The 134649-nt window shown below is 42.3% G+C and overlaps 6 protein-coding genes, 3 long non-coding RNA genes and 1 pseudogene across 13 annotated transcripts; 2 read left to right on the top strand and 8 right to left on the bottom strand.

The window, feature by feature from the left end:
* Positions 1–13689: 13689 nt before the first annotated feature.
* LOC6049163 (venom dipeptidyl peptidase 4) lies at positions 13690–103825 on the bottom strand. Of its 4 annotated transcripts, XM_038267036.1 has the most exons (15): positions 103100–103694; positions 102853–102967; positions 69448–69546; positions 69280–69383; positions 68941–69029; positions 68649–68881; positions 68400–68544; positions 68027–68312; positions 67743–67968; positions 65830–66439; positions 65554–65745; positions 65442–65494; positions 22981–23088; positions 22718–22923; positions 22441–22653 (listed from the first exon to the last, which is right to left on the bottom strand). In XM_038267036.1, the coding sequence occupies exons 1-15, from the start codon at positions 103160–103162 to the stop codon at positions 22519–22521; spliced, it is 2664 nt and encodes an 887-aa protein (XP_038122964.1). In that variant the 5' UTR covers positions 103163–103694; the 3' UTR covers positions 22441–22518. The 4 variants fall into 4 exon arrangements, with proteins under 4 accessions (XP_038122966.1, XP_038122964.1, XP_038122965.1 ...); XM_038267037.1 differs by lacking the exons at positions 102853–102967; positions 103100–103694 and adding an exon at positions 103801–103825 and having other exon boundaries at positions 22513–22653; XM_038267040.1 differs by lacking the exon at positions 102853–102967 and having other exon boundaries at positions 22513–22653; positions 103100–103693.
* On the top strand, positions 23088–27590 carry LOC6044219 (annotated as a pseudogene).
* On the bottom strand, positions 30148–31959 carry LOC119771251. Its single transcript, XR_005279118.1, has 2 exons — positions 30882–31959; positions 30148–30823 (listed from the first exon to the last, which is right to left on the bottom strand). It is a non-coding gene; the product is annotated as an uncharacterized LOC119771251 (long non-coding RNA).
* On the top strand, positions 35158–36199 carry LOC119771240. Of its 2 annotated transcripts, none has more exons than XM_038267051.1 (2): positions 35158–35385; positions 35445–36199. In XM_038267051.1, exon 2 carries the CDS (start codon positions 35542–35544, stop codon positions 35974–35976), a length of 435 nt encoding a protein of 144 aa, XP_038122979.1. In that variant the 5' UTR covers positions 35158–35385; positions 35445–35541; the 3' UTR covers positions 35977–36199. The 2 variants fall into 2 exon arrangements, with proteins under 2 accessions (XP_038122979.1, XP_038122980.1); XM_038267052.1 differs by having other exon boundaries at positions 35441–36199.
* Positions 44827–45840, bottom strand: LOC119771241. Its single transcript, XM_038267053.1, has 2 exons — positions 45591–45840; positions 44827–45529 (listed from the first exon to the last, which is right to left on the bottom strand). The coding sequence occupies exons 1-2, from the start codon at positions 45697–45699 to the stop codon at positions 45282–45284; spliced, it is 357 nt and encodes a 118-aa protein (XP_038122981.1). The 5' UTR covers positions 45700–45840; the 3' UTR covers positions 44827–45281.
* LOC119771238 lies at positions 46216–47762 on the bottom strand. Its single transcript, XM_038267048.1, has one exon. It carries the CDS (start codon positions 47725–47727, stop codon positions 46894–46896), a length of 834 nt encoding a protein of 277 aa, XP_038122976.1. The 5' UTR covers positions 47728–47762; the 3' UTR covers positions 46216–46893.
* LOC119771239 lies at positions 76077–79634 on the bottom strand. The gene is made up of 4 exons (XM_038267049.1): positions 79443–79634; positions 79102–79376; positions 77227–77493; positions 76077–77081 (listed from the first exon to the last, which is right to left on the bottom strand). Exons 3-4 carry the CDS (start codon positions 77429–77431, stop codon positions 76708–76710), a joined length of 579 nt encoding a protein of 192 aa, XP_038122977.1. The 5' UTR covers positions 77432–77493; positions 79102–79376; positions 79443–79634; the 3' UTR covers positions 76077–76707.
* On the bottom strand, positions 80836–85340 carry LOC119771236. Its single transcript, XM_038267045.1, has 5 exons — positions 84411–85340; positions 84260–84352; positions 83163–84203; positions 81884–83104; positions 80836–81289 (listed from the first exon to the last, which is right to left on the bottom strand). The coding sequence occupies exons 4-5, from the start codon at positions 82629–82631 to the stop codon at positions 80865–80867; spliced, it is 1173 nt and encodes a 390-aa protein (XP_038122973.1). The 5' UTR covers positions 82632–83104; positions 83163–84203; positions 84260–84352; positions 84411–85340; the 3' UTR covers positions 80836–80864.
* A 3117-nt stretch (positions 103826–106942) lies between the features above and the next one.
* LOC119765429 lies at positions 106943–107392 on the bottom strand. Its single transcript, XR_005276716.1, has 3 exons — positions 107344–107392; positions 107211–107283; positions 106943–107151 (listed from the first exon to the last, which is right to left on the bottom strand). It is a non-coding gene; the product is annotated as an uncharacterized LOC119765429 (long non-coding RNA).
* A 12491-nt stretch (positions 107393–119883) lies between these two features.
* Positions 119884–120303, bottom strand: LOC119765170. The gene is made up of 2 exons (XR_005276539.1): positions 120187–120303; positions 119884–120131 (listed from the first exon to the last, which is right to left on the bottom strand). It is a non-coding gene; the product is annotated as an uncharacterized LOC119765170 (long non-coding RNA).
* Positions 120304–134649: the final 14346 nt, after the last annotated feature.

The raw sequence follows: 134649 nt of genomic DNA, 5'->3' as shown, positions 1-134649 counted from the left end.
ATTTCAACATTGTAAATCGGACCTATAGTTGCTGAGATATCGACATTAGAAATTGGTGGGTTGTTTGGGTGAGACTTAGAAAACATCAATTTTCCTGTTTTTTAACCTTTGCATGGCAATATCTCAGCAACTGAGGGTCGTATCAACTATGTTCAATAAAGCAAAATATAGAGAATTTTCTCAGCTATTCAAAAATATTTTTTTCAAAGGTGGGCAAACATGGGCACTAATTTTTAAAAATGAAAAACTGCGACTATTTTGAAAAATGTTACCTAAAAATGGCTTTAACTTGAAAACGGTGCACTTTATCAAAAATTCACTAAAGTACTTTTTGATTGCAAATTCGATATTACATCGAAAAATAAAGTTCAAACATTTTTTCGACCAATATTTATTTTTTTTTTTAAATTCGTATTGATTCAAAAAATCATAAATCGGTCAAAGATTTTTTGCCCATTCTGGAAATTTCTGAAAAATTGGCATTTGATGTCCTAAAAAAAAATAGTGTTTTTTTGCAAATCAAGTTTTAGTGCCAAAAAGAGCGGCCCACTATGGGGTATTTCCATATAAGCGAGCGGCCAAAAATATTTTTTGCTTTTTTGTGACTTTTTTGTGTTGTTTGTACTTAGTATAATGAAAACAAATAAATTTTGATATTTTTCAAAAAAAAAGTTTAATTTTCGATTTTTTTCATATATTTGAGGCCAATTGCATTAGTCGGCCAAGGGCTGCAAGATTCCAAGTATCCACAGTGCAATAAATAAAGTTCCCAGTCCTGCTAGTTTGAACTATGTTTTAATGCCTTTGGATACTAGGGATGCCCAGGTGCAGGACATCCTGGAAGGAGCGGAACTGACTGTATCGGCAGTCCTGTTTGCGACTGTCGTAATCAGGGAAGCGATCCGCCAAATATTGGTTGTTAGTATTCCTGGTTATGAGAGTCTGAACAGTATAGCTCTGGTCCTGCATCAGTTCCCTATCCTCATGCCTCCCCGTATGCTAGATGATGACTTGAACATCTGTCTAGCTGGCGGTCGATGATGTCCATGTTTCGAATCGTGGTGATTGCCCTGTCTTGTCACATGTATTTACGTAACCGACGTATAGGCGAGTGACAAGGTAGCACTATCATGACGAAGTATGATTGCGTGGACGGCCATCACTAGGGAGTTCCGTAGTGATTTTTCAATGGAGCGTAGCCTTGGGTATGAGCAGGCAGCCTATTCCAGTCACATTCAAAGTGAACTGTTTATTTGCAACAGGGGTTGCGCCCTTTTGGGAAGTTACTTCGGAATTTAACGATCCTTAGGGAGGATTCTCCAGGACAATTATATTGAAATAGCCGAATGAGGAGGGCACGGAACAACGCAGTTGGTTTGGGTGCATACCTAGATTAGCTGTGTTGTTTTGGGTGGGATTGGGTTATTCGTGAGCAAGAAGTTCATGTATTAATGCATCTTTTTGTCTTCATTTTCATGTCATGCCTGAGCCTACGACTGGAGGACGGTCGCACCAGGACAACCGAATCAAGAAGTCTCCGGTGTGATATCTATCACATTGGAAACAACAGCAACAACAACAACCTGATGGCACTCAGGTTCCGGAAAGTATTAGTATCGTTATTTTATAGTTTTTATATTTTATTAACATCCCTTTCTTTGCAGAGCATGGACAACAATAACAAAGTAACAATGTGGGAAAGGGAAGTCATTTGTGATTGTAGAAGGTATTGTTTTGATTCACAGCATGTTGAACGAACTGTTGTGGATGTACCTAGAACATCGCAGCACGGGGTATTTCTTCTGCACATTTCCAACAGTACTTGTTCGGTAACTTGGCTGAGAATGTAGCACAGTCACCGAATGCTGCTCGCAAACTGGGCTGAACGAAAAATGACGAGGGGACCGATGCATAACATTTTCTCTGCAAATGTAAAATGATGGTTGCTTAAATTTCTTTCAGAGCTTACCTTTAATTTTTCCTTTTCCTTAAATTTTGATGTTTGATGTTCATTAAAACTTAAATATGATTTCTAATTTGCTGAACTTGCTTTTGCATCCACTGGCCCCTCATCATTACGGGTTGTTTGGTTATTTTATGTTTGTCTGCTTTTTAAGTGGGCTACAGCCCAAGTAGTTCAGTCAAACAAGCTCAGTTACCGAACAAGTGCTGTATTTCAATTTTGCTTCACTCATCTTTCTACTCTTCTGCTCTCATTTCCCAATAAATACTGAAACGTGTTTTCCCTAACAAGAGCAGTTTACCTTAATATGCAAACGAAACGATGTTAACTTCTGTTTATCATTGATCTTTCCTTTACCCATTCACTTATTTATCTATTAAAATGTAATTTTCATGGGCTCCTACTCTTCTTTCTTTCAAACTTCAATTATTCTTTCAGTATCGAACTTTATGTAGTTTGCTTTCCTTTATTGTCTATTGTTTAAATTTACGCTCTTTTTTCAAACAGTATGGTTTGAGTCCTTACTATTGAATGATCACACACATAAAATTATTGTATTTTTGGTAAACTTTTGAATAACATGCTTAGGTCCAAAACATTGTAACAAAACACCGCGACAGAAGAAATAGCAACAGATTAACACGATTCAACATTAGGGAAGATTTCAGGAGAAAACAGTACACAGTAGAATAACAACTAGTTTTTGAATTCAAACTAAAAATAAAACAGTACTTGCTTTAATGAAAATTGATAGGCACACTATAAATGGTTAGGCGCTTATACTTACATCAAACCCTACTTAATGTACCACCCCCGGCCGAGTTAAAATGCGTAACCGGAAAAGAAGGTGTGCATGCCTGGCACGAACACTCAAAGCGTGTTCTAGCGTGCTGCTCGTATTGACTCAGAGCAAGGGTGAGATGTAGGTGTAAAGGCAATGCGTGTTCGTCGGGAACCTAGTGCATAAGATCGGTCAAGGCCCGTTCTTACACTGAAAATTGCGAATTGCGAATATTTGAGGCCAATTGCATTAAAGTGGTGAATTTTAATATTCTTGCTCTGTCTATTTGATGCACGGAATGGCGGTTTATGCTATGTTAAAGTTTCTGATTTACGTTCAATCTCCCTCCCCTTTTTCTTGAGTTAAAATCCACCCCCTCTCCCCCTCCAATTAAAATTTGATTTTTGCGGTGTTTTAGAATTTTAGACGGTTTATTTTATGGAACATTGTATGGTTTCTCGTCCACGTTTTTGGTTGATCCACTTGCAAAATTCACGTTTTCCACGATAAATTCTTTTAAATCAAAATCACTATGTAACCGATTGTCGTTAGATTACTTAAAATATGAACTTCTTCTATGGGCTTTTGTATACTTCGTTTTGAAGCTACAGAACAACATGCGTAGTTTTTCCTCTGTGGTTTTTCCCTGAGTTGATCATGTGATGGTTCTGCAATGTTGTAATTCTTACAAATATACTCGAAAGCAGTTCTCACGTTTTCAGAATAGTGCTTCGTTATATCGTACAGGGACACTACGGTATTATTATCCATACTTTCAAAAGAACACAACAACGAACTAATATTAGACGAATCGTTTCTGTAAAATACTTAGAATATGAATTTCTATTTTTTTTAAACGTACCTAAGTACCAACAAAGTCATGAATATCAAATCAATTTCAAAACATACATAGCAGGTACGTCATTTCTGCCTCCGCAGGTAAATAATGCGATTTTAACCAAGCGTATACGCGAAATCATTAATTTTCTTGCATGAATCAAAATGGCATAACTCAAAAAGTGCACATAAGTGCACTTTGAAATTTGGAGACAAGTTAGGACATGGTTCAAATTTTAAGCTGCAAAATTTTCAGATCGCACAAATGCACACAAAAAAAGTACTCCATTAACAAAGTTGAAAAAACTAAATTTTGAATAAAAATCCATCTTTTTGATTTTTTTTTAGCCTGTAAAAGTGTGTTTTGTAAAACGTTATTGAAAAGTTGAATTAATTACCTTTCTGAATATATATAATGATGCAGGAAAAAATACATAAACAGCTACACAGTACAACTATGAAAAATAATCATTTTTGTCAAAAACATGCTTTTTCTTACCATTTTCGCCTTTGAAGGTCTGCAATTCAGTGAATTTTTAACCTACAACTTTCAAACTCCGGATTTTTCTTAGTTAGAATGTTTATTTTCGAAAAAAAATAACAAAAATATAATTAGAGTATGTCGGTTTTTCGATTTATGGCCGCCTGAAACCCCATAGTGCGGCCGTGGCTGACTGGTTACGGTGTTCGCTTTGTAAGCGAATGGTTCTGGGTTCGATTCCCATCTGCTCCCAACGTGAAAGGTAAGAACACATAATTTTGAAATGATGAATATGAACGAAAAATCAAAGTCACTCGAGGCGGGGTTCGATCCTCCGTCCTTTGGATTGGTAAGCAAAAATGCTAACCACTAGGCCATGACGACTTGGTAAGAGTGGACTGGAATTAGGAATACTGTAACAGAGAGCGAGTTGTGGCGCTATAACCACGGCAAATAGTGTCCAGGGCATTCGTGGAAATACAATGTCCCATCCCAGAGGGTCCCGGAGTACCAAACCTTCTTAGCATGGTGCTCCCAACGAATACAACCAAATCTCGGAGCGTATGGTGGTGTGTCCCCACGCTTCTTCCTCCCCTTTCGATTCAGAATTGTGTTGTTGTTCGAACACTCAGTGCTCAAATTCAACCCAATTACGAGTCATCTCTGCGATACGGTTTTACGCAGTAGGCCTGGCCGGTTTAACGCTTGTGATGTTTCAATGCATTCTAATGCAATGGCGCACTACAAATGTTAATAAATGACAAGAAGAGTGCTAGGCGTCATCTAACCTAAGGCACTTTCCAGGATCCCTTCGAAAGATTGGCTGCGCTAGGGTCTGATTAGATTAGATTAGATTAGAAATCAAGTTTTAGTGACAAAAAGTGAAATTAAAAATCACCATTTTTTTTACCGTGTATCATTTTTTGTCAGTGTAGTCCATATCCATACCTACAACCAGGGGCGCCGACTCTGGGGGGGAGGCACGGTACTTTTTGCCCCCTAAAATTTGGCTTAGGGGGCAGTCCATACATTGTGCCCCCAGAAATTTTGGAAGAAAAATATTTTTATTTCAATTATAAAAAAATACAGAAATAATTGAAAATAATATCTAAAACTTAAATGGAACATTGTTTGTACACACGGATAGAATTCTTGTAAGCGAATCGGTAAAATAGCTCAAAAACATTTGTTGTTTTCGAAATCGCTGAAAGTTTTTGAACAAAATCGTTTACAATTTTTTGGATTTAGATGCATTTTTTTCTAAATCGACGTTTTATCTATACCACTGTGCTCTCTAGGAAAATCAGTAAGCTTAGTACAAGAGCACAGAGGCACCGGTATATGATTTGAGAGATGTTGTCAACATAGATTTAACGGATTTGCTCATAAGATTTCTATCTGTGCATGTTGTTCCAAAACAAAACCAATGTACTTTTTCCATAGCACATTATCTCGAGGGGCAGGACACAGTTAATCGATCATCTTTACACTAATTGATTAGCGCTGATTTTCGTCAACTGGCTAATTGATTAGCGCTGATTTGATATTCCATTCCCATCTTATATTAAGTTATCTTGTCGTTGAGAAAAGTCATTTTGACAGCTTGAAAATGTCTCTATCTTCGAACTGAAACACAGGAAAAACATTGAATTTTCAAAATAATCTGTTCCGGGCACAGCCAGAGCATGGATTTCGGCATGAAGGCCTACTAAACCCGGCCAAGTTGGTGCTGCACAAGAAGGAGACCAAGGACAAGAAGCTGTCGGCGAAAGTTATGAAGATTTTGGCCAAACGAGAGTAGAAGGTGCGCGGAAAGATGCAGCAGCTACTACCGCGGCCAAACTCCCGTCTGTCGCTGTTCTACCATCCAGTCCCAGATGGGTCTATTTGACGAGGCAACAAGGACCTTGGCTCCGAAGTGGACGCCTTTTTCGACATCGGGGATCGTCAAAGCCATTACTCACCGGTTTTAAACCAGTTGCTGCAACTTTTGTTAGGCCAAGCTTCCGATGTCGGTTCGTCTGGCGTCATGCCACTCTCACTCAACCGCTTCTTAAACACTTACACGTCTCCTCGTTCTCTTCATCCCCAACGGCAAGTTTCAAGTTCTACTGCTGCGATTCTGTTCCGGTGACAATCGACTTTTTGCCCTCGCCCTGGATGCTGGCCGTCCGTGCTACATCCGGCGTTGTCTCCATCACTGTCTCGAGATCTTTAATCATCAGCTGGGTCGCGCTCGGTCTTCGGCGACCTACTTGCTGATTGACTACTGTTTATCATAACTAACCGCTCGCTAATGGTGTCCCGGAGCATGCGCCCGGGTCTTTTCTGTGAAGGTTAGGTTCTGCGGTAGTGATGACCGTCGTGGAAGTGAACGTGGGATCACATGACACAGCGATATAACCACGTCCGAAAAACGCTTTTTACAGGAGTACATTTTCCTGTTTTTTTTTTTAATATTTATTGAGTAATTTATTTCCTATTTAATGAAACATTAACAAATTTTCCATGACCCGACCACTTATTTGGGCTTGTACTTGTTCAGCGTTTCATACAGATCGTCGGCATCCTCGCCGTTCTTGACCGGCAGCAGCACCGACGGCTTCGTCTCCGGCGTCGGAACGCACACCATTATGACGTTGTTCTTGCCCATCCCCTGCACCGGCACCGCCTCGTTCAGAATGATGTTGAGCAGAATCTGGCCGATGCTGGTGTCGGCCCGAACCAAGATCTGTACCTTTCCGTCCACCTTTTTGATGTGCAGAGTTCCGATGTCACGGTCCGAGTAGTTGCCGTCAGTTTTGACGAACAGTTTGAACCGCTTGGAGAAGATGCTGTCCTTTTCCTTGACCGGCGTGAACTCCACCTCGTCGTCATCGTCAGTTGCCGTGAAACGTGTCTGGTTTCGTTACCCGCCGATACCAACGTCGATCTCCAATCAGCTCTGGGGGTCCTAGGGGTGCTGTTCTCGGTTCCAGAACCAGTTTGGCCAATTAAATTACCAAACGTTTGCTTTACGGTCGCAACCACGAGTGATATTTTTGGTTTGTTTTGATTTGTTGACGTTTGTCCGTCAGCCCAAGATAAAATTTGAAGGGTAGGAATACGCTAATTGATTAGCGATAATCCCAATCAACTATCTGTAAATTTTAATTAACTAAACGATTATTTTTAATTAATTAGGGCATGTGTCTCACCCCTCGCATTATCTACAATCAAACTTACGCAAATTCTTGCGAAAACAATCATCAAGTTTTCAAACGCAACATTCTGCGATTTGCCATTGTAGATCAGGATTTAGCGAATATAAATTGAAGCACTTTTCAAAATGGTCATTTGTTGACTGCTTTACATTTAAAAAAAATGCTGATAAATTCAATTATTTTTTGGGTAATTTAAGAAAGGATTTGAAAAAATTTCAAATACATTTGTCAACCGTTAACCGTTGTATACCGATTTTAGCCGAAAATACAATTGTTTCAAAAAAGTAATTTTTTGAAAACTAGAGCACCGCTTTACTGAGAAACCGACAAATTAAAACATAATCCACATTATAATCTTAAAAAACACAAGTGTACATCGCCTTCTGCAATTCATGATCGATTTAAAAAAAAATTAAATGGCTATAGAAATTTTAACTGCACCCTCAAAAAATATGACAAAAAATCAGGGAGTAGAAAATAATACTAAAATTCTTGAATTCTTAAAAAATTAATAGATGTTTCATAATTTTGAAATTTTTGATTTTTTTAAACATTGAATTTTATTGTTATTTCTAAATTTCTGCTTTTGATTTCTTACATTTTGAGTTTTTTAAACCCTAGAATTTTTTTATACCACAGTGAAACCTCTTTTTGTGCGATGCGTTACGTTTTTCTAATTTGTAAATTTCTATGGAACGACGCAACATCTTTGCAATCTTTTAAAAGCAATTTGTAGGTTGTAGGTTCAGATTTACAAAACGCTTTTTGAAGCTTTCAAAATATTGTCGAGAAATTAAAAGAAATCTACGAAATAAAAGCGTAACGCCTCCGCGTAAAAGAGGTTTCTCTGTATTATAATTATTTAATTTTGGAATATTGAATTTGGTGTATCTGTTTTTTTCCTAAATTGCATATGTGAAAAATGGATGTTTTTAAAATGTGTATTTGTATTCTTAAATTTCTGAAGTTCTTAATTTTTGCTTTTACTTTTGTTTTATTTTTAAAATATTTGTATTGTTAAATTTCTAAATATCTGATTATTTTTATTATTGACTGTTACTTCTAGAAAATAACTAAGAATATACCAATGAGAATGAATTCGCCTTCCAAACATCCTTGGGCCTTGCAAGAGAGTATTATATAAATCGTTATAGTGCTCATTTTGTCAAGGGGCATGGATAGATCCGTCATGGTAATGAAATTGAGGATTTAATTGTATTGTGCCAAATACTGTTAAAACTTCCATTTTATTAACACAATGGATATCGTTCCAAGCTGAAGAGAACCCGCTTTGCCGTAGCACCAAGGCTTATCGATGTCTTTTGGCTTAACCATCTACAAGTCGCGTAATTTGGACACTCTTAAAGTGTCCTTACAACGTGTACACATTGAACACTAACGCGACTGCTGGTGAGTTAAGCTGGCGTCGAGACCAAGAGGTTCTCCGATAGTGGAAATATCACAAATGTCCAGCAAACCGCTACATATGTGACTTTTCCCTATCGAACGTGGGTTAGGTTAGGATTTTGTTTAAAATAATAGTTTTGCATAAGAGTTCAAATTAAAATCTAGTCTATCTCATTTTATTCGTCAGTTGGAACTTTAGAGATTTTGCATGTAGTTAGTTTAGGAATTTGATTAAAGATAACAATTATCAGAATTGCATTAGATTGGCATTGGGGCAAGTAATACTGCCAGAAACGTTAATTTTCATTCAGGTTGAGTTCTATTCTGATTTGTCAAATTTACCATAGCGTCTCGATCAATCAATAATGAAATGATATCGGACAAAATTCGTTGATCTGTTGAACTCACGGTTTTCGGATTATGGATGTATCGACCATTGTTGCGAATCGAGGATCTACTGGAGTTTTGACGATCAAATAGAGCCTTACATTTCAAAAGGGCGCATAGGTTTTGTGAGCAGGAGTGTGTCCCTTTCACTCAAATGATAATTTTCATAAGGCGTGAGAGAGATACACTCTTGTTTACATGAGTTATGTGCCCTAATGAAATGAAATAAGTCGTCTAATTTCTCATACACGACGCTTGTTCAACTTGTAAAATATGAACTGTTCATTTATGTTTACTGATTTTGGAAGTGGCAAGACAGGTTTAAAGGCAAGGTAAAAGAATGTTGAGCTTCTAACTAAAAACTTCGGGGATTTAAGATTAAAGTTATTTCAGATAGTTTAAGTTTAGTTAAGGTTTTGGCAGAAATGCTTCTAGGTGAAATGTACGACAAGACTACTGACGGACGTGAAAGGACGGGGACCTAGTTTGGAGGTTTCAACATCAAGATTTGTTATTTCATATTTCGTTTTCTAGTGCGACTTTTAGATTCCAATTAGAGTTGGAATGCATAATAGGTTTTCTTTGTATTCACCGTTTAGTTAACTTTTCAAAATATGTCAGAAAAAAATAATTAAAGTTCTTCCGAGCCTTTTTTAAATAACTATTTTAGAGTTCCTATATTCAGTTTTAAATTTAGATTAACGTAACTGCTCAAGTCATCCAAGTTCTTACTACTCACACCTACACTAATTTTCTTTCACCTTCCCCCTCCCGATCCCCTATATCTTCCGGTGGTGTTCATTTTGTATGCAATACTAGTTCGGCCACTACCCTTTTTTCCACAAGAAACCGGACTTGGACTGACTTGAGGCCGCGTCCCCACCTTGCTCCGTAAAACGAAAACGAAACGAGAATGAATTCGCCTTCCAAACATATGCAAAATTCCCCCCAACACGGAGAGACTGCGCCCAGAAATTTTAACAATTAAAATTGTTGATTTTACTTTCGTTAATTTTAACAAAAACGTACTTGTCACTGCCAATTTTCAGTTAAATTAACCAAAATTCAGTATTAATTTAATAACCTGTTTGTTGAAAATGCTAAAGGCAAAAGCTAACAGATTTCCCGAACTCGAATGAACGTGCTCGACTGTTAGTTTTGGTTTTAGAAAAATTTGAGAAAAATCAAGATTTTTTTTTGTTGAATATAATTAACAATTGGTTAAATATTTAAAAGATGAACTTGGGTTTGTTTACGTCTGTCATTTGAAGTCAGGATTCGAACGAGAGCGGTCGATTTGTTGAGTTTGTGTTGTTAATTATGAAGTGAGAGGATGTGAAAGGTGAAAATTACACTATTAGGCTAATGTTGAAGTGGCAAATCAAAGTGTCGCAACTGGGGAGGTGGAATTGGTGAGTAGGTTTGTTGATGGTTTCTTTGCAGGTGATAAACTATGAAGAGCAACCTTCGCCATGACGACCTCTAATGGGAGTGAGTTAAACACGTTATAAGAATGTTTGATGGAAAGAGAGGGCAGTAGAAGGGAGATGCGGGCCAACTCTTAACGGATGGAGCATCCCGGGCAAATTTAACAAAATGTTTGTTAGTCCAAGTAAGTATGGGTTTATTTTTGCACAATAATTTATCTAATGTGATTCTTATAAGAAAACTGAATCATTTAAAAGCTTCACGCTTACGACGGATAAAATCTTAATGAACCATTATTTTTTTTCAGAATCATCAATTATAAAATACATAGAAATACGTACACATGACAACATAAAAAATAGAGATGAAGTAAAATATCAAATTATAAAAATATATAAAATATATAAAAGAAGATAATTACACGCAACCCCCGGTGGTTAGTCACTTTTTCGTTTGAAAGTATTGGTTGGTAAAAAACTGTCAACTCACTATAAACGTTCAGTAGTGTTAAATGTCAAAAATGATTGACAATAAACCTGGTATTATCTTGAAAGTTTTGTTGCAATACGACTGCTCAATAAACTGGTATGTTAAACTCAAAATAGGATTCGGAGTACGTTGTATAAATTGAATCAAATGCAGTGAAAGTGTGTTGCCAAAAGTAATTGTTAAATTAATGCAAGCTTGGTAAGTAGCATTATTGATATTTCTTCTTTCCTCATTATAATTACATTTATTTACGTTCCTTTTTTCAGTTTATAGCCGAAATTAAGAATTTTGTATTAAATTACTAATAAATTCCAAATGTCTATTTGCAGCAAAAGGTTCACTTTGTTGAAAATTCTGTGTCCTGAGACCGTTGTAGATGATGATGACTTATCGGATGATTTCACAGTCATGGTAAGTGAATACAACACTTAATTTTATACAACATAATACAAATATAAGCTTTAAATTTGGTGAAAATTTTGCTCGGTTTCTATTTTTAAGAAATTAATGAGAAATTTGTAATATGCTTTTTTTATTTTTTTTTAGATTAATTTAATGTAATTGTTTTAAACATTAGTCAAACTTCACATGTTTTATAACAACAGTTAAAAAAAATTGTTTTGATGCTTTTAACAGTAATTTAACAACTTAATGCAAAAAAAAAAACAAATTAGTACAAAACGTTAAATTTTTAGGCAGAATAAATGCGAAAATAAAAAAAAACTCAGCATAAATTTGTGAGGCATTATTATAAAATTTACTGCAAATTCAATAAAAATATTGCTAACAACAGCTAATTATTGACTACATGTACGAATATTTTTTTGTATTCAAGTAAGGCATTAGTTAAAATATAGCTAGAAAATCGGCCCAGCCTGTATCGTTAGATAATTAAAGAAAATATATATCAACTCTTACATAAATTATATCTAATTAAGAAATGTTTTGTTACAAACCACTAATAATTTACTCCATGCAAAAATATTTCGGTTGATACAACGAAAAAAATTGTTGAAAAATAGTTGAAAAATATGTTCCAGCCAGTTTTTAACAGAATATTCCACAATATTTCAAACAAGAAATTTTTAGTTAATTTTCTGAAAAAAATATTCTAGCAGTCGACTGCTAGAATTTTTTTCGGCCATTTAACCAACAAAAAATGCAATTCCAACTATTTTTTTAGTTAATTTTAGTAACTGGTGGTCAGCAATTTCGGGTTAACAAAATCAACAATCGATTGTTGAAAGAAAGCTGTGTAAAAAATTAACCCATACTTTTAGTTAAATTAACCAAGATTTTCTTAGATTTGCCCCGGCCGGTCTCTCCGTGAATTAACATTCTCAATCACGTTTTAATAAATTATTTATTTAAAAAAAAAGGATTCCGGATGAAAAAAATCCGTCAAAAAAAAAAATCAAACCATCCACATTAACGACCCCCGGGTCTTTTGTGGTCTCTGTTGCAAGTTTCTGCTCGAACCTAGGAGTCCGAAGGCCTGAATGGGGAGAGCACCCAAACCTCTTTCTACTCCAAGGAACCTTCCACCCCAGTGTTTGGACTGACGACCTTTGGATTGCGAGTCCAACCGCCGCCAGCGATTCCACCGGAGTAGGCTTGGTTTGGTGTGTTGTTTGTACTTATGGCATGGAGACGACTCCTACACCTGGAATGACTTAACGGCCTAACAACCAAGGCCGGGACCGACATTTTACTTCCTCATCCGATGGAAGGTTGCAGCAGATGGGAATCGAACCCAGAATCATCTGCTTACAAAGCGGACAGCGTAACCATTCGGCCACGCACTGTCGTATCCGTAATCACATCGTAATAAAATTATTAAAATTCGTGATATACAAGAAACTTTAACATCTAATCGCCACTCTTACCAATCGATTTCGAAAAACAACCGTGCCCCCCCAACATTTTGGACTAGTCGGCGCCCCTGCCTACAACTTTGCCGAAGACACCAAATCGATTAAAAAAATCCTTCAATAGATACATATTTTTAGATTTTCACATATCATTTGTGTATGGACAGCTGCCAAATTTGTATGGAAAATTATATGAATGAACTAATGATGCAAAATGGCTTCTTTGGGCATACCGAAGGCACCAAAAAAGTTTCAGCTAGATTAAAAAATACAAAAATTAAAATTAAAGAAAAAGACCGATTCCGTAGAGAACTGCTCATCTGCTCCTTGACGTTTCGCCGGGGGGCGACTTTGAGGTTGAGTTATCTAAGCCCGCTCTCCCGCACACTTGCACACCATTTGTTTTGTTGGCGGGCACAAAATTTAACTTCAATCTTCTTCGTGTACGTATACGCAATACATGCGCACGTAGATAACTCTATTGTTCGTTTCAATCAAATCTTACATTATTTAGTGGGTTTACAGATTTGCATATTATTTCTGAATTATTTTAACTATTTGACCAAAGCAAAAACTACAAACGTTACACAATATTGGGAGCCTTGCGATAGCCTCACAGAGGGAGAGCGAAAGAAAAGACGTGCGTGTCGTTTTAGAGTCAACGTTAAGAATGGAGTTTATTAAACTATGGTTTTGACAGGTGGTAGGGCTGTCATTTCTCTCTGTGTGTAACCCTGTCAAATCAATCCGAATTCTGAAACGGAATCTAATTAGAATCGTATACAAATTCCGTTTCAAACGCAACAACCGATTCCGTGATCGAACCGGTTGTTGCGTTTGAAACGGAATTTGTATACGATTCTAATTAGATTCCGTTTCAGAATTCGAATTGATTTGACTGGGAAGTGATGTTGACCTGCAGGGCTGTGCCCATTTGAACACTCCTCCTCAACTTCACTACACTTTCCTTAACTACAAAAAAACTGAACTGTACTGTCGTTCGATTGAATTCATCAACATGGCCTCACGTTCCTACTGCACCGGACTTTTCCCGAACATTTTCTCCTTCATCTCCTCCAGAATCATCATTTATCTCCTCCTGAATCGTCACTGATTTCTGAGATCCTCGCCAAAAACACTTATTCCTTCGAACCACTCAACCGTACAAGCACCTCCTCGGGCGGTGAATCCGACCGTTTCATCGAAGCGGTCGATCCTGCCGATCTTCTGGGGCTCTGCTTCTGGTTGCTGAACGGCAGCCGATGCTTCTGCCCGTGTCCATGTTTGCCCACCTTTGAAAAAAATATTTTTGAAAAGCTGAAAAAATTCTCTATATTTTGCTTTATTGAACTTTGTTGATACGACCCATAGTTGCTGAGATATTGCTATGCAAACGTTGAAAAACAGGATAATTCATGTTTTCTAAATCTCATTCAAACAACCCACCATTTTCTAATGTCGATATCTCAGCAACTATAAATCCGATTTACAATGTTAAAACATGAAACATTCGTGAAATTTTCCGATCTTTTCGATAAAAATACTTTCAAAAATTTTAAATCAGGACTAACATTTCAAACGGGCCAAACATTCAATATTACGCCCATGGGCACTAATTTAAAAAAATGAAAAACTGCGACTATTTTTAAAAAGTTGGTTATAACTTGAAAACGGTGCAGTTTATCAAAAATTCACTAAAGTACTTTTTGATTGCAAATTCGATTTTACATCGAAAAATGAAGTTGAAAAATTTTGGCGACCAATATTTCGATTTTTTGAAAAAATCTGTATTGATTCAAAAAATTATAACTCGGTCAAAGATATTTTGCCCATTCTGGAAATTTCTGAAAAGTTGGCATTTTATGTCAAAATAAAAAAATCAAAATAGTGTTTTTTTGCAAATCAAGTTTTAGTGACAAAAGTTAAATTAAAAATCACCAAATTTTTTGTTTACCGTGTATCATTTTTTCAGTGTAGTCCATATCCACACTGAAAATACGCCACACGTTTTATTCAAGTGCCCAAACACTTGAATGATTGAATAAAGCCACATCATAGATTTAATTGGTTTGTGTTTCAACATCATTCCAAACCATTATCAAATGCAAGTGTTTAGGCGATTGAATTTTTGGTATTTTTTGACATGTTATTGTCATTCGAGTGGCTCAAGCTTTTCAAGTGTTTTGCTCATGAATTTGTCCCACTGCCTTTAACTATTCAAAGTGAAGAGCAAAACACTTGAAATTGATCTTAAGATCTGCCCAAAACAGGCACTATTCAAAGTCAACGTGAAGTCCACATGAATTTAATGTGTTTCACTGATTGATTTTAGAGCAGCTTTCATCGAAGGCTAGAAGCTAGGCTAGGACGAATAGCGCAAAAAACTCACCCGTCTTCAACTGGCCAGCCGGCGCAGTGGAAGCGTGCACGACTAGCAAGCGAGAACCTGTATTTCGCTTGTACGTATTTTTATTTTTCAACACCATTTAAAATTCAAGTGTTTGACATTATTTCATAGCCAGTCACCGAAATTTCAAGTTTTTTGCGATTGATATTTGAGTGCTCTGTACAGCAGGGCCAGATCATGTGTAGAACACTTCGTTGAGCTGTGTAAGTTTTGCTCAGTGCATACCTACAACTTTGCCGAAGACACCAAATCGATCAAAAAATTCCTTCAAAAGATACAGATTTTTGAATTTTCATATTTCATTTTTGTATGGACAGCTGCCAAATTTGTATGGAAAATTATATGGACAAACTAATGATGCAAAATGGCTTCTTTGGGCATACCGAAGGCACCAAAAAAGTTTCAGCCGGATTAAAAAATACAAAAAAAATGAATGACCGAAATCTCAGAGAATTGCTCATCTTAGATCTAATTTGTTTGTGTTTCAATTTCAATCCAATCCATTATTAAATTCAAGTGTTTTGACGATTGACTCTTTGGTATTTTTGACTCCTTATTTTCATTCGGGTGGCTCAATTTTTTCAAGTGTTTTGCTAATGAATTTGCCCCACTGTGTTGAACTATTCAAAGTGATGAGGAAAACACTTGAAATTGATCTTGTTTTGATTTGAAATGCAGTTTCGCGTCAGCTTAATGAGACTTTGCTTTGTTTCCTCATTTGAAAGTTTTGGCAGTCCGGTGTGTTCGTTTTTCGCAGACCGCGTGAGTTCGCTGCCGCCATGTTCCAGTCCAGTAAATTGCCTGCCCGGTTTGTGATCGCGAAGATGAGCATCGCCACAAGGCTGCGTCCTCGGGCTCGGGCTCCGTATGACCAGCGAAAGGGCTTGGTCTCCCGGACAGAAGCCAACTTTTGTGATGAAGTTCCTTCCCGGACCCGGAATTTTATTTGGAATTTGGGTAATTCTCCGCCAACTCACACAGCAGTTGCCCGACCCCTCTTCGATTTGCGTGAAACTTTGTCCTAAGGGGTAACTTTTGTCCCTGATCACGAATCCGAGGTTCGTTTTTTGATATCTCGTGATGGAGGGGCGGTACGACCCCTTCCATTTTTTAACATGCAAAAAAAGAGGTGTTTTTCAATAATTTGCAGCCTGAAACGGTGATGAGATAGAAATTTGGTGTCAAATGGACTTTTATGTAAAATTAGACGCCCGATTTGATGGCGTACTCAGAATTCCGAAAAAAACGTATTTTTCACAAGGGGCTGGAAACTCTATTATTACTTAGGAATACTTAGTATACTTACGATATTCCAGTATACTTGTTAGTATACTAACCGAAAAAATAAACTGTTAGTATATTAAGATACTCTCAGTATATTGGCAAGTATACTGGCGATATGTAAAGGAAATAATAAATATACTAACATATATTTTGATATACTGGTTAACATAATAATTATAGCTCTAAGAGTTTCCAACCCCTTGATTTTTCATCAAAAAAACACTAAAAAGTTTTAAAATTCTCCCATTTTCCATTACTTGACTGTAAAAAATTTTGGAACATGTCATTTTATGGGAAATTTAATGTACTTTTCGAATCTAGATAGACCCAGAAGGGTCATTTTTTCATTTAGAACATTTTTTTTCATTTTAAAATTTCGTGTTTTTTTCTAACTTTGCAGGGTTATTTTTTAGAGTGTAACAATGTTCTACAAAGTTGTAGAGCAGACAATTACAAAAAAATTGATATATAGTCATAAGTAGTTTGCTTACAAACATCACGAGTTATCGCGATTTTACGAAAAAAAGTTTTGAAAAAGTTGGTCGTCATCGATCATGGCCGTTCATGGTCACCCGCGACAGACACGGACGACGAAACAAATAGAAACGCAAAAAGTAACTTTTTCAAAACTTTTTTCGTAAAATCGCGATAACTCGTGATGTTTATAAGCAAACCCCTTATGTTTATATATCAAAATTTTTGTAATTGTCTGCTCTACAATTTTGTAGAACATTGTTACACTCTAAAAAATAACCCTGCAAAGTTAGAAAAAACACGAAATTTTAAAATGAAAAATTTTGTACTAAATGAAAAAATGACCCTCCTGGGTCAATCTAGATTCGAAAAGTACATTAAATTTCCCATAAAATGACATGTTCCAAAAATTTTTACAGTCAAGTAACGGAAAATGGGAGAATTTTTAAAACTTTTTTAGTGTTTTTTTCGATGAAAAATACGTTTTTTCGGAATTCTGAGTATGCCATTAAATCGGGCGTCTAATTTTACATAAAAATCGCTTTGACACCAAATTTCTATCTCATCACCGTTTCAGGCTGCAAATTATTGAAAAACACCTCTTTTTTCGCATGTTCAAAATTGAAAGGGGTCGTACCGCCCCTCCGTCACGAGTGTGTGTGTGTGTGTGTGTGTGTGTGTGTGTGTGGTCCAATCCAATACCCGCTAACCGGTAGCGAAATTTTGGGAAAGTATAATTTGTATCAGACTTTGTACATGCTGAATGCTGATACAGCTTATCTCAGTCCCGGGTATTAGGTGGTGATAGCCCTCGCGCTGCTTCCAACGACCCGTTTCAGAATGACAGAGCTCCTTGCGGTCCAATTCCGAGGTCGCTGGGCATTGTTCGGCCCCGCCTAAACATAGAAGCAAGCATCTGAAGGAAATTCGATCTATATTTAAACTTCTAATCCCCCTCAGGCAAATCAGGGATCAGCGCGTATTTAATAATATGAGAAGAAGAGATAACATGTCTCAACACTACGGATCAATTCACTGCTAGAGTGTAAACCTTCTGATGGCCGACTGGTTAGCGTCCCAGACCACCACCAATCCAAAGGTGTGAGTTCGAATCCCACCTGATTCATTTTAGTTTTTATTCATATTCAAATTCCTGATTCCAAATTTCAAAGGTACCGACCGGGATTTGATCCCTGAACCTTCTGCTTGGGAGACAGAAGCCGTAACCATTAAGCCACGGAGCCGGTTGAATGGGACGTGGTTCTCTGTATGGCTTTTTGCGAGATGAGAGCAGAGGACAACAATCATCTCAACGTTTTCACTTTACCCGGGCTAACGACCGGCAGTTCCAGTTCACGATGATTTCCCTTCATATGTTAAAAACCACTTATGATTTTGGCACATATTCCGTTTGTCAGCGTTTCCTGTCATTATTGGCGGGAAAAATCTACGTGGAATCAGCTGTGCAGACCTCATGTGTGGCAGGAATGCAGGTTGAGCGACTCCCACGGGCTCGTACCGCCCCTCCGTCACGAGATATCAAAAAACGGACCTCGGATTCGTGATCAGGGACAAAACCCAAGTAGCACTCATAACTTGTCGACTGTTGAATAATAGTTAGACAGCTGTTTTGGATTAACATACGAGAAAAAATGTCAACGTTAGTTACATATCAGTTTGTTTCACTACTTGTATAACTGACTTATGTAACTCATGAGATGTGTGCTATACAAGTGTTAAAACACAGTCAACTTCACCACAGAGTAACCCAGAGAGAACAGTCCAAACAAAAGCAGTCAAATTTTGTGGCTCCGTTACTTGTATACCCTTTGGAAAGGTAGCGGCTTTCAGCGTTATGTTTTGAGCGTTACGGGGTTGATGAAGAAAAATTTTCATCATAGTAAACTCAGGATTTTTCTGATTTTTGTTTTGTTTTGACAAGTGCCATGTTTTGATGACTGATTTGTAATTTTGTTCCTTTCAAGTTTTATGTTTTTTAAGGAGCTTGGGAAGCAGTTAAGAGTTTAAATCCAGTTTATGCCTGAAGTGTCCCTCAGGCGTGCCCTCAGGACTACCCAAATGATTTGGCGGTGGGACGAAAACTATGCTTCCTTCCGGGTTTCGCTTTCTCAAATTGCTGACAGTGTATCAGGCAAATTCTTATTGCCTACCCAAGGCAGGTTGCCCAACGTTCAGGGGATCAATGAGCGCAATCTGACGAAGTTTATCCTACTCGAAGTCCTATTTTGGAGTTTTTATGAGTACTCCATACAAATATATGTGTTTGTGAAGGAAAATGAATGTGTTAGCAAGGAAAAAGGGGGGAGGTCAAGGAGGGGGGGGGGGGGTCTCTGAACCTTACAGCATTTTTTTTTTGGGATTCTTCACTCATAAACGCATGCCAAAAACTTTTCGCAGTTTTTATTAAACAGAGGAAAAAAGAGGTAAACCTGACGTAGGTTTGTCATAAATTATGAAAAAAAAAATTATTATGACTCGTAATCCCAAGATTAAGACTATAAATGAAAATTAAACATAGAAATAAGAAGATTCCATCTACTTATCCAATTTTTCTAGTAGTATGTTACGTCGTTTCCCAAAAACTGTCCTGAGAAATTGTTATGACCAAGCCACAAATGTTACAGCTACGAAAACTGTCCCAAACAATTTCGCACAATTTTTCACTTTAAAGAAAGCTTAGTTTTCAGAAAATTCCACTGGAGTTCCATTGAATTGGAATTTATTACTCGAAACCACATTTCCAGTGAGAACTTGGTCAGTTCGAGCCACAGCGTTGCCAGCATGAAACTTCCAACACAAGTAATTCTTTTCGGAACTTGGCCCACAAGTGAGAGGAGGTGGTACCTAGACAGCTCCAAGTTGGTCCTTTTCCAAAACTTCCACCAAACTTTGGATATACCAGATGTGGTCCGCGATAGTCGTCAGAAAATCCACATTGTTGATCGAGAGATTGTGAAAATTTTTGACAGCTAAATTTAGAACCTGGTTGCTGCGAAAAAAATGTAACGCTTTAAACGTCATCTTTCTCGGAGACAATCAACAGTGTTGCTGAAGGGGGGATGTACCACGATGTACCGCGTAACGCAACCATAAATTAAATGCCAGTGCTCCCTCTGGGTTACTCTGTGACTTCACTCTTTTCCAACTTTTACACACAACATAGGCAATATGCAATCGCTCCTAACTTCATTCAATTTGCTGATTTTCACTATTAAAACAATTTATTTTGGAACACTTTTGATAGAAACTTACTTGCTCACTTCCTATTGAGCTATTTATCAATTTATTTCACTCGAAAACACTTTTTATGAGCTGTAATTGAACGTCAAAGTGCTGATATGCCAAGATGCTGTTTCCTCATTTGCAATGTTTTACTCGAAAACAGTTAGTTGAATAAAAACAATATTGCACTGTTTGTTTCACTGCTTATCTAACATTGTCATGTGACGGCATCTTCTAAAAATGGGCGTGGCCAACCATTCTATAAATAACCTTAGGTTTTTTCGCTTTGTTACACAAATGTTATCGGAGAATAGATTATATAACTGATGCTCAACATACATATTTAACTTGACATTGCGTATTGTTAGGTGGTGTAAATTTGTACATGAGGAATTTCGAGTTTCAAAAATGTTTATGTATTGAAGATTGCAATAGTTTTGATTGTTGACCTTGTTGTTGACCGATTCATTTGTGAACATATCGCTGGTAAAAGCTACAAAAATTATCAGCTTATAGAGTTTATGATACAGAAAACAACAAATCAAAATCATTCAATATTACTCCGTGGTACGGTAATCGAAATGACAGTTGAAACGGTTTGTTATAACAAAGTTATATAGTGGAGTTGTAAAGACTGATTTGAAGCAAACTTATATAACTTCAATTCCAATGACAGCCTTCGTTGGAATTAAGTTCTTTAGCTAATAAAACAGACAGCAGCCTTCTTATTGACGCTTGGGCCAGCTTGTTTACTATGAAGCCCCGCGGAGAGATGTGGAAGCGCGCCTGGACCTGCCGTGGAGATAACAACAAATCGTCGAAGTCATCGGATCGAATCTTGGGACAGAGGAAGTTCATCAAAAAAGGAAAATCTAAAAGTTCGCCATGCAGGGAATTTCGCACTAATCACATGCGCGCCATGATTGTTTTGCTTTTTTTTAATTCAATTTCGAATTATTTTAAATGAATCTTGCAGAAACAAGCGCACTTTTTTAATTAGCTTCGTCGTTGACTAAAATTCTAATAAGGAACGTTTGTTTACATGTAAGTGAGTCGACGGTTAGATAGCTGTTTTCAATCTAACTTTCCTTTCCAGTGTGCGCTTTGATTTGACAGCACAGCCGTAAACCACGCCCCCTTTTTTTTCGTCGAATCTCTTGTTAGATGGCACAGTGTTGTCAAATACAATTGTACAACTTACTCTGATAACTTGCATCTTTTTCTGGCAAGTTATACAACAGAAAAAAGTGCGCTTTTTCCAGTTCACAGGAGTTATAGAACAAGTTGTGACAACGAGGCGGATTGGTTATACAACCAGTTAGGAAATACGTTTATCTGACAAAGTGTGCTGCTTGGGAAGTTACCCCTTAGGACAAAGTTTCACGCAAATCGAAAAGGGGTCGGGGCAACTTTTCCCGATTTCGTGTGAGTTGGTAGAGAATTACCCATTTATTTTGTATGAATCACAGGAAGGATGCGAAAGAGCTGCAGGTGCCGTACCAGGAAGCGGTGCCAGTGAGAAGCAAGATTCGGATGCATTTAAAAAAAATAAAAAAAATTACCAAGTTGTTAGAAAATAAAAGCAGCAAAAAAAAATTGTGCAACATCTTCTTTATTTACACAAAATCGAAATCCATTTCTATTACATGCAAACATGCATTGATTATAGAAAGGAAAGCCATTTAAAACCAATAAATATAATAAAACATTTCATGTGACGCAACACGTCAAATTTAAGTGTTTTGCTATTGAAATGACAGTACCTTTTGGTGCCCAAAATTCAAGTGTTTTGCGATTGATATTTGAGTGCCCTGTACAGCAGGGTCAGATCATGTGTAGAACACTTCGATAAACTGTGGGATTTTTGCTCAGTGTAAATCAGGCCTGCCCAACCTTTTCGGCTCAATTTTCACATTTTTGATCGTCAAAATTACAATTGTTAATTTTTTCATGGTTTCTTTGATGGAATCGGTTCTCCGGTTGACCGGATTGATTTTAACGTAAAATATTGACGTCATCTGAGAACCGATTCCATCGAAGAAACCATGAAAAAATTAACATATGTAATTTTGACGATCAAAAAGGTGAAAATTTAGCCGAAAAGGTTGGGCAGGCCTGGTGTAAATCGTCCAATTTGTTCAGTTGGAAAAAAAGTTATGATTATATGATGGGACACTTCTGAAACTAACTTTGCCAATCAAGTTTTTAATTAAATCTTCGATTTATTCACATCTTGTTTTCAATTTTTAACAAAACTAAATAATTAGGTTTTAGAGAGGAAGAATGCTGTAGTCCAATCTTGATTATCGTTCAAGAAGTTCTCTTCAAAATATGCCTCTATAGTTTGATAGACGTGTGCAATTACACCAGATAAGCTGTGGTTTTCATCGACATAAACCTAAAACAAGATTGTTTCACTCGTTGTATTATTTGGTTTTCCCATCGAGATTTACTTGTCTTACCTGATGTCTAAACATTACACCAACTTCGATTAACGATTTGGTTAATATCGCTGTGTGCTGTTCATGCACTTGGGTATCTGCGGTTCCGTGGATGAGCAGATATTTTTTGCTCGCAAAGTTTCCAACCTTCATTGACAGGTCCGAGTCGAGCAATGCACGCCCATTATCCGCAGGTTGGATTACGTAGCGTTCCGTGAAGAAAGAGTCTAAAAAGATGAAACAGTACGTAAAAAACATTTCAAACCCAATTTTGTTCCTCTTACTGTAGTATTTGAAGGACACTATTGGATTGATCGCTGCCCCGCATTTGAGTACATTCTCCGAATCGCTCGCCAGCATCATGGATACGATGTACCCACCATATCCCCATCCTAAAAGGGATGTTTAAGAAACAAGAATGATTGTATAGTCATCATTTGTGGGTTTGCCTTAAAACACAAGGGGTATTAAAAATACCACAAAACACACACGATTTATGATACTAAGTGAAGCGAATGACGCAAACGAGCATTGCTCGCGAATGAAGACGGTGTTTTTTTACTAATCAGGACCCTCGTTTTTCTTGGAGCAAATAAAATAATAAACAATATTGCGCCTTTCATCAATTCTTAGAGTTTTGTGCCAATCGTGCTTGGCCTCGATTTTTTTTTATTTATCTTCGTCTTGAACAGACTGTTTCCTAACAGCTAATTATTTTCTTAAAACTATCTTTCGTCATATTTAAAACAAAACGGTCAGAAACTACATTAAACAAACGACAACATACATCAAATGGTTGGTTGTGTCCATACACAGTATGGTGCACAGATAGACGAAACATAGACGGATTTCGACGAAGATTACGTGGTAGAACATAAACGATCAGAAGTTGAGATAATAGAGCTTTATGACGTTTCGCGTACGCACACTAGCGCACCATTTGATTTTGCTGGCCGGACAAAATTTAACCTCACTTTTTTTCGTGTACGTACACGCAATACATGCGCACGTAAAAAACTCTATTTTTGACAGTCCAGCCTTTTCGTCAAAAGACCGAAGATGAACAGCTGCTGCATTCTCTGTCTCCTCTTCAACAGCGTGTCCTCGATTGGTGTCTGCTCCGGCGGATTCCTCCACGGCAGCGTGCGTAATGCTACCCAATCAAACGGTTTTCCGCATGACGGGTTCATTCCGCTTCGAATTCCGCTTCGAAAATTGTTTCGAATTTTTCTAAACGGAATCTCCGGTTGGACTCCGTTTAGATTCCGTTTGAGCCATTTTGGTACATTAGCGACACCTGCTGGTGTACGGCCGAACTTCGGTGACATTTCGCCGCGTTTCGCCGAAGCGGTTTTTCTTTTTTTTGTGAGCTGAAGCTGAAGCAAATGTCAAACGTGCGTCAGTAGGTCAAAGTGTGCGCTAGAAAATTTCGTCGAAGCCCACGCGGAGAAATCGTCTTGCAAAAGTACGCCAAGTTCGTACCTACTTTTTCGCGTTTTTGTACATTTAGACCATTTTGCCGGACCGGCAGGTAAAGTTGAAGTTGGACTGGATTAATCTGGAGTTTTCTTCCTTTTTTAGAGACACAAGAGCGGCTTCCGGTGTGAGCCGGCTGGATGTGCTCGATCCGCTGCATTTAATGTACGTTCCGGACCACATTGTCAACTGTATTTACTCTATGCAGGATGGTCCCGGGGCCTGGAGCGCGAACTTGTGCAATAATTCAAAGCTCCAGCACCCTGGACATCCTAAATCCGCTGTAGTTCTATTTTGGTAATTTTTGAGGTTAGAATTTTCGAGTGAAGGAATGTTATTAACATTATTTTTGCCCTTTTGCAGAACGAAGTCAATCCAGCCAGGAAGGAAGAATGAACTACGTTACCCCGGAACTTTTGCAGCACATTCTATCGGTGCTGTCGCACGGCAAGTTTCGTGAATTCGGACTCGACGTACGCGCGCTTTGTGCAGCAGCTGTGCCGGGACTTTCCGCAGGAGCGTGTACCGGTGGTTCTAGTGCCGTTACTCTACCCGGAGGACTAGGAAGTTTCGGTCGAAGCGGTCATAGCCAACTCCCAGTCGCTGCTGCGGTCGCCCGTAATGGACACTGCCTGGGGCAGTCTGGTGATGGAAATCGGCTACACGTTTATGGCCTCGCTGGAGGACTGCAAGAACCACCTGCCGAGGGTTGGCGGCAGGAAAAACACGGCGCAGGATGTGGCCAAGATTATTTCGTCGATGTGCTTGACGTACGCGTCGCTTTCAGCAGCAACAACCGCCACCGGGAGTGCTGCGCCAGCATCGAGGCATGAAAGCACCCTTTATCGCTTCTGCGCTGGGGAGTCGGATCTTCCCGAGACCTTCTGTTGAATCACTTGCCGGTGGACCTTTGAACAGTCCGTTCCCGTTGCTGTCGATTCCGCCGATTGGAACCGTTGGAAACATTGGCCGTCTGCCGCAAACACCAACCGGAGACTAGCTGAACATGGCTGGTGCAGAACACGCGAGTTTCCCCGAGATCGGAAGTCGAGCAGTTTCCAAAAGGTTGAAGACGAAGCCAACAGCTACCTCCAGCGAATCTACAGCCATCCGCAGCAAAACAACCTGTCGAGGTTAGGTGGAATGGGCGAACCGCCACCACGTACACCGGCAATACGATGTTGGTGGCCCTCGGCGATGATCTGTCGCGGCTTGATCAGCGTGCCATCATCGACGGGGTGGCCGCGATCCAGCGACCTGACAAAAGTTTCATTTGTGTACTGTGCCGCGGCCGACTGTGCCATGCAGAACGACTGGAGACGCGTCGAATTGGAAGTGTCTGCCTGTGTCGCAGTACATACCACATTCCGGATTGCTGGTTGCGAAGGGTGTCTTCTTTCGCCGTCTCACGTGGTGAGTTGCGATCAAATTCTTCCGATTGGTGTCAAGTCCTCGACGTCAAAACAACTTCCGTTGGAGGAGCAGCCGGAATTGACTCTGGTCTTGAGATGACTTGCCAACTTGTTTGTTTCTCCATCCCCAATGATGATGTGATTTTTTTTTTATTTTACTCCATATCAAACATAGGAAAATACTGGATCTCTTGAAGCCGTCACCGGGTGAAGAAGACGTCCAGGTTAAGCCTCGATGCGGTTACGGGGGAAATGACGAACACGACGACGACTGAAGCGGCGTCGCGGGCAGATCCGGAAGAAAAGGAGAGGCAAACTGCCGAAAGCAACAGCTCCAACGGTGTTATTAGCAGAGTTCCGGAGTGGCTTTCGATGCCTCGCCGACAGTGGCCGAGGAGATGGATGGCGTGACGGTCGAGAAGGTGCAGACGAATGAGAGAACATGACCAACGTCTGGCGGCAGTTCTTCGTGTTGGAGGAGCAGAAGCGATTTTGACGCCGGAGGCGGTGCTGAAATCTTTGGGGCACGTGGACCGGTTTGCCGATTTGGTGGTGAAGGACGTCAAGAATGGGAATTGCTTCCGGTTGGATCAGCTGATCAAGGACCACTTGGAGAAGCTGGCATCGGCGAAGGACGCAACGAAGGAGCTGAAGGACGAGTGCGAGGACGCTCAGAGAATCTTCGCCAACTTCAAGCGCTTGCCAAAGTTCAGCTAGGGAAAGCTGCCGTTTGCCTCCGCCCAGATTGGCAACTCGTTTCATAACGAGATCCGGCCGCGTTCTGTGTCGATAAGGGTGCGTGAGTTCACGATGTGGAAATTTGGATATCCGCAACTGAAGGACCAACCCAAGTTTTAAAACCTTCGGGACGTGGTCATGACGCTGAACACGGCCTGTAACCAGATTGACGGCAAAATCGCAGCAAATCAAGATCAGGGACACCGTGCTGCTGAAGATTGGGATTCCGTCCGTCCGGTTAAGCTTCCGTCAGCACATGTGCAACGTGGCACATGGTCCATCACGCGTGCGACAGCTGGGACGCCGAGTAACGGCTGGGTGATGTGTTAATCGATAAGACCACGATCTGACCCAACACACGAACGCCACCGGAATGTAGCATCCCGCGCCGAATACAATCGAAGTTACGGAGGTCGTATCAAATAAACCCACCATTGGAACGCCCGAGAAAGAAGCCAATGACATCACGGAACTTCCGGCCAAACTGAGCCTGAGCGAGCTGGAAACCACCGGCAAGAACCCCACGGACAGCGGAGGTACACTTTAAACGAACCCCAATCACTCAGACCGCCCAAGACCGTGCTCGAGGAAATCACTCCGTCCGTTATAGAACCTTCGAACAGCTTCCGATTGCGCTAAGGCGAGGAACAGCGCAGCTCATTCACGCTGACCCCGATCGTGCCCCATCTCAAGTGTTTTGTACTGCCGCTGAGCAACAACACTGACTTCTCCCCATTCAGGACGAAGATCTGTAAGGAGTCTACCTCCCAAGCAAAACTTCCTTCTAACCCAAACTTCTTAATTTCAGCTTCGGCCCTCACCAGCGTGGACATCTCGCACAAGGTGGACGACTCAAGCGGGTCGATCAGTCGACAGACGAGCTGGTTGGGACTAATCTACGACCGACGATGTTTCCGGCAAGCGGGACGGCGTGGACCAGCGAAAGAACGGTGGACGAGAGCTATCCGAGCGGATAATGGTCAAGGCAGGAAAATTTCATCTCTAGTGGAAGTCATCTTGCTCGACGGATTCCGCGATCTTCGTTGCATGTATCCGGAGATTTGGTCCGCAGTTCAGCAAGGTCGACGCGGCCTACAGACTTCAGCGGTGCGATTCCTCAGAAGTACTGTCTGGACCATTAGTGTAATATATTGTGAAACTTACAAATTTTAGTAATTAAAAAATGGGGATTCATGGTGGGGTGTGTTTTTCTTGATATGTTATTTAAATATTAATAAAAATTGCCTAACTAGGCAAAAACAGTTGAATCATTGTTGAATTTTAATCTAATTAAAACAAAAGAAAATCAGAAAGAAAAAAACAAGAAGAAGAAGCAGCTGTCAAAGCTTACCCGTTCATTCCGTTTCGATTCCGTTTGAATTCCGCTTAAACCGATTTGCGGCGAAAAATCAAACGGAACCGGTTGTTGCGTTTGAAACGGAATGCGTTTTAGAATCTAAAACGAATACTGTTTAGAATTCGAATCGAACTTTTTTCGCTCAAGCGGAATTCTAAACGGAATTCAAACGGAACGCGCTGAGTGGGTAGCCGCACAAACGCGCGTTGCACCCTCTCCAACCTGGCGATGTGAACATTGTGATATCCAGGTTTTTAAGCGAAAATGGCGTTCGAAAGGTGAACACCCGAAATGTCAAAATCATGCAGTGGTACCAACATTACGAAAAAAGTGTGCCATGGCATAACAGCCACATTTTTTTCTAATGTTGGTGCTCGTGGCGCAGGGGTAGCGGCTTCGGCTGCCGATCCCGATGATGCTATGAGACGCGGGTTCGATTCCCGCCTTATCCACTGAGCTTCTATCGGATGGTGAAGTAAAACGTCGGTCCCGGTTTCTCCTGTCTCGTCAGAGGCGCTGGAGCAGAAATCCCACGTTAGAGGAAGGCCATGCCCCGGGGGGCGTAGTGCCAATAGTTTCGTTTTTCGTTTTGCTACTGCGCGATTTTGACATTTCGGACGTTCACCATTCGAACGCCATCTTCGCTTAAAAACCTGGATACTCGAACTGGCTTCTGACTACACTGAGCAAAACTTACACAGCTCAACGAAGTGTTCTACACATGATCTGGCCCTGCTGTACAGAGCACTCAAATATCAATCGCAAAAAAAATTGAAATTCCGGTGACTGGCCATGAAATAATGTCAATAGCCAAACACTTGAATTTTAAATGGTGTTGAAAAATTCACGTTGACTTTGAATAGTGCCTGTTTTGGGTAGATCTTAAGATCAATTTGAAGTGTTTTGCCATAGACTAATAAAAGACTACACAGTGGGATCTGAACCATGACTCAACCTTTTTATGACCCCTCGGCATGGCCGGTTCACTGTCAAAAATGACAGATCAAAATGTCAGTAACTGGCTACACTGATGATTTTCTGACGTTTCTTTTTTTCTTTTTGTTTTGATTCTTGAATCTTTACAAACACATACATTCGTTTTATGGGAGGGTAATTTAGCCATCCAAGTAGAATCAGAGAACCGGAACGACCGACAACTTAGCCGCCGTCCGGTATGGTCCGGGTTATGGCCATGAAGTTTTCTTCACAATTTACATTTAATTTCCGTTCATTTTTACCTCAATTCACTGATGGAACGATTGGCCACATACGCATCGGTTTCGGATTGATCAGCAGTTGCCGGATCATGTCATGTAACATCTCCTAGGTCATCCAACCACCGGAAGCAAAAGGAATCAAGTCGAGACTGACCGCGATGGCGGTAAGCGTGATAACGGTGATAACTACCGGTACCGTACCGGACCTGTCAGTTAAATCGAACATAATTGAACCGATAGGTGCCGGGGTTAATTACACAGACGCAAACCCTATCCGACTCGGACAGATCTAGACAGGCTGGCGGAATAAGCGCCGAAAAGGGCCAATTGCGAGGAATCTGGCGAAATAAATCAGCGCGATTCCGATCAAGAAATTTTTCTTAATCGTCTCCAAAGCCATCAACATTTAGACGAGCGAGTTGGTCTTCGACAAGTCACGACTAAATAATACTGGAGGTGGAAACTCGCGTGCGAGCGAGCTGGCTCACTTTTGTAATAAAATAACGAATTATTTTCAAATTTTATTTCATACATTTTAACACATCATCTATTGAATGGATTTCTTTCAGAACTGTGCCTGAATTTAAAAGTATTGCATACAGTCATCCCACATATTCGGAACACCCACAAATTCGGAACACTTTTATGATAATTTGTCAATAGCATGCCAAAAGTAGCTTTTCTGTCGACCTTACTATTTTTAGAACCTTCATTTGGACATTATCTTGCTATTTCACTAGTAAAAGTAGGACTTTTTGAACAAAAACTTCATTCCAAGACTATTTTGTCCACAGCAGCAAAACACTGCCTCCAAATGGCCTGTTTCATAATTGTGGGATGTTATTGTGCCTCCCACAATTGTGCAACACCTGAATTTAACAGATATTTTCACAAAAAAAGTTATCAAACCATGTATAAAACATCACTGAGCTTGAGTTTCATTGGTTTCAGTGTGCGAAGTCATTATTTGGTAGTAAATATGTACTCCTGGAGAGATCATAAGTTTGTTTACATTCGTAAAAAAAAGTGTTCCGAATTTGTGGATTTCAAGGGTCAAAGTAATTCTTCAAAAACTTCATATAAAAGTTAAAATTTGCAGATGTTCGATAGTGCATTCGAAATATCGCAAGAAAAGCTTTCAAATGAAGGTAAAAGCGAAACATTAAGTTCAATTATCAATTTGCTATGATTTTTTGAACATTGGCCGATCTGGAAACCGTTCCGAATATGTGGGATGACTGTAGTATTTGATTGCATTCTAACTAAATTTATTCGACCATTGAGATTCTTCACATTTTGGTTCACAAATACTTTTGGTTTGACTTGCTTTTCCCTAAGATTGGAGTTCCCGAACCTGCTCCTCGTGTACACAAGATGTCCTCCTTCCGCTTCTCTTCGCTGATCCATCGCCCGCGCAGCCCAGAACAGCATCAGGATCATCGGCACGGCCAATCTGTCCAGGTCGGGAAGCGATGACGGCCAGCAGACGTCTAGCGTTGAACTACTACTCCTGGGCGGAATCGATCTTGTTAGTCTTCTGACGCTTGGCGTACTTCTTAAGCAGATGCTTGCTGTCCTTTTGGCTAACACATCCTCCTAGCTGGCCTTCAGGTCACGTTTCTTGTCCTGCGACTGCAGGTAGTGGTTCTCGTACCACTGATGAAACGGCGCGGCATCGATCACGACGTGCCTAGCGTGCATCCTCCGAAGCCCAGGCAAAGTTGCTGGCGTCCAGACGGTGCGCACAGACCTTCCTGTTTCCACAGCGATTTGCACAAAATGGATCTTGGATTTGGCGGCCGGGCGTACCAACTTGTACCACCTTGTACTTCCTTTTCTTGCGGACGGTGGCCTTTTGCCCGCCTCTTGTGATAGCTATTTTACACTTGATTTTTGTGGATGATAACAGCGTGACGAAATGGTGAACCTAAAAGTAACAATTGTTTTTGAAACAACACAAATGTTCATCAAGAATCTTTTCTCACTCTTTCACTCCAGCGACGTAACTTTCTTTATGTTGGGCACCTGCTGGATGAAAAGCCGCGAACCTGACTAACTGACACAGTCATGTCTCCTGGTGCACTCCAACTCCAACAACCTGCACCGGTTTCAAAACGATTGCTTGAAGGCGTGATGCTGATAATTAATTTTACGAAATTATAAGCAGAAGTTGGCAAAAAAAATTCCACCCGTCAACAGATTTGCCAAAATAAAAACATAAACAAACTCGTTTTACGCGCGCAAATCAGCGCAAAGCAAAATCGAAAATAACAGTGCGGCCAAGAAAATCTGTCATACGGGGGGCGAGCCGATGCGGTACAACGTGGGTTCACGCGGTTCACAGCTTATAAGTTATATTTTTTTGAAAAAAAATGTTCTGAGTGTTTAGTCTTTAATTAGTCTATGGTTTTGCTCTTCACTTTGAATAGTTAAAGGCAGTGGGACAAATTCATGAGCAAAACACTTGAAAAGCTTGAGCCACCCGAATGACAATAACATGTCAAAAAATACCAAAAATTCAATCGCCTAAACACTTGCATTTGATAATGGTTTGGAATGATGTTGAAACACAAACCAATTAAATCTATGATGTGGCTTTATTCAATCATTCAAGTGTTTGGGCACTTGAATAAAACGTGTGGCGTATTTTCAGTGTAGGGCGCTGTACGGAGCTTTTAGAGCGTGGATGTCTTTGAAGGCAGTCGTGTTTCTTCGGATGAAACCAATTGTAGCAAACGCCTTAGCCGTGACGGAAGTGATAAGCTCGTTGATAGTCATCTTTCTATCAAGAGTAACGCCAAGATCCTTAACAGAACACACCCGGTCTAGCAAGGATATTCCCATCATGTAGGCGTGCATGATTGGGCGCAGCTTACGGTCGAATGTAATCACTTGACACTTTTTTGCGTTGGCCTCCATCCCGTTTTGATAGCACCACCTCATGAGCGAATCAATGTCACTCTGAAGAGCCAGGCAATCGAAGTAATTTTTTTTTTCTTAACTTATTTTTATTAGGTCCTTTTAGGTGCTGTGACCAGGTCGGGACCGAGGATCAGTAGAACAATATATAAGAAAAAAAAAAACTCCTTAAATTCCATACTTGGAGATCATGTAACTGACGAGGGTTACTTGGTCCAAGCGGGTCTTGCAGGTCTTGAACCTGCCGATGTACTCGGAGAAAACCACAGCTCAGCCGAACTGTAGAGTACCTCCCCGGCTTCCTTCTCCGTGGATCCACCGTCTCGGGGCCACCTTGGCTGCTTCCTGCGGGACGAGGGCGATCCTTGGATTTTCCGTCCGGAACTGCGCCCGGCAGTGGAGGGAACTCCGCCGGCGTAAACGCCGGAACTGCTGGACTCTGCTTCTCCGCCTTCCTTGCCGGCGGTTTCGGTTTCGACGCCTGTTGGCGCCTCCGGATGAAGTCCGCACGCTTAGGGCAGCTGCGGTCCGTGGCTTCGTGGGCTCCAGAGCAGTTGGCACACCGCTTCGGCTCGGCTTCTTGGACTTTGCACTCGTCCGTCTTGTGGGGACCCCCACAGTTGTTGCATCTGCCTTTCAGGTGACAGTTCCTGGTTCCATGACCCAGCTGCAAGCAGTTCCTGCACTGGGTCACGTTCGGCCGCTTGTTCCGGTAGGCCTCCCACCGGATGATAGTGCTTGCCACAACTTTCATTGCAGAGAGCTTCTTCAGATTGGTGTATCCCTTGGGGAAGACCACAATGTACGGAGTTTCGTTCACGGTGGACTTTTCCTTCAGCTCGATGATATGCACCTCCAGCGCGTCCAGCTTGAGATCCCTCTTCAGAAGGTACTTGACCTCGTCCGGTTTCAGTTCATCAGGAAAACCACGAAGAACCACCCGATGATTTCGTTCGCTCCGCCGATCGTGGGTGTAGAATTCCACTTTCTTCTTCTTGAGTAGCTCTTGCAACTTGTCAAAATCTTTGACAGAGAAGCAGGTCACCTTGGTTCCAAATCGGGTTAGTTTGTAAATCGGTTTGAAACCTAATTTACAACTTTCCACTATCGCCACGAGCTTGTAAAAATCCGTGGAGTTCTTCACCACCAAAGGTGGTTGCTTTTGTTTACCTGCCGACTGGCCGGGTGATGAAACCGCCGGGGCGTTTCCTCCTCCTGCTGGGCTGGCATTGTTGTTGTTTTCGTTTACCGCTAGCGGGCTGAACTTGTTGTTATTGAGCACATTCTGCTCCACTTTTCCTTCTCCGACGACAGCTCCGGTGATCTCAGGGGTCTTCTTCCGTTTCCGATTTCCGGGGATGAGTTGAAAATCATCCGTCTCGGAGGACTCTTCCACCTCCATCCGTCAAACAACTCGAGGCACGATGCCTTTAGCGCTCACGTCACACACGTCTACACTCTCGGAGCTGTCAGAGCCAAGTGAGCGGTGAAGTAATTGTGCGATAGAACTTCAAGTCATCAGTGTACAAGACCTTGTCGTTCTTGATCCAGTGGCAGAGATCGTCGATGAACAGAAGAAAGATTAGTGGGCCCAGATGACTACCCTGCGGGACACCAGACGGGATCATGAACAACCCAGACTTCGAGCCACCGAGTTTAACGTAGGCTGAACGAGAAGTTAGGTACGAGTGCAGCCAAGTCGTGATCTATTCAGGGAGTCCAAGCCTTCGCAGTTTTTCAACGTGAACTAATGGCTTGGCCAGCGAAGCACGAGACTCGACTCGGGTAATCCCAGGGTCGGCAAACTATATTATGATTTAAGGGAGATGGTGATCGAACAGAAAAACACGACGGATTCGTTTTTCACTTTCAGCACTTTTATTTGTGTTTCAGGTAAGTGTGAGTGTGGGTGTGTTCGTGTAGGTTGTTGGGGGCTAACGTACCGTCACAAGATCAGCCGATGATCACGCTCCGGCGATGTTACGGGCCGGCTGAGGAGCTCCAGCTCCACTCTGCGGCGTCGGTCCCACTGGGGGGGGGGGGTCGACTGTTGGCTGACGGTTGCGTCTGCGACGAGCTGCTTGATCTTCGTCGCCGGTGCAGCGGTTCTTCTCCAGTCTCCTTCGCCGGATGTTGTACTGGACGACAAGCGGGCGTTGCTGGCTTCGTTCGGGCAGGCGTCTTCCCTCCTCGACGAATCGGCACGCTCCGAAGTCCACCGATTTGAGTGTGCCAAGAGGGGTCCCTCCTTGACGATGAAGGCCAGCGGAGCTGTCGTCTTCTACGGTTATGGCGCGGGAGACGCCAGACGACGGGGAAAATCGCGTGGTTTTCTTTGTTCCCGCAGTGGAAGAAGTTTTTTAGAGACTATTGTTTGTCTGTGCTATTGTGTTCCGTACCGGAAGTGAACAAAATGACGGAAAAGTTCGCCATCCAGAAGCTGAGTGGCCGGAACTGGCAAACCTGAAACATACGGATCGAAGCGCTGCTTTCCCGCGAAGACATGTAGTCCGTCGTGACGAACGCCACCCCGGTCGGGGACGCCCGGAAGCCGGAGTGGGTCGCACAGGACCGGAAGGCGCGGTCAACCAGAGACGCATCGAGCTCTACAGGCTCAATAAAAAACTCCTTACCTGCTCTGTATGGTAGAACAGAGCTAAGCCTCGAGCTAAGCTCTGTATGCAGCGAACAGAGCCAGCTCTGTATGGGGAAAAATAATATTGGTTTGCATTTATCTCAAAAACGATAAGTGTAATGTGTAAGCAGATCGTAGAATATTCGAGTAAAGTTAGACAGTTAGAAAGAGTAATAAGTGCGCAAACAAGGAAAAACATTAAGCGTGCAAAAACATCGAACACAATTCGCCACCGAGGATCGCCTTGACAGCACAACGCGTGCTACAATTTTCTTGCGCCGCAACCACAACACACAATCGTCGCGACTCGCTCACACCAGCAGGGGGAAAAGGACAACACCAGTTACAACTTCCGTCGCTGCAGAAAAAGCCAGCTGCCATGAGAAACCATCGCAAATCCATCTGGTGCGGATCGTTCCGTACGCTGCGCGGAAAAAACCACGTGCAAGTGCGTCGCGCGTGTGTGCAGTTGTCGTATCGGGGGAAATTGGTGCGGCCAACGCCACAGAAGAGCTCGCCAACCGAAGGAGAAACCGGGCTTGATTGTTCGCCTTGTAGCCGCACGGAACAGCCACGAAACGTCCGCGGATCACCTGATAGGCTGAGACAGCGTCGGTGGCTCGAGCGCATCCTCGCAAGCGTGCAGGCACACCCACACGTGGGACGGTCGTGCCAGAGAATCGGAACAAGGACCAAGGGCACCGGAAACGTCCAAGCACACCGCTGGAAGCGGTAACCACTCCGTCCAGAGACCACCAGGACGCCGAAGGAACGCCGGTGAGTTGCTAAGGGCAAAAAAGGAGTTTCGTTGCATTAATCCGATCCATTATTGTGCCAGATTTGCTGCCAAATCACCATTCGAACACCGGTGAAAGAGAACCGTGTGAAGACCCACGAGGATCGTCCAGAACCGAAGGCCAGTTCAGCAACGATCGGTGAGTCAGCTCGTAGGGAGGAAGAAGACACCCATTTAACACTCCTTATTCCCAGCCAGGCCCAGTCTCGCCGAAGATCAAGAGAGCGGAGAAAGAAGGCCGCGGAAAACAAAAGGGATTGCTTGCGAGCGTGAGTCAGCAACAAAAACCGGGTCGATGAGGCAGCTAATGGGTGAACCTTTCTCATCCCATGTAGGATCCCTTTTTCTGCGGAGGCTTAGAACGGCCCTAATCTGCGCGGTACCGGAGCAGCAACACGGGCGAAGCTCGCACGAGACGGCCGGGACGTTACCGCGAGGGTTTTCGCGCGCGGTCGGATTCGTTTGGCGGATCAACAGCGTCGAGAGACGCGGGGCGAGTTGGTGTCAGGCACCAATCGCGAGGGCGCGGGAGAGAGGCCAGCTAGCCAGCTGTGCGAGGGCAGCGGCGTCGACCGGTGCTGAAGAAGTGTGGGGCAGTCGAGTTCACCGCGGGCAGACCAGCCCACGTGGTCAGGAGCAGAGCGGGCCAAGTCGACACGCGCGCCCGGATCGAGCAAAGAAGCTGCGGCTGGTGTCGTCTGCGGAAGGCGGCAAGAAGGTGATCGCCTAGATCACCTGCGTGCAGCGATCCTGCGGGGCGCGAGCGGCCAAGACAGAGTACGCGTTCGTCGGTGTGGCTGTCCAGCGACGTGCGAGCACGCGGGTGCCGAAGAAAAAGAAGCCAAGCATGAGTGAGTAAGAAAATCAGGCCTGATTTAGAGTTTAAGAATCGCTACGGCGAACTTGATGTTTATAGTTGTACGGTAAAATACAGTAATATGCAGAAACTTGCACTTGTTGGGTTTGTACCGCCTTTCTGAGCTAGTTTGAAGAAAGTCTCACAACAAATGTCTCACAACATAAGTTTTAGAAAATTGACATGTTCTAGAAAGTTGCTGGTACTAAAAGGATCTATATTATTGTCTCAGACGTCATTACAATTTGATTGATTTTAGTTGTGCAAAACAAGAAAAACTATTTATAGAATATTTTTGTTTTCGACAAAGTTGCTCAACTACCAAAAATGAACAACTCTCTCGAAGAAACCAAAGCTCTATCTTCAATAGATACCGAAATAAAAGTAAAAACTATTTTTATAATAAATACTATTGCACACTTTGCAACCGGCTCCGTGGCTTAATGGTTACGGCTTCTGCCTCACAAGCAGAAGGTTCAGGGATCTAATCCCGGTCGGTACCTCTGAAATTTGGAATCATGAATTTGAACTTTGAATATGAACAAAAACGAAATTGAACAAGGTGGGATCCGAACTCACACCTTTGGATTGATAGTCTGGGACGCTAAGCAGTCGGCCGTCAGAAAGTTTACACTGTAGCAGTGAATTGATCCTTAGTGTTGAAACATGTTATCTTCTTATATTAAATACGTGCTGATCCCTGATTTGCCTGAGGGGATTGGAAGTCTAAATATAGATCGAGTTTCCTTCAGATGCTTTCTTCTATGTTTAGGCGGGGCCGAACAATGCCCAGCGACCTCGGAATTGGACCGCAAGGAGCTCTGTCATTCTGAAACGGGTCGTTGGAAGCAGCGCGAGGGCTATCACCACCTAATACCCGGGACTGAGATAAGTTGTATCAGCATTCGGCATATACAAAGTCTGATACAAACTATACTTTCCCATAATATCGCTACCGGTTAGCGGGTATTGGATTGGACCACACACACACACAAATACTATTGCACACTTTGCACCAAATTCTCCACCCTTGCAAATCATAACTGCTCACCAAATATTTGCACACTTGAAATCCTACCCCTTCTCCCCCCCGTTCGCCTAGAGTGGTGCGTTTCTCGACTGAGCTTTGTTGCTTTCGAACAGTTTAGAACAGTTTCAAACTAGGGTGTGTGTCTTAGATAGTTTTTTTCTGCTGTAGTTTGAGGTGTGCACTTTTGTATCGAGAAATTAAAAGTGAGAGTGTGTGCGTGCAACATGGAGTTAAACTTTTCAAAGTGCCATGGTAACCTTCACAACAACTTCATAGAAAGTTTAACTCCATGTTGCACACACTCTCACTTTTAATTTCTCGATAGAGCTTTCCACAAATTGCACGATTGTCTAAAAATCGCTGCAATCTGCAATACTTGCGACAAACACAAAGCGACCGCGTCGTAGGCACAGGTAATATGAGGCATGTTTGGTAGAGATCGTCTGAAGTGAAAACTAGAGAGAGAGCAGAGTGAACAGAGTGTTCATAGAGAGTTTTTATGTTTTATGTTGCTCTCGTCTCGTCGTCTTTTTTTTTATTTTTTTTTTGTTGCTCTCGTCTGGATGGTTGAAAGAAATTTCAGATAAAATTAAACAAATTTATAAAATTATATTTTTTGCCTTTCTTACTAAAGAAAGGTATAGGGTTTGCTTTTGGCTCCGACGGCAATTCCAGCTTCGTTCCCAAATCATTTCTCGAGAAATATTCATTCGAAAAATCTGCGAAAAATCATGGACAATCGTTTTTCGACGCCCGATCGATTGACAATGACAGAATTGGTCTACCTCCAATATCCGAATTTTGGCGCTTAATTTACTGTAGAGCACGCGTGACGTCCGTAAGTGTAGTAAAAAAGTGCTCAAATTTGTTGTAGGGGGTTTCTCAGAGCCCACATTATGGATTTTAGCTCTCTTGGGCGCATTTGAAAGGGGATGTGCTGATCCTGAACCAGTTCCATACCAAATTTGAATTTATCCATTTTTTAAGGGGACTCAGAGTGTGTTTTCACCTGATCAGGCGGTTTTCAAATGAAAATTCGGTTGAAAATTGAAGTATTGAAATAGTTTATTTATCCAAAAAATTGCATTTTTCGAGCCCTATATCTTCCCAAATTTTCATCCGTGTCGGTAATGTGGTTCTTGATTTACAGCTTGTGGACTAATTCACTGTGAGGGGGAAAAACGCCTAAAAAAGGTAAAAGCCAATTTTCACCAAATGCCAAAATTATTCCTTTGGTATTTTATCTAATTTTTTTTCTCCACATCATAATCTAGACCATACTCGATGTTCTGAAACAAATTTGACCTCATTCGGATTTACCGTTCAGATTTTAGAAAATTTCCACTTTTGCCTTTTTTTTATAAAATTATTTTTGTTAGATCCTTTTCGGTACTGGGACCTGGTTAGGACCGAGTCGGCTTTTGTAATTACATTTGACTTAATAATTACAGAGGATCTTGTGTGTAAATGTTAGTGGGAGGAGCCGATTACCCGCGGCCTACTCGGGATTAGTAGGGAAGGGATTGATGTTAAAGACAAGGCGTGGGAAGGGAAGGAGGATTGTGTAGGGGTCTTGGTTGGCTCTGCTGGCCTTTGCGTTTTTTCCTCAGCCGCAACTCGGTGTCCAGCTGCTGGGGCGATCTTGCTTCGCTTCCGGTGCAATCCAGAAACGACGGCTTTTTGCCTTTCTTACTAAAGAAAGGTATAGGGTTTGCTTTTGGCTCCGACGCCAATTCCAGCTTCGTTCCCAAATCATTTCTCGAGAAATATTCATTCGAAAAATCCGCCAAAAATCATGGACGATCGATTTTTGACGCCTCGTCGACAAGTTGTCAAGTTGAGCTTCACATGCAGACGCGAGCAATGCTGGCGCGTATAGAGTTTTGATACTAGATAACCCCCTTTTTGTACAAGTTGCCCTATCGATTGCTCGTCAATCACACATCGCCTATCATGATTATCTATGCTAAGCATCAGTGATCGCAAACACGACGCAAGCAGCTAGTCGTTCTGAAGCCCCATGCACATTCTTTAGCCTTTCTTTTTTGTTTTGCTCAATCTCTGATCAAACTCTTAGCGAACAAATTTCTGGGGAGCGTCCAAGCTTCCCGAGCGCCAGTGACAACGCACATCGCGGGTTTGGTTTTCTAGCTTTGGTTCGAGCCCTTTTGTGTATTAGTATTTTGGTTCATCGTACCAGTGCACCGGTGGTTCATAGAGCTATCTAATCCCGATCTCACACACACTAGCACACCATTTGTTTTGCTGGCTGGTACAAAATTTAACCTCACTTTTTTCCGTGTACATACACGCAATACATGCGCACGTAGATAACTCTATTCGGTACGTTTGCGTTTGTCGTAGTGAAGTCTCACCGAGCACTCAGTCGCAGTAAGCTTCCCAATCCCAAAAACGCCTAAATGCATACTACATAATTTTCTGGCTTGCTTATTGAAAGCTCACAATTTTGCCTAACGCCTAAATGACAGTTTAGTGAATTACAGTAGGCGTTTCAATGCTTTCAAGAACATTTATGCGGCTTTACCGTTACATCGTTGTTTACAACACGGCAAATTCTCGGGTGCCAGTCATTTTGTAACCACTTTAACGCATTGGAGCAAGACGGAATTATTCATTCCAGTTTGACATCCAGTTTGCCCAGTGCAGACGTGTGTCCTTTTGACGGTGTTTTTTGTTAACTTTCGCCGACGGCCATGGCGGCGGCCGCGACGGCGGAGAGTGAGTGGACGGAGCATAGAACCGAGGATGGAAGGCCGTTCTACTGGAACGCGGCCATGAAGAAAAGTGTGGGAGAAACCGGACGGGTTCCAACCCAAAACGCAGGCGGCGACGGGCATGGAGGTGGAAGACTCCGAAGGAGGAGGAGAGGACGGGGCGAATTTCGTCCCGTGATCAAGGTTCGGCGCAGGAAGGCTAACGAGGAGATCAACGTCGGCGATGGCCAGGAAGTGGAGAAACTGCTCAGCAACAACAAGTTCAGCCCGCTCGCGGAGAAGAGCAACAACAGTAACAATGCGAATCCAGCAGCAGAAAAACCACCCCTGTGGTACCAGCACCCGGCAAGTCGGCCGGGGAAAAGAAGCAGCCGCCGCTGGTGGTGAAAGAAACGAGCTTCGACCGCCTTGCGAAGGTGATGTCGACATGTGATGTCCAGCCGGAACACTAACTGACGCGGTACGGCACCAAAATTACGTGCTTCTCGAGCGACGACTTCGACACGGTGCAAGCCCACCTGAAGAAGAACAAGGTGCAGTTCTACACGCACGGAAAGCACAGTGCGAGACCGCACCGGGTAGTAATGCGAGGTCCCCGAACGCGGAACCGGATTACGTCAAGGACCTGCTCAAGACGGAACATCAGCTGGACGTTTTGGCAGTACACGCCATCAGGCGGAAGCAGCAGCTTCCCGCCATCGATGAGACGCCTTTCATCGTGCTCTTCCCCAAGGGGCACACCAGTCTGAAGAAGTCGAGGCAGCAGGCGTCCACGCCGAAGCCGCCAGCATGGAAGAAGGACAAACAGACTCCGGCAAGAGCCGCGTTTACCGCGGCGGATTTTCCTCCGCTACCTGGAGCGGTGCCGTCCGTTGAACCGGAAAATAAACATCCTCGCCCCGCAGGAAGAAGTCGAGAAGGAGCAACAAGGCGAACGGAAGCTGTACAGCGAGTCGGAGCTGTGGGCCATTTACCGAGAATACCGAGTACGCTTGAGGCATTGCAAGACACCCGAGGAACAGATTGATGTGATCGCACACTTGCTGACACATGGCACGAGCAAATGATCATCTAATTCAGTTACGGTTTTTTTTTTCTTTTCTTTTATTATTTTTTGTACTATTGATCCTCGGTCCTAACCTGGTCACAGCAACTAAAAGGACCTAATAAAAATAAGTTATGAACAAAAAAAAGACGGAATTATTTTGTTTTCTCGTTAATTCTTGATATTTTGAAAAGTGCAAAAAAACACTCAGAGAATACGAACAATTTAGCGATATGCAGAAAACATTACGAACATCGCAAATTGTGAGCTAATTCTCTGCCTCAAAAATAATTTGTTCTGATTTTAAAAATCGAAAATGCTTGTGTGCGAGCACAGCTTACAACCGGCCATGGCGAATGGGCGCTTTTCAGTTATATGAAAAAATAAGGTTGAGTTTTGAATTGATTAATGAATGGACCATTCTTTATTTTGCTATTTCTTTGAAAAAACAATCAACTGCCGTTATCTTCCTTTTGTAAGAAAGGCTCTATCTCACCCCAGGTGAGATTAAATCGGATTTTTATTGTACTGGTGATAAGTAATTAAGATGAGAAACAATAAAATTATTTTACAGCTATTTTTATGTTTGTCTTGACAAAACAAATGTTTAACAAAATAACAAGTTTCGTACAACAAATTAAGATAAAAAACAATTTCAAACACGCAAGTTAGAAAAATAAAAACTTAATCTTCTAACAATTATTTTAATTTTATAAAAAGAAAATTAGTTAACATATGTTTAACCTTATAAAGATTTCAGGAAACTTTGCCATTTTATTTAATTCAACAGAAAAAAAAACTATATTATCCTTATTTTTCAAGCAAGATGACCATTAGAATGTTTCAAGCTCTAACTAATCTCAATGATAAAACCATTTTTTCTTTATTTCTCAAGCAAGGAAATCAGTGAAGACTTTTTAGCTCTAAATGCTCTCTATGGAAATTTGCCATTTTATTACCTGACAATAATTTAGAACCTTTTGGTACCAGCAACTTTCTAGAACATGTCAACTTTCTAAAACTTATCGTTTTTGAGATAAGTTCAAATCAATATTGTTTTTACCCATACAGAGCTGGCTCTGTTCGCTGCATACAGAGCTTAGCTCTGTTCTACCATACAGAGCAGGTAAGGAGTTTTTATTGAGCCTGTACAGCTCGATGCGTCTCTGCGGTCAACTACTGTTAATTGAGGACAACCAGTTCCCGATCGTGAAGGGCAGCACCCACGCGAAGGAAGTGTACGACAAGCTGAAAGCGTACCACCTGAAAACGGCTCGGTCGTTTAGAGTAAGCCTTTTGAAGAGGTTATGTTCGACGAACCTCACCGAACGCGGTGACCTCGAACAGCACGTGTTGGAGTTGGACGATTTGTTCGATCGTTTGCAAGAGGCCGGCATGGACCTGGCCTGCGATGTCCGAGTGTGCATGCTGCTCTGCAATCTGTCGTCATCGTTTGACCACCTGGTAGCGGCGCTGGACCTGCAGTCGGACTAGGACCTGATGCTGGACACGGTCAAGTTCAAGCTGCCGGACGAGTACCATCGTCGGCAGAAGCGCGATGGCGGCGGTAAGCTGAAATTGGAAAAGGCCATGCGGTCGACCGAGCAGAAAAGTGAAAAAGTGTGCTACCAGTGCAAGGGAGCGTTCTTTTATTACGTAATGCAGTAGGGGGGGAGGGGGGGTCGGAGGCCTTGTTACGCTCCATACAAAATTTTTAAAATTTGTATGGAAATTTTGTTACGAGGGGGGGGGGTCTAAAAGTCCGATTTTTCGCGTTACGTAATAAAAGAACGCTCCCCAAGAAGCCGTGTGAGTGATATCCACACCCTTACCAAAAATCATGATTTTTTGAGTTCCAAATCCCACTTTTCATACGATTTTTTGAGTTCAGGTACTACAACAATAAAAATGGTTATATGAGTTGAACTGAAAAATTCGTATGAAAAGTGGGATTTGGAACTCAAAAAACCATGATTTTTGGTAAGGGTGCAACGTGTGCGTCTGGCTCCGTGCCACTAAAACCAAAATAATAACAAACGAACAATGGACCGTGCCAGGAAAACCAAAACATAAACAATGTCAGTGTCAGTGGAGTGAGAGAGTCAGAGATAACGATTTTGACAACCGCACTACTACACACTCAATCGCGAGTACCTTAGGTAGAAAGCTTTCTACAGGGCCTCGCCTCGAAACGTCATACAGGAACAAAAGCTGCGTACCGAAGAATGGCGGCGGACGCGTTGACGTTTTGGAATTTTGACAGTCTGGAACGGATGAATTACCCTGATATCGCACATCATAAATACTGTTTCGGGGTAATTTGCTAATTTGTTAACTTGTGCCTTTTTATGAAAATTACTTTTAAAAAGTGTTTCTTCCTGTTTCTTCCGAATTTTTCATTATAATAAATTGTTATTATAGTTTGGTAGCGTTATACCAGTATAAATTCAATAATTAAATTTTGTTTTGTCTGAACTAACTGACTTATTTTGTATTTTATTGCCTAATTTTATTTTATTTATTTAATTATATATCAGTGCTAAGGGGTCGGAACCGGTGGAGTCGGGTCTTTTTGGTGCGTTGGAGTTGGAATCGACAAATCTGAGAAGCTGGAGTCAAAATCGCTAAATTATCTGCAGTCGGAGCCACTTTTTGACAATTTTGTATAGGCGCTGTTGTTGCAGGCCAAGTGCGAATGATTCTGATGATACCTCTTCAGTTGACGCTCAGGCGAGGAACATCCTGGAAGGAGCGTCACTGACTACGTCCGTAGTCCTGTTAGATCATTTCTTGATCAAGACAGTATAGTTCTGGTTCCTTGCAAGTGTCCTATTTTCTTACCTCCACGTTGGCTTGGTTTTCATGATGACCTAGCTGGTGGCCTGTGGAAACGGATCGTAAACCTTTGACCACCGCGGGTCAAAGTCGAGACAGCTAAAAGAAAGGGCGCGACAATGTGGGAAAGGGATGTAATTTGTGATTGTAGACGGTATTGTTTTGATTCGCAGTATGTTGAGTCAACTGCTGTGGATGTACCTGAAACATCGCACAACGTGGTTTCTCTTCATTCCTTTCATCTACCACCTATCTTCTGTTTATTTTGTTTCACTGATTTTCTAACGCGGCTTCTGTTTACTTCTGTTTACTCCATTTGATTTCGATTTTACTCATTTGATTCTCTTGTTTCTCAACGCTTTTCCACTCTATTTTACCAATTGATGCTGCTGTAACAAACTGTCTGTTTTTCCTTAATTTGGCAGCGATGTCAATTTTGCTTATCTTTATTTATCTATTTGAATAATTTTTCATCTGCCCTATAAATTGCACTTAACACAATCTAAGCTTGTTTGTTACCTCTTTTTATTAACTATTGTTAATTTCATTATCTACTTAATAAATTACTATCTTTCTTTTACAATTGATTCTTAAAATAGTATATTTCTTTCACTGTCCATTGTTTTCAATCTTCACCCTTTTCTTCAAACAAATGAGGTTCGAGCCCTTACTCAATTTTTGGAATAATCAAAGAATTAACACAAACATTACTATTGTACTTTTGGTAAACTTTTATAACATGCTTAGGACCAAAAATTGTAACAAAACACCGCGACAAAAGAAATAGCAACAGATAAACACGACTTAACATTAGGGAATATTTCAGGAAAAAACAGTACACAGTAGAATAACAACTAGTTTTTGAATTCAAACTAAAAATAAAACAGTACTTGCTTTAATGAAAGTTGTTAGGCACACTTTAAATGGTTAGGCGCTTATACTTACATCAAACCCTACGTAATGTACCACCCCCGGCCGAGTTAAAATGCGTAACCGGAAAAGAAGGTGTGCATGCCTGGCACGAACACTCAAAGCGTGTTCTAGCGTGCTGCTCGTACTGACTCAGAGCAAGGGTGAGATGTAGGTGTAAGGGCAGTGCGTGTTCGTCGGGAACCTAGTGCATAAGATCGGTCAAGGCCCGTTCTTACACTGAAAATTGCGAATTGCGAATTTGTATAGGCGCTGTTGTTGGAGTCAGAGTAGGTTTCCAAGTCGGATCTTTTGGAGTGCTGGAGTCGAAAATCTCCAGAAGCGGGAGTTGTAGTCGGATTCGCTTCAAAACTATGTAGCTTTGCAATGATTTCTTGTTGTCCGAAAAACGTATATTCGGAGCGAATGTTTGGAAAAAAACGTAGACAAACTGTTATCTTTTACAGTTTTATTGGTTGGAATCCTACATTTTCTTGAAATAGGTACATTCTTGTGTTGCAACTTCTCCAACTTCCGCAATGGAACATTCCCGGAACTTGATTCAACTCTTTCAGCTGAACGTTGCCTCGTTCGGAGGGTGCAGCTCTGTGCAAGGGCGTTCTTGTCACATTCTCCTGCTCTTCAAGCAGAACGTTGCCCCGGCCGTTGGAAGCAGTACTGAACAGGTTCGCTGTTTGTCACATTCTCCAGCTTCCGCAGCGGCAACATGCCCGGAAAGTGCTCCAACTCCTCCAGTGAAACCATTCCTTGTCCGCTGGACGCAGCACTGCACAGGCTCGTTTGCTTTTGGGAACATTCTCCAGCTCCCGCATCGGAGATCTGTCACGTCCAGCAGTTTGCTGCAAACCAGCGCTACGAAGATTTATTTTCAATATACTCATAATATACTCAAAAATCAACCAAAAGAACATACCTGGTAGTAGAAGACTTGCCATCCCGTAGCCGACATAACCCGCTGCTGCGGCCGCAATCACCTGCAGTATCTTATGATTCTGCGAAGTATCCACATAAATACAACGCATTTTACATTAAGCAGCAGTAACTAAAACTCTTATTACTTTTGAATCAAGAAAAAATCGTGTTTACACTTCGCAATGTTTATAAACAAACGCCGCCATATTGCCAATGTTGTTCGGTAGCTTTTTTCAGGCCATCGCCGGGGCCCTGCAATATGGCGTCGTTTGTTTAGGCTAGTATGCAGATCGGAAGGAAAGGGGTCAAGAAACAGCTTGACGAACAGCAGAACAAAGGAGATGGAGCGATGTCTTGGGGCTTTTCTTCACCCTCTCTGACTAGAGAGCCTGGACTTTTATTAGAGAACGGACATCTCAAAACAAAAGTACCAATCGAAGCACGAGAACTGTCAAACGGAGGTACCAATCGAGCAGAAGAAATTTCAGTTGACGTTCAATCGATGGGAAGTATTGTAATTTGGGTGATTTATATTTTATTCGAAAAAGTGCAAAACACAAATTGAAAACAAAACAATTTCAATTTTCTTTTTCAATTTAAATTTCGTTAAATATTTTCAAGTTTTTTTTTTGCTGATTCGTAAACTCATTATGTCGTTGCGTATTAATGCCGCGCAAAAATTGTCAGTTTCGGGCGCTGGGAAAAAATTGCAAAAATTTGGTGTCTTCGGGATTTTTATTCTAAATTTAATTAAGGTTCTGAGAAATTGTAAAAATCGGAGAACTATGGCGCCCTTCACAGGTAAAAAAGTAAACAGTTACTTTTTGCAAACATTTTGACGATTTTCCCATACAAACTTCAAGCGATTAGAGGGAGGGATTTCCGTGGTCAGAATGAGCTCAAATATGAAATTTGATTTCAGGGGGTAGTCCCGAGGAAGCCCGGATTCCGACCGCCCTAGTGGACAGGATACACTTTTTTACAGCTGGTTTTATTTATTAATTATTCATCATTGTGTGATTCATATTACAGAACGCTATATTATTTGTTTATTACATCAATATAGCGTTCTCTAATTTCTATTTTTGAAATATAATGAAATATATTGAAATAAGGCTTGATAAAAAAGAGGTTAATATAAATATTTATTGTTGGTACTTTTCATCATATGAAATGAGTCGTTAAAGAATAAAAAAGGGCTAGAAAGGGCTGATTAAGGAGTTGAAAGTCGTCGTTCTAAGTCGTCTAATGGTGTACTAAAATAAATTAAACATCACATTTTTTTCTCTTACTACTTTACGCATTCAAGACATCGAACGACTATCTAGTTTAGTCTTAACTACCGCCTTGGGTTCTAGAGTTTTCAATTGGAATGACAAAAATCGTCGAATCAATTTTATCCTCATGTCGTGGCAATCAGAGAAATGGGTGGCCTGAACTTTAGAAAAAAACGGTAACATCTTATCAAATATGTTGTTCTCATCCCTGAACGAATCAATATAGCATCTAAAAATCGTGTCTAATTCTAGAAAGAAATCAAATGTTTTCTTGTTCGCATAAACGAGTGAGTGTCCTGTGAAGTCTTTCTCTCGAGTGAATTCCGCGAATGGTACATCATTTCCGGCACCTGTGCAAATTGCTTCACATTTGTCGCAATTAATCTTTTTCAAAAGTTTGCCCAAAATATTTCCAGCAACGTGGTAGAATGCGTTCAGCCCAATAGTGTCCAGATTGGGAACAACTTTTTTCGTCGCTTCAGTTGGTGGATTTTGCTCCTCTTGTGGTTTGTGTGCTGCGATAACGCTAGTAAAATCCAGCAACCACTCACGATCATCAAATTCGTATGATGATCCCTGAACATCATCCATCAGTTGTGCAACACAAATATTTTTCAAAATGTTCTTCACTTGTAGAGCGTTAGGCTTTTTTTGACGAATCCGGATCTGGCTGAACAGGTTCTCCACGCAGTCTTGCGTTAGCCGCCCAGTTAGTACAAATTTGAAGCCCCGGACGTCCAGAAAATAGGCTTGCAATCTCAAGACGGAGTTCACGTTCAGTATCAGCGCTGCTTGCCACGGCTTCCATCTTTTATCCTCCCCAACCGTGATCGTGAAGATGAACTTCCGCATGAACTGCATGAAACCTACAGCTTTATCGTACGCTTCCTTGTTGGCTGTAATAAGGACCGTAAATTAAAAAAAAAGAAACTGTAATAAAAAAATGGCGTACCTTTACTGAATGCAAGAACACGACTTCGGTTTGTGGATAAACTGAACCATTTCGCCAAACTTTCAATGAAGAAAGCTGTAGCTAAGACATCTGGGCGATTTGCCACCTTGGCAAACAGTCGTAGAGCAGCTGCATTAGTGTGGTTCACATATTTGGCGGAAAAAGGTACTTTCATCTTCTCAAAATGATTTGATTTTTGAGAATTAAAATCAACGTCGGCAGCATTTAACTTAGAAACCAATTTCAATCTGTTATGCTGTTCAAATAGTACCAAATCTCGAAGATGCCATATGCTCGCTGTTCGTGTAGGCAGGTTGTGTTCCCTTGCTGTTTCCTCTGGTAGTTCGATAATCTCGTTGGCGAGCCAACCTTGGACGGCACTTTTAAATACATGCACCGCATCAGGAATGATTTCAAGTGATCGTGTTTTGTCGACCGGATGTTGCATTGCCTGGCTATTCAACACAGTGTCCTTCTTGTACTGAAGTCCCGACTCCTTCCAGAACCGCTTGTTGCTACCGCTACAGTCAGATACGACGAAATTGACGTGAAATCCTATCCCTTCAACTAACTCGATCAGCTGGTGAATACGGTTCTTGATAACGTTTGCGGGAATGCTGTTTCCGGTGAACTCGTAGCTAATAATCTGTTTCCATCTTCTTTTCATCCCAACGAGCATGAACACCAAAGCATGACTGGCCAGTTTCGCCTGGTCACCTCCAACAGTGACAGTTCCAAAAAATTTTTGATTGGCTGGACAATACCGACGGAGCTCTGTGATGGACATCTCTTCAAAAACTATTCCGCAGTTCAAATCTTCGTCGTCCATGCACTGACGTTTCAGGGATAGAAGTTCGAGAATCTCCATCAGAATCCCAACGTCGAATTTCAAATTTTCCAGACGGCGTGTGAGTGTGCGTATTGACGGCAGAGGCAACTTTTCACACAGTTTGTTATACCCTGCGGATCCGGTTGCAAATTTCAGTTTCAATCCATCGATGATCGTTTCCTCACTCCAGACCTTGGGTCGCTGCAAGTTGTGAACTAAAACATGAATTTGATCTTCGTTTAGGATGCGTTTTAGGGCGGCCTTCGCAAAGCTGTTTATTTCAGCTTGCTTCTTCCAATCGTCTCTCTGCTCACGAGTTCGTTTCAGTTTAGCTCTCAATTGTGCCAAACGGCTGAAAAAAGAATATTATAAATAATTTTGCACTAAAATTTAAACAAATACTGCTTACTCTTCGTACTCTTGTTTCGTCTTGGAACAAACTGCCGAGTGTTCGCTATCTTCACTGCAATGAGTCAGAACTTCGCAGCAACTTTTCTTTTCCGTGCTATAACTAACGTTGTCTTCCAAGTTTCGCCTGTAAGAGGGTCAAGTTAAACAAAAATAAAGTAATTTTACTTTATGTTTTACCGTTTCCGAGAATTAACTTGGCAAATGGAAGCTTCATTTCCAAAAGAACAGCTTCCAGCAGATGCCATCGTAGAATCCAAGAGAGGAGTTGATGTAACCATTTGGTCTAGGATTGTCCATTCCTCGCAAATCGAGGTTTGAGGTGAGCGTGGACATCCCAGCGGCAGTGCGGCTACCGCAGACCGAGCGTATGATCTTGCTGGCGTGGCTGCCGAAGTCCCTGCGTAACCCTCCGCGAACGATCGTGCCGGGGACAACTCTGGAAGCGGACCGTCTTCTAGCAATTCATCTTCGTCGATATATGGGGCGTACGGACTTGCTGGCTGGGAAACGGTAACAACTGCACATTCTCGGATCTCTTCGTTCAAAGCATATACACATTCCGCCTGTGCCTGCTCCGGCATGGCTGCCGCAGAACGCGCGTGGCTCGCCGCGGAAGATCTTGCTGGTGTGTCTGATGCAGACAGCGCACAACTCGATTCAGGTACTTTTTCTCGGGACAATTCTGGAAGTCGGACGTCGTGCAGCTCTTCATCTTCCTCAATGTATAGAGAGTACGGGCTCATTGGTCTGGGGATGTCTGGAACCTCCTCAAGTGCAGCCTGTGCTGATGTGGTGACCGCAGACGGAATGCAACTTTTCGTGGAAGATCGTGCCGGGGACAACTCCGGAAGCGGACCGTCCTCTAGTACCTCATATGAGGAGTATGGACTTCCCATTGGTATCGCAGACCAAGCGTAATTCGTCGCGAATGACCATACAGGCATGCCTGCGGAACCCTCCGCGAACGATCGTGCCGGGGACAACTCTGGAAGCGGACCATCTTCTAGCAATTCATCTTCGTCGATAGGGGCGTACGGACTTGCTGGCTGGGAAACGGTAACAACTGCACATTCTCGGATCTCTTCGTTCAAATCATATACACATTCCACCTGTGCCTGCTCCGGCAGGGCTGCCGCAGAACGCGCTTGGCTCGCCGCGGAAGATCTTGCTGGTGTTTCAGGTACTTTTTCTCGGGACAACTCTGGAAGTCGGACGTCGTGCAGCTCTTCATCTTCCTCAATGTATAGAGAGTACGGGCTCATTGGCCTCGGGGTGTCTGGAACCACCTCGAGTGCAGCCTGTGCGATCCGCTGGATCTCTTTGCGAAAATCTTCCGGCGCAATAAAAGATCCATACTTGGACCATGCTGACCGTGCCAGCGCAGGAATTGCTGGTGTGGTGACTGCAGACGGGATGCAACTTTCCATGGAAGATCGTGCCGGGGACAACTCCGGAAGCGGACCGTCTTCTATTACCTCATCTTCCTCGATGAACGTGGAGTACGGACTTACTGGCTGGAGGATGTCCGGAACGTCCGTAACTGGTGCCGGCGTGCAACGTATTTCTTCGATAGTATCCTCTTCCGGTACGATTAACGACTGAATCGAATTTGAGGGCACTGCCTGCTTTGGGACAGTATGTACAGTTTTGAGCACCTTGCCAGTTTTTGAATAATACAATGAATTCGGCTCGAAGTGCGCCTACAACAAATATTTAAGTTGTGGATTACAAAATAAAATTGAAGTGAAAAATCTTCTAAACTTACAATGCACACCCTTGTTGATTTGGTAATTACAAAATCCTCTGCCAAACCCAATAACTCACGCCACTTCAGACGGCGGTCCGAATCAACCGGAAACTGCAGAAAGGTTTTTGAAGTTTTTTGGGAATTTTTGCAAACGCAGCACCTCATTTTAGCTTAACACCATCAATAAACTATGTTTCAACTCAGTTTGTTTTGGTTTGATTGACTGATCAAAAGAGAATCTGAAAAGAGTCACGCAGGTGCTTTGACATTTGCAGTGCTGCAAGCTATTTTGACTGATGTGCATGCAGTGGTGCCAGTTTTAGTATTTTAAGATGTCCGTTCTCTAATAAAAGTCCAGGCTCTCTATCTCTGACTTGCTTGCGCTGCCGCTGCTGCCCATTTGATTTTTTTCTTGGCCGGTTCCTTCCGAAGTGCGTATACCGCTTTTACAAACATGAGATTGTTTGTGGACGAACCGAACAATTTACTTTTTTGTAAAAAAAATCTATAGCCATTGTGCAGTAACATTAAGTCTTACAAAACAGACGAAATTTAGTTAAATTCTTGACCAGAATTTGTTTTATTTTTATTTTTCAATTTAAACCTCTTTTACCGCGATTTTGATTTAGATTGCACACCAAACCATCGTGCCTTTAGTGTAACTTTAGTTTTCACATCGATTCGCTGTAGATTCGTGTTTAAATTTTGAAATTTGGCATACATTGAAATAAATTGCAAAATTCCCAACTTCAGCCATGTGCAACAATTTCCACATCACCCATGCGGGAAACCGATAATGGGGTAATTCATGCGTTCCAAACTCTAGCAAAACAATGCAAAAGGACCGAAGCCGAAGTGTAAACAAAGAGTCTATCCTGCTCACGTCAGTTGATGTTTACATTCGGAACGAGCAGGATAGACTCTTTGTTTACACTTCGGCTTCGGTCCTTTTGCATTGTTTTGCTAGAACTGTCAAAATTCCAAAACGTCATTGCCAATCTTCGGTTCGCTGCTTTTGTTCGTGTTTGAAGTTTCGGGCCGAGACTCTGCCTGATGCGCAACGGCACTCACGACTGACATTTGGCCGGGTACAGGGATAGCGCAATCTTCTATCCCACATCCCCCTTCTGCTCTTAAAAATAATACCCACAGTCCTTTGATTAAAAAAACTATTGAAAGGAAAATTTTGCTGCACATTTTCCAATCTAAATATCGTGCAAATGAAATTCCTTAAATAATTCTCTGCCTTTAACTCTCTATCCCAAATAACGACATCCAATAGTCAAGGCACGAAATCGAAAAAGGGCTCATTTTCTTGTGTCTAAAGGCTGATACGCAGATGGGAAGGAACGCAAAACTCCATACAAAAAAAAAAAAACGCCCAAGAAACGGTCAAGGAAAGGGTCACGAAAAGATTTTTCTTAAGCGGTACGCAGCTGAAAAGTAACAGAAACGGAAAGATTCCGTTTGACGTTTCTTCGCGCGGTGCTTGTTTGTTATATGTTTTGATGAAAAAATCAAAGAATTGTAATTTTCCTTTTTGAATGCGACTGATAATTACAAACGTTTTAATAATTTTGTATTGGATATAATAATATTTAAAATTCCCAACGAATCTCAAAAAGCAGGATATTGAAACTAAAAGGACAGATTAAGTTTTTTGGTCGAAATGGAGTAAAAAAAAGTTGTCTGTATAGATGTCGGCCATCGTGTCACCAACAATTTATTGCTAGTACCAACCAGATACCTCTGGATTATGAGTCCCCTGCGAAAAACGAAGTTGACTTTATAGCTGTCGGCCACCGTTGCACTATGGGCCATCTCCATACAAACAGGCGGCCAAACTATTTTTTTGCCTTTTAAATGTTTTTTCATACAAATTTGGGTAATTGTATGGTATTGAAATGATATACGTCAATTTTTATGACTTTTCATGTTTTTCAATAGTTGATTGTTTATAATAAATAGTCTTTTCATACATTTGCAAGTGCAACAGAATTGCGTATATATTGTATTGCAAGTTTATATTATTATATTATGGATAAGCTAATACATCCCCACTTTAAGGACACAACCCCTCCCTCCTGTTTCTTTCACCCCCGCCCCCTCTCCACCCCTCCAACAAAATTTTGTTAAGCGTAATAAATTCATTTTAAGTCAAATATTTATTATTTACTGCTGTGTGTTTCTTTTTGTGAGTCCAGGCCATATAACTTGAGACCCCCTACCCTAACAGAAAAATTAATTTTATTCAAAATATTAACTATGAAGTAAAACGATAAAAATAGAGTTTGTGACAGCTTCAGGATATGTTAAAGGTATTTTTATGATGTTTTATACTAACCAACATAGAACTTAAATGTGAATCAGTTTCATGGATTGATCGCAGAAATTCATCATGCTAAGTCAACATTTTGCTGAATACTTTTTCCGGTATCAAACTGAGATTCTCCAGTTTCGCTTGAGAAACTTCGGTACGAATACCTTATTTTGACTAAGGTACTCAATGTAGGCAACAGAAAATTCCAATTAAGTCATTTCGAACTTCTTGAAACCAGGTATTGATTTTTGAAGCGACGATGCCCACGAAGTAGGTAGCAAAGCAAGTGAAATAAACGGGCGCATATGTAGATTGCAGCAAATTTTGATAAAACGTAAATGTTCAAAATGGCATATCTCCGAAAACGCAAAATCGCAGGCTGAAATTTCAGCAATGTTAGATTATAATCCAATCTTTCAAGTGATCTTAGTTTCATGTTTAGCATCGGTTGGCAAAAAGTACTCGATTAACAAACACAAAAAATATGATTTGTCAAAAAATGCTCCAGTTATTCGATGAAAACTTCAGTTTTGGTTTAGAAACTACATTTTATCTATTAATAGTTTCAAAGCTTATCTCATTACCTTTCCAACGATGTATATTTGTCCTAGTAAAACATTTAAAATGGCTGAGCTATGTTAAAATTAAACAATCAGCCTTTTTACGAAAAACGCTAGTTTTTACTCCATTTTTGAATTTCAGCTTGCGTATCTCCGTAACGAATAAACTTAGAGCTTTGAAAATTTGGATTTTTCTTAGTTAGAATGTTTACTTTCGAGAAAAAATACCAAAAATATTTGGAGAAGGTCACTTTTTGAAACTTTGCCACAATGTACCATAGTGCGTTGCTACACTCAATGTACACTAGTTTGTACCGTTGGTTGGTCAAAGTCAAACTAAAAGTGATGAACTTACGCACTATCAAAACAAACGTTTGTTAGTGTGTGTGAACTCCGTGTTAAAGGGGTGTCAAACTAAAACGTGACCCCGTTCGTTTGACAACAGTTGGTGTCAAACCATCGGGGTTTGAGTGTACCAACCACTAGTGTCTTCCTTTTTATCTACAAGGACTTCGCCGCCCTGGGCTCCTAAGTGTATGAAAGTATGGCACGGAGCGACGGCGCCGAATACCCATATTTACACAAAGAATTTTAGAGCGCCCGCCGCGGGATTCGAACCAGCGACCTCCGGATTGTGAGTCCCCTGCACTGTCCACACTTGAAGACCAAAATGAAGTAAATCAGAGTGAAATTAAACTTGACAATAATCATACAAATATCTATGTTCTTTCTGAAAATATAATAATAATCTGAAATTTTGAAATCCAACCAAACAACAAATTCAAAAATATGAAAAAAAACAAACATTTCAGAAATTTCAAATAACTTTTTTTTTAAATAATAAAGCAAATTTTAACAAAAATCTGAAATTTGGAAAATCAGAATTAAAAATATGCAGAATTGAATAATAATTTTAAAATTAAAGTTTTTATAAATTCAATAGATCAAAAATGTTAAAATTCGAAACGTATGTACAAGAAAAATATATATAGAAATTCGTAAATACAAATTTACGAAAACCTCGAAATAGTAACAATCAAAAACTCTATTTTTTCCAAAATTAAAAAATCTAGAATGAAAATTTAAGCATAAAGAAATTTAAAAAAATTAAGAATTTAAGAATTTAAAAAATTTATAATTTAAGAATTTAAGAATTTAAGAATTTAAGAATTTAAGAATTTAAGAATTTAAGAATTTAAGAATTTAAGAATTTAAGAATTTAAAATTTAAGAATTTAAAATTTAAGAATTTAAGAATTTAAGAATTTAAGAATTTAAGAATTTAAGAATTTAAAATTTAAGAATTTAAAATTTAAGAATTTAAGAATTTAAGAATTTAAGAATTTAAGAATTTAAGAATTTAAGAATTTAAGAATTTAAGAATTTAAGAATTTAAGAATTTAAGAATTTAAGAATTTAAGAATTTAAGAATTTAAGAATTTAAGAATTTAAGAATTTAAGAATTTAAGAATTTAAGAATTTAAGAATTTAAGAATTTAAGAATTTAAGAATTTAAGAATTTAAGATTTTAAGAATTTAAGAATTTAAGAATTTAAGAATTTAAGAATTTAAGAATTTAAGAATTTAAGAATTTAAGAATTTAAGAATTTAAGAATTTAAGAATTTAAGAATTTAAGAATTTAAGAATTTAAGAATTTAAGAATTTAAGAATTTAAGAATTTAAGAATTTAAGAATTTAAGAATTTAAGAATTTAAGAATTTAAGAATTTAAGAATTTAAGAATTTAAGAATTTAAGAATTTAAGAATTTAAGAATTTAAGAATTTAAGAATTTAAGAATTTAAGAATTTAAGAATTTAAGAATTTAAGAATTTAAGAATTTAAGAATTTAAGAATTTAAGAATTTAAGAATTTAAGAATTTAAGAATTTAAGAATTTAAGAATTTAAGAATTTAAGAATTTAAGAATTTAAGAATTTAAGAATTTAAGAATTTAAGAATTTAAGAATTTAAGAATTTAAGAATTTAAGAATTTAAGAATTTAAGAATTTAAGAATTTAAGAATTTAAGAATTTAAGAATTTAGGAATTTGTCTCTTGCATGTCCAGCAGTTGATCGACAATGCGTTGACCAAAATTAATCAAACACAGCCCCAATCTGATCTCAAAAACTAAACTGCATCACCCCAGATTGCCAAAAGGTGGCCAAAAGTCATTTTTCATGCGTAAACATGCAGCACAGGAGCGAAAATATCTCCAAACTCGAAGAATTGAAATCGAAAAATCAATCATCACTCCTAATGTAAACATTTACTGACGTGAGCAGGATAAACTCTTTGTTTACAAACTCACATTGGCCTAATTACATTGTTTTGCTTGAAAAAACCATCCGAGACTATTTGCTCCCGGTAGATCTCGGAGCTAACCTGAGTTTTGTTTAGATTCGGATGAACACGGATGAACTCGAACCTAAGTTAGCTCTCGCACAAGTACCGCGGTGGGCTTGACGCGGGTGCCAAATTAGCTTTGCAACGCAATTAGGTCCCTGCGGTGGAGATGCCATCAAGGTTTATATTTCCTTTAATGAAAGGGACACTTTCTAGACTTGTGACAACTGCTGAAAAAAGTTAAATTTTCTTCATTAAAATGGGGATAATGCGCTTCAGCTGTGGACACAACTCAAGATAGTTTTCCTTCTTTAAGAAGTGAAAATTCAACTCATGTTAGTAGTACTCTCAAACTCCGATGGTTTGACACCAACTGTTGTCAAACGAACGAGGTCACTTTTTAGTTTGACACCCCTTTTACACGGAGTTCACACGCACTGCCAAACGATTGTTGTGACAGTGTGCGTGAGCGATGTGTAAAAAGTGACAGTTCGTCACTTTTTAGTTTGACTTTGACCAACCAACGGGGTACAAACTAAAAAAGTGTCAAACGAAAAAGTGACCAACCACCGGGGGTTGAGTGTAGTTATCGCAAGTCAAAGTAAGATTTCACTTCTTTAAAGAAAGGTAAATTCAACGAATCTATGACATTTCCCCGAAACCCACATTCCCGAAGAGACATTTCCCCGAATGCCACATTTCCGAAAAGACACTTTCCCGAAATGTCATTTACCCGAATATCATTTCCCCGAACGATCCATTTCCCCGAACGGCTACATCCCCGAATGGCGACTTCACCTAAAAACCATTTCCCCGAATGGCCACTTCCCCTAATTTTCCACATCCCTGAAAACCATTTTCCCGAATGACCATAATCCCGAACGGCCATTTCCCCGAACGCCACTTCCCCGAACCCGGTCAGGCGGGTATGGCCGTTGCCCGGTCATACCCGCCTGACCGGGTTCGGGGAAGTAGCGATCAATAAAGTATCATGTCCACAATAGAGCTTTATGACGTTTCGCGTACGCGTACGTACGGATATGGGACTAGTGCACCATTTGATTTTGCTGGCTGACAAAATTTAACCTCACTTAATTTTTGTGTACGTACACGCAATACAAACGAACGTAGATTACTCTATTGAACGTTCAAAAAATTCCGAGCTTCACTTGAATTTTGAATATTCAAATTGATGTAAGTGCGACAACTGGCCAAAGGGATTTCAGGTCAGAACGTGTTTGACACACGTTCAGGCCCGACTACCGCAAAAATTTGTAATTGTTACTCGGGACCTTGGCAACCAAAATCAGCTGTCGAGCTTAAGTATAGCCCCTAAACTACTTTAAAGTGATTTAGTAATTTTAAATCTAAAATGGCGGTGATGAAATATTCAAAAAATGCTTTTTGTAATTCAAAAATCAACTTTTTAGATTTGATTAAAAGTGTTGGTCGCAGAACTCGAATTGGACGTAAAAAAATAAAAAAATAATTGTTCAAAGCCTTCATCCAGCCAAAATTGATAAAGACAAATTAGTTCAGTTAAACATAATCTAGAACAAACTGAATCCTGCGCATCGAGTCGTCGCATGAAGCTATCGTTGCTGTTCTATCCTTACCACGTAGATACCGTTTTGGAAAATTGTCCTTTGCTGAAAATGGCCGCTACAAAAAAAATCTTTTTTTATGGAACGTGGATGATCTCAATACCCCGCACTCTTGAAGTGTCCGCGTGGTTTATTAATGGCCTTCTACGGTTATTTGTTTTTTTTTAATCTTACAAAACACGTAGGAGAATTTAATATTAACGTCATACTTTTATAAAAAAATCCTTAAATAACAATTTAGTTTATATCTAGGTCATCATTCGGAAAAAATGATTTTTTGGTGAAGTAACTATTCGGGTATATGTAAATTCAGGAAAACGGCAGTTCGGTAAAATGGCCATTCAGGTAAATGATATTCGGGGATATGGAATTTTCGGGAAAATGATTTTCGGGGATGTGGAATTTTCTGGAAAATGATTTTCGGGGATGTGGAATTTTCGGGAAAATGATTTTCGGGGAAGTGGCACTTTCGGGAAATGATTTTCGGGGATGTGGAATTTTCGGGGAAATGATTTTCGGGGATATGGGATTCGGGAAAGTGGGATTCGGGGATAAGGGATAAAACCAAATTCAACTTGTGTCAGCAGTTATCACAAGTCAAGAGAATTTTGCCTTCTTGATTGGAGAGCAAATTCAAACATTTAGGCAGGGTTGCGAATGAGCGAGCTAGCCTGAAGCCGTGCTCGCTCATTTATGAGCATGAGGACTTAACTAGTAGCTCGTGCTCGCTCATGCTCATCGCATACGCTCGCGCTCAATGAGCGCTCATCAGCAAATCAGGTAGATTTTTAGTATTGTTGATGAATCTGGCACAGGCCAATTGGATTGCCACTTTTGAAGATAATTTCATCGCGAAAAAGGGACATGAACTCATCAAAGTTGCATTGGTAATTTAATTTTGGTTAACCGCAGTAAATTTTCTTGAAATCATTCGTTGGCGTCGAACCGTCAAAAATTGATCGCGGTGGATTGCGGGGGATACTTTTCTACCACAGTTTTTTGTGTGATCAATATGGTAATGGTAAATGCTTTGGTGGATTTTTGTTAATTCGAAATATTTCAAGAAAATTTATCGCGGTTAACCAAAATCAAATTAACAATGAAACTTTAATGTTGTCAGCCTATATTTTTTTTCAGAGTTTGATAATTTAGAAAACTAGTTTTGATCAAATTCCCGATAAATGAAAAATGGCTGTCTCGCAATTAAGGTGTCTTAATCTGCTAAGAATCCCAGACACTCTTTTTAGTTTATTTCACTTTCAAATTTTGAGTAAACTGTTAAGGAACGCCATTTTTCGAGACGAGATTTGTCTGATCACGCCTTCCGTCGGAATGGAAGTAAATGTTGGTCCCGGTCTAACCTAGAGGTTAGGTCGTTAGCTCAGTCCAGGTGTAGGAGTCGTCTCCCTGGGTCCTGCCTCGGTGGAGTCGCTGGTAGGCAGTTGGACTAACAATCCAAAGGTCGTCAGTTCGAATCCCGGGGTGGATGGAAGCTAAGGTGTAAAAAGAGGTTTGCAATTGCCTCAACAATCAAGCCTTCGGACACCTAGTTTCGAGTAAGAATCTCGTAATCGAGAACGCCAAGGCAATGCTGTAGAGCGAATAATTTGATTTTGATTTTTTAGACTGAAAAAGTTGCAATACACCAGAAAAGTGGTAAAATTACACATTTTCAGAAGTAAAATTACGCATTTTTCCAACATAAAAGACGTACCCCTTCCCAGATGTAATATTTCTATGGTTTTTTACTGTGTACAGATCTTAATGTAACAACTTAACTCTGACTCCAAAACAAGTTTCAAAACAAAAAATATGACAAATAACTTCATCTAATATTATTAAGATTAGCCTATTCAAGCTTCAAGCTTATTGTCCCGCCCGTGTGGATCAATCGGACCGCGCACTGGACTCACAATCCAGAGGTCGCCGGTTCGAATCCCGCGGCGGGCGCTCTAAAATTCTTTGTGTAAATATGGGTATTCGGCGCCGTCGCTCCGTGCCATACTTTCATACTCTTAGGAGCCCAGGGCGGCGAAGTCCTTGTAGATTAAAGGAAGACACTAGTGGTTGGTACTAGCAATGGTGGCCGACAGCTATAAAGTCAACTTCGTTTTTTTTCTATTCAAGCTTCCATTAAAAAAACAACCTCAAAGCTCTGCTGAAAAAAAAAGTTATTATCGTTTACCCGTTACAGGTAAAAAATGAGCGCGAGCGCGAGCAATGAGCATTTTCGCTCATAAAATAAATGAGCAAACACGAGCACGAGCAAACGTGAGCTAGCTCGCGTCGCGCTCCTCCTAGCGAATGAGCGAAAAATGCTCACTCATGAGCGGATGAGCGCTCAAAATCGCAACACTGCATATAGGGATGTTAGTAGTAATCACAAGTAAAGATAATTTTCCATTATTTGAAGAAGGGAAAATTAAACTTGTGTCAGTAGTCATCACGATTCAGTGAGTTTTTTCCCTTCTTTAACGGTGCACATCAACCAGAGCTTTTACACCCAGATTTTAGTTACAAACATTTTAGTATCCTCAAAACTACGGGAACTATTGATATAATTTTTAATTCATCCCCTAAGCTACACAGCAAAAAATCCGATGGTAAAATCGCATGCAAAAGCATGCACATCACCTTTGTGAGCAAAAGCATGTAATATTGTATGCGAAAACGTGTACACAAAAAGCATGTACAAAAGAAAAATAAATAAATTTTGCACATCCCAAAATAACATCAATCTGGTGAGAGTCATATCCAGATTACAAAGTCCGCGCCCCAACCGTCTCGGCTATCTCGCCGTCTTGTAAATGTTGTGTTCAACACCGATGTACCAGTAGGTTTCCCGTACGTCGTAAACTGAATTAACTGTATACGATGTATGAGGAACGTACAGCTAAATCGGTGTTGATCCAGCCAAATTCACAGCGGCGAGATAGCCGAGATGGTTGGGGCGCGGACTTGGTAATCTGGATATGACTCTCAACAGATTGATGTTATTTTTGGGGTGTGCAAAATTTATTTATTTTTCTTTTGTACATGCTTTTTGTACACGTTTTCATGCTTTAATATTACAAGGTGATGTGCATGCTTTGCATGCGATTTACAGATTTTTACTGTGTACTATTTCATTTACATTTACAACAAAATTTGTCAATTTTTATAATCAAATTATTTCAGGATTGGGCAAGTTCAACAATTTTGGGATAAGAAGACAACAACTTCTTTGGTTGCTGTGTACCCTTAAATAATGGAAAATTCTCTTTACTTGTGATAACTGCTGACACAAGTTGAATTTACCCTTTGTTTAAAGAAGGGAAAACTCTTTGTCTGGTGATTACTTCTTAAAAGAAGGGAAAACTCGCATGAGTTGTGACCACAGCTGAAGCGCATTTTCCCCTGTTTAATGAAGAAAATTTAACTTTATATGGAAAATTAAACTTTTTTCAGCACACAGAAAAAAATGATTACACTCAACCCCCGGTGGTTGATCACTTTTTCGTTTGACACTTTTTTAGTTTGTACCTCGTTGGTTGGTCAAAGTCAAACTAAAAAGTGACGAACTGTCAGTTTTTACACGGCGCTCACGCACACTATCACAACAAACGTTTGGTAGTGTGTGTGAACTCCGTGTAAAATAGGTGTCAAACTAAAAAGTGACCCCGTTTGTTTGACAACAGTTGGTGTCAAACCACCGGGGTTTGAGTGTAATTTTACATAAGAAATTGGTGAATTATCATCAGTTTCTGATGAATATTCACCAGGTTCACATTTTTACACATTTTATAGGTAATATTACTCAAAAAAGAGGTAATATTCAACCAACAAAATTTTCAACCATCCAAAATTCATTTTTTTCTGTGCAGTTGTCGCAAGTCTAGAAAGTATCCCTTTCTTTAAAGGAAATATTAACCTTGAGTCAGCAGTTGAGAGTTCAGAAAAATGACCCGCAACTTTTTTGGGTTAGATCCAAAGCCCTTCCTTCTTTAAAGAAAGGAAAATACAGCATAAAAAAGAAAATTCTACACGCAGAAAAAGATTTTGTACGATCAGCCTGTACGAGGTTTGATTCAACAAAAATTTTGTTGAATATAATCACCGCCGATTTTGCATTGAAACAAACCTTGATTTTCTCAATTCCACAAAAATCTTTTGTTGTTTTGAAAAAGCTGCTTTGACGTTTAGCATTGATTTAACAAAAATCTTGACTTTCAAATCACAAATCAACAAAATGTTTTGTCGATTCAAATATGCCTTATTTTTCTGCGTGTACTTATGACAAAGTTGATGAGCCTTAAAATTCCAGATTAAATTTTCAAAAGGTCATCACTACATAGGTAACCCATTGCTTATAGGTTATTTTTGATATTTACTGGAGAATTCAAATGAGAATATAATATTTGAGAATATTGATAAAATCGCAGAAAATTTTTTTTTTAAATCTAGCATATTTTGTTCCCTATTTTTCCATACAATCTTTAACCTGGAATATCGATGGGTAAATGTCGAACATATTTGGCTCAATGGCTTAAAATAGCCCTGGGAACAATATTCAGCAAGTGGAGCAAAGTTTTGAACAAAAGTTTCAAGTTCTGGGCACCCATAGCCATCAGTTTTCAAATAAAAAAAATAAAAAATCGGCTTTCGCCGGCAGTTATCACAACCTAATATGGCCTTCTTGTAGCAATTCCAATATTAACTTTATTTTGAAATTTTAACATCATTATGCCAAATGGCCATTATGCCAAATGACCGTTATGCCAAACGTCCATAATGCCAAACGTCCATAATGCCAAACGGCATTATGCCAAACGGCGTTATGCCAAACGGCATTATGCCAAATGGCATTATGCCAAATGGGATACACCCCGCGGTAACAAAAACGGTTTTTTGTCCATCGGCAGTGTCGTAGACCAGCACGCGGTTCTCGAAGTAGCTCTTCAAGATCATGCACAAATAGTCAGGCACCTTCATTTTGTGCAGCGCTGCTGCTATGGCCGCCCACCTTGCACTGTTGAACGCCTTCTTGACGTCAATCGTGACTATTGCGCAGCAACGGTTCCCTCTGCGTTTTTTCCTCCGCGCTTCGTCGGCTTTCTCGACCACTTTTCGGATGGCGTCCACTGTGGCTTCCCTTTACGGAAGTCGAACTGCCTCGCTGCTAAGCAATCTCTTCGCTACTGCCACAAGTTCTTCGTTGGTGATCAGATGACCTTCGGCGATGCTACCCCCTTCGTCGTTGTACGGTGTAGGAGGCCATGTCGTTGGGTCATGTCTTGGGAAGAGCCATTCCACAATGATCTTCAGCTTGTCGGGATATCGTGTGTGTGTGTGTGTGTGTGTGTGTGTGTGTGTGTGTGTGTGTGTGTGTGTGTGTGTGTGTGTGTGTGTGTGTGTGTGTGTGTGTGTGTGTGTGTGTGTGTGTGTGTGTGTGTGTGTGTGTGTGTGTGTGTGTGTGTGTGTGTGTGTGTGTGTGTGTGTGTGTGTGTGTGTGTGTGTGTGTGTGTGTGTGTGTGTGTGTGTGTGTGTGTGTGTGTGTGTGTGTGTGTGTGTGTGTGTGTGTGTGTGTGTGTGTGTGTGTGTGTGTGTGTGTGTGTGTGTGTGTGTGTGTGTGTGTGTGTGTGTGTGTGTGTGTGTGTGTGTGTGTGTGTGTGTGTGTGTGTGTGTGTGTGTGTGTGTGTGTGTGTGTGTGTGTGTGTGTGTGTGTGTGTGTGTGTGTGTGTGTGTGTGTGTGTGTGTGTGTGTGTGTGTGTGTGTGTGTGTGTGTGTGTGTGTGTGTGTGTGTGTGTGTGTGTGTGTGTGTGGTCCAATCCAATACCCGCTGGCCGGCTGCGAAATTATGGGAAAGTATAATTTGTATCAGACTTGGGTTATGCTGATACAGCTTATCTAAGTCCCGGGTATTAGGTGGTGACAGCCCTCGCGCTGCATCCAATTACCCATTTCAGAATGGCAGAGATCCTAGAGGCCCAATTCCGAGGTCATCGGGCATTGTCTAGCCCCGCCTAAACATAGAACAAGAACCAGACGGATCCTCGAACTATCTTTAAAGTTCCAATCCCATCAGGCAAAACAGGGATCAGCGCGTATAGGGGCAGGGGGGGGGGGCAGAATGGACCAGGGGGGCAGAATGGGCCACCCTTGGTTTTGGGCTTTAGAATGGATTTAGACCAATTGTAAGGCAAGGGTCTTATAAAGGACGTCAAATAACTTCACCATACCGAAAACGACGTTTGAAATCATTGTATTTTTCGAATTATGAGCAAAAATGTAAATTTATTGACAAAACTACGCAAATGTTGTTTATTTCGAGGTTTTTAAATAAGCTTTCTGAAAAGTTGGATTGTTTGAAAAAGTTTGCTCAATGTTTATAACGTTACGAAATGTTACTACCAAGGTATACAAACAACAACGGAACCTTAAAATCATTTAAAGGCTTGGTGGTGGAAGTGTTAAATTAAAATCCACTTGGGGGCAGAATGGACCACCCTTATCCTGCCTAATAAAAACAATCAAAAGTTATGAAATTTGGAATAAATTGATTATTTCACTCCTTGTAGCTTCAAAAATCACTTTTAATGCAACATTAGTTGATTTTTTACTTGTTTTGATGCTTATTTGTAAAAATAGTGTCTTATTTCAACAGTTTAACACTATTTTCAAAAATCTTTTTTTTTTGTTAAGTGACTATTTTTATAAAAGTTGTCTAACTTCATGGAAACTATGTTAGAAAGGTCCCTTAAGTCATTTCTTATCTCCCTTCAAGGTTGTATTAGATGAAATGGCTTGTTTTCTAAGGTGGCCCATTCTGCCCCACAGGGTGGTCCATTCTGCCCCGCACCCTGGAAAAGTAGTCGAAAAAACATTTTTTTTAAAGTGGCTCAAAAATAGTTCTAAGCTCAAAATTTTCATCAACCAAGTATAGAACATTGAAGGGGACATCCCAAAGCATACGCCTACTACACTGAATTCATAAATTTGTATGTTTTGCTATGGTTTTTGGCGCATTTTACTTAGGCGGACCATTCTGCCCCCCCCCCCCCCCCTGCCCCTATAATGATAAATAAGTGGCCTTTGTGTAAAACAGTTTTTCTTCCTCTTTTCCCGCGCGAAACAACGACGCAGGCCAAACACGATCTTGCCTCGCAAAGAGCAACGGCGAGACTGGCCAGCTTCTTCAAAAACACTATTTTCTTCCTCTTTTCCCGCCTTGCCTCGCAAAGAGCAACGGCGAGACTCAACGAATATCTTCGTCATCACTGTGATGAATATAATGGAGCAACCGCAGTCGAGCAGTTTTTGACAGTTCGCTTCATTGCTTGCAACGCGGCTCTACTTTATTCTAGCTGTTTCATTTTCAAATAGAACAGACCACCCGCAACGCGGAGTTGGAGTTTTATTTTTCGAGCAGTATTTTGAAACCGGAATAAAACTGCTCGACGAGTTTGTTTCAAACGTGAGACGATTTGGAACTGGAGTAGAACTCAGTTTCAAAAAAAATCAGATATATAGAGATATCCACGTATTCTCACACACACACTATGATGCTGTGTTGATAATCATTTGCATTTTTTGAAACAACATTTAGAACGGCGCGTTGCAAGCACCGGGTTCTAGTTTCATTTCCGCCAGTTCTAAAAATTTTAAATTGCTCGCAATTTGAAACAATTATAAAACTTCGCGCTGCAGATAGTCTAAGAAATACATTGTAGAAAAAAGCAAAAACTGCTCGAATGGAAATGCTCCATTGCGCAAGACTCTAGTAAAGTGAAAAATGCGCAATAAAAACTTCCAAATAAAAATTTTCATACCGTAGGCACATATTCGGTTGGGATCCACCAGCTTCAAATTATCACGCAAATATCTGGAACAAAATGCTACTTTTAGTTAAAAAAAAACTGTCAAATTACTCCCAATACTTACGTTAAAACCGACAACTGATCCTCAACTTCGATCCCGACCTTGCCTCGGATTTGTGTTTTGAGTGCCTCTCCTTGGTAGCCCGATCCTCTAGCATCTATTTGAGCAATGATATAAGACTGGTAGCTGCACAAATACCAGTTCCAGTCGAAGCTATATTTCTCCGACACCAGCTGGGATTCTGGAGTGGCATCCCTAGAAGCAAGATATATATGTATGTTTTGTTAGTTAGCACCAGAATTTATTTTGTTTAAGTATAGTTAAGCTGGTGAAACTTACACGTGCAATATCAACGGAAGCAACATATCGTCATCCTCCTTGATGCCAGGTGGTAGGAATAGCTTAACTTGCGCGTTGAAATCGTACTTGATCTCTACACTGAACGTCATTATTTGCGGCTTGGCCAATTCTGCTAGCTTTTTTCGAAGATGGTTTCCATCGTCTAGGATAAATATTTTTTTACCCGTTACGGCATCTACGATGTACGATGATGGGGATTCAGGCCCGAGGCATTCCTGCACGTAATACGTGTAGTCAGTGTTGAAGTAGATCTTGTTGTACAAACAGTTGTTAGGGATGGTCATTAGGCCATTGGTTTTGTTTGGATCTCGGAACAGGTCAAACGAATATAACGGATCGAATTCACACGTCATACAAAATGTCGATAAATCCTTCGCTGCCTTTATTATCGTTTCTGTGTTTCTGTGTAAGGTCAAATTAATTCTATACAGGTGCCGCTGACCAGGCTTTTTATGGGGTGCTGCCATGAAATAGACAAAACCTCGTATTTCGTCATATCCAAAAATTTCCGTTACTTCGTATTGTCCTATCGTTAAAATAATGGGCCTCTTCGTTTCGATTGGGATAAGAGCTATTTGCCGGAAGTAACCTGAAAGAAAAAGTCAAAGTAGTTATGTCACAGACATAACCGGAATGGCGTAGACTACGTAAAGTTTTATGATGTGGACATAGAGTTTTCCATATCTTAATTTTGAAGAATTAGCTAGATACATGAAATACATTTACAGAATAAGATCGTAAATGGGAGATGGACCCCCCAACAAGACAGAACATACACACTCCAGTCAATTCAATCGGACCGCAACTGCCATGTAACCATACTTTGAATGTGTTGGTAAATCTTTGACAAGAAAGTCTTATTTAAACAATGGAAACATCGAATGGAGGAGAGAAGAACGAAAACGATTTTTTCGCGAACCGAATGAAAGTTTGGTAGCGTAATGTGGGGGATAGAGAGGGGTTGGGGGGAGCAGCCTCAGAAAGCTGTGCAATCCGTCACCCCCGAAGACCAACACTAGCTCCTGAAAGGCATTTCACCGAACATCACGGGTGGGACGAGAGACGGGGAGTGAGGCAACTCCGAAGAGTTGGGAAGTCTTCACCCCCTTCCTGATTGTTTCACAACCACGGCTTGACCCACGAAAGGCAACTGTTCGGCGAGACGGCAGCAGGCGCGTGCCTCATTTTGTTGCTGCCTCGTCCCGGGTGGGACGAGAGACGGGGAGTGAGGCAACTCCGAAGAGTTGGGAATTCCACACCCCCTACCACGAAAAATCCAAACGGTCCGGCCATCGAGTGGCAACTGGCTGACGGTGACGACGAGAAGGCGATGCGCGCTTCTTTTGCAGTTCTTGTCCCTCTCTCTCCTGCTGCTGCTGCTGCTCTGGTCTCTCTCCTGCTGCTGCTGATCTGGTCTCTCTCCTGCTGCTGCTGCTCTGGGCTGAACTTTCCTGCTACTGCTGCCGGTCCGACGTCTGAGACGTGAATGAAGGTCTGAAATCTGGCGGAGTTTCTTATATATGTTTTCGGCCCGCTGCTTCCCCTCCTTTTTCGCGACCGGTACCGGTCGCGCTGTTTGTGTGATTTTCCCCTCAAAATAGGTACTTGACCTTCCCGTCCGTGAGTGGGAAGCGCTCATTTTGCTTGCAAAATCTCTGCATTTTGAAAACATTTTAAAACATTGAGTTGTTACAATAGTAAAACTATTTTGCCAACATTGAGGGATTTGAGGGAAGGAAGATATAAGCGATTGACAGATGACGCAATATTCCAGGGCCTTCGGCCCGGGTTTTTTGGAATGGCACCCCAGTACCTTCGACAAAGACGTAAGTCTACGTCAAAACAATACAACCAAGAACATTTTGGCATGCAGCATAAAAGCAAATACGCACCATGCGAACCGTCGCGTACGTCCAGTCTTTTTAGCATAAAAATGTTACGTTTTGTAAGCTTTGTTGGTGCCACCGTTGGTTTACCGTCTTCTTTCGGCTCAATATCAGATGTAGCAAGATTCGTTGCGTTGATAATAGTATTCTCGATGTCCGTTTCAGTCGTTATAAATAATGGTTTTTCGGCAATCAAAACCCATCCATTTTCAGCTGCGCGTTCGCTGAAAATCTTCATAAAAGTGTTCCATCTTTATTTGAGAAAGGATGTATCAAAGTTTTATGTATACCTCGATGCAATTGAAATTGGGTGCCGTACACAGCAGAACATATGATATGTTCTGTTCACGGTTGGTATATGTTATGGATAACTCTGCTGGTGACAACCACACCATACCTCCGACGTAGCTTTCGTTGCTAATGTAGCTGGGAACCGTTATAGCTTTTTGAGATATAAATTTCAGAACACTCAAGTTGACTACAAAAACCGTTACATTCGGATTAGGTGCGTTTGTTTTAGGGTAACGGATACTTCTAATGCTAGGGTACTGATCATTATCACCATACCATACGTACCTGCAATTTGAAATATTCATTAATTAAAATAAACTATAACAAATATTGTTAATTCGAGAAAAAACGGTGTTAATTATAACTACTTACTGGTATTGATGCACACTTGAAACATTGAATGATAAATATGACAAATATTGTCCATCTGGAGAAAACAACAGGGAAGCACTCTTGAGCTCTTCTACTTCTTTATACAGCCAATCTGGTACTCCATTCAATATATAATCGGTTCTACCTGTTTTATTCAAAGAAATATACGTGAGTTTTTTAAATCTTTTTTTTACAACTTGTTCAATCTACACAGACAACTTCAAAGAATTAAATGACAGTAGCACTCACCATTGGTAGTAATTCTACAGATCAGATCACTCTGCACCTTCGGCTTGTAGTAAATATCTCCCTCCTGTACGAACGCGATCCCTTGCATTGTTCCCTTCTCACCATTGCTAGCCGAATCGCCCGTTGGTTGGCGAGGTGCCCACAGCACGTGCTGCAAGCTAGGAGCGGTTTGATCGCCTTCTTTTGCCGACAAGGGAAACACGTTGGAAGATGTCAACTCGTAGATAAAATAACTAAAAATATGATGTTTGGTTTAATACTCTGATAAAACTCTGTAATTGATATTGTATACCTTGTATTTCCTAAACCATTTGAATTTGCATATAAAAGAACAAAATTTTGATCCGGCGAAACGCTGTACTTGTCAGCATTCAATTGTCTCTGAATAAAAATATTGTATAAACATAGTTTGTTATTAAATACGATACGAAAAAGTGTTTCGTTCTCTAATCTTGTTTTTTTTTTTAATTTTTAAACTACATTCAATCATTTAATATTTAGAACACAAGGATTTAAGAATTTTCGCTTTGTATTTCACGGATCTTTTGCTTCAAATCGCAAGATGTGAATAGCATTTCAATATAAGGTAAGAAAGAAAGAAAAAAGTATACCGTTCGGACATAAAACTTACAAATGTAGAGTTGTTCATCAATACTTTCGAGTTCATGTTATAAACACTGCCAACGTAAAGAGAAGATAATCCTCCATCCGGATTGACAAATACAAATTCATGTTCTGCAAATATATATTCAGTACTCTTTTAAAGCGGCAATTTAATTCTAGATTTAAGTAAACTTACTATTCAACCAGGTTCCATTGTTCTCTTTCCATTGATATTGACCAGTCTGGACATCGTGTAAGTGTATTCGTTTTCCATGCAACCTTGACGATTCGATTTCTGAAAATTGCAGTGCTTTTGAGCTTTTCTTTATTATTTTTCTGATAAATACAAATTCAAATTCTACCAAGAACGACTCTGATGAATGATTAACAATTGGAAGGAGTTTGTGTTTTAATGAATTTCAAATTGTATCGAAAATCTAACAACTTTTGCATTTTATATTGCTGAAATTATTTATTATCACAGAAAAGAAAAAAGCTGAAAATTCAACAATATGCTAAACCATTTTCAAATATTGTTAGCAGGGTATCACTGAGCAAAACTTGCACAGCTCAACGAAGTGTTCTACACATGATCTGGCCCTGCTGTACAGAGCACTCAAATATCAATCGCAAAAAACTTGAAATTTCGGTGACTGGCCATGAAATAATGTCAATAGCCAAACACTTGAATTTTAAATGGTGTTGAAAAATAAAAATACGTACAAGCGAAATACAGGTTCTCGCTTGCTAGTCGTGCACGCTTCCACTGCGCCGGCTGGCCAGTTGAAGACGGGTGAGTTTTTTGCGCTATTCGTCCTAGCCTATCTTCTAGCCTTCGATGAAAGCTGCTCTAAAATCAATCAGTGAAACACATTAAATTCATGTGGACTTCACGTTGACTTTGAATAGTGCCTGTTTTGGGTAGATCTTAAGATCAATTTCAAGTGTTTTGCTCTTCACTTTGAATAGTTAAAGGCAGTGGGACAAATTCATGAACAAAACACTTGAAAAGCTTGAGCCACCCGAATGACAATAACATGTCAAAAAATACCAAAAATTCAATCGCCTAAACACTTGCATTTGATAATGGTTTGGAATGATGTTGAAACACAAACCAATTAAATCTATGATGTGGCTTTATTCAATCATTCAAGTGTTTGGGCACTTGAATAAAACGTGTGGCGTATTTTCAGTGTATAGAATGAGAACACTAAAGCGAATTGTGACTGGCATTTTGAATAAATCCATATTGTTAATTTTATGATTTGGGTTGGAAATATCACAAACGCTAAACAATCGAGAGGAATTAAAAAAGTTTTTCTGCAACACATTATGATGGTGATTGTTTGGTGCAAAACGTTTGGCCTCCTAAAATTTAGATTTTTTTCAGTGATGCTAAAAAAACATTTTTCATCTTAAGCGAGATCCGCTAAAGATGAAAATATGTTTACTTTTAAAAACACACGTTTAGTTCACTATGTAGGCGATATATACCCATTCTAATTGTTGGATATGGGATTGTGAGGATCCCTATCCACAGACAACACCACCACAACTGGGCTCACGAGTGATATTGGTGTACCATCTTGTCGACGCCAATGCAGCTGTTAGATGGTTCACGACTTCTCCCACGAGAACACATATTAATCTGTTGTATTGTTGTTGTAAATAAATAGTTTATTATGTTCCGTGTTACTCGTTTGTGTGTTTATTAATGACCCCTCCGAAAGGGCTTTTCCGCGGACGTAACAGTGGCGACGAGAAGTGGAGAATTGGCCACCGTCGTTGGCCAATTCCAGCAACCCGCGCGAAGGATAACCAAGAAGTTGGAGGAGGGAGAAGATGGCGGACTCGAGCCAGGATCCGGTCCAGCGGCCGCCAGGTCCACCGAGCGCACCTGCTGCTGGCCGTGCGCACACCGGGGAGCAACCGCCTCAGCATCGCTGCCAACAAGTGCCGACGCAGTGGAGCCGATTCCACCCGGCAGGGCAGCAGCAGCAACCATCTCAACCGTGCTGCATCATCGACCAGCAATGGCGCCGCCGCCATCAACAACAGCATCAACATTCCGGCCATTCCGGCTGGGTCGTCAGCAAGTCGTCTCGAGGTCGACCGTATTTCCCTCGACGACACTTCAGCAGCAGCACTCACCGGGAATCGACCCCACCCGCAGCGAGTGATCTCCCGCAGCCGAACGGAACGGAATCGACGTAACACCTTATTATGTGGCCCTCTTAAACCTTGCGGTTTCGTCAACGGATCCACAGGCGTGTATCGTTCTTTTTGCGACAAGACTCCGCCTCCCGGGTCTCCTAAGTGTGAAGGTATGGCACGGGGAGAGGGCACCGAAAACCTATATTTACACTTAGAATTTATTTGCGTCCGCCTCGGGATTCGAACCGGCGACCTCTGGATTGTGAATCCAGTGCGCGGTCCGATTGATCCACACAGGCAGACACTCCCGCAGCCGAGGGATGTTCAAAACGGCAGCACCCTCAACACCGTAGCAGACCCGATGTCTGCCGACATGCTGTCCGGTTTTTGCCAGCAGCGCAGTGGATGGCCACATACGACGGCGCATCTACAACCGTTCGGAGCAGCGTCCCACCTCCAGGTACGTGACATCGAAGGCACAGCCGGACGGGTACCGCATCCGTTAACCTGGTCGAGTCGGACTGGAAAGTGCCGCACGATCACCTGTAATCGTCGCCCCACGAGAGGGCACCGCTACCTTCTCGCTCATCCTCCGGAATTGGTTTCCTGATGACAAACGTTGTCATCGCCTCTTCGTCCATCATTCAGTGAAGATCGTCGTACGGCCCGCTAACATCAATTCAGAGGGGAGATGTTGGATATGGGATTGTGAGCTGGGTTCACGAGTGATATTGGTGTAACATCTCGTCGACGCCAATGCAGCTGTTAGATGGTTCACGACTTTTCCCGCGAGAACACACATTTTAATCTGTTGTATTGTTGTTGTAAATAAATAGTTTATTATGTTCCGTGTTACTCGTTTGTGTGTTTATTAATGACCCCTCCGAAAGGGCTTTTCCGCGGACGTAACACTAATCAAACACCTATCTTCGTCACAAGAAAAAAAAATTATGCTATTTACTGGCCAAAAAGATCAAATTTAATGCACTTTTGATCATAATTTCTATTTTGCGAGACCATTCCTTATCATTTTTATGGCAAACACATCCACACGCAAGATGAGAGGTTAACTGCTGAACGAAAGTCGCCATCAATATCTTTTCACTTGCGCTAACGATTTCAAAGCACTTAAGATATAAAATTGCTTCCAACTACCGGCAACATGCTCTTTGGCACATTAGTTAGTCACTGTCTTGAAAAATAATCCCGAAACATTTAAATAAGTAGCAAGCGCCATCAAAAAACTAAATGCGCCAAGTCTTTTGACGTTTGAATTTTGACGACCCATTCCAATCGAAGGCTGAAGAAAACCGAGCGAGAAGCGAAGGCATATAAAGAACAAAGGGTGGCCACCAACACCAGAAGCAGCACCTGTTGGAGTGAGCCAGTGATGCCAGATTTTTTTTTCTATAAGTGCTACTTTTCGTGAGTGTTCGCTTAAAATTTCATTATTTTTGGCAGCACTAAGCAGACCCAAAAGAGCGCTGGAAGAAAAATAGAACTAAGCTGAAAATAGGAAAATGGGCGTGGCTCAATGCACTCGACTGATTAGAATGCATTTATTTGGGAAATATTTTTATTTCGGGTCATTTTTTTTTCGAAAGTGCTCGGATCCGGCTGGAATAAGGTCCATCTTGTAGAGGGTACCCAATGGGACTCTCATATCAAGTTTGAGCTCATTTGGTTGAAAACCGGCTTTTCGCTGAGGGGTTTAAGTTTACATGGAAATTACTATGGAATACGCGTGCTTTTACTTCAAACGCTCCTACAAGCTAAGCGACAAACTTTAGTCCACACTTACACTAGCAGGATCCATTCATAGTTTATTTATTTATTCGTCAAACAAACGTAGACTACATTGATCATTGCTTAATTCAGGGGTGCTCAAAGTTTTTGGAAGCCGGGCCAAATTTGAAGCTCAAATGAGCTTAAATGATTCTAAATGCATAGGAATGCATGTTTAATTGATTTCAGCTGATTGCACTTAAATTTCATTTTTTGAAGTTTTTTTTTAAGGTTTGTAAAATATTTGCTCCGAATTCCACATTTTATCTGCCTGAATCAGTTGGTTGGTAGTCAATCAGAATCGTTAGGGTTCGTTCAAAAATTACGTCCATGAATAGGGGGAGGGGGGGGGGGGGTCTGAAGTTTGTGACAGCCCATGTTAAAGGTATAGGAAAAGGGCGTGACAGGGGGGGGGTCTGAAATCCTGAAAATCTCTGGACGTAATATTTGAACAAACCCTTATCTAACAGTAATGAGTTCGAATCCCGAAGGAAGTGCAATGTAAGTTTGAGGGTCAGTTTATAAAAGGGTCATTATGACTTGCAAATTTATTAAGAAAACTTAAATTTTAATTAATTTTTTTAATTAAATATTAGGATGTAACAAAATGACTTTTTGGCGGGCATTCAGTTCCGGTGGGCATACTGAGCCTAAATCCCAAATATGAGCTTGATTGGACGAGGAGCTGGCGCTCCGCCCTTCAATTTAAATGGGATTTAACCCGTAAAATATCAAAAATGTCACTTTTTGAGGCATTTTGGCCACCAATGCGTTTACAAAAACATCACTGGCGTGTAGGCCAGATCCTTGCGCATCTTTTGGTATATATAACATTGAAGTTTGGAGCATCCTGGAGCTCGGTACAGACCTTCAAAGTTTGGCATTTTTTCGAAAAATCGGCCCCGGCAAAAAAGATATGCGTCGCACTTCGCGACGCCCAAGACGCCATTTGATTTTGCTGGGACCGATTTTTCGAAAAAATGCCAAACTTTGAAGGTCTGTACCGAGCTCCAGGATGCTCCAAACTTCAATGTTATATATACCAAAAGATGCGCAAGGATCTGGCCTACACGCCAGTGATGTTTTTGGTAAACGCATTTGGCAAAATGCCTCAAAAGTGACATTTTGAAAAATATTTTTTTACGGGTTAAATCCCATTTAAAATTGAAGGGCGGAGCGCCAGCTCCTGTTACGTCCAATCAAGCTCATATTTGGGATTTAGGCTCAGTATGCCCACCGGAACAAACCCCTGAATGCCCGCCAAAAAGTCATTTTTGTTACATCCTATTAAATATACTTTGTTGAATCTTTCTTATAATAATTACATTTGGTTTACATAATAAGTGGTCAGCTGTGGCTCTTCAGCTTTAGTTTGCTTTTCGTGATTTAAACACTGTTCATTTTCATAACTTTAAAAGTATATGATTTATCATTTTTGTAACACTAGGTACAATGAGGGAAAAATTTTTTTTAAGAAAACATAACCTAACCTAAAACTAACTTAAACTTACAATAAACTAAACCAATCCTTGAATCAAGGGGTATTCAGAAATAGAACATTTTTCCCTGAATTTCAAACATTTTTCTTGAATCTTCTGATCCAACATTTTTACTTCTGCTAATCCATGAACCTCACTTGATCTTGTCCAGCCAGGAACATTCAAAACCATTTTGAGTACCTTGTTTTGGACACGCTGGAGCTTCAATTTATGAGTTCTAGCGCAACACTCCCAAACAGGTACGAACGAAGTTGACTTTATAGCTGTCGGCCACCATTGCTAGTACCAACCACTAGTGTCTTCCTTTTATCTACAAGGACTTCGCCGCCCTGGGCTCCTAAGTGTATGAAAGTATGGCACGGAGCGACGGCGCCGAATACCCATATTTACACAAAGAATTTTAGAGCGCCCGCCGCGGGATTCGAACCGTCGACCTCTGGATAGTGAGTCCAGTGCGCGGTCCGATTGATCCACACGGGCGGGACTGCATACTCAATAACGGGGTAAATTATTTCTTTGTAAACTGCTAGCTTATTTTTCAAAGAAAGCTTTGATTTTCTGTTAATTAAAGGGTACAAGCACCTGATAAGAATGCTGCACTTGTTCAATATTTTGTCTACATGCTGCCGAAACAAAAGTTTCGAGTCATGTATGAGACCTAAGTAGACAACTTCCTTTGACCAGGGTATCGAAACATCATTCATTTTAATCAAAACATCATCCTTTGGGGCAAATCTGGCCGATTTGGAATGAGGAAAATGATGGTTTGAGTTTTGGCTGCATTTATGCGAATTTTCAAATCGCCAAAGTATTCGGAAAGAACGTCAAGACCCTTCTGAAGACGGCCAACTAAATATCTGGTTATTTTACCCTTATAAATAACGGCAGTGTCATCAGCAAAAAGTGACAACACACCATTACCAGGAAGAGTAGCCAAATCAGATGTAAAAATATTGTACAGAAGTGGGCCAAGAATACTTCCTTGGGGAACCCCAGCATCAATGTTGAATAATCCAGAAGCAATCCCATTCAGAAAAACCCTGAACGATCTCTCCGAAAGATAGTGCTGGATAATTTTGATAAGATACATTGGAAAACCGTACAAATACAGTTTATGTATCAAACCATCATGCCAAACATTGTCAAAAGCCTTCTCAACATCCAACAAAGCCATAGCAGTTGATTAAGACTCAAGCTTGTTCTGCTTGATGATTTTAGTTACTCTCGTAAGCTGATGAGCAGTATTATGTCCCTTACGGAAGCCAAACTGCTCATTCAAAATTATATTAGGCTGGTACAAATATTTTCCAAAGTTTTGTCCCTTTGCTCAAACAACATTCAGGGGGAAAAAGCTTGCAAATGGCTTATTTTATATTTCTTGTAACGAACAAATGTATGTAAAAAAAAGTGATCAATAAACATTGAATCAACATCACAGCAGCTTAATTCTCCTTCGGCCTTCCTTGCTTCTTAAACACTTTCACTGGTTTCGGCGTCTGTGTACAGCACTTATCGCAGTACAAGATAGTGTTGGGCGTCCGGGTGACGTCACATAGACATTTTGCACACTGTGGCATAAATCCTGGCAGTGCTGATCCTGTTTGATAATAATGTAGAGAAATGGGTTCGCGGCAGGACAATTTACGGTTCTGGAACACTTGTGGGAATTCTGGAAGATCAGCTCCGCAGACAAATAATTTTTCCTCGAAATATGCCTCCAGTTTAGCCTTAAGAGACTTGTCGATGCCGTACTTTGTATACAGCAATCGAGGAAACTCACACTCGGTGCAACGAACTATCATCCTGGCTCGCGTGTGCGCCAGGGGGAACGGCGGTTTCAAAGCATCTGATTCCAATGATCCTGCAGTGTTCAGGCTGGGCACGTCCTTGTCTGTGGGATCCCTACCATAGACGTCCTCAAAGTTAAGATAGTGGTCCCCTTTCAACTCTGGACTTGGCACCCAATGAACATCATCGAAAACTTCTACCGGAAGTCGAATTTTCTCATGAAATCGACATTAGTCCTTCTTACACTTTTTCACCTGGAACGTGTACTTCGTGCATCGTACGTGGTCGGCGAAAAATTCCTCCACGGCAGGAACTTTCAGAACTTTCGCTTTTAGCAGTGCAGCAGAAAAGTCGATGTCAAACAGCGCGGAAATCTTCAACTTTAGCTCCGATATCTCCTCTTCAGTTACCGGCTCGCCGATCTGGACCTGTTCTCCCTTGTAAGTGAGACGTTCAAATCGATCCGACAACAGCTTTCTAGCATCTTTCGTCCCATCCAGAGCCAGCTGAGGGTAATCAATATCCGGACGTTTCTGGTGTGCATCTCGCCACAGCTTTTTGCTCGTGAAAGATTTCACTTTCTTCTCGTCGGCTCCCAGGTTATTTCGTGCTTTCCATTTCATTAGGGCACAAAACTTTTGTAAACAAGATTGTATCCCTCTCACACCTTATGCAAACTGTCATTTGAGTGAAAGGAATACAATGTTGTTTACAAAAGTTTTGTGCCCTTTTGAAATGTTAGACTCCATTTCTTGACAACGACACACCCACCAGAGCGATGTTTGCAACACTCATGAATCTCTCAGCTGGGTTAACAACAGAGAAGTTTGGCGGCGTGCGTGCGGCTCCCAGAAAGTCCAAATCAAGTTCTATGAAGATGTATATGTAGCTGAGCATCACCAGAATCGACGTAACGTTGTGGTCGGGGCCACTGTCTGTCCCAAAAAACATCATTGGTCGATTGTGATCGGCAACCGACAAATGTTTCACAACCTCCGCAGCATGGCGAAAAGCAGATGACGGTTTTAATTAATTTTAATTAAATATGTCTTTATTGAACATTTTTATAATAATTACATTTCTTTTACATGATAAGTGGTATGGCCTAATGCTCTTCATCTTTGTTGTATTTTGCGTTTTATTATTAACTGATCACATTTATTTATTTGCTTCAAATTGTTTTACATTATTGCATTGAATTGAATACATTTGGGTAAAAAAAGAAAAGAAAAGAAAAAAATCACTTTAACAGCTAATCCTAACCTAAAACTAAAAAAAAAATAAATCCATTGAAATATTCAAAATCACTAGAACGAGTTAACTACGAACTGTATTTTAAGATGAACGCTCCAAGTGTTTTTACTTGTTCCTGGCGAGTTTTGCACCCACGCAGAGTTGTTGTCATCTCGATGAAAATGTTCAGAAGTTCTTGTGGTGAAAACAGGTCACTGCTGTCTTCACTCGTTGGTGCTGGTTGGTTTTCCCTCGGTTGCTGACTGAAGCCTGGAGGTGTTGTATGCTCTGCAACTCTTTGCCGCTGATTCAACGGCAATGGCTGCAGATTTGGAACCACTCGAACAGATCCTGCTCCTGGTGACGCCAAAGCAGGAAAATCCACGTCCGTGTATGCTGGTGGTGTTTTGCGACGATTTGGTTGGTGCATCGTCGTCGCTTGCTGCCGAATTTTTACAAACTCAGCACGTTTTGGGCAGCTACGATTCTTGGTAGAATGGTCGCCGCCGCAATTGAAGCATTTGGCTTCGATGTTCTCGTTGATTGTTTCGCAAGCTTGTGTTTTGTGCTCACCTCCGCAGGTTGCACAACGACTCTTGATGAAACAGTTCCTTCCACCATGTCCAAACTGCAAGCAGTTCGAACATTGCGTCACGTCACGGTGCACTGGACGATAACGTTCCCAAGTCACGATGATGTTGAAAATAGCCCGAACTGCTTTCAGCTCAGACGGCGTTGTCGATCCTTTCTCGAGATGAACCAGGTACAGTTGATCACGGTACTTGATGTCCTTGTTGTGTCTCGTCATCTTGAAGACTTCGATCACGTTCAACTTAAGAGTTTTGAGCTCTTCTTTCAGCACACTCACATCCATGTCGTACAAGCCACGGAGGACCTGTTTCATGGGGCGTTTACCTGGATCGTCATGGCTGTAGTATTCAATCTTTGTGTTGTTCAGGAAATCCCGAACGTAGTTGTAATCCTTTCTGGTAGGTAACAGAATTTTGAGTCCATCAGCACACAAGCGAATGGAAGCTCGCAAAGCACCAGATTTGATAAACCCGGTCAGCCAATTTCGCACCGAATCCGATGACGATGTTTTCACAAAAATGGGTGGCAACTTTTCCCGTCGTTCAAATTCTTCCTTCTCACTCACGTCCACAGGGAGGGTAGCGAACTGGTTTCCAGACAATTTATGAGCGTCCTTGCTCAAACTGCCTGGCTTTGCAGGTAGCGCTTCGGCATTCTTTAGCTTCTTCAAATCTGCCGATCCTGCTGGTGAGGACCGCCTCTTTTTCTTGCCTTGAGGCATTTTTGCACTTTTAAGCACTTTTCAGGAGCTTAAATCCAGGAGTACCTCACTGAATGATGGTCCACAAAGGAATGAGCAGATGACGGTTGGAAAATAGCATCTTTGAGAGTAATGATCGGCTTTCCACAGTACCACGAATCGGTGAGTTCCTTTGGTGGGACTTGATAGACACTGATGGCACGATATGCTGCGGAATGTTATCATGGTCCATGGCATTCAATCCTCTGCCGTCCAAGCCGGCCATCAGCACACTTCTTTGTCGACGAGTGGCACTGACCGGCGCTCCGACGAAACCAACTGGAATCGTTGCTTTGTCATCCATGAAAAACGCAAGTGAATGATCACAAAATTTTCCTGAAATGAGTATAATTTTGAATGAGATAAAAGTAAATAATCAATAACAGATCTGATTTCACTAACCAGCCATGGCTTTAAGAAACTGGAATTGCTTGGCTCCGAAGTGCTGGTCAACATGTGACTTGTGCAATGTTCGCTTTTGTAAGCCGAATTTGACGTCAAATCGCCCGTAGTACCTTTTAGATACTTCACGGAAAGGGGATCGATCGCCAAACCAGCTACCGAATTTTGCTGGGTTGGTTTTGCTGATATCAGCGAAATTTTTCTCTAAACCAGCGAAATTTTTCGCTGAAAAAGGTGGCTGCGCGAAATCAAATCCAGCAACTTGGTTTCGCTGGTTTGTTATTTCCGAAACGGTTTCTTTTCCAGCGAAAGTTTTCGCTGGTTTGATACACATCCTTCCGACAGCCGTCATAAATGTTTGTTATTGTTCACGTTCGGAAGCGATTTGTGGCAATCGAATTGCTTTAGGGGTTTTTTCAAAACAAAAAAGCATGAAAAAGTTCTGCATCAAGTGTTCAGCATTAAAATACATACTCAACAGGTGATCCAGCGTAAAAGAACACTGGTCCAGCGAAGAAATCCGCTGGACCAGCGAATTGTTTCCCAAAACCAGTACAATAATCTCCTGGTTGATTTTGGTGCCCTGCCGCTTTTTCCAAACCAGCGAGAAAATTTTCTGATTCTAGCAAAACTGATCCCCCAAACAGCGACATTTTTCACCAAACCAGTGTTTTTTTTCACTGGTTTGGTAGAATTTCATCGGTTTCCAAACCAGCGAAAAAAATTAGCGATTCTAGGTAATTTTTGTGCAGGCTGAGAAATTAGCGACATTTTTCGCTAGTTTTAGCGAACTTTATCGCGATTTGGCGATGGATCCCCTTTCCGTGCATAGATGAGTGCACAAATTGTCGCAGGTGGCAGCAAGAATCGTAGGCGAGGAACTTGACCATGGCCGCGGAACAGTTTGTGCTGTGGCAAGTAAGTACAACCTGGTTTATTTTGGCATAGGCTTCTGCCGCCAAAACAAAAAAACAAACGTCGGTGATAAAAAACGCTGATCCAGTGCAAAAAAACACTGGTCCAGTGGAAACATTCGCTGAACCAGCGGATTTTTTGCCGGAACCAGTAGAATAATCTCCTGGTTGATTTTGGTACGAGCTGCTGCCGCGGAAAAAAAACCCGGACGTCAGCGATAGAAAACGCTGATCCAGCGTAAAAGAACACTGGTCCAGCGAAGAAATCCGCTGGACCAGCGAATTGTTTCCCAAAACCAGTACAATAATCTCCTGGTTGATTTTGGTGCCCTGCCGCTTTTTCCAAACCAGCGAGAAAATTTTCTGATTCTAGCAAAACTGATCCCCCAAACAGCGACATTTTTCACCAAACCAGTGTTTTTTTTCACTGGTTTGGTAGAATTTCATCGGTTTCCAAACCAGCGAAAAAAATTAGCGATTCTAGGTAATTTTTGTGCAGGCTGAGAAATTAGCGACATTTTTCGCTAGTTTTAGCGAACTTTATCGCGATTTGGCGATGGATCCCCTTTCCGTGTTCTGTATGACTGTTGCGTGGCACGAACTGGAGCCTAAAGTACTCGTAAGACGGAATGAAGTTCATCGGCGAATTAGGGAAACTGCGTTCCATTTCAACCTCACATTTCCGCATAAGATCGCTCAGCGACACACACAGAGGAGAAATCCAGCTTGTCTCGCCATGTCGCCGTTCCTCAGCGACAGTTAAGTCGTCGGCCGCCAGAACCTTCGAAACGGAGTCCCAGAAGTTTGAGAACTTTCCCGTTGAGCATGCTACTGCATCTTTCTCCAGCTCAACGGCCTCCGAAACTCCATAGCCTTCGTCAAGCAGCAGTTTATAGCCTGCTTGGGTGGCACCGTTCGGTGGAGAATCATCCTCTGAAAATTTAAATTAAAATTACCTTAAGGTGGTGGTACAGTCGGCTTATGGTGAGAATGTGCCAGTGATTTTGACGGGTTTGACTTCAGGTTTGTTTGAATTCTACATATTTGCTTTTTTTTCGAAAACAAAACAATTTTTACTGTTCAGTTCACAGAGCGGATTCGCTAGCTCGAATGGAACTGCATTTGAATGAGCGAATCCAAACTCGCTATTTGGAACGACTGACAGCTGTCAAAAGCTTGAATCCACGTGTTCAGAAATTGTCGAACAATTGTGTTGAAACGTCAACATCAGTTTGACAACTGGTGTTGACGATTGAGTGCTTTTCAATTCGAACTTGTTTGAATTAGCGAGCAAATTAACGGACATTTGAAGTGGCGAAATTAAAATTAACGAATCCCCTCTGTAGAACATTTGAAGTCATGTAGATAAACAATAACATCGAGTAAAGATCGATGAACGGCATTGTTTACAAATGGCTCTTGCATCATTTGGAAAATCAATGTTCGTATTCAGTGTCATAAAAACTACGGAAGGTTCATCGGCACAATTTCACCCCTAATGATGGTAATCAGGAAAGGAATATTTACCTTGCGCTGCCGAGACGAGTTCTAGAACTTTCGACTCAGTCCAGTTGGCGGTTCCTCCGAAGGTTTCTTCCAGCTTTTTAAGCTTATCAGCCATAACTCGTTCAAACAGGTTCTTCTCAATTCTCGCCACAACCAACGCAGAGTTTACGTCACTATCGCTCAGATCAATCCTCCACACAAACGTCGCATTTGGGGAATACGTACGATACAGATGAACTGCAAATCCCAGCTGGAGTCTAATAATATATTTGTGCTTCATCCTGCGTTCAATCGGTGTGACAAAAATCATATTCAACTCGGTGTAAGTAGGGACATCCAAAAGACGTTTTTCCAGGTCCTTGTAACGCAGCTTAACACTTTCATCTCGCTGATGGACGGGGAGGACCACTTTTAGGACGCGGTTTTCAACATCTACTTTCTCCAAATCACATGATGGAGCGGACTTAACATCACAGGCTCTAAAAACGTGGCGAAGATAGTCACCAATAGAATCTTTCAGCTGTTGAATATCACGTAAAACCGGTTTCCAGCCTTCGGCCTGCAGATAGCGTTTTGTTGTCAAGAGTTCGAGGCGTTCGTAATTGACCAACAGTTCGTCCGATTTTATTTGGGGAGTGCACTTTTTCTTGTGGTTTCCGTGATGTAGAATGCGATATGATGGCCTTCTGGGACAAAATGTAGCGATTCTGGGAGAGCTTGTACGTTTGACGCCGTGTGAAATTTGTGCCAGCTTCCGTCCAGCTGCCATAACGTAGAACCGACGGTAGTCATGAAAGCATCCATCTCGTTTTTCTGAAACGGTCTAAATCCAATGCTTTGTTCCCGAAGGTATTGCACAACTCGATTGTGGATGCAGGAGCGCCCATCGTTCTCGGCCTTTTCTTCTGGAAGCTTGACCATCGCCGCATTTTTCATTAAATTCGCAAGCGCATTCTTTACCGGAGGTCGTTCCGGAATTTCCGGTACGAGGATGCAGAGCACTTTTGAACATCCGCCCAAAGCAGCGACGCAGTTCGACAAGGTGTTCTGTGCTGGAATGTTGAAAAGGTCGCTTTGATCAAATGATTCGACCCCAGCAAAAACGCTTTGAATCTGTTCCAGAGCCCGCTGGATAACACTTGTAAATGTTGAATCGGTACCAACAGCGATTATTGCTTGCTTCAGCAACTTTCCTTCACGTTCTATCTTTACAGCGATTGGAATCGATTCGCTTTTTTGGTCCTAAAATAGATGCACATGATGCACTTTTTTTTTTGTTTCAGAATTGTTTTTTACATACCATTTCGTGTATTGGCAAAAATCAATCATTTAATTCGTTCGAGTAGCTGTAATTTCTTCCCTCTTTGTTTCAATTTTTTCGCAAAATAAAAAGTTTGCGCGGCAAACGTCTAGCCCTAGCGTTCCACTGTGAGAATCAGCATTACATTATGAGTTCACTTTAACACACTTGCTTGGGATTTTCCAGGGCCTCGCCTCGAAACGTCATACAGGAACAAAAGCTGCGTACCGAAGAATGGCGGCGGACGCGTTGACGTTTTGGAATTTTGACAGTCTGGAACGGATGAATTACCCTGATATCGCACATCATAAATACTGTTTCGGGGTAATTTGCTAATTTGTTAACTTGTGCCTTTTTATGGAAATTACTTTTAAAAAGTGTTTCTTCCTGTTTCTTCCGAATTTTTCATTATAAAAAATTGTTATTATAGTTTGGTAGCGTTATACCAGTATAAATTGTAACGAGAGCTTTTCATCTCCGGCTGCTCGATAAGAAATTACCAACCAACAACTAGTTTTTATGCATGTTTATATTAAACTGCCCAAATTGGCGAATTTGCTCTTAAACTAACAAAATGTGTACGGCCTTTAGCCTTAATTGTTTGCTTATGCTAATCTTCATGGGTGCACCCTGTTCTTATACAACTAGCACTCACTGTTTCGCCTCACTCGCCCCGCTTGCCTTATGCTTCTGCCTGCTTCTTCTGGTACTGGATGCGGCCGGGATGTTTCGTCTAGCATGCGCACGATCTTTACTCTGGCAGCTCTCCACTGATATTCGCCGGTAGGACTGCTCATGCTCGATTCGCCGCTGATCTTCCCACAGGTCTTTTCTGACACGGCGTACAACCAGCACTAACCCTTGGCACTCACACACATGCGGTTCAACGAGGTTCTAACCCAGTTCCAGCTGGTTTGGACGTCGAGAACTAGATGAGTAAGTTCACTCGTTGAAAGTCTACACTTATCCAAGCAGTAGGTTCTCCTGCAGCGAGCGGTACGCTCGGATGTGTTATCGTCGAATCAGCACTCCAAAAAGACCCTAAAACGTCGGTGAACGTTAGTGACATGTCAACATCTCGACGGTTATCAAATTACCTCTGTGAGGGTCTTTGTGGTATTGCAAAGTGGCATCGACCTCGCGGATGGTGGTTGTATCCACGTCTTGCCAGGTACTCCGCGCTTAGCGATCTGCGGTCGGAAGAATCGTTAGGGTTTCAGTCACAGGTTAATTTATGCGTGAAAGTACCTGACAACACACCGAGTTTCTGCTATCGTACTATGCTCGTGTCCGAGAACGTGTACCGATTCCTTCACGTACAGCAGCCGCACTCAGCGAGATGATTGCCGGATCTACACGGACACTTGCCAACCAGGGTATCAGGTTCACGTATCCCAGACGGTGAAGCCGAAATGTTCCGCGTTCCCTTCTCGCTGAATTTCTGGACCGCCCGCTCACCGTTGAATCGATACTTGGCCAATCATCGACTAGCGGCACGTGCTCAACCGCCAATGACCTGGCGCAATCCAATCTCCCGCTGTTGATTTCTGCTCCAGCTAAACGATCCACGGCACCAATAATCCCATTCACAAGCGCCCTTTTTTGGATTTAACGTGCTTCTTCTGTGAGCGATCGAAGAAAATGTCCAGCTTCCTGCACGAAGCGTTGTAGGCGTTGTAGGTCTTTGATTTGCTAATGTATGTGTGACAGCTGCCAGTGCCGAAGCTTCCGCAGCAATTCCGCAAGAAAATAATTTCACTTGCCATGTTTTCAATGTGTTTCCCAGGTGGCAAATATCGGCGAGTGAGTACACGGAGAAAATTTACAATCTAGTTTTCACAGTATTCAAGTTTTTTTTAGAACAAGCTTATATATAAAACAATCTTGCTGGGTTTTTCACATATACATGACAAAAAAACTTATTAAAAAAAAAACAAACGTAACAAAATTCAATAATTAAATTTTGTTTTGTCTGAACTTACTGACTTATTTTGTATTTTATTGCCTAATTTTATTTTATTTATTTAATTATATATCAGTGCTAAGGGGTCGGAACCGGTGGAGTCGGGTCTTTTTGGTGCGTTGGAGTTGGAATCGACAAATCTGAGAAGCTGGAGTCAAAATCGCTAAATTATCTGCAGTCGGAGCCACTTTTTGTCAATTTTGTATAGGCGCTGTTGTTGCAGGCCAAGTGCGAATGATTCTGATGATACCTCTTCAGTTGACGCTCAGGCGAGGAACATCCTGGAAGGAGCGTCACTGACTACGTCCGTAGTCCTGTTAGATCATTTCTTGATCAAGACAGTATATTTCTGGTTCCTTGCAAGTGTCCTATTTTCTTACCTCCACGTTGGCTTGGTTTTCATGATGACCTAGCTGGTGGCCTGTGGAAACGGATCGTAAACCTTTGACCACCGCGGGTCAAAGTCGAGACGGCTAAAAGAAAGGGGCGCGACAATGTGGGAAAGGGATGTAATTTGTGATTGTAGACGGTATTGTTTTGATTCGCAGTATGTTGAGTCAACTGCTGTGGATGTACCTGAAACATCGCACAACGGGGTTTCTCTTCATTCCTTTCATCTACCACCTATCTTCTGTTTATTTTGTTTCACTGATTTTCTAACGCGGCTTCTGTTTACTTCTGTTTACTCCATTTGATTTCGATTTTACTCATTTGATTCTCTTGTTTCTCAACGCTTTTCCACTCTATTTTACCAATTGATGCTGCTGTAACAAACTGTCTGTTTTTCCTTAATTTGGCAGCGATGTCAATTTTGCTTATCTTTATTTATCTATTTGAATAATTTTTGTAAAAGGTGGAGCGGCAGTAGAAATAAAACCGCGTGTACGTTTGTCAAAGTTATATTCGAGAGCGAGTTCGAGAGTGTTTACAGCAGAGTGAAAATATCTGACAGGAGTTGAGCTACACGCTAAAGGGCGTTTACTCATTTCTTCTTGTTTACTAATCTACCACAGACAAGTGGACAGCTTAAATCTCCAACACACCTCCTTAAGCTGATCCGCTGATCCCCATCGCTGATCGGTTGCGCTCCAGCTTGATCCGTTCCAGAGACTTTGTCAGGCCGTCCGCCGTCTGTTCGTCCGTGCTGACGTAGGTCAGCTGCACGATCTTCTTGTCGAGGGCGTCACGGATATAATGGTGACGAATGTCGATATGCTTGGTACGCGGCGTGTAACCTCCATTCTTGGCGATGCAGATGGCGCTCTGGTTATCGCAGCGTAGCTCGATCGGTTGCTTTCGTCCCAGTTGAGCCAACAATCCGTGCCACCACGAAGCTTCCTGAACAGTGGCAGCCAGAGCCATATACTCGGCTTCACAGGTTGACAGCGCGACAGTCGGCTGTCGTTTGCAGCTCCAAGCAACTGCACCTCCTTGCAGCATAAAGATGTAGCCACTTGTTGACTTCCGGTCGTCCAAATCCGATGCCCAGCTTGCGTCGGCGTACCCGACTAGCTCTGTGTTGCCGTGCTTCCTGTAACGCAGCTTCAACCCGCACGTGCCTCGTAGGTACCGGAACAGGTGTTTGACTGCTTCCCAGTGCTTCGGCCCAGGATTTGCGTTGAAACGACTCAGTTGGTTCACTGCGTGCATGATGTCCGGCCGGGTACAGGTGGCCAGGTACATCAGACTTCCTACGGCTTCGGGGTAGGGAACTCGTTTCATCTTCTCCGCCTCGTCCGTCGTTTTCGGCGCCATTTCCTTGATCAGCTTCACGCACGGGTTCGATGGTGTCGACACGGGCTTGGCGTTCTGCATGTTGAACCGGGTGAGCATCGATTCAATGTATGCTTGCTGGTCTAGCGCGACACAGCCTTGTCCGCGGGTGACGCGGATGCCCAGGCAGCTGCTGACAGGTCCCAAGTCCTTCATCCGGAATGTGCTGCTCAGCTTGGCCTTGATCTCGTTCTTCACCCCTTCGTCATTGGAAACGATCACGACGTCGTCGACGTAGATTGCGACGAACAGTATCTTTCCGTCGGCGATCCGGTTGTACAGGCACGGGTCGTACTTCGAGGAATGCAGACCAAAACGTTTCAGTGCGGCGTCCAACTTTCCGTTCCACACTCGGCTTGACTGCTTCAATCCGTAGAGCGCTTTGTTCAAGCGGCAGACCAGGTTGCGTCTGGTCGGGTCCTCGAAACAGGGTGGCTGCTCCATGAAAATTTCCTCTTCCAACTCGCTCTGCAGGAAGGCGGTTGTGGCGTCCATCTGGTCCATCGACAAGTCATATCTGGCGGAGAGCGCGAACAGATATCGCAGGGAACTGTGACGTACGACTGGCGAGTAGGTTTCGTCATAGTCTTCCCCTTTTCGCTGCGAAAATCCTTTCACAACCAACCGCGCCTTGTGCCGATCTACATTACCACTCGCGTCGTGCTTGGTCTTGAAGACCCACCGACACTTGATGGCCTTTCTGCCCTTCGGTAATTCCGTCAGCGTCCAGGTGTCGTTCGCCATCAGCGCCTCGTACTCGTCGAACATGGCCTTCTTCCAGCTTGCAGAGTCCTCTCGAGACAGCGCATCCTTGTGGGACAAGGGATCGCCGTCGACTGCCAGATTCCTGGCTGTGGCCACCACGCAGCTCGTGTCGCGATTCGGCGGGACCGGGTTATCGGATTCCTCCGACGAGTTGTCCTCGCTGGCGTCGTCGTCGCTGGTATCGGTTGATTCGACCTCCTGTAAGGGATTGGGACGCGGCAAACCTCTGAGCGAAACATGGAAATCATCGTACTTGCCTGGAAGTTTGTGCTCCCGACCGCTGCGCCTCAACTCCGGTGACAACGGAGGATTTGAAGATGATTGCGGTGGGAGCACGGAGGTCACGTCGGTCACTGAGCCAGCTGTTTCCTCGAACCCGAGAAACTCGTCCTCGCTGTTGTCGACATCCGGGACACGGTCCGTGTCGGGATTCTCCAGCTCGTTCCCGGTGGCGTCGTCGATTTCCACAAAGCGATTCGGCGATCCACTTGCTGTCGGCGGCACGTACGGTTCGATGTCCAGCCGCACCACTTGCTCTTGACGTTGATCCTCCTGCTTCTCCAGTACGCCTTCGTTGATGAAGAGGACCTCGCGGCTGCTGAAGACTTTCCGTGACTGCGGGTCGTAGAACCGATACCCTTTCACGTGTTCGTCGTAGCCGACAAAGATGCACTCGTGCGACTTCGGGTCCAGCTTCCGTCGCTTCTGTTTGGGGATTTGGACCATCGCTTTGGTGCCGAAGATTCTCAGGTGCGACAAATTCGGCTTCTTGCTTGTCCAAACCTCTTCCGGCGTCGATTCGTGACCTTGCGTGGGAGACCGGTTGAGCAGGTAAACAGCTGTGCCCACGGCTTCAGCCCAGAACTTCTTCTCCAGTCCAGCTCCGAACAGTAGACATCGAGCGCGCTCAACAATTGTGCGGTTTCCGCGCTCGGACATGCCGTTTTGTTCTGGGGTGTAGGGGTTTGTCGTCTGGTGCACGATGCCGTGCTGTTTCAGGTAGCTTCTCATACCGTTGTTCACGTACTCCTTCCCGTTGTCACTTCGCAGCACCTTCAGCTTGCGCTCGGACTGCCGTTCGACCATCCGGTGAAACTCCTTGAAGGTTCTCAAGACTTCCTCCTCCGACTTCGTCTTCAGGAAGAACACCCACATCTTTCGAGAACGGTCGTCCACGAACAGGATGTAGTATCTGCTTCCGCCCATCGATGGTACTTCGAACGGTCCACAGATGTCGGTGTGAACCACATCGAGCATCCCGGTAGCGCGCGAACCCTTCTTGTTGAACGGCTGTCGTGTGTGCTTCCCCATCGGGCACACCTTGCAGTCCTCCTTGTCGGCTCCGACGATCTTGATCCCGTTGGCGAGTCCTCTGGCTAGCTTTCGAACGCTCGGCAAATTCAGGTGTCCCAGGCGCTGGTGCCAGACCTCGAGACCAACCGCAGACGAGCAAGCGAGTGCGCTCTTCGTTTCCTGCGATCGCAGATCGAGCTTGAACAGTTCCCGGTAACGAGTTCCAGTTGCCATGACGTCACCGTCCGAGTTCAGCACCTTCACTCCAACGGAGTTGAAGATTACCGTGCAGCCTCGCTTCACGATCTGGTTGACTGACAGCAGGTTCGATGACAGCTCCGGGATGACTTGCACGTCATTCACGACGATCGGGGAATCCGGGCAACTTTTCGGGGTGAGCTGCATCCGCCCCTTCGCCACGATCTTCATCGCCCCTCTGTTGGCTGCAACCACAGTTCCTCCATACTGCTGAAGATCCTCCAGCATCGCGTCCGACTTCGAAAAATGGTTCGATGCGCCGGAGTCAAAGTACCAGTTGTCATCCTCCTCGTTGAGTGCCGACAACACGGTGCACCCAGCACTTCCGTCCTTCTTCGGCTCCTTCATCTTGCAATCACGAGCGATGTGACCGTAGTTGTGGCAGCGCCGACATTTCGGTCCTTTGGATGTGCTCGGGTGACTGCTGGGTGGATTGCTCTGGTGGCTTTTCGTCGACTTCTTGTGCTGCTTGTTGCTGGCGAACGCGGCCCCCTCCGACGGAACAGACACCTCCTGCAGCAGCTTCGTCTTGATTAGATCCCCTGTGATTGCTTGGCCGCAATTTTCCAAGGCCATAATCATTGGACGATACGATGCTGGCAATCCGTTGAGCAGGAACGATCCGACCCACTCATCCGTCACGTCAAAGCCGATTCCGCGCAACTGGTGTGCGGCATCCAGGATGTCGGACACAAACGCCTGCATCGACTCGCTGTTGTCCAGCCTCGTCGACGTCAATTTGTTGATTAGCGCCATCCGTCGAGTCAATCCGGAATCCTCGAAGACATTTTCGAGCTTCGTCCAAGCTTCCTTCGCCGTTTGCACCCCCCTGAGGTGGTGGAAGTTCGATTTGTGGACCATGAGGATGATCCGTCCCTTGGCCAACTTGTCCATCACCGGGTCGACCACGGCGCCTGCTGCCGGTTCAACTGCGTCCCAAAGGCCTTCAACCTCCAACATCGTCTGCACAGCGAACTTCCAATCCGGCCAGTTTTCACGGCCCATCAGGAGCTCCATCGGCGGCAGATTCGACAGGGTTTGCTTTGTGGCAGCGCGCCCGGTAGCATCAGCTCCGTCTCCGCCCGTGGACATTTCGATCGCGAAACTTCCGAAAAAACTCGCGGCGAAAACTTTTTAACTCGAACAAACGCGTTCGAACAGGCCCATAACCTGTAAGGCTGGATTTTCATGGATTGTGCAACGACATCGAGAGCACGAGCATCGAACCAACTCGATGCTCGTGGCTTGCGTTACTTCATTTAGCTTAGACACAACCCCAAAATCGACTTTCCGGAATAAGGAACACTTGCATGCAAGTTAACGAAGGATGGACAGATGACAGATTCAAACGTAAACAAAGCAGCATTGCGTGGCGATTGGAATTCCAGAACAACTTTTGAAATAAGCTGATGTTGTTCAATAAATCTTTTTCAAAAAGGCGTATGATTAGACTAGCGCATAATTTAACTAAACAAAGCAGCATTGCGTGCCGATCGGAACTACAGAACAACTTTTGAAATAAGCTGATGTTGTTCAATAAATCTTTTTCAAAAAGGCGCATGATTAGACTAGCGCATAATTTAATTAAATAAAACCTTTTGCCTCATGTTCGTTGCGAAAAATCATGCAAAAAAGATGAGAGATAACTGAGGTTTTGCAGCGCGACTGTGTTTCAAATGTAGGTGGCGCCAAAATGAGGTTACTTGCCAAAAATCGTGTTTCTTTCTGCTGGATTGAAGAACAAAATTGCTTATTTCTCATGGTTCCCTGCATCAATCTTAATGAAACTGGTTGCAAAAGACGAGAACATTTTTTGGGCGCGCAGAAATATTTGACTTTTTCTAAAAAAAAAACATGTTTTGGGACACTTAAAATTATTTTCCCCGTTTATATCAATGAAATAAACAGTTTTATAATTGATAACAGATGTGTTTACGTATATTCAACAATTTTTTATTGATTTTTGACAGACTTTCTTACCAAATAGTCCAAATTACTATCTTTTTCTAAATTTACAGTTTACTCATAGAAAAATCAAACAAATATTGGAAAGTTGTACACCAAATTGTTGGAAATATTTTTTCTCATCCGAATCCGGCATAAGTTTAATAAAAATGTTGATTATGAAGGAAAAAACACATTTTTTCAAAAAAAATCATAGGTTTACGCTATTTGTTCATTGGTGGCGACATGTGTCTTTTAGCTTAGCTGCAAATTCTCTATAGAGTGGACTAAAAATTGGAAAAATTTCAGGAATTTCAAAAAATTTGGGAAATTTAACAAATTTTAGAAATTAAAAAATAATTCAAGAAATATGAGAAATTAAAGAAATAATTTAGTGATTTAGAAAATTGAGGAAATTTAAGAAATTAAAAGAATAAAGAAATTTAAGGAATTAAAAGAATAAATGAAATTTTAGAAATTTTTAAAAAATTAAGAAATTTTAGAAATTTTAGAAATTATAGAAATTTTAGAAATTTTAGAAATTTTAGAAATTTTAGAAATTTTAGAAATTTTAGAAATTTTAGAAATTTTAGAAATTATAGAAATTATAAAAATTCTAAAAATCTTAGAAAATTTAGAAATTTTAGAAATTTTAGAAATTTTAGAAATTTCAGATATTTTAGAAATTTTAGAAATTTTAAAAATTTTAGAAATTTTAGAAATTTTAGAAATTTTAGAAATTTTAGAAATTTTAGAAATTTTAGAAATTTTAGAAATTTTAGAAATTTTAGAAATTTTAGAAATTTTAGAAATTTTAGAAATTTTAGAAATTTTAGAAATTTTAGAAATTTTAGAAATTTTAGAAATTTTAGAAATTTTAGAAATTTTAGAAATTTTAGAAATTTTAGAAATTTTAGAAATTTTAGAAATTTTAGAAATTTTAGAAATTTTAGAAATTTTAGAAATTTTAGAAATTTTAGAAATTTTAGAAATTTTAGAAATTTTAGAAATTTTAGAAATTTTAGAAATTTTAGAAATTTTAGAAATTTTAGAAATTTTAGAAATTTTAGAAATTTTAGAAATTTTAGAAATTTTAGAAATTTTAGAAATTTTAGAAATTTTAGAAATTTTAGAAATTTTAGAAATTTTAGAAATTTTAGAAATTTTAGAAATTTTAGAAATTTTAGAAATTTTAGAAATTTTAGAAATTTTAGAAATTTTAGAAATTTTAGAAATTTTAAAAATTTAAAATTTTTTAACAAATTTTAAAAATTTAAGAAATTTAAGATATTTAGGTAATTATAAATATTAAGAAATTAAAGGAATTGAAGAAATTAAAGTAAGTAAAGACATATTATATATTTTTTTATATTTTAGAAATTATAAAATTTTTAGAAAACTTTAAAATTTAGAAAACTTTGAAATTTTAGAATACTTTGAAATTTTAAAAAACTTTGTAAATTTATAAGTTTAAGAAAATTTTAATTTTTTTTTAGAAATTTTGGAATTTAAGAAATTTAAGCAAAATTTAGGCAAGTAATCCGTCCACGGCACGGCACGGTGCACGGCATCCTCCTGCAAAACAATGCCCAGAAATCCGGCCACCGGTGGACGGATTCCTCCTGCAAAACAATGCCCCGAAATCCAACCACCGGTGGACTAGTTCCTCTTGTCACCTTGGCCAGGCAATCCGTCCACCGGTGGACGAATTCCTCCTGCAAAACAATGCCCTGAAATTCGTCCACCGGTGGACGGATTCCTCCTGCAAAACAATGCACCGAAATCCAACCACCGGTGGACAAGTTCCTCTTGTCAACTTGGCCAGGCGATCCGTCCACTGGTGAACGGATTCCTCCTGCAAAACAATGCCCTGAAATCCGACCACCGGTGGACGGATTCCTCCGGTAAAACAATGCTCCGAAATCCAACCACCGGTGGATGGATTCCTCCTGCAAAACAATGTCCACCATTTCACCATGCAAAATCAGCTGTTTTGATTGTTGACAAGGTCTGGTTTGACAGATAGATTTGTTTCGTCAAGTTTCATTCCCATCCCGTACCAAGCGTTTCAAAGCGTTATTTAGGTTTGTGTCTAGGGTGCCGCTGAGGTAGCAAAAAGGCACTGAACGAGCATCGAGTTTCAATGCACGGACATTTTAGCAAAGCATGGTCGTGAGTATGCTTTCGATGTCAGTCGTCTAAAGATGCTCGTGCATCGAAAATGAAAAGTCGGAAAATCGCATTTTCGCAACTTTCCGGCGATGGGTATGTGTTTGTTTGTGCTTATACTACCATAAAATATCAATCCAAACCATTTTGCGATTTAACCTGATTGATAAAAATGAGTTTTCGGCAAAATATGACCACAAGCATCGAAAGCCGTTTTCGATGTCGGTCATCGAAAAATCCATGAAAATCCACCCTAACAGTTGCAATGATTTCATTTTATCTCTCCTTTCCGGAGCTTGCAGGAAACGATCCGGGATGGTCTGAAAGCTGCAATTTGTCCAACTAGCAACACTGCGAAGTGCACAAAGACTAAACTAGCTCTCCATTCATCGAAATTGTTTCACACACCTCTTCTTTCAAAATCTCTTAGATTGTTTTTTTCGAAATGATTTAAATTCCCACAAGAATTTATAAATTTTCAAAGCTGGAGATACAGTTACACTTCAGAATAAGGAAAAATGAACAATAATCGAAATATTTTGATCAAATTTATGGTTTATTTGTGTTTCTAATATGATTGACGCAGTAATCTAAAAGTGTAATTTATTATAAGCCAACGCTGTCCATTGTGTAAAAATACGTTATAAATACCTGTATTTTTAATTATATATATTAGGCTGGCAAGAAAAATATTTTTTTGTGAAATCTCAAGAGATACCCCTAGGTTCAATTGTTTAGGCAATAATAAGTAACTGTGCCTATTTTGAGCCAAATCTGTTAATCATCATCGTTCCAATACACTCACATCGCACTAACACATCGACATTGGTGATGATGAGGCGTTTCACCTTAAAAGTCGCTTTTTATCGTTGAAGTTTATATGTGGAAAATCGCAAAAATGTTTTCAGAAAACATCATTTCAGTATTTTTCTGCCAGGTGGCACGGGTCTCGCCCAAAATAGTCCAAGTGTGAGATCCTGTAGGAAATTCAATTCCCTGCAACTTTGTCGAAGGGTCCACAACGATCCGAGTTGATCCTGATGAATTATTAGCAATGCGATGAAAAGAAATCGGCTTATATACTGGGTATATAAGAAGTACATAAGAAAATATTAAAAAAAAAATAACCTAAAATCAGGATCATCTCGGATCGTTTTGCACCCTTCGGCAAAGTTGAGAATCTTACACTTGGACAATTTTGGGCAAGACCCGCGCCACCTGGCAGAAAAATACTGAAACGATGTTTTTCTGCATACATTTTTGCGTTTTCCCCATATAAACAACAACGATAAAAAGCGACCCTTAAACCTTAATACTTATTGACAAAGAACTTTGTCCTAAGGTTTCTATACGTGGTGTTAATCCAAAATTTTCGCGAAGCGAAAACGTTACGTGACGAATTCCCCTCTCGGCAAATTTCCCCTCTTTTTGGTGCACGCTTGTTGGATGAACGAACGTTTCCCAATCAGTCAATCGAGAGACGTGAGATTGATGTATCTAAAATCTCCCCCACTCCACCTCATAATTTTCGGATCGTCGACGAGCCAACAAAACTCGGCTCGGTTGGTCCCGAAAATTCATTCTATTGCTGGACGTCGACGAGAACACATCAGAAGCAGATGGCCTGGTGGCCCAGTAGCAGACTGCCTGGAGGTCCGGGAGCAGATGGCTTGGAGGCAAGGACCAGCTAAGACATGCCAGTCGCGGAGTCGATCATTGGAACTGGCCACCACCTGGAGTGGCCGGAGGCCCCGCGGATGTTCCGATGGGGGGACATTTTCCGGACCGTAAGAGTTGTGGCAATATGGGTATCAAACTTTATGGTTTTTGATACCGGACATGAAATTTGACATTTTGGCAGTAGTGGCCACAATCCGGAGAGGCCGGAGGCCCCGCGGATGTTCCGATGGGGGGACATTTGCCGGACCGTAAGAGTTGGGGCAATATGGGTATCAAACTTTAGGGATTTTGATACTGGACATGCAATTTGACATTTTGGCCGTAGTGGCCACCACCTGGAGTGGCCGGAGGCCCCGGGGATGTTCCGATAAGGGGACATTTGGCGGAACCATAAGAGTTGGAGCAATATGGGTATCAAACTTTATGGTTTTTGATACTGGATATGAAATTTGACATTTCGGCAGTAGTGGCCACAATCCGGAGTGGCCGGAGGCCCCGGGGATGTTCCGATGGGGGGACATTTGCTGGACCGTAAGAGTTGGGGCAATATGGGTATCAAACTTTATGGTTTTTGATACCGGACATGAAATTTGACATTTCGGCAGTAGTGGCCACAATCCGGTGGCCGGAGGCCCCGCGGATGTTCCGATGGGGGGACATTTGCTGAACCGTAAGAGTTGGGGCAATATGGGTATCAAACTTTAGGGATTTTGATACTGGACATGAAATTTGACATTTCGGCAGTAGTGGCAACAATCCGGAGTGGCCGGAGCCCCGCGGATGTTCCGATGGGAGGACATTTGCCGAACCGTAAGAGTTGGGGCAATATGGGTATCAAACTTTATGGTTTTTGATACTGGATATGAAATTTGACATTTCGGCAGTAGTGGCCACAATCCGGAGTTGCCGGAGGCCCGCGGATGTTCCGATGGGGGACATTTGCCGAACCGTAAGAGTTGGGGCAATATGGGTATCAAATTTTATGGTTTTGATACTGGACATGAAATTTGACATTTCGGCAGTAGTGGCAACAATCCGGAGTGGCCGGAGCCCCGCGGATGTTCCGATGGGAGGACATTTGCCGAACCGTAAGAGTTGGGGCAATATGGGTATCAAACTTTATGGTTTTTGATACTGGATATGAAATTTGACATTTCGGCAGTAGTGGCCACAATCCGGAGTTGCCGGAGGCCCGCGGATGTTCCGATGGGGGACATTTGCCGAACCGTAAGAGTTGGGGCAATATGGGTATCAAACTTTATGGTTTTGATACTGGACATGAAATTTGACATTTCGGCAGTAGTGGCCACAATCCGGAGTTGCCGGAGGCCCGCGGATGTTCCGATGGGGGACATTTGCTGAACCGTAAGAGTTGGGGCAATATGGGTATCAAATTTTATGGTTTTTGATACTGGACATGAAATTTGACATTTCGGCAGTAGTGGCCACAATCAAGAGTGGCCGGAGGCCCCGCGGATGTTCCGATGGGGGGACATTTGCTGGACCGTAAGAGTTGGGGCAATATGGGTATCAAACTTTATGGTTTTGATACTGGACATGAAATTTGACATTTCGGCAGTAGTGGCCACAATCCGGAGTTGCCGGAGGCCCCGCGGATGTTCCGATGGGGGGACATTTGCCGAACCGTAAGAGTTGGGGCAATATGGGTATCAAATTTTATGGTTTTTGATACTGGACATGAAATTTGACATTTCGGCAGTAGTGGCCACAATCAAGAGTGGCCGGAGGCCCCGCGGATGTTCCGATGGGGGGACATTTGCTGGACCGTAAGAGTTGGGGCAATATGGGTATCAAACTTTAGGGATTTTGATACTGGACATGAAATTTGACATTTTGGCAGTAGTGGCCACCACCTGGAGTGGCCGGAGGCCCCGGGGATGTTCCGATGGGGGGACATTTGCTGGACCGTAAGAGTTGGGGCAATATGGGTATCAAACTTTATGGTTTTTGATACTGGATATGAAATTTGACATTTCGGCAGTAGTGGCAACAATCCGGAGTGGCCGGAGCCCCGCGGATGTTCCGATGGGAGGACATTTGCCGAACCGTAAGAGTTGGGGCAATATGGGTATCAAACTTTATGGTTTTTGATACTGGATATGAAATTTGACATTTCGGCAGTAGTGGCCACAATCCGGAGTGGCCGGAGGCCCCGCGGATGTTCCGATGGGGGGACATTTGCCGAACCGTAAGAGTTGGGGCAATATGGGTATCAAATTTTATGGTTTTTGATACTGGACATGAAATTTGACATTTCGGCAGTAGTGGCCACAATCCGGAGTGGCCGGAGGCCCCGCGGATGTTCCGATGGGGGGACATTTGCTGGACCGTAAGAGTTGGGGCAATATGGGTATCAAACTTTAGGGATTTTGATACTGGACATGAAATTTGACATTTTGGCAGTAGTGGCCACCACCTGGAGTGGCCGGAGGCCCCGGGGATGTTCCGATGGGGGGACATTTGCTGGACCGTAAGAGTTGGGGCAATATGGGTATCAAACTTTATGGTATTTGATACTGAACATGAAATTTGACATTTCGGCAGTAGCGGCCACAATCCGGAGTGGCCGGAGGCCCCGCGGATGTTCCGATGGGGGGACATTTGCTGAACCGTAAGAGTTGGGGCAATATGGGTATCAAACTTTATGGTTTTTGCTACTGGACATGAAATTTGACATTTCGGCAGTAGTGGCTACAAATCGGAGTGGCCGGAGGCCTCGCGGATGTTCCGATGGGGGGACATTTGCCGGGCCGTAAGAGTTGGGGCAATATGGTTATCAAACTTTATGGTTTTTGATACTGGACATGAAATTTGACATTTCGGCAGTAGTGGCCACAATCCGGAGTGGCCGGAGGCCCCGCGGATGTTCCGATGGGGGGACATTTGCTGAACCGTAAGAGTTGGGGCAATATGGGTATCAAACTTTATGGTTTTTGATACTGGACATGAAATTTGACATTTCGGCAGTAGTGGCCACAATCCGGAGTGGCCGGAGGCCGCGGATGTTCCGATGGGAGGACATTTGCCGAACCGTAAGAGTTGGGGCAATATGGGTATCAAACTTTATGGTTTTGATACTGGATATGAAATTTGACATTTCGGCAGTAGTGGCCACAATCCGGAGTGGCCGGAGGCCGCGGATGTTCCGATGGGGGACATTTGCCGAACCGTAAGAGTTGGGGCAATATGGGTATCAAATTTTATGGTTTTGATACTGGACATGAAATTTGACATTTCGGCAGTAGTGGCCACAATCCGGAGTGGCCGGAGGCCCCGCGGATGTTCCGATGGGGGGACATTTGCTGGACCGTAAGAGTTGGGGCAATATGGGTATCAAACTTTAGGGATTTTGATACTGGACATGAAATTTGACATTTTGGCAGTAGTGGCCACCACCTGGAGTGGCCGGAGGCCCCGGGGATGTTCCGATAAGGGGACATTTGCTGGACCGTAAGAGTTGGGGCAATATGGGTATCAAACTTTATGGTATTTGATACTGAACATGAAATTTGACATTTCAGCAGTAGCGGCCACAATCCGGAGTGGCCGGAGGCCCCGCGGATGTTCCGATGGGGGGACATTTGCTGAACCGTAAGAGTTGGGGCAATATGGGTATCAAACTTTATGGTTTTTGCTACTGGACATGGAATTTGACATTTCGGCAGTAGTGGCTACAAATCGGAGTGGCCGGAGGCCTCGCGGATGTTCCGATGGGGGGACGTTTGCCGGGCCGTAAGAGTTGGGGCAATATGGTTATCAAACTTTATGGTTTTTGATACTGGACATGAAATTTGTCATTTCGGCAGTAGCGGCCACAATCCGGAGTGACCGGAGGCCCCGCGGATGTTCCGGTGGGGGGACATTTGCTGGACCGTAAGAGTTGGGGCAATATGGATATCAAACTTTATGGTTTTTGATACTGGACATAAAAAGTAGCATTTGGCCATTATCTGAAATGAAGCAGTTAAAATATATTGCTTATTAGGCAGGAAGTAATAAATAGACTACTGCGATGCACATTTTTTTGTGCCACTGTGAAAATCTGTTTCTGGAAATTTAGAATAACTATCTTGTAATCATTAAGAGCCCTGTAAAGGGTAATTTTTAATGTCTGCTGTTCAAATTTCCTTTACTGCCGCCGATTGCTTGCAACAGCCTTGTAAAAACATTCCCGCATCTTGGTAACTTTCGAATGGTGAAGAAAAGTAAATTGATTTCACATCGATTTCTATTTCAGCTCCACTTGCAATTTCCGTCCCCTAAGTTCGATAGGACGGTTATTATAAGAGGAGACTTTGGACCGGACATTCTAATCGAAAATTTCAACAATCATCTTGCAAAGTTATTTGTCATACTGGTCATGTGTAACATAACCACCTGCACCTTTTTTTGCCTAAGGAATCGAGTCAGAGGGTATCCCTGATGTCGATTATTTTATTGTTTTCCAGTAGAGAGCATTTAAAAGACGTGCAGATGACAATTCAAAGCATTTTTAACTTTTATAATTCGTATATTTATCGAAAACTGATCGACTAGCGCTTAGGACCTTTTTAAAACTAACCCTAGATTTTTTCAAATAAATTCATACGACCTTATCGAAACCACTCTTGAGCAAGGTTGACAGTGCCTGTCGCGGTGACAGCTGACGATTGAATGAACTAGACCCTTTTGGTTTTTCAATCGTTTCCAGTTCAATTCCAGCAGGGTAGCCAGATTGCGTTTTTGAAGCAAATATTAATTAATAGGTGCAGCTGAATTGAGGAAAATGAGGCTGCGAGAAAAATATACCAACATCAGTTTAAATTTTAGGTCAGATTGCAATCAGTCTTAAAAATCATCCCTACCTTTATTATTAATTTGCATGTTTATCATTAAAAAATCATATTTTCATTGTTTCTGTTTATCATTTGCTTTTTAAAGCTTAGTTTTATTTGAAATAATTACAGTCGGAAAAACTAATCTAAATTGTTAAGTAAAAACTTGGCATTAAATTTCAATTAAGTATCGAAATAAATTCATAAACAAAACTGGCAACACCTTGTTATACATGTATTGGTGATAGCCTTGAACTAAAGGAAAAGTAGCTCCAAAAACTGATCCAACGCGGCTGATTTGAAATTATTTTTTCAATTGAGTTTTTTTTAACTATAGATCAGTAATTTCAACGGTTTAGTGACTAAAAACATATAAGTATTAAATAAATAACACTTACATTACTCGGAAACCGGCTGAAAATAGCTTGATGCTAGTGAAAAACAGAAAGTTGTACAAGGTGTCCCGAGCCAAAAGTGATAAGCAACGAGGCCGAAATTTTTGGACCTAATCGATGTGCTAGGAAAATTATAGGAAATGCGAGTGACATTGGAAAAAGTGGCTGAACAAGCGGAAATAATCAAAAATGTTAACATTTTTGGAAGAGGTAAGCTACAAAACGATCCTGCTTACACTTTCTGTTGGTTGGATTCAGTAAATTCGTACTTTAAAAGCCTGAACTACCTCGATTAATAAAAATAGTTCCAAAATAGGTACTAGGTCCAAAATAGGGTCATATACCCTATTTATAAATTTTTGTTTGGACTAATGATGCAAAGCAAATAGACTTTTTTGGTTAAAATTGAAATTAACAAAACTATTTATCAATGAAAATTTACGAGCATTTACATAAATGTTGATAACAATGTATTTTTGCAAATCTTTTCTACAAAATTAAACAATTTAAATGGCATTTTCTGCTTTCTAGTAATAGTTTATGTAATTCTTAAAAACCAAAACGATTTATTTTTTTTATTTTATGTTTGTAAAATATGCGTTGTTCAAAAAGTATGGTGATACTAAAGTTAGCCTAAAAAACATTGTAATTTGATTATAAACATTCCGGAAAATTCCTTCTGGTTTCGGGAGAAAACCAGGAAAAACCGGGAAATTGAAAATCAAAATCTGGTGGCCACCCTTACTAGATGTTCCCAGTATTTATCCACCTTTACAAAAAAAACGTTACCTAATCCACCCTTAGGTGGTTGATGCCTTCCTCACATTTAAAAGGTGCTATCATACAACTAGACTGGGTAGTCAGATCTTCATATTGCAGGGCACTTATGTGTCAATATATCTGAGATCCGGCCTCCAAAAAGTGCATAAATAACACTTAAGTGCTTATAACTTTTGATAGGGTTGTCAATTCTTCAATGTTTTGGACGCGTTGGAAAGGTCTTTCAAATACCTTTCTAAAATTGTATAACATGATGGGTTTTCTTACAAAAACCACTCATTTTACAATCTTCCGAACTTTAGTCAAAATCGTTTTTTCAGCATAACTTTTGAAGTACTTAACTGCATAATTTTTAATAGCGACTTATGGGACCCTAAGACGGATCGAATAAGACCAAAACGGACAAAATTGGTTAAGCCAGTTTCGAGATAATCGAGTGACAATTTTTTGATCAACATCCCACCACACATTCACTCCCACCATTTACTCAGAATTTGATTCTGAGTCGATATGTATACATGAAGGTGGGTCTAGGAGTTCTAATTGAGAAGTTCATTTTTCGAGTGATTCTATAGCCTTTCCTCAGTAAGGTAAGAACGCAAAAAGAAAGGTATATTTTTACCAAATTGGCCAAAAGCCAAATATGGACGACCCGAGTCACCTTTTGTGTTGCATTGATTTTTTTCTAACCAAAATCAATTGGAAATATAAAAGTAACGAAAATATTGTTGAGATGACAACCACGGCCCCATTACCTTTGCGCGCTACTGCGCTAACAGAACTGTCAGCAGCTGTTCCTGTTTACTTTATTTACAATAAATAATAGTCTTTTAACGACCGCTCTTAACGTAACACACGTGTTTTAATTATCCTCTTTTAAGCCATCCAAACTTCTTTTAAATATAGCTGTATAGCAGTACCATTTCGTCCAAGGTGCTCAGATTTGCCGCACTCGACGGTATCGAAAATGCTTTAGCTTGTTAAAATGAACAGCTCTTGATTTAATTTACAAACTTTTGTCAGCTCTTACCAATTGTTAATAATTAGGTTAAATAATGTAAACAGTTGAGCGCAGGAGATGCAGATACTGAATTTGTGAATCATGATTTTTAAACAGTGCAAATATTTTAAGTTTTTAATTAACTGTAAAATCTTTGTAATCACAAAAAGCACACTTTCAGGGCAAAGTTAAATTTAAGTCCAGTTTGTTTGGAAGCCATCAGCACGCAATAGTTACTGTTGCTACCGTCAACTGGGGTGAATCGGTACACATGGGGCGAATTGGGACAGCAGTTTTAACCATGTTGGAGCACAATATTTTGATTTTTCTGATTGGTTTTCACCCCAACAAAATGTGTTCATCTTTTTCCAAATTTAAAAGCTTTAAGTGCTCTGAAAACTGCTGTCCCTATTCAGACTGAAGTCCTGATTCGCCCCAGATAACGGTACTGTTTGATTAACATTGGTATGATTTGGATTTAATTTCGATTGGTCGCACGCCTTTCTGTTTCAGGGCCACAAAAGCGGGTCAACGCAGTCGCTTCAAGATTGTGTAACTTTTTCACCTTACAACTGTGACACTTTAACAGCATATCCTGCACTCAGCTGAGATTAATTGTAGATATATATATATATATATATATATATATATATATATATATATATATATATATATATATATATATATATATATATATATATATATATATATATATATATATATAGAAAGCACATTGAGGGTGATTTCATAGAAATACAGGTTAAGGAAAAAATAATAAAAAAGCAAACATTCACATTTATAGTATACATGAAGGGAAATTAGAATTAAAATGCACCTGGTGAAAGAAGCAGAATAGAAAATACAATAAGGCCCAAAACTGCGGCTATTACTAAAAGAGCTATAAAAATTCCTCTCCAATTTCTTTTTTCGGAAGAAGAAACAGTTAGCTCCTAGATGAAAAAAAAGATAATAAGGTAGATTTCCATTAAATCACTGTTGTTATTTCATGTTAGAAGTATACAAGATGCATCTAGTTCATGTTCACTAGTAGGAAGTTATTAATCCTTTTAGGCCGCTTTTACCTCGAACTGTGAGTCCTTTTTATTTCTAACATTTGCGTGCCCTGTACTCTGAACAGTATTCATTACTGCACACTTTCAATGCACTAGCGTTCAATAGCTTCCCTTAGCTGAAGACTGATTTGCTACGTTATCACTTCCAACAATTTTCCATCGCACTTGACTTCACTGAAGTAGAGAAAAATCACGTCCTCTTTCCCTCCCTTTATTTTTATTACAGTAAACCTTGGACTAGAACCACCCGTTTCTATGTTCACTTTAAAAAGCTGGTTTATCACAAAGACACCCCAACTTTTTTTTTCTTTTAAGTCCTTGAGCATCCATTCGCCTATATTCACATTCCAATGAAATGTACCAGAGATGAATCAATCTTTTATCTATAGCACTCTATCCCACTTATTGTTGGAGTTGGAAAATATTCATTCCACACAGTACAAAATGTATGCTTTTTATAATTTTGATAAACATGCTCTCTTCGTTACGAGTCATCCCAAATTAACGTAAAAGACTTCAGGAAGGCATAGAGAAAGTATTAACTTGAGAAGTAAAAGGGCGACGACAAATTCACTGCGGTGCTATCACAAGAAAATTGTCATGCGCGTGATAAGGTATCCACATGCCATTCTACCACCCGCACATTAGAACAGAGTCGAATTGGGGTGATGTAACTATCGTTACAACGGCACCGGGGTGACAATACTGACCTGGTCCCATCTAGTTTGTACCTCAAAAATCGTTGTAAATTGTTTACTTTAACATTAGGTCCCAAAGCAACTAGTTGTTTATGCCTCCATGTTTGCACTTCCAGTGATTCCAAAACTGTTTTGGCTCAACCCCAGACGAAAAAAAATACCAGGCCGAGAATGACGTTCACAGAAAAAAAAAATATGTAAATTTACGCAGCACGTATTTGCTGTTTCTTATGTAAACTCACTCAATGTAATGTTGAAATATGATGTAAAGAGCAAAAAGTCATGGAATTTACTCCAATGTAAATCATACTCTAATGTAAATCATGAAATCAAATGGAAACGTTGAGCATGGAAACTCAAATCTGATGAATTTCTACCCGAGTTCGGCTTCCTGTAAATTCTTATTCAATGTAAATCATATATCCAATGTATTTCTGCGAAACATTTACTTCAAAACTACCCGAACTAAAAATAGTTATATTTTGTTTTCTTTCTATTGCTCTCATACTTCGCTGGCCCACTGCCTGAGCCTCGACCTGAACAAGTTGATTCTGTAGACGCTCGTTTTCAAAATGCGAAGATGGTTCAGTTGGCAGCGGGTAGCAGAACATTCTACCCGTCGTCCGTTCAATTCCAGGCCAACGTAATTTCACTTGGCCGTCGACGAGAAAGCTGCCCCTACCTGTGAAACATCTGTTTAAAATAAGAATTTCCTTTTGCTGCCCGCTTCAATAATTTTGAAATAGAAAATAGGCCACACCCTTTTCCTACTGCAATCCAAGTCGAGCTCCTCATTCCTATTTGCCAATCAGAATTTGTTGATTTGAATTATTCCAACAAAAGTTATGTAAATTTCAATGAATCTAATGTAAATATACATTATTTATCATGATACCTTTTGGTACATGATGAATAATGTAAATTCACAGTAATATTTTTTCTTTGTGGGTTCGATCCCAGTCCCCGACCCCTTCCGCATTTCTTTATACGAGAAATGTGACAACACCGTCCCGGCCTCAGTTCGACGGTAACATTTCAAAAGGCATTATGCACATTTTGACACTTTCTGGTTTATTGCATATTCTGAAAGTACTCCTAATAAGCTACCTCTCCACCAAATATGAGCAAAATTTACTTCAGTGAAGTCTGTTTAATCATGATTTTAAATAAAGTAACATAAACAAAATCTCTGCCATCAGCAGTCTCTGTTTATATAGCCCTTTCAACCTGTCAAACAAAAGACTACATGAACCTCGTGACGAAAAAAAAGCAACATGAACAAAGCGCCATGTACATTCGGCGAAGAAAAACGAACATCGTTTTTTATCATTAGAACATCTTATTTTGCTTTTATATTAAAATGGGAATTGAAAATGGATGCTCAACATTCAAATGCGTTTTTCTCAAAACGCATGGTTTGTACATGATGCTTTTTGAAATGTTGGCGTCGAGTTGTTGTACGGTCGATAGGTCATTTGTAACCGTCGGGAATTCACTAGTGAAGGTCTCCGCGACTATCGCGTAGTCAATTCGTAAAAATACCATGTTTGGTTAGTGTTTGTGTGTCTGGTGGTTTTCTCCCAGCGAAGACCCGGCTCATCGTCCACCAACAACATCCCAGTGTGCAGTCAGCGCTACCAACGAACTTCCATAACCCGCCACCAGAGGAGCTGTTAGCTGTGGGCGGGGAGGCGATAGGAGTCGTGACAGGAAGGATGGAGATCAGGGGTGAAGATCGGATGAAGATGAGGAGGCAAAGGGAAAAACTAAAACCGTCATCATTCTGGGAGTCCACGGATTCGTGCTATTCCCCGAACTACTCTAAAGCGAACAGATTGATCGACAACCATCTGTTCCGCCAAGTTATTTTTAATAGTGCCCATCAGTGCCTATCCGGGGATTCCAGGCACCCTCGACTGTGTCCCGAAGGCGAGGCCATGACGAATAGCAGACGGGCCCATCGACGACGCTCCAGAGGAGAGCCACCTTCGACGGCAAGCGATCGTGCACGCGCGCGTCAGCTTGAGAAAGCGGAAGTGAAGTGCAGAAGAAGGAGGGAGTGGAAGTGTGTAGGAAGGTGGACATCGCTGGTGAGCTGCGATCGATGTCGGGGCCCGAAGAAGAAGTGAAGGAAAAAGATCATATTAGGCTGTAGAAAGTGTAGGAATAAAGAGGAGTGTAGAGAGAGAGAGAGAGAGAGAGAGAGAGAGAGAGAGAGAGAGAGTGAATCTTCCGTGAATCCTTCCGGCTGCTCCATGTAGATCTCCTCTTCTTCCAGGTCACCCTGCAGGAACGCCGTCACTGCATCCATCTGATGCACCTTGAGATCCAACTTGGCAGCCAACGACATCAGGTATCGGACGGTAGCGTATCGGACTACAGGTGAGAACGTCTCACTGTAGTCGACGCTCTTGATCTGCGAATAGCCCTTGATCACCAAGCCGAGCCACGTAGCCCAGTGGTAACGCTTCCGCCTCGTAAGCGGTAGATCGGGGTTCAAATCCCGGCTCGGACCAACACAACTGGTGATCTTTTCCCTTCTGGAATCGATTGCTTAGTAAAGGGAAGGTAGTGTATCGTCACAAACTGGACCTTATCACGACACCTTAGGGAGGCGACCTATGGAATGTTAACATTAACCTTAACATGTTAACATTAAGTTGAGAATGAAACTGCCACTGAATCCGCTTTGTAAATGCCGGCCCCGATACTCTTCAAGGGTGTTCCCCTCAGGAGCAGGGAAAGATTTACTTTTACCAAGCGGGCTTTGTAGCGCTCAACAGATCTATCCGATTCTGTATTCAATTTCACTTGCAGCGTAGAGCTTTCCTCCCCTTCGGCAGATCGGTTAGTTCCCACCGAAAATCCAAATAACACAGATCTGTGTAAAATTTGACACAGATCGCTCAAAACCTGGAATACACTGAATCTGTGTAAAAGCCTTGTACACAGAACTGTGTACAACCGTTGTCTGTCAAATCTGTGTAAAATTTAACACAGATTGTGGGTAAAATATTACACAGATTCTGGGTAAAATTTTGCACAGAATCCGGGTAAAATTTAAAAAAAAATCAGAGTCTAATTTTGATTTTGCAGGCCAATACAAGTAAAAAATATAATATCATTTATTAATCTTTGTTTTAGGTTTTATACATAAGACAACATACACTAAATATTTGACCACTCAGCGTACTACCCCGGCCCGGAAAAGCTGACAGTGTCTGTTTACTAGTGCTGTCTATGGAACATTCCACTCGAAACCGGAACTGGGAAAATGGTTAGCGCGGGCTCGAGTTCCGGGCTCTAGATTTCCGAGGTTCCGCAAAAGCACCACATCGGAGGAATTCAGTGTGTGTGAGACAACTTGAATAAAAATTGAGTTAGGTTAGGATTACCAAGCATATATTTATGAGATACATTACCTTGAATCCAAATACGAACACTGCTCCCCATGGGTTTACGGTGCATATGATGATCAGTTTGTTGTCAGTCAGTCTAAAAACAGTGAAGTATTTTAATAATTTTCCAATATTTTGATCACGAGGAAAAACTTACAAAAGTTTGCTGCAAGTGCGACGCCATCTTAGCTTTTCCTTTTTTCCCAGATTTGAAAGGAAAGCTGATCGGAAATCTGTGTAACTTTTTACACAGATCTGTGTTATAAAACTACACAGTTTTGACAGCTAGAACATGTTCTACAATCTGTGTAATTTTTTTACACAGATCTGTGTTATCTGGAATTTGCGTGCCCACGTCCGATTCTCCACCAGCGCTCCGAACTTCGCATCCATCGCACATTTCCACTGGTCGCTGTCGTCTCGAGCAATCGCCTCACGGTACGTGTCAGGCTCGACCATCATCAGGGTGGAACGGTTCTGTCTGGGTTGGGAATCTTTTTCAGGAAGGGTATTGCACATTTTGCACCAAATTCTTCACCCTTGCAAATCATAACTGCACACCAAATATTTGCACCATTTGCACACTTGAAATCCTACCCCTTCTCCCCGCTCGCCTACAGTGGTGCGTGTCTCGACTGAGCTTTGTTGCTTTCGAACACTTTAGAACAGTTTCAAACTAGGGTGTGTGTCCTAGACAGTTTTTTCTGCTGTAGTTTGAGGTGTGCACTTTCGTATAGAGCTTTCCACAAGTTGCACGTTTGTCTAAAAATCGCTGCAATCTGCAATACTGCACACATAATCTTTATACTTGCCTGAGGGCACGTGCTCCCTACCACTGCGCCTTACCAACACTTGTGGGTCCTGATTGTGGAGGGAGCACCAACGGTTCTTCCTCCGCCTCAACCAGCGAATCGGCATCGCCTTCGACCGACTCGTAATCGCTGAAGTCCGACTCGTCTTCTTCGAACTCAGCTTCCTCTTCAGCAGCTGGACCGACCTCAATCGGAATATTTGGCACGATCAGCTCAATTTCTTCATCAACGTCGGTACCGCTCGACTTCTCGTCCAGGAAGATGACGTCTCGGCTTGCCACGACGGACTTCGTCCTCTGGCTGTAGACCCTGTACGCCTTCGAGTTGTCGCTGTAGCCGACGAAAATGCAAGGTTCCGATTTTTTGTCCCACTTTCGTCGTCGCTCCTTCGGTACATGCGCCATGCACTTGATCCCGAACACGCGGAGATGCAACAGATCCGGTCGCTTGCCCGTGAACTTCTCCTCCGGTGTCACCGATAGTCCTTTCGCCGGCGATCGGTTGATCACGTGCGACGCAGTTGAAACTGCTTCCGCCCAAAATCTCTTGTTCAGGCCAGCGTCGAACAGCATGCTTCTCGCTCTCTCGACGTACGTACGGTTGCGTCTCTCAGCCATACCGTTCTGTTTCGGATTGTACGGAACAGTCTTCTCGTGATGAATACCAGACTTGCGCAGGAACTCTTCCATCTCGCGGTTTACGTACTGACCACTGTTGTCGGTAAAAATATGCTTGATCCGCTCCCCTGTCTGATTCAGTCTGCCTGTGTGGATCAATCGGACCGCGCACTGGACTCACAATCCAGAGGTCGCCGGTTCGAATCCCGAGGCGGACGCAAATAAATTCTAAGTGTTAATATAGGTTTTCGGCGCCCTCTCCCCGTGCCATACCTTCACACTTAGGAGACCCGGGAGGCGGAGTCTTGTCGCAAAAAGAACGATACACGCCTGTGGATCCGTTGACGAAACCGCAAGGTTTAAGAGGGCCACATAATAAGGTGTTACGTCGATTCCGTTCCGTCTGGTTCTCCGCAAACCCTTGAAGTTTTGAAATGCTTCCAGCACATCAGTCTTCGACTTCAGGAAATACACGACGGTCTTATGGCTGGCATTGTCAATGAAGGTCAAAAAGTAGCGTTTGCCTCCGATCGTCTCCGTATCCTTCGGGCCATACAGGTCCGAGTGGACAAGTTCCAGGACTCGTTCCGCTCTCTGCCCTCGCGCGTTGAACGGTTGACGCTGGTGCTTGCCCTCGATGCACGGTACACACTGCAGCCCATCCTTCACGTCGAACTGCGCACCGGTCGTCATCTCTCGTAATCGCTTCATTCCGCTAGCAGAAAGATGTCCCATCCGGCGATGCCACAGCTCGAACTGGTCGTCTGTTTGCACCAGATTCGCACGAGATCGCTTGGTTTCGGTGAGCTTGTAGAGACCGTCCTGTCTCTCGACCAATCGCTACCACCGTATCACTCGCGTCCAGCACCGCACACGCGTCCTTCGTGAACTCCACACGAAAACCTTTCTGGCACACTTTACTTACAGAAAGCAGGTGAATCTCCAGGTCCGGAACGCACATCACGTCGATCATCGTCAGGTCCCGGATTTCTCCATCACAGTCAGCTTCCAGCTTGACGGAACCCTTTGCGACGACGGTGACCTTAGCGTTGTTGGCCACATTGATCTTGGCCGACACAATGGATGGGTTCTGCAGGATCGCTTCGTTCCGGCACATGTGGGTTGTCGCTCCGGAATCGATGATTCAGTCACCACCGGCTCCTGCCGATGACCTCACCGCGTTGAATGCAGCAAAGAACGAAATCGTATTCCCCTTGTGGTTGCCAGACTTCTCCTTGCTCTTCGCGCTCATCCCGTTCGTGCACTCCGACGCGTAGTGTCCCATCTTCTAGCAACGGAAACACTTGACGTCAGACTTCTCGACGGGTTTCTTGAACTTCTGCTGCCGCTGCTTGCTGTAGAAGGCGCCCTCACTCTCGCTCGAGCTCAATCCAGCCTCGACCTTCACCTCCTGCATGATCGTGACCTTCACCTTCTCCGCCGTCAGCTTGACGCCGGACGACTCCAGTCCAAGAATCATTGTCGCGTACTTCTTGGGCAGGCCCTTCAGCTGCAAACTCGACATCCTATCATCGTCGACCTTGAAGCCGACTTCCGCCAGCTGGTTACAGGTTACCATTATCTCGCTGAAGTACTGCTGGGTCGACTGGCAGATGATCTCCTCCACCTTCTCAGCTCCCACCAACCGAATTCCGGTCAGTTTTCTCAGGAGACCGATCCTCCGGGTGGAACCGCTGTCCTCGAACTTGTTGCGCAAGATATCCCAAGCTTCGCGCGCCGTTTTCGCATTCTGGACCATGCCGCGCAGGCCTCGGTCCATGCTGAGACAGATAGTCGCCAGTGCTTGCTCCGAGGTATCCGCGTCCACTTCTGGTTCTCTGTCTACAGGATCCCGTACGGCGCGCCAGGTCCGTTCCTTGATCAGAACCATCTTCGTGGCAAACGCCCAGGATTTATAGTTCTCCGAACCACGCAGCACCTCCTTCACCGGCAGCGAAACGGAACTTCCGGGTAGCCTTGGACCGCCAGGTTGAACCGCCGCCACGCCTCGTCCAGCGCCAGGAACTCGGACAAACTTCTTCCAAATTCTTCAATTTTCTTCTTGTTACTTTCTCCAAAAAGCCGTTGCTACGGAACTGTCTGGGCCCATAACCTAAAGGCAGTAGGTTCGAGGGTTAGACAACGAATGAACTAATTTATTTGTGGCTCCCAAGTCGTAGCCTCCTACATCTAACTACAATTCTTCGGTTGCTACTCCAACACAGGTGTAGGAGTCGTCTCCCTGGTATAAGTACAATTATTGGAGCGTAGTAACCTGCAACCATTTGTTGAACTGTCGTTTGCTACTTTTTTAGTTCTGTTGAAATAAAAGATCATTCTTGTTTCAAACCTCGCCCCTGGATTTACAACGGCTCAACCACTCATCCCGAGACGAACAAGCGCTTCCGGGTGGCCGACTCTGGAGACCTCGAAGACCTCCAGTTCATCCTGGTCACGGCGCAGCAGACGGGACGGAAGGACCCTGCACTTAGTACATAGGTAATTGTATCGGGAAACTAACTCAACTGAATGGAAGATTTTTTTCCATAAATTATTTTTATTAGGTCCTTTTAGGTACCGTCATTGGGGGTGACTATGGGTCAAAAAACGAAACACCTCTCGAAATTTCTTAATAGCAAAAACAATTTAAATAACATCGAAAATCTTTTAACGTAGATTTGTTCTTAGATAGTTTACTAACATTTTCCCAAAATATGGTCGATTTTGATGAACACTACCTTAAATGCCAATTGTTTGAAAATTGACCCAATCTCACCCCTTTAGAGGGGGTGACATTGGGTCAAATGAAACTAAAATGATGCTGAAATACAAAGATATGGTAAAAACAAGTCATCCAACAGCGTTTCTTGTTCGAGGGAATCGTATTGACACGCTACAATGTTTGAAGTGGAGATTTTCAAATATTTGGGTAGTTTTCGAGCAATTCTAACAATAATATTAGAAAAATGATTTTTCGAGAGGTCATTTTTGGCCAAAAACGTACCCCAACTTTAGACATCTGCCAAAATAACAGGATATGTTCTAGGAACGAATTTTTTTCAGCGAAGTCATCTTAAGATGTCCCCTACACAACCCTTTTAACAAAATTCAGTTTCATTGAGAATAACCTGAGAAATGGTAAAATCCGTAAAAAATCACTTTGACCCAATCTCACCCCCCAGACCCAATGTCACCCCCACTGACGGTACTGCGACCAGGTTAGGACCAGGAAGGTGCTGTGTCCTATCCCTCGCCTAGACCAGACCAAAATCCATGATAAAGCTGACAGACCAAATCTGTCAGACCAAGACTGTCAGACCAAAGAGCAAAAAGTAAACAATCTTGGCCTTCGACGTGGGTGCACACAAATCAACAAAAGAAAATTTGAAAAAGATTTTATTTTTCCAATTCAATGACCGGGTTTGGACTGCAAAATTCAATGGACGTAAGAAAATGATTAAACAGTGCGGTGTCCTGTACACCGACAATTAAATAAGCAGTTAAAAGCCTTATTCTTCCACATTAATTTTTGATCGCGTTTTCGGTTTACACCTGAAAAATCTTGAAATTATTTATACGGATTTGTGATTCCTCTCTTTCCACCATTCCCTTGGTTAGGACCGAGGATCGGTTTAAAAACAACAAAAACAATAACAACAAAAATAACTCCTTATAACCCGTACTTGGAGATCATGTAACTGACGAGCGTTACTTGGTCCAAGCGGGTCTTGCAGGTCTTGAACCTGCCGATGTACTCGGAGAAAATGCCCCACAACTCAGCCGAACTGTAGAGCACCTCCCTGGCTTCCTCCTCCGTGGCTCCACCGCCTCGGGAGCCACCTTGGCTGCTTCCTGCGGGTCGAAGGCGATCCTTCGCTGTTCCGTCCGGAACTACGCCCGGCAGCGGGAGAACTCCGCCGGCGTGAACGCCGGAACTACTGGACTCTGCTTCTCCGCCTTCCTTGCCGGCGGTTTCGGTTTCGACGCCTGCTAGCGCCTCTGAATGAAGTCCGCACGCTTGGGGCAGCTGCGGTCCGTGGCTTCGTGGGCTCCAGAGCAGTTAGCACACCGCTTCGGCTCTGCTTCTTGGACTTTGCACTCGTCCGTCTTGTGGGGACCCCCACAGTTGTTGCACCTCCCCTTGAGGTGGCAGTTCCTGGTCCCATGACCCAGCTGCAAGCAGTTTCTGCACTGAGTCACGTTCGGCCGCTTGTTCCGGTAGGCCTCCCACCGGATGTGAAATGCTTGCAAGAGCTTGATTTCACTCAGCTTCTTGAGGTTGGTGTACCCCTTGAGGAACGTAACAATGTACGGGGTTTCCGTCGATGGGGCGAACTCTCCTTTTCTCTTGATGGCATGCACCTCCACAGCATCCAGGTTGTGCGATTCCTTGAGTTTCTTCGTGATGAATTCTGGTGAAGCCGGTGGAAGTCCCCTGATGACGACGCGGAGTTACCGCTCGCTTCGTTTCTCGTGGGTATAGAACTCCACTTTGTTCGCAATCAAGTGGGCCCGCGCGGTTTCGAAACGGTCCTCGGAGATACACAGCAATTTGATCCCAAACGGAGTCAGCTTGTAACTTGGCTTGGTTGTGCACGACAACATTACACTCCTCAGCTTGCCGAAGCTCATATTCTTTACCACCAGAGAAGGTGGTTTCTTGGCCACTGGAACCGGTGGGACGTTTTCTTTCCCGGCTAGGTTACCATTGTTATTGTTGTTGTTGTTGTTCTCCACCAGCGGGCTGAATTTGTTGTTGTTGAGGAGCTGTTCCTCGTTGCCATTTACGACGTCGGCTCCGTCGTCACTTGTCTTCTTCCGCTTCCGCTTTCCGACAACGGGAAGAAACTAGTCGTCGGAGGAATCTGACGAGCAGAATGGCAGGTACCCGAGGCGGAATCGGACGGAAAATAAAATAAACTCGAGAGGTTTAACTACACAACAACAATCTTTATTCTATCGTTCTGAACGCGGTGAAAGTCAAGTTTGGAATGGCGTCCCTGCACCTGCTGCGACCGTGACGCGCTCTTGCACCACAGTCAATCTCTCTCACTCGCTCTCGCTCGGTCGAGGGGTGAGTCAAAGCAAGGGGGCAGTCGATGAATTACTCAACACTCCTCCTCAGCGATTGACCCCTTCGCGCTGCTACTCCTTCTCGAAGTCCACCAGGACCTCCTCGACGATCTGCTTCGTTGGTACCTTGTACACTCCTTCAATGCGTTGCACCTCCGTTCTTAGAAAGTGCCGTAGCTTGCACAACTCCTCCGTCAGGCTAGCGTTGAACTCCAACGCGTCGTGCCACACTTTGGTGGCCGATTCTTCAACAACACACATCGCGATGCCCACGACGAAATCCTCCAGATATGTTGGCTGTTTGATCTCTCGCACTGGTCGACCGGGCTTCTCCGTGAGTGTCGAGTCAGCTTCCGCATCCTCGAACTCGTCCTCGGACTCCTCCTCCTTGAAAGGCCGCAACAGGATCGCGTCTTCGGCTTTGTCCTCGTTCGGCTTCTTCTTGCGGGTCTCGAGGGATACTTCCACAGACGATGTTCCGTTTCCAAGCTCGATGAAACGGGCGTCTCGGCTGATCGTGATCTGGTCAGTTTCGAGGTCGACGAATCTGTAGGCCTTGTGATTCGCCGAGTATCCGACGAAAGTCAGCTTCCGCGCTTTGGTGTCCAGCTTGCTCCTCTTGACGTTCGGTACATGCACGTAAGCCTCACTTCCGAAAACGCGGACACGGCTCAGGTCCGGCTTGCGCCCCCACCACAGCTCGTAGGGCGTCTTGGCAACCGATCTGGACGGAAGTCGGTTCTGCAGGTATGTGGCTGTCATGGTCGCTTCACCCCAGAAGCGCTTTTCGAGTCCAGAGTCTAAGAGCATACAGGTCGCCATCTCAGTAATCGACCTGTTCTTCCGTTCCGCCGCACCGTTGGACTGGGGGGAGTACGGGGTAGTGTACTGCGGTTTGATTCCTTCGGCCTTGTAAAACTTCCGCAGCTCTTTGTTGTCGAACTCTCCCCCACCGTCTGAACGAACGGAACCAGGCTTGCGTCCGAAAATGTTCTCGACCCAACGCACATAGTCAATAATGTTTTGGGCAGCTTCTGACTTGTGCTTCATCAGGTACGTCACGGTAAATCTGCTGTAGTCGTCAATAATATGCATCACATACCTGTTACCACTTGGAGTGGCCGTCTGGATGGGTCCGCACACGTCCGTGTGCACAATGTCCAGTACCTTGGTCGACTTTCTTTCAGTGACTGCTGGGAACGGGGCGCGCGCTGCCTTTCCTTGCATGCAGCATTCGCACTGCAGCCTCAGCCCACAATCACTCACTTTCACACCGGTGCCGAGCTCCTCCTTGTTGATGCGCTCGATGGCCGCCCAATCGCGGTGTCCGAAGCGCCGGTGCCACTGGTGCTGACAGTTTTCCAGGTGTCCGCCAGCTGCTAGCAACGATGACTCCGCCAACCGCAGGTGGTAGAGTCCGTCGTGGTGAGCTCCGGTCGCCACAACGTTGTTCTGCGAATCGATGATACGACAGCCTTGACTGTTAAAGTGCACTTTCAGATTCTTCTGCGCCAGACAATCGACAGAGATCAGGTTGGTTGCCAACCCCGGCACATATTTCACATCACAAACATCGATTCGCTGCACGTTTTCTTCTCCGTTAATACCCAACAGCACGCCATCACCTTCGCCGAGGATCTGCGTCTTCTTCCCGTTGGCCAGGGTGATGTACCCTCCAGAAAACTTCTTCATCGAGGTGAAGAAACTTTTGTCGTAGCACATATGGGCACTTGCCCCACTGTCGATGATCCACGCACTGCTCTTCATCGTGTTGGCCACGAAAGCAACTCCTTGTTGATCACTGTGCACTGCCTTGGCACTTCCTTTTTCCTTCTTCTTCTCCTCACTATCGGAGTCATCCTCTTCCTTCTGCTTCTTCCAGCAGTTCGCCACCAGATGTCCGGGCTTCTTGCAGTAGTGGCAGAGTCGCGGTCCGCGACCTTTGCCACCTCCCGCCGCACGCAACGCCTTCTCGCCCTTGGGCGCACTACCACTTTCACGTTCCGCTCGTCGCTGATTTTCGTCCAGAACTTTCGACCGCACGAGGTCGACCGAAATTTCTTTATCCGACAAACAGTCCAGAGCCGTCACTAACGTGTCATACGATTCCGGAAGACTCCGGAAAAGCATGCAAATTTTCGTGTCCTCGTCTAGCGACATTCCGGCAGCAGCCAATCGGTCGAAGAGCTCCTCGATTTTGAGCAAATGCTGCTCCACATCGCCCCGCTCGGTATGATTCAGCGAGCAAAGCTTTTTCAACAGGAAACTTTCGCCGAACGGGTGCTCTTCTCGTGGTGTGCTTTCAGGGAGTTGAAAGCCTCGTGCGCCGTCTTCTTGTCCTTGACGTGGCGCAACTGATTGTCCTCCAGGAACAGCAGAATCTTCGCCTTCGCGTGCCGGTTGTCCGAGACCCAGTCGGCGTTTTGCTTATCCGCGGCCGGCACTGGTTTCACCACAACATCCCACAGATCTTCATTCTCCAGCAGACTCTCGATTCTCAATTTCCACGTACACCAATTCGCGCCGTTCAGTTTTGGCATCGAAATTTTCGCTTCCGACATTTTTGTTCACGTTCTTTTTCACCACTAAATACAAAATGGCGTCCACTCGGAATCTCGACCGAGCTCAACTCGCGGCGAACAAAAGAACAACGGCACTTCCCGGCCGAATCTTTTTCAACACTTTTCCCGTCGGTTCCGCGGTTCCTCGCCTGGGCCCATAACCTGACGAGCAGAATGGCAGGTACCCGAGGCGGAATCGGACGGAAAATAAAATAAACTCGAGAGGTTTAACTACACAACAACAATCTTTATTCTATCGTTCTGAACGCGGTGAAAGTCAAGTTTGGAATGGCGTCCCTGCACCTGCTGCGACCGTGACGCGCTCTTGCACCACAGTCAATCTCTCTCACTCGCTCTCGCTCGGTCGAGGGGTGAGTCAAAGCAAGGGGGCAGTCGATGAATTACTCAACAGAATCTTCCACCTCCATCCACAAGCACTTTTCGCGCAGCAACAACAGAAGAAAAACGCGTCCACCACGTTGAGCTATCAAACGGGATCTGTGAATGGAAGATATTGAGCAACGTTTTGATCACGACAAGTTTAAATTTTCGTATAACAGCATTGATGATATTGATCGAGATTTTTCAAATTTCAACGGTTTTTCGATTCTTCAAATTAACATTAGAAGTACAAATAATATTGATCGCTTTGATAATTTTAAATTCAATGTAAGTAAATTACCACGCAAACCAGATGTCACCGGGGTCCGGACTGGACTGGTGACACTGGTACACACTGGGACAGTACGTGTGTTGTGTTGTGCGTGCGCGAAACTGCGACATTCAACGCGAAGAGCCGAGACGATGGCCGAGAGACCTTCCTTCCTCCTCTACTTCTTCCTCACAGGAACACATTACGTGTACGCTGTGTTACTATGCGTGGCTGTCATGGTATGAAGAGTGATACGGTAATGATCCTTCCGCAGGTTCACCTACGGAAACTTTGTTACGACTTTTACTTCCTCTAAATCATCAAGTTCGGTCAACTTCAGCGATTCAAATGTAATCCGGGAAGGACTAGCAAATGTTCACCTTCAAAGACCTCACTAAATAATCCATCGGTAGTAGCGACGGGTGGTATCTCATTGGTGCCGGGGAGATAATATGTTACCTCGGCTCCCACCTATTCTGCACCTCTTATATCGCCTCACAATGCCAGACTAGAGTCAAGCTCATCATAGCCTGCCAGTCATCGACCATTGAACAAAGCAACCCCTGTGGATTGTTCGACTGACAGTTGTTGGAAAAATCGAACTGGCACAGCGTTCTGCGTCCACCACTGCGTCGAACGGACAATCTTGTTCTTAGCTTTACTCCCGCCGTTTGAATTTCTTCACGTTGACATTCAGAGCACTGGGCAGAAATCACATTGTGTCAACACCTGCGGAGGCCATCACAATGCTGTGTTCTAATTAGACAGTTGGATTCCCTCAGCCGTGCCAGTTCTGAATTGGCTGTTTATTGATGACTGCAGCAGCACAGCGCGGCCGGAACCCGGGCGGCGACCACCCGAGCCACGAGCGCACACCGCACGCACGCGTTGAGGCAAAGCACCCGCGAAGGCACCAGAGCCCGAGTCATCCCAGCCTTCAGAGCCAATCCTTATCCCGAAGTTACGGATCATTTTTGTATTATTTTTTATTATTTTTTTAATTTATTTTTATTCAGATTTCGTTTCTTCGATGTACATTCATTCAGTTAAAATATTATTGAGTGTCCAATCACAATTGATGACTTTTCACCTCAATTTTAAATACTAGCAACTTTCATTTATTCATGAAATATTGTAGCTTTCGCTATTCAGTGATTCCAAATGTAGGAGGTCCTACATGTACAAAAGGGAAAAGGGATACCTTAAAACTAACTAATAAACTATATAAAGAGCGGATCAATGCAACTGAAGACTGCAATGATTTTTGTCGAAATGCATCAATTATCTTATTGGACATAACATCCAAAGTGTCAACTTCGGCTAATTGATGAAGTTCACTGGTGCTGAACCAGGGAGGAAGTTTTAGAATCAATTTCAGAATTTTGTTCTGAATCCTCTGAAGTTTTTTCTTCCTGGTTAAGCAACAGCTTGTCCAGATCGGCACAGCATAAAGCATGGCAGGTAGGGTGCGTCACAAAAGCAAAAAGTTGAGCTAGACCGCATAGGCGGGCAGAATATCATAGCTTCATGTCCACAGAAGCTCTCCTGAAAATTTCAGCCAATTTGGTCAAGAATCCGAGGAGCCCACTCGATTTCAATTTTGTATTGGATATTGGACCCGTTAGTATGGGAAAACGACACTTTTTGCATTTTATTGTACTGAAAATTCAAAATTGAACCAAATAACTTTCTGGGCGAGCTATTTATAGATTTTTATATGGGGAACAACTTTGTAGAACATCGCGAAACGATCTGAGCTGATCTGGCTTAGTTATAAGTGATTTAAGCCAAAAGTTTTTCCCAGGGTCGAACTTAGGATTTAGGTATAGCCTTTTTATCTATATGGTAACTGTGATCAGAAAAATAGTCTGACAGGTGATGGATTTTTGTTGACAACATTTTCTTTGCAAATTCCAATGGAAGAAGAGTTGAAGTGAGATTTTTCCAAGGCTTTTCTTTAAACTTTGACCAGATTGGTATCTTTTAGTTCCTTCTGGTGTTCCGAGGTGGATCGGCACGCTGACCAAGGAGATGGTCCACCAGATCGAGGTCCTGGAGGCCGTGTTGGGCAAATTTTAGATGCCTACCGTTGCGGCTGCCACAGGTGGATGCAGTGCAGCAGTTTCGACGGTTGTGGCGGACAGAAGCGAAGATTTGCCTGAATGTACTATTTTAAAATCCAATACATCCGGACAACGTTTTCTGTCGGTGTGGCGACAAAGATAGTGTATTTTAATCTTAGAAAATTTTTCGGGTTCAAATAAAATAAATATTATAGTGTTTGCTCCAGCCGCCGCCATTTTGTAGATGTATGACATGTATGTATGAAGAAAAAAGTTAGGGCCGATCTTAATCGATACTCTTGTTCACTGCATCAATGCACGCGCCCAAGGCGCTTATTAGAGGAGCAGACCGCAATCCGGCCTTGTGATAAACAATAATTGTAATTAAAATTATTGTTCAAACGTGACCACTTTATTCAGGTTACCGCGAAATCATTCCGTCCCGATCTTCAGTCTCAAAGCTGCGTTCTAGACACACCAATTTTTAATTAGCATAAATTTACTACTTCACAGGGACTCAGCTCAAACAGGCGAAGAAAAGTTTCACTTGTTGAACTCGTGCTCTTTTTAACACTTTGAAAATCCTTGCCGGTGCGAAATTTGTAGGACTAAATTTCGCGACGTTACCTGTTTTGCGTTGAACTGCCACCTACAGGTGGTGTTAGCGCATGTGATTGTTTTTATCAGATTTGTTTGCCCTCAGGGTTATCAGTACCGATCAACAAGTACAGGTTTTTGACCGGTAGGGTTCAAGGGTTTTTAAATGCTGATGATGTTTGGGGCGAATATTGGGGCAGATAACCAAAACGAGAGAACAATACGTTCAACTCTTGCAAGATAGTGTTGAGCCAGAACGAACATCTGGTGCAATCAATCGCTATGAGATTACAAACTTTTTCAAAAACAATACTAATAATCATAGATTTAAAGTATTTATTCAAAATATTTGCCTTGACACCTAAATTCCATATATATTCTCCCATTTTTCTCGAGCATGGGAGTTTAGGTTTCTATAAAACACTGATCTTGCTGCTACTAAACTGCATCCACCTGTGGCAGCCGCAACGTTAGGCATCTAAAATTTACCCAACACGGCCTCCAGGACCTCGATCTGGTGGACCATCTCCTTGGTCAGCGTGCCGATCCACCTCGGAACACCAGAAGGAACTAAAAAGATACCAATCTGGTCAAAGTTTAAAGAAAAGCCTTGGAAAAATCTCACCTCAACTCTTCTTCCATTGGAATTTGCAAAGAAAATGTTGTCAACAAAAATCCATCACCTGTCAGACTATTTTTTCTGATCACAGTTACCATATAGATAAAAAGGCTATACCTAAATCCTAAGTTCAACCCTGGGAAAAACTTTTGGCTTAAACCACTTATAACTAAGCCAGATCAGCTCAGATCGTTTCGCGATGTTCTACAAAGTTGTTCCCCATATAAAAATCTATAAACAGCTCGCCCAGAAAGTTATTTGGTTCAATTTTGAATTTTCAGGACAATAAAATGCAAAAAGTGTCGTTTTCCCCATACTAACGGGTCCAATATCCAATACAAAATTGAAATCGAGTGGGCACCTCGGATTCTTGACCAAATTGGCTGAAATTTTCAGGAGAGCTTCTGTGGACATGAAGCTATGATATTCTGCCCGCCTATGCGGTCTAGCTCAACTTTTTGCTTTTGTGACGCACCCTAATGGCAGGTCTGAAAATTTATTTATAAATTAACAGTTTATTCTTGAGACAAAGTCTAGAATTCCTGTTTATAAGTGGATACAAACCTAGGGGGTGTACAGAGTCAATATATTTAACATTCGTCAATGTATCGACGTTGTTATTGATATATTGGTTAATAGATTAACGAAAAATGTAATGACCTACATTTGCACACCTTGATTTGACAGTTGACAGATGAAAAAATAATAATTTTGGCGAAACAAATTTGTAGTAGACGGACATCTAGTTCGAAGCACGAGAATGTCAAAAGAACGCTGTTCTCAACGAGCATAAGCACAAAATCGGAAAAATGCTTTGTTCAGTTGCAGATTGACCAAATACGATCACAGGAAGAGGAAGATTCCGCCGCAATGGAGTATGTGGCGTTTCGACCGAGGTTTGACGGAATTCAAACGGTAGGAGGATTGCGGAAGTAGGCGAAAGCTTTGTCTTTGACCCATCATTGCCCTCTGGTTCAGTTCGAGAAGAAGGAGGAGGCAATATTTACGGTTCCATCCGGTGTTCTTCGGGTTTTCGCTTCAACTGTTCTAGTAGCGGTCATGATAATGATGATGTTCACATTTTCTCCTCTTGCGCGGTGGAAGAAGGAGGCAATTGGTCTTGTTGGTGATTTTTTCCTCCTTCGACGCTGGTTTAATTTGGCCACATTTGGTGATCGGATTTGGGATATACTAAAGTGCGGTAATCGTTTCTTTATTTTTAAGGAAAGCTGTTTCCTTCCACCATTTAGATGATGTTGGACCAATCCGGAAAGTCACCGGTTCTAGCATTTTTTTTTCTTTGTGTTCTAAATGTTAGGTTATGTTATCCGGCCTGTGCAAAGAATTTGTTCAGGTTCCGTAGAAAAAAGAAAAGTTTTATGTTTAAACGATTAAAGTTCTCATTGAGGGTTCATTGTTGCTTCATAAATGCTGGAGGAAGCAACAGGACGGGTTCTGATCCCGGAACATGGCATTTTACTTTTGCAACAGGTCGAGCAGGAGGAGCAAGAGGAGGAGGCTAGATTAGGTGGACATGACTTTTCGGGTAACACTTCAACGTAGCGGGACGTAGAGGAATCAGTAAACCGGTCCACTGCATTTTTCTTCTTTGGCGTTTTCAGTAGTAACTTGGCCATTCTTGGCCGACGGAGCATGATCCACGCTGAAGAAATGTCCAATTTCTGCCACTTATAAATTTCCCTCCGAAATTTCCATGAAAATCCTCACCGCCAAAATTGTTTGTGTTTGTGTTTATGTTCATTTGACATTTCTATTTGTCAAAGGTTCAAGGATCTACAAACCCAGGTAAGGTCGCGTTAAAGTATTGACGAAATATAAATCAATCAACGAACTATTATTAGTCTATCGACCAAGTTGTCCTGCCCCTAGATACAAACATTTAATATATTTGTTACATTTAACCTGGATACTTTCAATGTGATTCTGTAAGTAAGGTTTTTGTCAAAAGCAAGTCCAAGATATTTCACTTGATCCTCCCACTTTAAATTTACCTCATTCATCTTTATAATGTGATGACTTTTTGGTTTAAGAAAATCAGCCCTTGGTTTGTGAGGGAAAATAATAAGTTGAGTTTTTGCAGCATTTGGAGTAATTTTCCATTCTTTCAAATAAGAATTGAAAATATCCAAGCTTTTGTAATCTTCTTGTGATGACACGAAGGCGGAGATGCTTGTATCATCAGCAAAAGTGATTTCTGACATCCTGGGGCAAATCAGGCAAGTCAGAAGTAAAAATATTGTATAAAATTGGACCCAAAATGCTTCCTTGAGGGACGCCGGCACGTACAGGTAGTTGATCAGATTTGCTGTTCTGATAACATACCTGCAGAGTACGATCCGTCAGATAATTTTGAATAATTTTTACGATATAAATCGGTAAATTAAACCTTTTCAATTTCGCAATCAAACCTTTATGCCAAACACTGTCAAATGCTTTTTCTATGTCTAGAAGAGCAGCGCCAGTAGAATAGCCCTCAGATTTGTTGCTTCGAATCAAATTTGAAACTCTCAACAACTGATGAGTAGTTGAATGCCCAAGGCGAAATCCAAACTGCTCATCAGCGAAAATTGAATTTTCATTAATGTGCGTCATCATTCTATTAAGAATTATTCTTTCGAATAATTTACTAATAGATGAAAGCAAACTAATGGACCGATAGCTTGAGGCTTCAGCAGGATTTTTATCCGGTTTTAAAATCGGAACTACTTTGGCATTTTTCCAACTACTGGGAAAGTATGCCAAATCAAAACATTTGTTGCAAATTTTGACCAAGCTACTTAAAGTTGCTTCAGGTAATTTTTTAATTAAAATGTAAAAAATGCCATCCTCACCAGGGGCTTTTATATTTTTAAATTTTTTGATAATAGATTTTATTTCATTCAGATCCGTATTCAAAACTTCATCTGATGAAATTTTTTGTTCAACAATGTGGTGCTCTAACAGACACACAGTATTCTGATCGGGTAATCTCCGTAGCATTCTGGTCGGGTAGTCACCCGTGTGGTCAGTGACGGGTAGTTCGGTTGACGGGAGAGTGGAGAACTGTCATCTGGGAAGTAAGCGTGTGCGAGAGCAGCAGAGTGGAGGTCCCGGAAAGGATAGTCCGGGGAATCCGATGTGGCCAGGCCCAACCAGGGTGCCACAAATGGCGACGAGGATGGGATCACCCATCGTGTCAACGCCGAAGAATTCAGTGCTTGTTTGCGTTTGGCCGAAAGTGTTTGGAAAGGCGCAAAAACAAAAACGCGAGTGGACCCCAAAGGAAAAGTTTTGGCAGAAGCAGCAGCAGGAAATGGTGAAGAAAAAACCACAAGTTATGTGATCGCAAAAAGAAACCCCATAAAAAAACGCCCTGCTGTGACTCTACTCCAAAATATTTTACCTTGATTGTGAAACAGCCTCAGAGCAAATAATGAGCCTAGAGCTTGGTGAGCTTCGAGCTCTATATTGGGCTACGAGCCCGGGGTGAGCTTCGAGCTCGGTATTGGGCTTCGAGCCCGGGAATGAGCTTCGAGCTCGGGATTGGGCTTCGAGCCCGGGAATGAGCTTCGAGCTCGGGATTGGGCTTCGAGCCCGAAACTGAGTTTCGAGCTCATTGAAAAAAAAAACAAAACTCCGAGCTTCGAGCTCTTAAGGAATGTGAGCTTCGAGCTCGTTAAAAAAAAAAAAAAACCAAACTCAGAGCTTCGAGCTCTTCAGGATTGAGAGCCTTGAGCTAGTTAAAAAAAACCAAACCTCGAGCTTCGAGCTCTTAAGGGAAGTGAGCTTCGAGCTCTTTAAAAAAAAAATAAACTCCGAGCAACAAGCTCTTCAGGACTGTGAGCCTTGAGCTTGTTAAAAAAACCTTGAGATTCGAGCTCTTAAGAAGTTTCAAACTCGTAAAAAATGAAACTTCGAACTCTTCAGTAGTGTGCACTCGAAGTGCGTTAAAAAAAAGGAGTGTGAGCTACAAGCTCCTTGCAAAAACAATGACACTCCGAGCTTCGAGCTCTTCAGAAATCTGCGCTACGAGTAATTATAAAAGGACAAGTTCTGAGCCTCGAGAGAAAAAAGGAGCTCTGAGTTACAAGCACGTCAATTTACTGATTAACAAAAAAAATGTCGCGAGATCTAAAAAATAAATAAATAAAAGAACAAGTCTAGTTACAGGCAAGTACAATAAATAAATGAGCTACTAGCTCGGAAATCAGCCTAAAGTTGTTAAAAGAAAGATGTGCGATCCAGTATTCAAAACAAAATCAAAATAAAGAAGCTTATAAAAGTGAACATTTAACCCTAAAAAAACAATCGAAGTAGAAAAGCTTAGAGCTAGATTTATTTTCGATTATCATTTTAAAAAAAACATAAAAAAATAATAAAGAAACATGTAGGCTATGTGGCATTCTTAAATAAAGTAAATGCCGGAAAAGTATTAAATCATGTTAAGTTAGATAAAAGATATAATTCCCTAAGTACAAGTAAACACAATACAAGTTAAGTACAGGTAGACCCACTCCCATAACGATGAATTGTGGGTTTGATCCAAAGAAAATGCCGTCATAAACCGAAATACTAGTGCGACCTTTCGAAGTATCTGATAACACCGTTTGATCTAGGGGATACATAACGGTCGACGTTAAACGATTGTCATACCCCTAGGTTTAAGTTCTGGGCCATCAACGTTACGTCTCACCTACAAGCTCAGAATGCTCTTTTCGATACGATGTCATCTAGGAGCGACACAACCATGATAGATATTCGATTGGCAATCTAAAGATGGTGATTGTTTCTGATGATCTTGCGTAAATTAGATTGTACATGAGTCTTTATGTTTTAAATGCAAAGATGCTCACTTCGATATCACGTAATGGAGAAATTATCTCTGTAGAAAAACGAGATGTGGTGCTCTAACAGACACACAGTATTCTGATCGGGTAATCTCCGTAGCATTCTGGTCGGGTAGTCACCCGTGTGGTCAGTGACGGGTAGTTCGGTTGACGGGAGAGTGGAGAACTGTCATCTGGGAAGTAAGCGTGTGCGAGAGCAGCAGAGTGGAGGTCCCGGAAAGGATAGTCCGGGGAATCCGATGTGGCCAGGCCCAACCAGGGTGCCACAAACAATATTCTGAAATTCTATTGAAATTTGCTCTTCAATAGGACTCAAAACATTTAAGTTGAAATTATGAGCAATTATGAGCAAACTGCTGAGCAAGTTTTTGAGCTTTTTCCCCATTAGTTAATAGAATATTATCACCATCTTTTAAAGAAGGGATTGGTTTTTAGGTTTCTTAAGAACCTTAGAAAGTTTCCAAAATGGTTTGGAATAAGGTTTAATTTGTTCAACATCTCCTGCGAACTTTTCATTTCGCAGGAGAGTGAATCTGTGGTCAATAACCTTTTGCAAATCTTTTTGAATTCGCTTCAGTGCAGGATCACGAGAACGTTGATACTGTCTTCGGCGAACATTTTTCAGACGAATCAGAAGCTGAAGATCGTCATCAATAATGGGAGAATCAAATTTGACTTGGACTTTAGGAATAGCAATATTCCTAGCATCCAAAATTGCATTAGTTAAAGAGTCCAAGGCTGAATCAATATCAGCTTTGGTTTCTAAAACAAAATCATGATTTAAATTGTTCTCAATATGATGCTGATACCTGTCCCAATTAGCTTTGTGGTAATTAAACACAGAACTATTAGGTTTTACAGCGTGACGTCACGAGTGCACACGCACACACATTTTTGCTGAGACACACGTGCAAAAAATGTAAACAGTGCAGCCAAGCTGTCAAATTTCTAACCTTAAAACCGAGTCGGCGTAAAACCTAATTGGGTCTGGTAACTGCTTCATGAGAAAGTGAAAAAGTTACTGGAAGGCGATCAGATCAGCAGAATCAGCATGAGTCACTAAAGGACCACAATACTGACTTTGATTTGTCAAAACCAAATCAATTGTGGAAGGATTTCTAACAGAAGAAAAGCAAGTTGGCCCATTCGGATATAATACCGAATAAAGACCAGAAGTGCAATCTCTGAATAGAATTTTACCATTGAAATTTACTTTTGAATTATTCCAAGATTGGTGTTTGGCATTGAAATCACCGATGATCAAAAATCGAGATCTATCCCTAGTAAGTTTATTCAAATCCCCTTTGAAATAATTTTTATTTTCCCCAATGCATTGGAAAGGCAAATATGCAGCTGCAATCATAATTTTTCCAAACGAAGTTTCAAGTTCAATGCCCAAACTTTCAATAACTTTTAACTTAAAGTCACGTAACGTGCTATAAGTCATACTACGGTGGATAACTATTGCAACTCCACCACCTTTTCGATTCATTCTGTTATTGGTTATAACTTTATAATCTGGATCACTTTTCAAATAAGTGCCAGTTTTAAAAATGTTTCGGTTATAACAGCAACATGCACGTTATGAACTCGTAAAAGTTGAAAAATTCATTTTCTTTCGCTTTTAAAGAGCGAGCATTAAAATTCATAATATTGATGGAATTACTTAGATCCATTATTAAACTTCAGGGTAAGAACAACATCATTCGCAAATTTTAATCCAATCTGGATAGCTTCCATCATGGATGTAGCATTACTCATTGTTTGAATCAAACCAAACAGTGAGTTTTGCAAAAAAGTCATTTTTTCAAACGTAACATCGCCGAGATCAGAAGATCCCAAAGCGTTGCCAGCAGAAAAAATTTCAAATGAAATTTGAGGTACCTGCACAATTTCAGGAAGATTGGTAGAGGATTTAAAATTCGTGGATGAACCCGAACCCGAAACGACGTTGGCATAAGAAATACCATTGCTGTTACCTAACTTTTCCACGGTTGGGGTATTTCTAGCATTGTTCGAATGAGACAGCACGAACGTTTGATTTAAAGATGCAGGTACAACCTGACTTTGAGAAAATTTCGGTTTGGATTTCAGCTGATGCTTAGCACGAGAATCCAAAACCTTTTTTTCTGATGGGGCAATCCCAGAAATTTGGATGACTTCTTTCACGGGATAATTGTCCTTGTCGTGAGAAGAATCCCCGCAAACCATGCATTTTAGAATCATGGCGCAATGATCAGTACCGTGACCGAATGCCTGGCAACGCCGGCACTGGGTCAGATTCTGGCCATTACCGCCATGTTTCTTAAAATGCTCCCACTTTACCCGTACATGTTTGACCTCGGGTTTGACAGTCTGACATCTCGCGTGTTTGTTTTTGTTGTGTTGTAGAAACGTTTTGTTACCAAGATCGTGCGGTGCTGGGGAACCTAGTAGGGAACCAATTCTAGAAGGCGGACAATCCGGAGGGCCCAGATTCACAAATGAAGTGTCCTGCGCTGATACTTTGGTCGCGCAGCAGGTGGCTTGCCAGAAGCGGTTTCCAGTGACGTTTTCGTCGACACAACCGCCAAATCCGCACTAACTTCTAGAAACCGCCGTGACCGATACGATCCTTAGCCCATCAACGGCCAGACCGAGCTGCAGCCCCTGCCACTGTCTTTGCTGTACCGTAAAGAGCGGTCTCCTGGCACGAATCCAAGACTTCTATTTCTACAACAACACCGGATCCGGGACAAAATCTCGAAACATCGACGGAGGAGGACTGGGTGAATTAATAAAAGTCGTGACGAGTGCTTTTCCGGGACTGGACATGGGAAAGGCCGGTGCAAATGGAAATGTACGATATGGGTTTTCGACCAACGTGGTAAATTCACAAAAAAACATACAATTTGATTCTATCTTTGTTGTAGGTAAAAATTTGGACATTTTCATCATGCTGGCAGAGGCCCAGGAGAAATTTATCAACAGCACCTGGGAGCAGCTACCTTCCCAACAGTAGGAGGAGCTTTTTTTTGAGTCGTAACTGGTCTACGGCGATCAACATCGTTAAGCAGGCGCCCCAGCAGCAGTTGGACACAATGCAGAGTGTGCACAATGCAACTGGCCGCCTCCGAATGTTACCTGTTCCAGACGCTGATGTCCTAGCCGGTGCACACGCTCGATCAGATCGAGAAGCAGAAGCGGGCCACGACGCCGCAGAAGGATTTTGCCATCGTGACCGGGAAGCTAACGACCGAGTTCAGCGATCTGGAAAAGACCTTCAAGATGATGGGCATTCCCATCAGAAGCGGACCGGAGCCGGTTCAGGAACTCGGCATCTCCTCGCTGGCAACGTTTCTCAGTTCCACCAATGTGGCCACGGTTTGAAACAAAATTCAGCCGATGCTTAAAACGAAGCACTAATAAATCGGCCCTCATGCCACCGACCGTGTTTACGCCCAGGTCCAAAAACCTAACCGACCTTTTCACCAAAAATGGTAACTCGGTGATCGAAATGCTGGTCGAGTCCAACAACGCCAAAACAATCACCAAACGGTGGCAAACCTAATGGATTCTTCCCAATGGCGATGGAATAACAAGCGAAAGAACAAACTAATTCTTTGGAAAATACAACGCCTCATCATTCTGTATTTTTAATCTATATTTATTGTTTGTTGAGCTGGAGTAGTCGTCGAACGGATTGAAAATCCACCCACTCCAATCCAGCCATCGCATTATCGCGCCTCCATGAGCAGCAGCAGCTCTGCAACAATACCTCTCCCCCGTCAAGCGACGCAGCAGCCGAAGTTATAGTGGCCGCCGCAGCTGATTAATCTGATTAGAAATCCCCACCTGCGTTGCTAGCCGAACATTCTCCAGAAGTAGCGGAGGAAGAACCTGCCATGCCGGAATTTTTCGAAAAGAACAAAACAACCGTCGCCAAGATGGAACCCGACTTTAGAAGTTCGTCCAAGGTGAGCCTCCTTGGGAACCTCTGCCGAAGCAACCGATTCCAGTTCCAACGCACAGTAATTATACCAGCTGATCGCCGTGCCGGCGGAAACTTTTTTTTTGTTATTTATTTAACTGGCCTTTGCAAGCATAGATTGGCCAAGCGTTACTAATATCGCGATTCAAAAAATAATAATAATAATACAATTTCATTTATTGACTGGCGTAGTCCTCCGTCAAACTGCTGGTTTCCACAGTCTTCTTTTCGGCGTTGTTTGTGGAAGAATTTGTTGATCTCGTTGTCCAGGGTCATTGCATTGTTCGTTCTCCAAATTCGGTGTCGGTGCGGTGTTGGTGTCGTCATCCAAGCAGCTTCTTTTTTCCACTGATTGGTTGACTTCTTCACCCGATAATTGCCTTTTTGCTTTGCCTTTCTTCCCAACAGTAGTAAATCCGTCATTGCCATTGTTCTCAGTGAGTAGAGCAACGACTTGGGATTCAACAACTGTTGGTTGGACTGGAGGCAAAACAATCGGCGCAGGGAGAGTAGATTTTTTCGGTTTTTGTTGTTGTTTTGCTGCTGCTGAACAGCTCTTCGACACGTGGCGTTTTTCGCCACAGCGGCGACAGGTGACAACTTTATGTGTGTGCGTTGCTAATGTGCTGAGTTCGCACACATTGATGTAGGATGGCACGGGCTTGGACAGCTTCATCTTCAGCACACGCACACCATTCGGCACGCCGGCGAAAAAGTTCCGCCAAACCTCGTCCCTGATTGTGAGTACATCACCGTACTCACGCATGGCTTCAGCAATTTGGGCGTTTGGTAGGTCTAGCGGTAGATCGTTTATCCGAACGTCGACGGTATTGTCGTCGACGTAGACCGGAATCTTGATGGTTGGGTTGGCTTTAAAGGCGTACTTGCAGTGGTTTTCTGCTGCTATCTTGGTGGTGGCGGCTGGGTCCGCCATCTCGATGAGCACGCAATGGCGGATGTTGTGCAGCTGGATGCTTTTCAGGTCCGAGGCAGCAATTCCTAGACCTTTCTCGACAAACCGCTGCACGACGTCCAGTTTGGGGCGTTCCGGGAGGACGCTGAAGTCGACGACTAGAAGGTTTTTGCGGGCAGCACTCATTTTGCAGAGTCTGCCACAACGCGAGTATAGTTTAGCGTACAAAAGCACAGCAGAGAAACACGTCTGGTGTACACAAGAAGTACTTGTCAACTGCCGGCGAAAACTTCGACGGACCCGCGATCGTGCTGATCGTGGGAAGCATAAACACAAGCAGATCATTCTTTATTTATTGTTTCAGTTTCAACAACTCAAAGCCAAAAGTACCAACCCAACATGCAGCTGAATAAAAAAAAACGAAATAAATAATTATTGCATTTATTTTTGTTCATGTGCTATTAGCATCGACCTTTTTCCTTCTTGTTGTATTTCGTAGAATTAAACAGTTTGTGCACTTTCGGAACCACTGCTAGAACAGTGCCGTCTTCGGGGCAAAAACGCCAGTGCAACCGCCAGCAGCGATCCAGCGATGTGGCCACGGGGAATCCCTTGTTCAAAGAAACCGCAGCCCATGTCGTCCTCGGATTCGGATTCTTCCATCTTCTAATCCTCTTACTTTTCCTCGGCGGCAATGGCGGGCACAGCACCACCGGACGACATCGAGGACAGCTTCTCGCGGCCGGAAGTTTCCCGATGGACTTGCCCTTCAGCTCAATGACCTCCTTGTTGATGCGGGTTGAGTCAGCCTCGAGACCAACCGAGCGGCATTTCGAAACCTTTTGAACCTTGCAACCGAAATTTACTAATTACTTTCGGAAACATTCGCGAAAATAAATTAAAAACAATAACAAATGACCGGCATCTCCTCATTTTTGCAAATCAACACAAACTTGACAGGCGGGTGTGCAAAGAGACGCAAAACAAATCAATGTTTTCAAAAAGCAGGTTGGGCGCTGTCAAATGTTAGTTGACAAGAGGAATTTAATTCCATAATACATTGTCGTAACTCTGGCCTTAATTTTCTTTTTTTTTTGACTGCCTCGGAAGCGAACCTTCGTTTTGCTTTACGATCCCACCACCCACCACATAAAACACTTCCGCTCGCTTCAACACTAAACGCCAGACTAAAGTACCATTTCCAAATCCCGATACCCGAAGGCCAATAGAGTTATCTACGTGCGCATGTATTGCGTGTTTGTACACGAAGGGTTTTTAGGTTAAAATTTGTACCCGCCAGCAAAAACAAATGGTAAGCTAGTGTGCGTGAAATCGGGCTTAGATAGCTCTATAGAGTTATCTAAGCCCGATCTCACGCACACTAGCTTACCATTTGTTTTTGCTGGCGACCACAAATTTTAACCTAAAAATCCATCGTGTACGTACACGCAATACATACGCACGTAGATAACTCTATCCCGACACAATTCTTCCATAAGCACACAAACACCTACAAAACTCTCTCAATTTTCTTAACCACGCCACGCGTGATCAACCCGAAGCTCATCGACCTCAATCTCAAGCCACATCAGCAGCTCTCGCTTTTTCGCTCTCTTCTTTTCCACTACCAACGTGCGCGTTGCGCAGACTTCAATCTATCCTGCCGACGCGCTCACACATATACAATCGCACACGTGGCGCTGGCTCTCGCTTCGTGTGCATTTTGTCTTGTCTTTCGTAGAATCTAGAAACATTCGAATTTCGGCACTAACATTTCGAATGGCCACAGGCAATTACTCCAAACATTTTGCGCTCATTTACAAATTCTTGAAATTCTATCAGCATTGCCCGCCCTATCTGCGACATTTTCCTTCTCCTGTACTCCGCTTCATTCAAAACTTTGAATTTATGAGGATAAAAAAAGGTAAATTTTGGCCGAGCTTCCGTGGCCGTGAGGTTACGGGTTTCGCTTTGTAAGCGGAAGGTGATGGGTTCGATTCCTGTCTGGCTCGGCAAAGTCAGATCCCTTCAAAGAGTAATTCTACTCACTGGGAATACTGACCGGTAGGGGATGGGTTTCGACTAGCGGCGTGCTGGGTTTCCAATCCAGAGGTCGTGAGTTCGATTCTCGTACCGGGATGATGAAGTTTTTTTAAAAAAAAAATCATAACCTTGTGCAAAAATTTAACATTTCACAAATCAAAAAAAAATCCACAATCGCATTCATTTATTATGCTTTCAACTGATTGAAGTTCACAAACCTAATGATCACTCTATCACTCTCAATCACAATCTAAAATTCTCCCTAGAATTTAATCATCAATTCCAACATAAGTCGTGTAGAGTTTCAGGCTACCGTTTCTAAAATCTTTGCTCACAACTGATTGAAATTCTCAATCCCAACGATTTTTCTCGCTCGAAATCAACTTCTTAAATTCTCCCTAGAATACAATCAAAGGCTCAAACGTAAGTCGTGTAGGGTTTCAGGCTACCGTTTCTTAAATCATTGCTCACAACTGATTGAAATTCTCAATCCCAACGATTTTTCTCGCTAGAAATCAACTTCTTAAATTCTCCCTAGAATACAATCAAAGGCTCAAATGTAAGTCATGTAGGGTTTCAGGCTACCGTTTCTTAAATCATTGCTCACAACTGATTGAAATTCTCAATCCCAACGCTCGTCTCACAAAATTCCCGTCTCAGTAGCAAGCGAGCAACGCTCACCTCACAAACCTCCTCGCGTGCCCAACGAGCAATGCTCATCTCACGAATTTTAAAACTCAGTGGCCAACGAGCAACGCTCGTCTCACGAATCTCTGCCTGATTGGCCAACGAGAAAGGCTCGTCTCACGAACCTCTGTCTTATTGACCAGCGAGCAAGGCTTGTCTTACAAGTTACCTGTCAAAGTGGCCAACGAGCAACGCTCGTCTCACTTTTTTTTTTACTCTCAGTGGCCAACGAGCAACGCTCGTCTCACATTTTTTTTACTCTCAGTGGTCAACGAGCAACGCTCGTCTCACGAACTTCTGTATAAGTGGCCAACGAGCAACGCTCGTCTCACGAACCTCTGTCTAATTGGCCAACGAGCAAGGCTTGTCTCACGAACCTCTGTCTTATTGACCAACGAGCAAGGTTTGTCTAACGAACCTCTGTCTTATTGACCAACGAGCAAGGTTTGTCTCACAAGTTACCTGTGTTAGTGGCCAACGAGCAACGCTCGCCTCACAAATTTCTGTCTAAGTGGCCAACGAGCATGGCTCGTCTCACAAGTTACCTGTCTTAGTGGCCAACGAACAACGCTCGTCTCACTTTTTTACTCTCAGTGGTCAACGAGCAACGCTCGTCTCACGAACTTCTGTCTAAGTGGCCAACGAGCAACGCTCGTCTCACAAATTTTAAATCTCAGTGGCCAACGAGCAACGCTCGTCTCACGAACCTCTGTCTAATTGGCCAACGAGCAAGGCTTGTCTCACGAACCTCTGTCTTATTGACCAACGAGCAAGGTTTGTCTCACAAGTTACCTGTGTTAGTGGCCAACGAGCAACGCTCGCCTCACAAATTTCTGTCTAAGTGGCCAACGAGCATGGCTCGTCTCACAAGTTACCTGTCTTAGTGGCCAACGAGCAACGCTCGTCTCACAAATTTCCCGTCTCGTCCGTCTCAGATGCCAACAAGAAAATCTTGTCTTACAAATTTCCCGTCATAGTGGCAAATGCTTGGCACATCGTTTAATTTTGTTTTGTCCAACATTACTTTACAATATTACATGTTTCGTGTTAAGTGTTCAACCAACAATTATCACCTTTGCATTTTGCTTGTAATTTCATTTAATAGGCCTAGCGTATTCCATTATGTTATGTAGTGACTCACTTCAAATTTCACTCAGAAATCATACTATTTAAATGTTAGCTCTAAAGCCAACGATATCGAATCGATGATGACCACAACAAAAAGTCGAATTGCATCTCATTTTATTTTGAACAATTCTACAATTCTCATTTAGTTTCATGAACAAATCCATAATAAAATTCAATTACAATAACAAGTTCATCAACTCACGCCATAACACACCAGTTCAGACAAAACAATTTTATATCTTATCAGTATCTCCACAAAAAAAATCAACAGAGCACACACCCTCAGGGTGACTCATCCTGACAAAAACAATTCCTTCGGCCCGATGTCAGATCAACATCGGTCAGACAAAGATCAGAATTGCGCATCTTCACTGCGACTCGTCGACCCAACCCTCACCTGACTGGAATCCAGCTCACCTCTACTGGCCACACATTGATGCTATCAAACATGGCGTCACATCAAAATTCCTGTGAACAGTCACAAACAACACACAACTTACCAGCGTCTTTCTTCTTTCCAAGGGACTAGGTAACACCTTCCGAACTACAGAAATCTGCTCACCAAAACCATCTTCCGCGGCACTAAAATATCACCACACTTCATACCTTTCACTCTAGCTTTGTTCACTTGTTGTGGGACCATAAACGCAAAACAATTTCGAAGGAATTCTTTTGTTTTGGCAACACTGGAAGTCAGCAGTAAACAAAAACAACGCCGTGCGCAAAAAATTCCAATTTTTCCGGATTTCCGCGTTCTAAAAGTGAAAATAAGTGCTCGGCCGCTGCGTTTGGACTTTCTGCACCGTATTGTAGTGTTTGCAAGCCCCAAGAACAAATTTTCGTGATTTTTTGTCGAACTGAAAATTTGATTCCCGCGAGTT

Source organism: Culex quinquefasciatus, chromosome 1 (assembly GCF_015732765.1).
Source record: "Culex quinquefasciatus strain JHB chromosome 1, VPISU_Cqui_1.0_pri_paternal, whole genome shotgun sequence".
Lineage (NCBI taxonomy): Eukaryota > Metazoa > Arthropoda > Insecta > Diptera > Culicidae > Culex > Culex quinquefasciatus.
Note: the sequence above shows the minus strand (reverse complement) of the source record. Positions and strands in the feature narration are given on the sequence as shown.

Bases quoted from the DNA above. Each gene is read 5' to 3' on its own strand.
- LOC119771240 (XM_038267051.1), top strand. From the start codon at position 35,542: ATGAGGCAGCTAATGGGTGAACCTTTCTCATCCCATGTAGGATCCCTT.
- LOC119771241 (XM_038267053.1), bottom strand. From the start codon at position 45,699: ATGCGTTGTATTTATGTGGATACTTCGCAGAATCATAAGATACTGCAG. The intron at 45,530-45,590 runs GTATGTTCTTTT...AAATCTTCGTAG, and splicing joins GGCAAGTCTTCTACTACCAG to CGCTGGTTTGCAGCAAACTG.
- LOC119771238 (XM_038267048.1), bottom strand. From the start codon at position 47,727: ATGCAGTTCATGCGGAAGTTCATCTTCACGATCACGGTTGGGGAGGAT.
- LOC119771239 (XM_038267049.1), bottom strand. From the start codon at position 77,431: ATGATGTTTTTTGGGACAGACAGTGGCCCCGACCACAACGTTACGTCG. The intron at 77,082-77,226 runs ATGGAGTCTAAC...GGAAAGCACGAA, and splicing joins GGGTGTGTCGTTGTCAAGAA to ATAACCTGGGAGCCGACGAG.
- LOC119771236 (XM_038267045.1), bottom strand. From the start codon at position 82,631: ATGGCAGCTGGACGGAAGCTGGCACAAATTTCACACGGCGTCAAACGT. The intron at 81,290-81,883 runs GTAAATATTCCT...TTAAATTTTCAG, and splicing joins ACTCGTCTCGGCAGCGCAAG to AGGATGATTCTCCACCGAAC.
- LOC6049163 (XM_038267036.1), bottom strand. From the start codon at position 103,162: ATGAATACTGTTCAGAGTACAGGGCACGCAAATGTTAGAAATAAAAAG. The intron at 67,969-68,026 runs GTATACATAAAA...ACTTTTATGAAG, and splicing joins CCAATTTCAATTGCATCGAG to ATTTTCAGCGAACGCGCAGC. The intron at 65,495-65,553 runs GTAAGTATTGGG...ATTTTGTTCCAG, and splicing joins GATCAGTTGTCGGTTTTAAC to ATATTTGCGTGATAATTTGA.